Raw genomic sequence first — 144,179 nt, 5'->3', positions numbered from 1 at the left:
AGCCCCGCCCGCCACGGCAGCCGAGCAGACAAGCCTCTCGGGCTGGTGTGTGCCTGAGGGCACCGGTCCTCTGTGCCAGAATCTCTCCGCTTTGCCCTCCGCACCCCTGTTGCTGTGCTCTCCTCCGCTACTCCGAAGCTTTCCCCCTCCGCCACCTGCAGTCTCCGCCCGCGAAGGGGCTTGTAGTGTGTAGAAACCTTCCCCCCTTCACGGCTCCCTCCCACTGGTGCAGGTCCCGTCCCTATCCTATTGTCTCTGTTTATTCTTTTTTTCTTTTGCCCTACCCAGGTATGTGGGGAGCTTCTTGCCTTTTGGGGGGTCTGAGGTCTTCTGTCAGCGTTCAGTAGGTGTTCTGTAGGAGTTGTTCCACGTGTAGATGAATTTCTGATGTATCTGTGGGGAGGAAGGTGATCTCCGCGTCTTACTCTTCCGCCATCTTCCTCCGGGGTCCTGAAGCATGTCCTTGCCTCCTATCACACTGGAATCCCATCAAGCCTTCAGGCTTCCTACCAGCTTACAGGATGGAATCTGCTGGCGTCTCCCCGCTTTTCCCCTCCATTAATGGCAGGGTCCCAATGTGTACTTGCGACCCATGCTTTTCTCAAACCAGTGCTTCCCCTAACTTACTCTTGAATCTTCTTTTTCCAAATTCACTCAAGGAAAGGGTATTCCCTTTTCCCTAATCTCCTCTCCCTATATATGAATTTGGGGCCAGAATGTAAGACAATTAACTTCATTTGAATTGCAGGGAGATCTTAGCATATTTGAGCTCTGTGTCTACTCACTGTAATCGACTTTAAATGTTAGATTCTAACATTCTAACGTCAGATTCTTTTTAAACCAAAAAGAAATGTGGATTTATTCTTGGCAAGCCAAATCCTCATTCCTGGGTGTTCCCTGAGCACACATGAAATGGAGACTTTTTTAAAGGTTAAAATATTTTTGGAAACCGTAACTATTATGTCTCACTTTAACTAATTAACCCTTCCATTGAATTAATGACAGGGTTAATTAGCTCAAACGGTTATATCATTTGGTTTGAAGAAAAAAAGCTTCAGTGATTAGAATCATTCGTTTGCCATCTAGTGGTTTCATTCTCACACTGCAATGTGTTAAATAGATCTCTATAAAAGCTAGATACATTGTTCATCTATATAATTATTGTATCTCCACATGGTATTTAAAGCTGCCATTTAAAACTACTGGATGATTGATTGCATTCGGTCCTTTTTCTCAGCATGCAAGATACTTAAATGTTAAGCCTCGATATCCTTCTAAAGGGAAGAATGTTTTCGTATATAGTTGGTAATACATGAGACAAGGTGATGTGAGGAACAGCCGAGTTCACAAAGGAAGGCTGAAACATACACAGTTCTATGGCCTTCTTACTAATAAGCTACATTCTCTGCAAGTGCATCATTCCTAGTTTTTATCCGGACAACTAAGGATATCCTTGAAAGACACAATCAACACAAATTAGACTAACTTGCAAAGTATTGTTGTTGTGTTATTGTTGTTGTTGTTGTTAACTTTCCATTCTCACATCAGGATGGCCACTTCCTTCACCTCCCTCACTTCATTCTACCTGCTGACAAGGAGAGAGCCTGGAATTTACCCTCCTCTACAGAGAACTCTGCAATAACTAGGAAGACACAGCCTCAGGGTATCAGTGGAAGGTCAAGAAAAACATTAAGTTCTCTAACTCATGGTTCACTTTTATTATCACCACAGGCTTAAAACATCATCTTATTTACATAGCACATATAAAACAAAATTCTCCTGTTTCTAAGACTCCAGAGATAAGCTTTGAAGCTAAAATAGAACCCACAGCTAAAACTAGCAAGTCTATAATTTCCAACTAAAACTCAAAATGAACATTGGACTACAGGCACATCCATCCTTAAATAATGCCTTGCTTTGACTCAGCGATAACATTATAAATGAATTCACTAGAAAAGACTTCCTAACCTGGATTAGTTAACTACTAAACTAAGTGGTTAGCTGAGTAATCTGTGTAAATTAGCTGCATAAAAAACCACGCCGAAAGTTAGTGGCTCAAAACAAGATTTCTGCAGGTCAATAATTTGGGTCAGGCTCAGCTAGGTGATATTTCTGGTCTTCATGGGGTTCACATATGCATATGTGGTCGTTTGCTGGGTTGGCTAGAAGGTGGCTGGTCCAGGATGGCCTAAGCTGGGACACCTTGTCTCTACAACCCATGATCTCTTACCCTCCAGCAGGCTAGCCCAGGCTTATTCTCATGTGTCTGGGCAGGCTTCCAAGGCCTGTTAAGGCCAAAACTTGGAACTCACCTGTGAAGCTTATGAGGACTCTTGAGACCTAGGCCCAGATTTGGTGCAATGTCATTTCTGCTTCATTCTGTTGGCCAAAACAAGTCACAAGTCCAGCAGACTCACGTTGCAAAGGACATATAAGCAAGAAGGCAAGGAGAATTGTGGCTTTTTTTTTTTTTTTGCAATCTGCCATTTTTATACCCAGCATATATAATTACACCACCCTTATTTGAATACTTTCATATTTGTTCCCATCCAGTTTAGAACCATGATGTAATGTAGCAGATTCCCAATGTTACCAAGACACTAATAATATTTCCATGGAAACTATTCAAGTCATTTTTACAAATTTTGGACACAATACCTATTTTAACCTGACCATATTGTATATTAACTCCATAGGTTGTAACTGGGAATTGATAATTAACTTCAAGGCCACACATAAAATGTTAATGTGTTTCAGTGGGAAAAGTAGGGAACTAGGAATCGAATAAAATAGTTGTGTTTTGGTTCCACCTATGACCCCCCTAAGATTGTGTCTTCATGACAAAACCTAAGGACCGTGTAATTATCTGAATTCATAAACTCCACTAAATCAAAATTTTAAAAACTAATGAAGAGAGGAGAGGTAGAGATGGTGATGGAGAGGAAGAAGGCAAATTATTTTCTTGGAATATTCTTATTGGGAGGTAGCATGATAGAACAGAAAGAGCACTGGCTAGAGAAATAGAAAAGCTGGGTTCTGTTACCATCTCTACCACTTATTTGTTGGTGACCTTGGGAAAGAATTTAATATCTGTAGGGCAGTGTTTGCTCATTTCTGTAAATTAAGGCAATGGATCTCAAAAATCCCTGCCAGATGTTTTAAATAAAAGAAAAAAAAATGTGTGCTGACTGTGGAGGGTCCTGAGTTCATTATATAATTACTATGCCTAATTCCCATCTTTCCCCACCCTCCTACTCTCTCCACTCCCCACACATCCTGGAAAAAAATTTCCAAAAATATGTATGTATAAGAAAGGCTTCAATCCTGTTGGGCTAAGAGTAGTTGCAACGTAAATGTGAGAATTCAATATGTTAACATTGGTAGTGAGTGAGACTTGTTTACGGCCAGATTACAGAACAGATGGGTCAAGGCTGCCAACAGCAACAGTGTGACTGGGGGTGGAGAATGACGGTGACATGAAGGAAATAGAGGGTCTTCTCAGAAAATAGATGATCCAACAGAGAGTAAAAAACAAAGAAGGTGGATAAGACTTCTAGATAAACTCCTTGAAAAGCTAGATAACCTCCTTGAATAGGGATTGGTGATTAGAAAAGTTTTGAAAGCCAATTGTCAGAATAGGGAAACAGAGTATATCTCCAGGGAGCTGAATAGGGCTGTGTGCCAGAAAAGAGGTGATTCAGAGAGATTTCTAGGAATGACGTTCCAGGAAAGAACCAGTACTCAATTCAACTCAATAAATTCAACAAGCAGTAAAAGAAAATTTTAAACACATATCCTTATCCTCATGGAGCATTTTAGTAAGGACAGACCATAAACAATACAAATTTTAAAATATACATATGAATTAGAAACGTGCTAAGTGCTATGGGGATAAATAAAGCAGGAAAAGGCTTCTAGGGTGGGATTCGGTAGGTTGCAATTTTCAACAGGGCATTTAGGACTGGAAGGTTTCAAGGAGAAGGTGGCATTTGAACAAAGACTAGAGGGGGTTGGGGGTTCTTATGGGTGAACATCTAGGGGAAGTTGTTCAAAGAGAAAGAGGAGGGAAGGGGGCAGAGCATAACCTTTTAAAGAATGACATAGCCCGAGAAGATAAACGGATTAGAACCAAGTGGGTCCAAGATGGCAGACAAGTCAACTTCCACTAGAACTTGAGTCTCAGTATAGCTCATTGTAACACATCAACAAGCTAAATGACACACCCACAGGCGCCATGACAGTTCTAAGACCAAACATAAGGATCAAAAAGTGGGTGATGGCCCAATTCCTGGAAATCCCCACCCCTCCCCCAAATAGCTAGAATACTCCTCCCACTCATTAGCCTATGAAATTACCCACCCCTATAAAAACTGACAACCCCCATACCCTGGTGCCTTTCTCACCTTCTGAGATGGCACATGCTCTGTATGTGGAGTGCATTTCTCTCTAGATAAATCCACTTCTTACCTATCACTTTGTCTCTCACTGAATTCTTTCTGCGATGAGACATCAAGAACCTGAGTTTCATTAAGTCCCAAAACCAGGTGTGTGATCTCAGTTGGAAGACCATGAGTTTTGGCCAGGTTCAAGTCCCGGCCTTGTGGGTTCGAGTCTCAATCTGAGTTTTGGAGAGGTTTGAGTCTCAGCCACGTGGGTTCAAGTCCCAATCATGGTTCTGGCCAGGTTCGAGTCCTGGTCCTGTGGGTTCAAGTCCCAATCTGAGTTTTGGCCGGGTTCGAGTCCCGGCTGTGGGGGTTCAAGTCCCAATCTGGGTTTAGGCTGGGTTCAAGTCCCGACACGTGAGTTCAAGTCCCAATCTGAGGTGCACGGTCTCAAAAGCAGACATGTCCCATGTATTCTAGGTCCTACAAAGAGGCCAGAGTAGCTGGAATGGGGTGAGCAGAGGGGAGAGATATAGGAAATAAAGCAAAGAGCTGGGGTGGGGGAATATTGGAAGGTCACTGCGAGGACTTAAACTTTAAAGTTTAAGGAGCACCTGGGAAGCCAGGGGATGGTTTGAGCAGAAGTTTGACTTGATTGCCATAGGGCTTTGGGCTCAGTCTGGCCTGGTTGGTTACATAAACTTATTTGTATATAAGAAGGGCAAACATAAAACAGAACTGAGATCTCCAAATCCGTTCATTCTTCATTCAATTAACAAATAACTACTGACTGATCAAACATAAGCCTAAACTCTAGGGACACAACTGTGAGTATAACGCAGACCTACTATAAGAACTAAGATTTAGTGGGAAAGAGAAATAAGAAAAGAGTCACACCTCAGATGTAACTTTCTTTATTCTTCTGTAAGTAAACCTAACTTGCTCATGGGCCTCCATTACCATGCAACAGGAAAAAAAAAAAAGTTACTTATTCACTTGTACATTAAAAAACAAAAAAAAACAGTTTTTCAATTTAGTTCAGTCTCTTCGGTTCTCCTTGGTTTGGGATCTTCCCCTTTCAGCGGGGTAAGCTTAAGTAACAGGAGAGAGGCAGCTCTTCCCATGTCGATCTGTTGTGTCCCAGAACCTCACCTTGGTCCTGCCTGTGAGGATCTCTCTTTCAGCCTTTTTCAGCCACAGTGTCTGAGTGCTGGCTGTTCTCTCATCCCTGTCAACATCAGTGGTCCCCCCACCACTGATGACTTGGTTTTGCCCTGGCCCTCATGAATGGTGCTGGCTCTCTGTGACTTTCCCATGACCTCCAACTGGACCCCAGCTTTGGACTATTTACCTGCAAGCAAGTTAGTCCCAAACGTTCAGCCACATTCCACATATCCATAAAGGACATACAAACGCATCTGCATTTACTTCATTCTACTCACAGGCTTCAGGGAATCAAGGAGGGTACACTCGAACAACCACTTCATATTGGAGAGAAGCACTGCAAGACATCTCCACCCAGCCTCTCTGTGGAAAGCCAAGCAGAAAGTCACTTTGCTCTGCAATCCCCCAAACCTTTCTGGCCTATCTCTTTTACCAAACCAAGGTGCAAACCCTAAGGTGGGGCAGGGAGTAGGCCATACAACTGTTTCCATTCTTCACCTCTCCTCTCTCTCCCCAGCCCAGGCTGCCACCCCAGATGAAATAAGGGCACTTATCACCCTCTGTGAGATCAACGCCCTGATATAGTCTGCATTCTCTCTACTCAATACCTTGGTCTCAGTATCCCTTTACATTTTAAAAAAACTGAGGTCCCCAACGAATTTTACATGGGTTGTATCTATTAATATTTGATGTATTATAAATTAAAACAATTTAAAAATATTCATCTCCACAGGCAAAACATTATCTGACATAAATTGTAGCAATATTTTCTTAGATCAGTCTCCCAAGGCAAAAGAAATAAAAGGAAAATAACAAATTGGACCTAATCAAACTTAAAAGCTTTTGCACAGCAAAGGAAACCATTAGCAAAACAAAAAGACAACCTACAGAATGGGAGAAAATATTTGCAAAACATGCAACCGACAAGGGCTTAATTTCCAAAATATGCAAACAGCTCATACAGCTCAGTATCAAAAAAACAGACAATCCAACCAAAAATTGGGCAGAAGACCTAAATAGATATTTGTCCAAAGAAGACAAACAGATGGCCAATAGGCACATGAAAAGATGCTCAACATCACTAGTTATTAGAGAAATGCAAATCAAAATCACAATGAGGTATCACCTCACGCTGGTCAGCATGGTCATCATCAAAAGGTCTACAAATAATGAATGCTGGAGAGGGTGTGGAGAAAAAGGAACCCTCCTACACTGTTGGTGGGAATATAAATTGGTGCAGCCACTATGGAGAACAATATGGAGGTTTCTTAATAAATTAAAAACAGAGCTACCACATGATCCAGCAATTCGACTCCTGGGCATACATCTGGAAAAGACAAAAACTCTAATGTGCAAACACACATGTACCACAAGATTCACAGCAACACTACTTACAATAGCCAAGAAATGGAGACAACCTAAGTGTCCATCAACAGATGAATGTACAAAGATGTGGTATATATATATATATACAATGGAATATTACTCAGCCATTAAAAAATGAAATTTTGCCATCTGCAACAACCCTCCAGAAAGTAGGCATAGAGGGAAGTTTCCTCAACATAATAAAGGCCATATACAACAAACCCACAGCCAACATCATCCTCAATGGTGAAAAACTGAAACCATTTCCACTAAGATCAGGAACAAGACAAGGTTGCCAACTCTCAGCACTAGTATTCAACATAGTTTTGGAAGTCCTAGCCACAGCAATCAGAGAAGGAAAATAGATAAAAGGAATCCAAATAGGAAAAGAAGAAGTAAAACTGTCACTGTTTGCAGATGACATGATACTATACATAGAGAATCCTAAAGATGCTACCAGAAAACTACTAGAGCTAATCAATGAATTTGGTAAAGTAGCATGATACAAAATTAATGCATGGAAATCTCTTGCATTCCTATACACTAATTATGAAAAATCTGAAAGTGAAATTAAGAAAATATTCCCATTTACCATTGCAACAAAAAGAATAAAATATCTAGGAATAGACCTACCTAAGGAGACAAAAGACCGATATGCAGAAAATTATAAGACACTGATGAAAGAAATTAAAGATGATACAAATAGATGGAGAGATATACCATGTCCTAGGATTGGAAGAATCAACATTGTGAAAATGACTCTACTACCCAAAGCAATCTACAGATTCAATGCAATCCCTATCAAACTACCACTGGCATTTTTCACAGAACTAGAACAAAAAATTTCACAGTTTGTATGGAAACACAAAAGACCTAAAGCCAAAGCAATCTTGAGAAAGAAAAACAGAGCTGGAGGAATCAGGCTCCCTGACTTCAGACTATACTACAAAGCTACAGCAATCAAGAAAGTATGGTACTGGCACAAAAAGAGAAATATAGATCAATGGAACAGGATAGAAAGCACAGTGATAAACCCATGCACATATGGTCACCTTATCTTTGATAAAGGAGACAACAATATACAGTGGAGAAAAGACAGCCTTTTCAATAAGTGGTACTAGGAAAACTGGACAGCTACAAGTAAAAGAATGAAATTAGAACACTCCCTAACACCATACTTAAAAATAAACTCAAAATGGATCAAAGACCTAAATGTAAGGCCAGACACTACCAAACTCTTAGAGGAAAACATAGGCAGAACACTCTATGACATAAATCACAGCAAGATCCTTTTTGACCCACCTCCTAGAGAAATGGAAATAAAAACAAAAATAAACAAATGGGACCTAATGAAACTTAAAAGCTTTTGCACAACAAAGGAAACCATAAACAGGACAAAAAGACAACCCTCAGAATGGGAGAAAATATTTGAAAATGAAGCAACTAACAAAGGATTAAGCTCCAAAATTTACAAATAGCACATGCAGCTCACTATCAAAAAAACAAAAACCCAGTCCAAAAATGGGCAGAAGACCTAAATAAACATTTCTCCAAAGAAGATATACAGATTGCCAACAAACACATGAAAGAATGCTCAACATCATTAATCATTAGAGAAATGCAAATCAAAAATACAATGAGATATCATCTCACACTGGTCAGAATGGCCATCATCAAAAAATTTACAAACAATAAATGCTGGAGAGGGTGTGGAGAAAAGGGAGCCCTCTTGCACTGTTGGTGGGAATGTAAATTGATACAGCCACTATGGAGAACACTACAGCGGTTCCTTAAAAAACTAAAAATAGAACTACCATATGATCCAGCAATCCACTAGTTGGCATATACACTGAGAAAACCATAATTCAAAAAGAGTCATGTACCAAAAATGTTCATTGCAGCTCTATTTACAATAACCAGGACATGGAAGCAACCTAAGTGTCCATCAACAGATGAATGGATAAAGAAGATGTGGCCCATATATACAATGGACTATTACTCAGCCATAAAAAGAAATGAAATTGAGTTATTTGTAGTGAGGTGGATGGACCTAGAGTCTGTCATACAGAGTGAAGTAAGTCAGAAAGAGAAAAACAAATACTATATGCTAACACATGTATATGGAATGTAAAAAAAAAAAAAAAAAGGTCATGAAGAACCTAGGGGCAAGATAGGAATAAAGACACAGACCTACTAGAGAATGGACTTGAGGATACAGAGAGGGGGAAGGGTAAGCTGGGACGAAGTGAGAGAGTGGCATGGACATATATACACTACCAAACGTAAAATAGATAGCTAGTGGGAAGCAGCCACATAGCACAGGGAGATCAGCTCGGTGCTTTGTGACCACCTAGAGGGGTGGGATAGGGAGGGTGGGGGGAGGGAGACATAAGAGGGAAGAGATATGGGGACATATGTATATGTATAACTGATTCACTTTGCTATAAAGCAGAAACTAACACACTATTGTAAAGCAATTATACCCCAATAAAGATGTAAAAAAAAAAAAAAAAAACCTAAATTTTTCAAAACAAATATATATTGGTAAAAGGAGTGGCACTGTTTCACATTTTTGCAAATCTCTTTCATATCTCCTGAATAGATTTTTTAGTTCAGGCTGCTATAACAAAAATATTATAGAAAGGATGACTTAAACACCAGAAATTTATTCCTCACAGTTCTGGAAGCTGGGATGTCCAAGATTAAGGCACCAGTAAATTTGGGGTCTAGTGACCTAGTGTTGGTTTGCAGATGGATGTCTGCCTGTTCTGTCCTCACATAGTAGGTGGCGGGAGAGAGAGACACACACACACACACACACTCCTGTCTCTTCTTTTAAGGGCACTAATCTCATCGTGAGGACTCCACCTTCATAACCTAATTACCTCCCCAAAACTCCATCTTTGGGATTTAGGGTTTCAACATATGAATTTGTGGGGGACACGGCATGCAGTACCTCAGTGTGACTCCATTTGGAGATAGAGTCTTTAAAAAGCTAATTAAGTTAAAAGAGGTCACTAAGGTAGGCTCTAATCCAATATAACTGGTATCCTCATAAAAAGAAAAAATTTGGACACAGACACACACAGAGTAAAGACCACATGAAGACACAAGAAGAAGACAGCCAACTACAAGCCAAGAAATCAACACTGCCAACACATTGATCTTGGACTTTTAGCCTCCAGGACCATGAGAAAATAAATTTATCTTGTTTAGGTCACCCAGTCTTGGTACTTGGTTACGACAGCCCTAGCAAACTAATACATTTATCATTCACTTCTTGTACATCACAGTGAAATCTGATCATATTCAGAATTTTCTCTTTCCTTTTTGTTTTTTATAAATTTATTTTTACCTTTGTTTTTATTTTTGGCTGCATTGGGTCTTCATTGCTGTGTGCAGGCTTTCTCTGATTGCCTTGATCAGGGGCTACTCTTTGTTGCTGTGTGCAGGTTTCTTATTGCGATGGCTTCTCTTTGTTGCGGAGCATGGGCTCTAGGTGCGTGGGCTTCAGTAATTGTGGAATGTGGGCTCAGTAGTTGTAGCTTGTGGGCTCTAGAGAGCAGGCTCAGTAGTTGTGGTGCACGGGCTTAGTTGCTCCACAGCATGTGGGATCTTCCCAGACCAGGGATCGAACCCGTGTCCCCTGCACTGGCAGGTGGATTCTTAACCACTGTGCCACCAGGGAAGTCCTCTTTTTCCTTAAGATCAAGAAGAAGCATATCATTGTCCACCAACTACTCTCTGTGAATAAGCATTGTGTGGATTATAATGTAAATACAATCTGCATACACAGCTGGTACTTCATTGAACCCAATTTCATTTCCAAAACAAAGGGAAATTTGCTGTAAAGAAAAATCTAAACCTCTGCCTTTCAAGATATAAAACACTAGCTTTGACTTTTTTTCCCCTCAGTCTTTGTTCACTAAGATTAAAAAAAGTCTTAGGTCTAATCTCATGCAGGGTCACCCTATTAAGTTACTTTGGGGGTTCAGAGAAAGGAGAGTTCACATCTGGGAATGGGGAGTTTTAGGCATGACATTCAAATCAGGCCCCTAAAGGTGAGAAAGACAGGCAGAAATTAACAGGCAGTGTACTCTAGCTCAAAATATAAGATTAAGAAAATCAATGAAGGGACTTACCTGGTGGCTCAGTGGTTAAGAATCCACCTCCCAAGGTAGGGGACATGGGTTCGATCCCTAGTCCAGGAGGATCCCACATGCCGTGGAGCAGCTAGCCCGTGCACCACAACTGCTGAGCCTGCACTCTAGAGGCCCCAAGCCACAACTACTGAGCCCACATGCCTAGAGCCTGTGCTCCACAACAAGAGAAGTCACCACATTCAGAAGCCAGCACACCGCAATGAAGAGTAGCCCCTGCTCTCTGCAACTAGAGAAAGCCCACACGTAGCAACAAAGATCCAACACAGCTAAAAATAAATAAATTAAATTAATAAATTTATTTTTTAAAAAAAGAAAATCAATGAAATCTGGAAAGTTTAGTGTCTAAACCAATGAATGTGGGATTATCTCATTTCAGTAAAGCATGTATATGTGTAGGCAGGTGGTGAGTAAAGGCTTAAAAAAGTATTCGAGAAACCAGTCACGGAAGATTATTATAGAGCTAAAGAATTTGGATATTAGCCAAAAGGCAAGTATATTTCCACAACCCACTTGGGTCATTTGTTAAAAATAGAGTTTCCTGAGCCCTATTCACAAATAAATAAATCAGAATCTCTGCCAAATAAGCCTCCAGAATGCACACTTGCAGCTAGCTCCCCATGTATTGATTGCCACACTAAAATTTGAGAACCACTGCATAAGTGGTTGGAAACTATTAAATGGTCCTGAAAATTTTTGAGCAAGGGAATCACCAAATTATGTCTATACTTTAGGATGACTAATCTAATGACAAAAGGTGGTATACATATAATAAAGGAAACATTATAGACAAGGCAGGAGATAGGTTTAGGAGGCTGATGCAAGAAACAATGAAGGCTGGGAAAAGGGTGGATATAAAGGGCTCTATCTTGTCATATAAAACACAGGACAAAAGTAGAAATCTAGGATTTTATAACAATAATATCTAAGAGGATGAAAGAAAGGATGCATCTAGGAAGACTAAGGTTGTAAGCCTAAGTAGCTTAGGTACTTAGAGGTAAGATAGTCATAAGGAAAATCTTGCTGGGCATTTAACAAGAAGTACATGATGGATTCAGACTGGGACATGTTGAGTTTGAGATTCTGGTAGGACACCCAGAGCAAGATATTCAACGGTTGGTCTGAAATATAGACTGGAGTCCAAGAGTGAAGTAAGAGCTCAAAACACAGATTCAATATTTTTCTGGATAGAGATGATGGTTGAAGCAATGTGGGTGGGTAACACTTGGCTGTTGTCTAGCCAACACAGGCCCTAGGGGAAGTCACACAGAATCAGTGAACTTAATGAGAATATAGAAGTTAGAAATTGAAATTGTATTACTAATGATATCATTTCTTGCATTGTTAAGTTTATGATAGTTTATATTATGATCTATAACTAAAATTACACCTCTGGGCCTTTTATATAGATTTTAAAACTAAAAACAAACAGCCCTTAAAATGTAATTGTAATGAATACCGTAATTTTCTGTGTAGAATCAAGTAGCATAACAGCCAAAGAAATGTGTGACTTGAGGCATATTGTTCCTTACTATCTCCAGTATCTTCTGTGTTCATATTTGCAATTTTTTTTTCAGGAGTACATTCTCAGTTTTCTTCATATGATGCCCCTTGCTCATAAACTTTTTGAGTGTTTTCATATTGACAATCTATCTTACCTTCATTTGATTGTGTGGCTGGATATAGATTTTAAGTTCAAAAATCCTTTTATCTCAGACTTGGAAGGAATTCCCTTTGTCTTTCACTTCCCAGTATTGCTGATGAACTGTCTGAAGCTGATTCTTGTTCTTTTGTAAGGATCTTTTTTTTTTTATTTCTCTCTGAAAGCTTTTAGGATTTCCTTTTTATCCTTAAGAGTTCAGAAAGTGTTATCAAAATGTTCCTAGATGTTATCTTTAAAAATTTCTTTCTCCTTGGCTTAGAGGATTCTTTCAATCTGAAGACTCTTCAGCTCAAGAAAATTGTCTTTATTGTTGTTTTTCTCCTTTCCAATGGTCTGTTCCTTCCTTACGGAATTTCTATTAATGCTGTACTTTCTGAATCCATGTCCCTTCACTTGTCAATAATATTTCTCATCTCTTTATTTTATTATTTATCTCTATCTTTCAAATTGCCAATTGCTTTTTCAACCATGTCCTTTCTAGTATTTATCACACCTACTGAATGTTTAAATTTCTAGTAACTGTCTTATCCTCTGATTGCTTTTTTTTTTTTTCACTGATAGCCATGCTTTTGTTTTATGGATCGAATTTCTTCTTTTGTACTTCTAAAGACACTAACTGAATTTTTTTTTTTTTTTTTTACTTTTTTAAATATTTTCTTCTCTTACCTGAATTGTTTCTGTCTCTTCCAGGATGGTCGTTGTGTCAGTTCATCCCGATCTATCTTTTTCAGGCTATATTTTTTTGCTCCTTGTATGGGTTTCTTCTGCAGTTTGCTTCTTCTATCTCCCTAAAAATCCTTTCATTTGAAGAGGAGGGTGGGTTTCACATAAGGGCATGGCATTTGTCAATAGGCAGGCTTCTCTGTAGGGTGGATACCCTGGGAACCAACCAACAGGCAGACAGGGCTGCCATTTGACAAAATAAGGACATAACATATTCTAGCATTTTATACCCATGGATGCAGCTGCCTGTACTTTAAACTTTCCTCTGTATCTATTTTTGAGGACCCGAGCTCTGTTCTACTTCCTTCTCAGGTACAATACCCAAACCAGGAACCTGTTCAAGAATTTGCTCCATAATATTGATATACTGTACCTGGCATTTAATAGAAACAATGCAATTACCTTGCTGATTATTATTATTATTATTACTATGACAATTTTTAGAGTAGTTTTAGATTTACAGAAAAATGAAGTGGAAAGTACAGAGAATCCCCATATCCCTCCTCCCCTCCTAATACACCAGCGTTTCCTATTATTAACATCTTGCATTAGTGTGGTATTTTTGTTACCATTGATGAACCATTACCTTGCTTTTCTTTCTTTTTTTATAAATTTATTTATTTTATTTATTTATTTTTGGCTGTGTTGGGTCTTCGCTGCTGCACGCAGGCTTTCTCTAGCTACGGTGAGCAGGGACTACTCCTTGTTGCGGTGCTTGGGCTTCTCATTGCAGTGGTTTCTCATTGCGAAGCACGGGCTCTAGGCACGCGGGCTTCAGTAGTTGTGGCACGCGGCCTCAGTAGTTGTGGCTCACGAGCTCTAGAGCACAGGCTCAGTAGTTGCAGCACACGGGCTTAGTTGCTCCGCAGCATGTAGGATCTTCCTGGACCAGGGGTCAAACCCATGTCCCCTGCATTGGCAGGTGTATTCTCAACCACTGCACCACCAGGGAAGCCCCAACCTTGCATTTTTTTATTGAGGTATAATTGACATATAACAATATATTAGTTTCAGGTGTACAATATAATGACTTGATATTTGTATACATTGCAAAATGATCTCCACAATAAGTCTGGTAAACATCTCTGTCACCATACATAGTTACAATTTTCTTTTCTTGTGTTGAGAATTTTAAGATTTACTCTCTTAGAAACTTTCAAATGTGTAACACAGTATTATTAACTATAGTCACCATTCTGCACATTAGCTCCCCAGGACTTATTTATTTTATAACTGGAAGTTTTTACCTTTTGATCCCCTTCACGCATTTCACCCGCCCCCACACCCCCCACCTCTGGCAACTACCAATCTATTCTCTGTATCTATGGGCTTTGTTTTTGTTTTAGATTTTTTTAGATTTGTTTTTGATTCCACATATTAATTATTCCCTGCTTTGCATATAGGCATCATGTCTTCCCTGATTCAGACCTTTCAATACATAATGATTATATATAATATATACATAGAGATTATATCTATATTATATTATATATTATGTATATTAGATTATATATTATATAGATACATTCTTTAAAAATAATAGATAATATATCTACTGAATTTATTTTGCTTTATTATAAATATAAATTTAGCATAAAATAATATTGATATTATAACAATAATTAATAATGTTTCCTTGAGCTTACACATTCTAATGTCCTGTCCACTCACAATAAAAGTTAGTAAATCATTAAGTCCTTTGGGTCCAGGGGCCTGATAAGTACCAACTTAAGCCAAGAGAATGGGTCTGATAGGTCAAATCAAAGATAATTTTACTGAGAAAGTAGCTGTCGTGCACTTACTAGATGCCTACGCATAAGATGGACATTATTGGAAGATACAAAGAATTGTAAAGAATCATCATATGTTGGCACATGTATGGGTTATTTTCCTAATCAAATGTAAGCTTCTTATAGGAGGTTACTGGGTCTTATACATCATTTGTATTTCACAGTTCTAAGCATTAGGCAATAAACCACTAAGCACCTGTTTGTACACAGTTTTCCATTAGAAATGGTATATTCTACCAGTCCTTAGAATGGCTTTCCTTAGTTGTGAATCAACCGCAAATAATCACAAAACATTTGAAGTTTAAACTAATTAGAACTACTAATTAGGAAAGAAAGTAAACTGAAAGAACATTTGGATTGCACTTTATAATGTGCAAAATTCAAATCAAAGTAAGTAGAAAAAAAGAATGTTACTTTTTTGACATTGTCTTGGCAATGACTTCTTGGATATGACACCAAAAGCATACATAATAAAAGCAAAAATAAACAAGTGGGACTACCTCAAACTAAAAATCTTCTGCATAGCAAACAAAACAATCAACAGAATGAAAAGATAATCTACAGAATGGGAGAAAATATTTTCAAACCATATGCCTGATAAGAGGTTAAGATTCAACATATATAAAGAACTCATACAACTCAACAGCAAAAAAAAAAAAAAAAATGGGCAAAGGACTTGAGAAGACAAGTGGCCAACAAGTATATGAAGATGCTCAATGTCACTAATCATCAGGAAAATACAAATCAAAATCACAATGAACTATCATCTCTCACCTCTTAGAATGGCTGTTATCAAAACACAAAAGACAACAAGTGTTGACAACAACGTGGAGAAATTGGAACCCTTGTACACTATTGGTAGGAATGTAAGATGGTGCAGCTGCTACGGAAAACAATATAAAGATTCCTCAAAAAATCAAAAATAGAACTACCATATGATCCAGCAATCCCACTTCTGTGTATATATCCTAAGGAAATGAGAGTAGGATCTTGAAGAAGAGATATCTGCACTCCTATGATTCTTGAAGAATTATTTACAGTAGCCAAGATATGGAAACAACTAAAGGGCCATCAATGTATGAATGGATAAAGAAGATATAGTATGTACATACAATGGAATACTATTCAGTCTTTTTTTTTAAGATTTAATTTTGTTTATTTTTGGCTGAATTGGGTCTTCGTTGCTGCACGCAGTCTTTCTCTAGTTGTGGTGAGCAGGGGCTACTCTTTGTTGTGGTGTGCAGGCTCCTCCTTGAAGTGGATTCTCTTGTTGCTGAGCACAGGCTCTAGGAGCACAGGCTTCAGTAGTTGTGGCACGCAGGCTGCACGGGCTTAGTTGCTCCACGGCATGTAGGATCTTCCCAGAGCAGGGCTCGAACCTGTGTCCCCTGAATTGGCAAGCGGATTCTTAACCACTGTGCCACCAGGGAAGTCCCTATTCAGCCTTTAAAAAGAAGGAAATCCTGCCATATGCAACAACACGAATGAACCTGGAAGACATTATGCTAAATGAAATAAGCCAGTCACAAAAGGAAAAATACTGCATGATTTCACTCATATGAGGCATCTAAAATAATCAAGTTTATAGATCCAAAGAATGGGATGGTGGCTGCCAAGGTCTTAGGGGCGAGGAAAACAGGGAGTTGCTGTTCAATGGATATAAAGTTATGCAAGATAAACGTGTTCTAGACATATAGTGCACAACATAATGCCTATAATTAACAATACTATATTATGCACTTAAAATTCTGTTAAGATGGTATATATCATCTTAAATGTTCTTACCACACAAAAAAAAAGGGCACAGGAAACTTTTGGAGGTGATGGATATTTTTATTATCTTGATTGTTGTGATGAATTAATGGGTATGCATGTATGTCCAAACTCATCAAATTGTATACATTGAATATGTGTAGTTTTTTTGTATATCAATTACACCTCAATAAAGCTATTTAAAAAGTGAAAAAGAATTTGTTATTTTAAGAAACAAACTCTCCTTTCATCCAAATTAACCTGGAGTGTCTTATCAACCTATGGTGGTTTAAACTTAAGAGGCAAGGCACTGCAACACCTGATAAGTCACAGGTATTTTAAAGAGGCTCAGATTAATGAATTTATCTAATCTATTTTTATGTGGCAGAAAAAATGCTGAGGAAAAAGAAAATAATAAATGTAAAAGGCTGTAAAGGATATAAAAGACAGAGCCAAAGGCGAATATATTTCGCATGGGTTGTCAATAGTAAAAGCAACATTAAGACAAACGGGTTGAGAAAATAAAGGGAAAAATAAGGGCAAGTTGTTTTTACATTGAGAACTGTCCTAGGGAATGGTTTTATAAAACAGCATTTGGCAGTTTTACAAAGTAAGCATGGTTATACCATACAACCCAGGCATCACATTCCTAGGTATTTGACCAACTGAGTTGAAAACTTATGTTCACACAAAACCTGCACACAAATGTTTATAGTAGCTTTATTCATAATTGCCAAAAATTGGCAGCAACCAAATGTCCTTCAGTATGTGAATGGATAAACAAACATGGATGCATCCATACAATGGAGTTTTGTTTACAAGTAAAAAAAAATGTATCTATCAAGCCACCAAAAGGCATGTAGGAATCTTAAATGCTTATTGCTAAGTGAAATGAGCCAGTCTAAAAAGGTTACATACTATATTATTCCAACTACATGACATTCTGAAAAAAGCAAAACTATAGAGAACATAAAAATATCATTTTTTGCCAGGGGTTCAGGCAAAGGAGGAGGTGGTTAAATAGGCAAAACACAGGGAATTTTTAGGAAAGTGAGGCTATTCTGCATGATATTGTAATGGTAGGTACATGACATTTATAAAAAAAAGGTGCATTTATAAAAACCTGTAGGAATTTATGGTACAAATAGTTAAATTATAGTATGCAAACTTTTACAGAATTATTTAGGTCAGAGTATCTCTGGATGGAATGCAGAATGTGACAAAACAATCTAACTAAATTAGAAATGCATCAAACAACCTCACTGAAGGGGGTGAGAGAGATATGGGTGCTGACCCAAGAATGAGTGGAGTCTATAAGACTAAAGGCAAAAGAAACGGTATACAAGCATTGTACTCTAGCTGACTGTTTCCTATGAGGATATAAATTAACAACTCTGAAAATGCTATATGTGTTTACTGGAACTGAACAATTGGTGAGAGCCAGGTTCTTCATTGTCCTAATGAGAGATTATAGATAAGCAAAGGGAGAAGGCTAGGATGATCCATGTGGTAATGGATTAGAGTTGGAGACATCAGTATGAATTCATGTTTAGCTTAATACAATACAAATGGTTATGTATAGAAATATTTGTAGACATGTGTATGTACACAGGTTAGTATACATACATATATTATACTGCTCTATAAGCTGAGAGGGCTTATAAGGAAAAACATCTGGTAGTAATGAGTACATCTAGCACCCAGATTTTGTCTTCTACTACCATTCTCTAATAAGAGGAACCAGGGTTCCTTGGAGAAATGGCTAATACTAGGACTAGGACAATACAAGATGAGCCTGGAGCATCTTAGAGGGCCAGAAAGTAATAAAGTGCTAAAAAACAAAAATAAACCGACAACAAAAAAACCCATAAAACAAAACTCACAAAGATGTCAAAGGGACACAGGAACAACCTGAAGGATCTCCAAGAGCTGAAGCTAGAGTAATTTGAGCACTAAAATAAAGTAATATTTGGTTATAACCTAAAGTATAAAATAAATATCCATTGAGTCCATACAGATATATTTGAATAAATGAATAAACTTGAGAGAAGGGACAAATCTCCCATGCAGAGGAATTCCAAGTAATTTATGTGGGTATTCCACCCTCAAGGAGGGGAGCATTAACTCCCCACTTCTTAAGTATGGGCAGCCTAGTTACATCATTCCAGAGACTACAGTATGGAAAGGGAAAAAATGAACTTCATCTCAGAGAAACACAACATATGCTACCTCAGCCTGGTGATTAGGTCAACATCAACAGTGGTAAATCATGTTGATAGTATGTCTTGAAATGATATGATGAAAATGGCATTTTACCTCTGTGTTCTTCCTCCAAAAACCCATAACTTCAGTATAACCATGAGAAAAATACCAGAGAAACCTCAAGAGGCATTCTACAAAATGTCTTACTAGTACTCCTCAAAACTGTCAGGTTCATCAAAAACAAGGAATGTCTGAGAAACTATCACTGTCATGAGGAGCTTTTAGAAAATCTTACGACTAAATGTAATGTGATACCCTAGAAGGGACCTTTGAAAACAAAAAGGACATTAGGTTAAAATTAAGGAAATCTGAATAAAATTTAGATATTAGTTAATAATAATGCATCAACATTGTTTTATTAATTGTAACAAATACAAATACACCAAAATAATAAAGGAAACTCAGTGTGAAGTGAGCACAGAGAACTCTCTGTACTATCTTCATAACTTTCCTGTAAACCGAAAACTTCTAAAATTTTAAAAGTTTATTGAAAAATAGTTAATAAAAGATTATTTCAAATTCCATTGGGCTGTAATACAAAGGGCTCACATTCTTCTCACATGGAAGTTTGATTCCTTACACTAAACAAAGAACTCTCAACTTTTGAGACACTGAAGGCAAAGGGAATATGGAATGGCTACTGGAGGAGGAAAGTCAAAAAAAATCAGTCATATCCTAATCTCCAGTTGCAGAATCAAGGACAGAATATTTCTTCCTTAATGAATCATTCATGAATTTCATATTAACTGTCATCCCCTCTCTCTGCACTCTTTACCTTCAAAGTACATATATTTGATACTCTGTTGGTAATTAACATTACCACTTAATCCTTGAATTGCAGAATATTGAGATAGGGTCATTATAGCACTGAAGGAAGAATTGAGATCACCTAATTAGACTGTGTTCCTTTGGAGAGGAAGAGTGTACTTATATTATGAACAATTACATTGATTGGAATAATTTTGGAAGTTTACATCTAGGAAGATGGATATACTTGCCTATTAGGCAGCCAAAAATTAGATTGTAGTGCACATATATTTGAGTTTTAGCTATTTCCTTGATTTTCAGAAGCCCAAATAATTGTGGTGTCTCCGCCACTGGGTGTGGTCTTGGCAGTTTTGAGCATTCAATGGAAGCTTATGAGAGAGTTGAAGGTAAGATGGATGGAGTAGCAGCAATGGTGGCAGTGGCGGTGGGAGCAGTAGAAGCATCAGTAGTGGAAGAGATTTTATTTAGCTCCATGCTTAGTCCAGGTATTATCCTTTACTGACCCTAGTTCACCAACTCTCTATTATTTCCAAGCACTATCATCTACCCGCTACCCTTCTAATCAATTCTTCATCTGCTTTATGAGAGTTTCCATTTCTTTTTTTATTATTTTTTATTTTTATTATTTTTATTTTTTTTTGGCTGCATCGGATCTTAGTTATGGCACGCGGGCTCTTCGTTGCCACGCACAGGCTTCTCTCTAGTTGTGGCACACAGGCTTCTCTCTAGTGTGGCATGTGGGTTTCCTCTTCTCTAGTTGTGGCGCATGGGCTCCAGAGCACATGGGCTCTGTAGTTTGCGGCACACGGGCTCTCTAGTTGAGGTGCACGAGCTCAGTAGTTGTGGTGCACAGGCTAAGATGCCCTGTGGCATGTGGGATCTTAGTTCCCCGACCAGGAATCAAACGTGTGACCCCTGCATTGGAAGGTGGATTCTTTACCACTAGACAACCAGCAAAGTCCCTCCATTTCTTTTAACAAAAAATATATTTTCTATGTTGTTGTAAAATAAAGATGAATGATATATATAGATGTATGTTATATATACATCATATACACATGTATGAATATATACGGAAAAAAAGAATGCAAAAGAAATATCAAGGAAAGTTATTTAGCTGAAATATGGGTTTCACATGTGAGTATATTGCATTTTTTTCTAAACCCTAAATATATGTGCTTGTTATACAGCAGATCCTTCTTCTTTTTCCCTTTATCCATCCAGTATCACTTGTCTGTCTGGATTGTGTGCCAGTGTTCCACAGCCCATCCCTGCCAGAAAGGCATTTGCAGAGATATAAGATGTCAGCTCTGGGTGTCTCTAAGTATGTGCCTTTCCTCTAAAAATTCTATTTTCAGTTGACAGTATAGCACTTTCATCTTGTTTCCTTTCTGAATTAAAGGGGAAAAGAAGACCTAGATAATCTCAGTTGACATAACCTGTGCTGCTTAACAAATTAGTTCTCAGGAAAATTAATGATGCATACAGCCATAGGCAAGCTATTTGGATTCCCCCTTTTCCTACAGTGATTAAATAAATGAACAATGGATGTTTTCTAAACAGTAGCTGACAAATTTGTTTGCAGAACACAGACTTTAAAACACTTACTCATGAGGTCCCATTTCCAACATTAGTACCCATATCAACATAGGTTGGTCAAGGTTCAACTAAGTTTAATATTCAGAGGAGATGGCTCATTCACACATATCCATGATAGCTGTTAACACTAAGGAACTAGTTATAGTCTTATGTCTAAAACTAGCATAATGTCCTCTCAAGTAAAGCACTGGTGGTAATGTCTTTCACAGACTGATCCAATAAAAATAGAAGAAAAAAAAGAAGTTAAGGGCTTCCCTGGTGGCGCGGTGGTTGGGAGTCCGCCTGCCGATGCGGGGGGCGCGGGTTCGTGCCCCGGTCCGGGAGGATCCCACGTGCCGCGGAGCGGCTGGGCCCGTGAGCCATGGCCGCTGGGCCTGCGCGTCCAGAGCCTGTGCTCTGCAACAGGAGAGGCCACAACAGTGAGAGGCCTGCATACTGAAGAAAAAAAAAAAAAAAAAAAAAAAGAAGTTAAAATCAAGAAACAGAATTCTTTTCTAATATTTCTTTCCTTTTCTTTCTCCTTCATGTTATAGTTAAGGTACTGAATTTTAAAATTATGTATATTATAGACTATATTATAAATTTTGTTTCAAGGTATTAAAGGAGCAAAACAAAATATTTGTTATGGAAATGGGGCTTTCGGTCTTATACAGTTTTTTTTCAGATTTACTGAGGTATAATTAACAAATTAAAATTGTATACATTTAAAATATACAACTTGATATTTTGATAGACTTAATACATTGTGAAATGATCTCTGTAATTAACTAATAAACATATCTATCATCTCATATAGTTACCATTATCTTTTTTGTGAGAACAATTAAAATCTACCCGTTTAGCAAATTTCCAGTATACAATACAGTATTGTTAACTATAGTCACCATACTGTACATTATCTCTTTAGAAGGAAGGAGGAGGGATGGGGAGAGGCTGGGGGAGGGGATAAGAAGTGACAGAGACTGTGTGTGCCCCATAAAGCCTAAAATATTTACCATCTGACCCTTTACAGAAAAAGTCTGCCTACACTGACTTTGTAAAAAAATTTCTGATTTCCTTCAATAAAGTTGTTTCTAGACTACTTCATTTACTCCTACTCAGCAGTTTCAATTTACAATCCTGGAATTTCTTGAAGCTATTTATTTTCATTAATTTGGTTCATATCATAAAAATTATAAGTAAGAATTGCTAGAACATACTCTAACATCAGAGAGGTGATACTTTTACTAATGTAAAATTCTCTTAAAGAGAAGAAGAAGCTAAATGTTGAGGAAATAAAGAACAGAACACATGTAAAAAATAACATCATTACCAGTCGCTCAAAAAAATGAAATGCTTACATGAAAATCTAACACATGTACATGACTTGTATGCTGAACATACACAATGCTAATGAAATAAATAAAAAACATCTAAATAGATGGAGATACAGTGTTCATGCATTGAAAGACTCAACATAGTAAAGATGTCATATTTCCCCAAAATGATGTAAGGTTTAACACAATTCTTATCAAAATCTCAGAAAAATTATTTGTTGATATAGACAATTTTATTCCAAATATATATATGAAAAGGCAAAGGAACTAGAATAGCTAAAATCATTCTGAGAAAGAAGAACAAAATGGGAAGGGCCACTCTATCTGATTTCAAGACTTATTATGTAGATATATTAACAAAGACCATGTGGTATTAACAGAGGGGTAGATACAATGGATCAATGACACAGAATAGAGAACCCAGATCCATACAGATATACTGAACTGATCTTTGACAAAGGTGCAAAAGCAATCCAATGGAAGAAAGATAGCCCTTTCAAAAATGGTGCTGGAACAACTGGATATCTACAGTCAAAAAAATGAATTTTGACCTAAACCTTAAATGTAAAATGTAAAACTATAAAACTTTTAGAAGATAACATAGGAGAAAATCTTTTGGAGCAAATGATTGGTCAAGAGTTTGCGTGAACTAACACACCATTGTAAAGCAATAAAAACAAAACAAAACAAAACAAACAAACAAAAAAAAAGTTTGCATGAGGAGGGACATTAGCATACAGTGTGATAAACCAGGAAGTCCCCACTCATAGTCTCTCTCAGCAATAATATTTTGGCAGCCACCCATAGGAAAAAATAAGTGGCTTTGTGGGAGCTTTGAGATCTGGGTAGGAGATTATGAAACCCCAATGGAATCCAAGACCAAAGACAGCTGTCTTGTGAAGTCACACCCAGGTCCAGGTGGTAGACTTGCTCATCATGGTCCTGGCTACAGGTAAAACTGCCCTGCCCCCTGCAGACCCAGCTACAGCCCTGTTTGGACTTGTTCCTGACACCAACCCATGCCCACCGTAAGAGGCCCACCAATCTTGGTCCTGGCTGTGGACCCTGAAGCAAATGGACACTGAAACAGTCAGTGACCAGGCTCCAGCACCTCTTAGCCATGGTCCTGCCTAGGGACCAAGTGGGAGACAAGAGTATCAATGACCCAAGGCAGGCCCTCCAACACTGGTTCAACTGAAAATCCTGAAACAGCCCTGTAACCCAGCTCCAGCCTTTCTCAGCCACAGGATAAAAGAAATTGAGGAAGACACAAATAAATTGAAAGATATCCCTTGTTCATGGATTGGAAGAATTAATATTGTTAAGATGTCCATACTACCCAAAGCTATCTACAGATTCAATGAAATCCCTCTCAAAATTTCAATGGCATTTTTCACAGAAATAGAAAAAATGCTAAAATTCATATGAAACCACAAAAGTCCCCAAGTACCTAAAACAATCTGGAAAAAGATGATCAAATCTGGAGGCATCATACTTCCTGATTTTAAACTGTCTTACAAAGATGTACTAATCAAAACAGTATGGTATTGGCATAAAATAGACACATAATCCAATACAACAGAATAGAGAGCCATGCATATACACTAAACTAATCTTTAACAAGGACCCCAAAAATGCATAATGGGAAAAAAAGTAGTCTGTTCAATAAAGGGTGTTGGGAAAGCTGGATATCCATATGCAGAAGAATGAAGTTGGAACCTTATCTTACACCATACACAAACATTAACTCAAAATGAATTAAAGACTTAAGTGTAAGACCTGAAACTCTAAACTTTTAGAAGAAACATAGGGGAAAAGCTCCTTGACATTGGTTTTAGTAATGATTTTTTTTGGATTTGACAGCAAAAGCACAGGCAAAAAAGCAAAAATAATTAAGCGTGATTACACCAACCTAAAAAGCTTATGTACCATAGAAAAAAACTTCAACAAAATAAAAAGGTAACCTATGGAAGGGGAAAAAATAAGTCTTATACTTGAAAAGAGATTTATGTCCAAAATATATAAAGCACTCATACAATTCAATAGCAAAACAAAAAGGAAGAAAAGAAAATTTAAATTAAAAAATAACCCAATTAAGAAATGGGCAAAGCACCACAATGGACATCTTTCCAAGGAAGACATACAAATGGCCAACAGATATATGAAAATGTTTTCAACATCACTAATCATCTGGGAAATGCAAATCAAAACCACAATGAGTTATTACCTCACATCTGTTAGGAGAGCTATTATCAAAATGATAAAAGGTAACAAGTGTTGGCAAGGGTGTGGAGAAAAGGCAATCCTTGTGCACTGTTGGTGGAAATGTGAAGAGGTATGGCCTTTATGGAAAACAGAATAGAGCGTTCAAAAAATTAAAAATAGAATTACCATATGATCCAGCAATCCCTCTTCTGAGTATATATCCAGAGGAAATGAAATCAGGATCTCAAAGTGAAATCTGCACTCTGATGGTCATTGCAGCATATTTCCTAATAACCAAGATAAGAACCTAAGGATCCTTGCTGGATTAATGGACAAAAAAATTATAAATTGAGAAATAAATATATATATGTGTGTATGTATATATATATGTGTGTGTGTGTGTGTGTATATAATATATATATATATATATATATATATAGGAATATTATTCAGCCATAACAAAGAAGAAAATCCTGCTATCTGTAACAACATGAATGAACCTGGTGGACATTATGCTAAGAGAAATAAACCAGACACAGAAAGACAAATACTGTATGATCTCAGTTACATGTTTAATCTTTAAAAAAAAAAAAAGTTAAATGCATAGAACTATAGAATGGTGGTTGCCAGGAGCTGGGGGTGGGGTAAAGAGGGAGATGATGGTCAAAGTGTTACAAACTGTCAGTAATAAGATGAGTAAATTCTGGGGATCTAATGTATAGCATGGTGATTATAGCTAATAATATGGTATTGTATACTTGAAATTTGCTAAGAGAGTAGATCTTCAGTGTTCTCACCACATACATGCAAAATATTAACTGTGTGAGGTAATGGATGTGTTAATTAACTTAATTGTGGTAATCATTTCACAATGTATGCTTACATTAAATTAGCATGTTGTATACCTTAAAAAATAAAATAGTTTGCTTGACAGTGAAAGCATGATCTATAAAGAAAAAAATCCATAAATCAGACTTTATCAAGATTTAAAACTGTGCTCTTCAAAAGACCCTGTTAGATGATGAAAAAGCATGCCACAGACTAGGAGAAAATATTTGCAAACTATATATCCAAAAATGATTCATATCCAAAATATATTTTTTATTCTTTTCCAGTTTTATTGAGATATAATTGACATATAACACTGTATTAGTTATAGGTGGATATATTTTTTAAATAATCAAAATTCAACATTTAAAAAAATCCAAATAGAAAATGGTCAAAAGACAAGAAGAGACATTTCACTGAAAAGGATACATGGGTGGCAAATAAGCATATGAAAAGATTTTCAACATCACTAATGAAATGCAAATAAAGATTATGATGAGATATCCCTACTTATCTATTAGAACAGCTGAAAAAAACCTAACAATAGCAAATGCTGGTAAGGATGCAAAGAAATGGATATTTCATATGTTGATTGTGGGAATGTAAAACAGTACAACCAATCTAGAAAACAGCTTAGCAGATTGACGTGGTAGAAATACCTATGTATTTCTGTGCATTTACCCCAGAGAAATGAAAACCTACACTTACAGAACAACCTATACACAATGTTCATATTATCTTTATTTGTGGTACATCCATACCAAGGAATACTACTAAGCAATAAAAAGAAATAAGCTAATGATATACACAACTTGAATGGATTTCAAGGGCATTATGCTGAGTAAGAAAAAGCCAAAGGTCATATACTATATGATTCCATTGATATAACAGTCTCTAAGTGACAAAATTGTAGAGATGGAGAATAAAGTAGTGTTTGCAGGAGGTTAAGATTAGGGGAGTGAAGGGAAGGTGAATCTATGTGATTATAAAGAGGCAGCATGCAGGAAAGCTTTGTGGTGATAGTTCTATACCTTGACTGCAGTGGTGTTTACACAAATTTACACATGATAAAATGACATGCAACCACACACATACACATTATACCCAGGCAAATTTCCTATTTTGGGCATTGTACTATAGTTACATAATATGTAACCATTAAGGGAAACTGGATGAAAGGTACATCCATTCATCATGTAAATGGATAAAACTTGGAATACTACTTGACAATTAAAATGAACTATTACAAGCATCATGAAACTTTTGTGGGTGATTGCCATGATGGATGTCTATTGAATTTGCTCTCCCTTACCAACTATAAACTAGCAAAATATAAAAAGTAACTATGTGTGGGCCTTGGAGAACAGTGCAGGGCTGTGATTCTTGAAAGGCATAAGTTCAGCTCCAAAGTCACCTAGTTTTATGTGCTTTTCAAAACTGGATACAGGATAGAGTTCAAACAGAGCAGAAGTCTCGCTGGGCAGAAGAAACATTATAATTTGGGGCTGTTGAGACAGCTGGAATTGTGGAGCAGGATATCAGAGAAGAGAAAACTGTATTGAAAACAGAGCTCCAGAAATATGCATGGGGTACCCAAGAGCAATGCTGTGCAATAGAACTTTCTGCAATGATGGAAATATATATATCTGTGCTGTCCACTATGGTAGCCACCAGCACTGTGTGGCTATTGAGCCATTGTAATGTGGCAAGTGCAACTAAGGAACTAAATATTTTATTTTGTTTAAATTTAAATGTCTACAGCATGTGGTTTCTGGCTATTGTATTAGCCATCACAGACCCAGAGTTTGGATGAGTAACTGGCTGCAAATGTGCAGAGCAAAATTCTGTGAGGCCTTTCTGTGCCTGGCTTATTTTACTTAGAATAATATGGTCCAGGTTCACCTATATTATCACAAATGGCAGGATCTTCTTTTTAAAGACTGAGTAATATTCTATGGTATATACTGTATAGGACATCTCTTTGTCAGAAGAGATCTGATTAATATGTCCATTCATTAAAAAATCTTTTCTAGGGCCTCCCTGGTGGCGCAGTGGTTGAGAGTCCGCCTGCGGATGCAGGGGATACGGGTTCGTGCCCCAGTCTGGGAGGATCCCATATGCCGCGGAGCGGCTGGGCCCGTGAGCCATGGCCACTGGGCCTGCGCGTCCGGAGCCTGTGCTCTGCAACGGGAGAGGCCACGACAGTGAGAGGCCCGCATACCGCAAAAAGAAAAAAAAAAAAAAAAAAAAAAAATCTTTTCTAAATATTAGAGTCACTAATCAAAATAATTCAACAGAGAACTATGGTAAAAGGTACATCTATATTACTTTCCTTGGGCTATGGTAACAAAATAGTACAAACTAAGTGGCTTAAAACAAGAAAAATGTATTGTCTCACAATTCTGGAGGCTAACAGTCTGCAGTCAAAGTGTAGGCAGGGCCATGCCCTCTCTGAAGCCTGTAGGTTTCACAGTAACGCTTCTGCTTAGAACCCATCATTCTTAAAAGGAGAGTCAGTGTGATATATCATTAGAGAATAACTAAGGCTTTCTTCTTAATGTTACCAGGTGTACTAAAAATATGTAGAAAACTAAAGAGTTTTAGGGGAGAAAATAGTTAAATGTCAGAAATGAACTGCTAGCAGCTATTCCTGAAGTTATTTAAAATATCCTCATATGAACCAGAAAATCTTCATTCCATTTGTCAGAATTATAATTCAACAGTGTGCTTTAAATTTTGCTCTTATTTTAAAAATCAGTGCAAATGTATTACTTTTCATGTGAAACTTGCTAGGCCATTTTCCACTATATTCCTCAATGTCTCCAAAAGAAGTTATAGAGCTTGGTATATGAATAATTTTTTTAATCATTAGAGAAACTGGTATACTTACTTTCCCAGGTTAAGAGTTATATGACTGGATGTATTTCCATCTTTACTTAGACTGGCCAGAATTTTGCTCAGTCATCTGCAATGGCTTAATTTTTTTTAAGTGAAGCATTTATTTTATTGATATAATTTACAGTCAAATGCATAAGTACAGTTCAATGAGTTTTTGACAAGTACATCTTACACCTAAGTAACCCACAAAATTTTTGTCACTTCTATTCTGTTCAAGTCTTTTCCTGTCAACCCCACTTCCACCCCTTGGGCCACTATTCTATTTATCACTGTAGATAGGTTTTATTTGTTCTAGAACTTTATAATATGGACTCATAAAATCTTTCACTCAGCACAATGGCTAATATTCATGCACCATGTTATGTCTATCAGTTGTTCATTCATGTTTTATTGCTGAGTGGTATTCCATATGAACATATCACTTTATTTTCCTCTGGATGGACATTTGGGTTGTTTTCTGTTTTGAGCTATTATGAATAGCTGCTATGAATATTCTTGTCAGGGTTATAAATGGACATATGCTTTTGTTTCTCTTGGGTTGATACCTATGATGGAATTGCTAGGTTAAAGTATATGGTTAATGTTATGATAAACTGCCACTTTTCCAAAGTCATTTTATCATTTTACACTCCCAAATTCTGTGCAAATTATGTGAATTGCATTTGCTTCACACCCTTGTTGACATTTGGTGTTATCAGTCTTTAATTTTAGCTATTCCAAGTAGGTTTGAAATATCTGTTTATGAAGATAAGCTTTATTTTATATTATGTTTAGCTCTTATGTTTTATGTTATATGATCCATCTCGAATTAGTTTCTTTTGTATAGTGTCAGGTTGGGGTCAAGATCAATTTTTATCCTATATGGACATCCAGTTGTCTTTATTAAAAAGACTCTGTGAGTCTTCTAATTTTGTTCAAGATTTTCAAGACTGTTAATTGTATTGTAGGTTCTTTGAATTTGCATATAAATTTTAGAATTAGCTTCTCAATATCTACTATATAAATAGACTGCTGGGATGTTGATTGGGATTGCATTGATCTTTAGGTCGATTTGGGAAGAATTCTCATCTAAACCAGCATTATGTACACTTCAGTGAACATGATATCTCTTCATTTATTTAGGTCTTATATTTCTCTTGGTCTTATTTTATAATTTCAAAATAGAGATGTTGTTCATCTTTTGTTAAATTTATTGGTAAGCACTGCATGTTTTTTGATGCTATGGTAAATTATATTATTTCTCTAATTTCATTTTTCAAGGTTTTTTTTTTGCTGATATCTAGAAGTACAAGTGATTTTTATGTATTTAACTTTTATTCTATGACCTTGCTAAATTCACTAGTTATCACTTTTTTAATATTGCTTAAGATTTTCTATGAATGTATTCTATATATACCATCACACCCGTGAATATAGACATTTCGACTTTTTCTTTCAATCTTTATGCTTTATATTTCTTTTTCTTGACTTATTGTACTGGCTAGGACATCCAGCAAAGTATTGAATAGAAACAGTGAGACTAGCCATCCTGCTTTGTGGCCAACGTTAATGGCATTCATTTCACCTTAAAGTACAATGTTGGCTGTAAGCTTTAAAAAAATTCCTTTATTAGACTGAGGAAGTTCTTTGCATTTCTAGTTTGCTGAGTTCTCTTTTTAAAATCAAGAATCTATTTACCTGTGTCTATTAAAATGATCATATGGTTTTCTCATTTATAATTCACCACTTGGTGAAGTACATTTTTTTCAAATTTTGATCTCCCTTGCATTTCTGGAATAAAGCCCACTTTGTCATGATGTACTATTCTATTTATATATTGCTGTATTCAATCTCTTGATATTTTAAGGATTTTTTGTGTATCTAGGTCCCTGAGGGAATATTTATCTGTGGGTTTCTTTTTTTATTACAACATTGTCAAGTGGTGGTATCACGGTATACAGGCCTTATAAAATGAGTTAGAAACTATCCATTCTTCTGGTAATCTCTGGAAGAGTTTATAAAAGACTGATAGTACTTCCTTCTCAAATGGTAGAAAGACATACCAGTAACATCATCCAGGCCTGGAGTTTGTTTTATGGGAAGATTTTTAATTATGGTTTTAACTTCTTTAATAAGTATCACAGTATTCAGATTTCTTATCTCTTTAGTTTTGATAAATTTAGTTTTGAATTTGCCTATATCTAAATGTTCAACTTGATTTGCATAAAGTTTATAATATTTTCTCCAACAATTTTCTTGAGATTTGACATAAAACATGCTTAAGTTAATACAAAAATACTTAGTACAGTATCTGGAGTGCAAATTATGCTATACAATTATTTTTATTTTTTTCTTGTTCATTCTTGCTAAGCTTTTATCAGTTTTGTTGTTCTTTCAAAATGATTAACTTTTGGCTTCACTTATTTTTCTCTATTGTCTTTTTGTTTCTAACATTTCACTGATTTTTGATCTGGTCTTTATAATTTACTGTGTTCTGCATACTTTGGTGTTATTTGCTCTTCTTTATCTAGCTTCTTAAGCTGGATGCTTAGATTATTGTAAAATTTCTTCCTTTCTAATTCAACCATTTAAAGCTGCACCTTAATAAGCCATTTTTGTTTTTGCTTAATTTAAGCCATTTTCTAATGCCTTAAATTAAATAACCCATTGGTTATTTTGAAGTGTCTCATAAACTCCAACTATTCGAGAGTTCCCCAAATTTGTTTCTCTGTGTTGATGACTAATTCAGAGATTTGCTAAGTTTTTCCACAATTTTAGTCCTTGACAGCCATGTGGTTTCTATTGCAACTTCTCAGTTCTGCTGTTGAAACATGAAAGCAGCCATAGACAATAGGTAAATGAATAAGTGTGGTTATGTTTCAGTAAAACTTTATATACAAAATGCAGTGAGCTGGATTCAGCCTGTAGGTGTTATTTGTCATCCCCTGATGTGGACACTTTGTACACTTCAATACTTTAACATTTATCTAGATTGTTTGATAATCCACAGTATGATCTTGGAGAATGTTCCATGTGTATTAGAAACAAATATGTTGTCTGTTGTTGGGTAGAATATTCTGTATCTATTAGAAAGAGTTGGTTGACGGTATTGTTTTAGTCTTCTATATTCTTACTGATGTTCTGTGTTTTTCTTTCCATTATTGATAGAAATATTGATAACTCATTCTGTTGAATATCTATTTCTTTTTTAAATCTGCCAATTTTGACTTCACATATTTTGAGACTGTATTGTTAGGTTCATATTAATTTATTGTTTATATTTTATTGCTGTATTGACCCTTTTATCATTATGAAATATCACTTTGTAATATTTTCATATTAATGTCTATTTCTCTGATATTACTATAGCCACTTAAGCTGTCTTTTTTTTTTTTTAGTCATTTTTTTTTTTTTTTTTGCGGTACACGGGCCTCTCACTGTTGTGGCCTCTCCCATTGCAGAGCACAGGCTCCGGACATGCAGGTTCAGCAGCCATGGCTCATGGGCCTAGCCGCTCCACGGCATGTGGGATCTTCCCGGACCAGGGCACGAACCTGTGTCCCCTACATCGGCAGGCGGACTCTTAAAACTGCGCCACCAGGGAAGCCCTTAAGCTGTCTTTTATTTACTGTTTGTCTGGTACAGGCATACCTCAGAGATATGGTAAGTTCAGTTCCAGACCACCACAATGAAGCAAATTTACAATAAAGCAAAAATGTAAGTCACATGAAATTTTTGGTTTCCCAGTGCATATAAAAGTCATGTTTTCACAATACTATAGTATATTAAGTGTGTAATAGCATTATGTTTTTTAAAAATGTACATACCTTAGTTTAAAAACAACCCTGTTGGGAAAATAATGCTGATAGACTTACCCAACAAAAGGTTGTCATGAACCTTCAATTTGTAAAAAAATGTAACATGCAAAGCACAGTAAAGTGAAGTGCAATGAAACGTGGTACACCAGATCTTTTCCTGTCATGTTACATCCAACCTACTGTGTCTTTGAATTAAAAATGGCTCTTATATGAACTTGGATCTTGAATTTTAAAAATCCAGTCTAACAATCATTGCCTTTTGATTGTTTAATCCATTCATATTTAATGTAAATATTGGTAAGATTGGATTCCTATCTCCCATTTTCCTTTTTCTTTTCTATATGTCTCATGGGGTTTTGTTGTTATTCCTTTATTCTTCCCTGTCGTATTTTGGGTTAGACAATCTTTTTAGTGTACCATTTTAAGTATTCTGAATTTGTATCTTTTTTTTTCCTGTTACATCATTTTTTAATTTTAAGAAATATTATTATAAAAACATTAATAATAGGTTTATTCCAAGGTTTCTTAATATCTTCTGTGACATCCCACTCAGAAGGCAGAAAACCACAAAGTTCTTCACTAAGAAACGGTGCAAATGGAGTGTAATATTGTATTACTGCACTGTCTAGAATACAAACTGAAGACAAGGAAACTCAATTCTTTCATTCCTTCCCAGATCACTTTTGCTGAAGAACTGCTCACTTAACATCCTAGGTGTTCTTTTGTTGAGATCTGCTCCTATTATCTTGGAGCAATGAACCTTCTCAGGGAGCATAATGAACGTGCCATGCCTAGACCTGTCCTGTGGGAGAGCTGAAAGGACAAGCCCTCAGCATCACACATCAGTCCACTAGAGAAATCATGCACAAAACTATTTTTCTGCAAGATTCTCCAACTTAACAATTTTAAAAACAGCTACAATATAATTGAGATCACATGGGCACCACACCTAGTAGAGCTATACACAAACATTCCCTGTTCACACACATTCAGCTTCAGAGCAACAACACCCTGGACAGTCAAAGGCACAATCACATTTCTAAAAATTAAGAATGAGAAGTAAGCACAACAGGCATATGCACAATGGCAGAGAATCCTGTTCTTGGTAGGATATTTGAAGGAACCATAGCTATCCCAACAATCTAACATTTTACATTAGTAGTTTCCCATACAACAGTTAAAAAAAAAACCAACCCTACCAAAAAACAATCCAAACATTATTTCTTTTTTCTTTAATTAACCATAGTACTCTAAGTTTGGTTGGTGATATTATGAGACTTTGTAGCTTATGTTCTTGAGAAATTTTTCTAGTTGCAAGATGCCTCACTATGGAGTCATTAATTAGTAAGCTCAAAGCAAACCCTGAAATGGATATCAAAATTTGTGAAACAATCACATAGTTCCCAAAATTTGAAAAACAGGAGATTTAAGGCAGATGGTAACACCAAAAAGAGCCAGTCAAGTATTAAAAGGCATTCTGGAAATGGTTCATAGCAAAACCTAATTTTCTATTGGTTTTCATCATATGGGTGAAACTATTCAGTCAGTAGGCAACAGATGGGGTGCAGCATGATTAGGCCTCACCAAGGCAATTCCTCTGTGATGTGGCCACAGAAGGAAAATGACTTCTGGTGCCACGTGGCTTGTACTCATCCACAGCAAGACAGACTAGTCCCTCAAACCACTTGTGTACCTGGGAAAAGATAGTAATAGTATTTCCATAGAAGGTAAAGACTAACAGGAATCTATAAGCTCACTCTGGAAAGATGGGAAAATGTAATGGAAAAGGAACACCATATGCTGATTTTTACTAGAGGAATTTATTGGTCATGTACACACCATAGGAAAATTACACTATCCCAAAGGTAATGCAGAAAATTAAATTCATAAGTATACATTCGAAGTAGGCAAAAATATGGCACGTTTTAAAAACAGAAAATACAAAAATAATTTCACTATGAAATATGCTTTGATTTGCATGTGACTTGGTACTTATGTCATATTTACCAGGTCCAACTGCTCTAATAAATCTCTATTATACATATTTTAGAATACTTATTTTTGAAAAATATCTTTTTAAGCCAAAACATAAAATCTACATTTGTGCATCCATGTTATCCTCCTTAGTATCTTCATAGATCCAAGATGCTAAAAGATTAATAACATTTTTTTTTAATTTCAAGCCACAGATTAACAAATATACTTCAAGTTTTCTGGATTACACTACTAAAAGCAACTTGTATTAATGTACACTGGATTTTCAGATATAAATACCAGTCAATGGTTGGTTGGTCATTACACGACAAGTATAATTATTCTTAGAACTGGGTCATAATATACAGAATGCCTTAACTTTTCTTAGTTCAAACCCTGTAATTTGACCCTAAAATTCATAAAAATAACCCTTTCTGTGCTTTCAGCTGACACACTGACTTTGTAGTCTACACTTTGTAAGACAGCAGGTAACTCTAGCACAGAAGAAACTATATAATGTGGCATGGGGGATGACTTCAATGGCTCCATTCCATTTTTATCTTTCCAGACTGTTGCCTTCAGCCCTGCATTGAGGCCTTTTGAATATCGGTTTCTAGTGTGTCACCAAACATCACACAGTCCCCAGGCTGTACTCCGAGGAGATCACAGGAGTAATAAAATTTTGAAGGTGCTGGTTTCTCCACTTTCTGCTCTCCATCTACAACAGCATCAAAATAAGCCAGACAGGCACAAGCCTTGATCTGCCTCCGGGTCTGTCTTTCTCCATTTGTTAATAAAAGTAGGCAGACATCCTTTTGAAGTTCAGTAAACATGGCTTTGACATCTGCCAGTGTCAAATGCTGTAAATATGTAGATTTCCACAGAAAATAACATCCTTCAGTCAGTTTCCTATTGGCTGCACCACCTTTGGTTTCCTGGATTGCTTCTTCCCAGTGTAAAGTCCTGAGGTCAGTAATGCATGTATTAGAAGGATGAAAACATTCCTTGCTGAGTTTAATTTGAACTTTGTCACAGATGACTTCGGCCTCTTCTTTGAAATGGTATTTTGATTGTAAGAGCTTTATCACCTCCAACATGCCCTTCCGACTCAACCTGGGCACGTTGAAGAGTATGCCGTCCAGGTCGAAGAAGACAGCTCACACCTGGCTCAGCCCCATGCCACCATTGCCTGCATGGCGCACCAACTCCTGAATTTGTATCTTTTGAGTTATTACTTTAATGGCAGCTGTAGATATTTCTATATTCATGTTAAATTTATCCTAGTCTCTGTCAGGTCACCGCTAACTTCATTTTGGTAAAAATATAGCAACTTTGCATCTATGTAGCTTCTTTTCCCCTTTTAATCTGTGCTATCGTTGTTGTGTAGATTATAATATGCATATATTTGATTGTGTATTTATATATCCCAACAAGTTGGTGATACAATTATTGCTTTGAATTATCTTTTCAATTAAGAGAAAACATATAACCAATCTTTTATATTTAATACCTTTGGTACTCGTCATTCCACGCTGTGTATCTAACTTATCATCGGGTGTGTTTCTTTTCAGCCTTAAGAATTTCAGTATTTCTTACAGGTTAGGTCTATTAGCAACAAATTTTCTCAATTTTTTTTATACCTGAGAATATTTTCATTTTGACTTCATTTCTGAATGAATGTTCCACTTGATATACAATTCTGGGTGTTTTCTTTTGTTCCAGCACTTTGTGTCATTCCATTATCTTCTATCCTCCATCATTTCTGACAAGAAGTCCATTGTTAAACATATTATTGTTCCATTCTATGTGATGAGTCATTTTCTCTGGCTCCTTTGAGGAGTTGTCTTTTATCATTTTGACTATGTTGTTTCTAGTTATGGTGCTCTTTTTACTTACCCTACTGTTGATTTGGTGAGCTATTTGCATCTAAATGTTAATGTTTTTAATCAACTTTCGAAAGTTTGGAGCTATTGTTCAAAAATTTTGTCTCCTCTTCTCTTTCTCTCCTCTCCTTCGCCAACTCCCTTTATACATGTTGGAATGCTTGTCATTGTATCACAGGTCTTTAGGGTTCTTCTGTTCATTTTTTCAATCTTTTAAAATTCTTTGTATACTTTCTATTGATATATCTTCAAATAAATGATCTCTGCTACCTCAAATTTGCTGTTGAGTCCATCTAATAATTTTTATTTTTAATTCAGTCACGCTTTTTAACTCTAGAATTCAAATTTGGTTATTTTTTATAGTTTATATTTCTCTATAGATTATATATATAATTTATATACATTTTTTCTGTTGACTCATTTCTAACATTTTAACCTTTAATTCTTTGAGCTTGTCTATTAATTCCTGAAGTCTTTGCTAATCTAACATTTAGGCCCATACAGACTCAGTTTCCATTAGCTGCTGATTTTTTCCCTTAGTACGTTTCACACTTTTCTATTTCTTTGCATGTCTAATAATTTTTGGCTGAAAACTAGACATTTTAGGTAATTTATTATAGCAAATCTAGACTGTGTTTTACATCTAAGGAGTGTCTTTTATCATCTTGCCTGTACTCAAACTGTGGAATCTATTGGCCTGTGATGTGGAGCTATTGGCTGTCTCTGCTCATTTTTTCAAATTCTTTACTTCAATTTTCATCCTGGCTCCCCAGGGGTAGCCTCTGTCTCTGAATAGCTTAATAGTCAGCTAATGATTTGGACAGAAGTTAACATCACACACTTGAGTCTATAAGCCTTCTACCCTCTGCTAACTGTTCTCTGTGTGAGATGGGAGATATATTCAATATTGCAGCCAGTTCTCAAGTCCCCCTTGGCTTTCATTTTTTGCCATGCTCTCTCAAGTCCACCCTGTGCATGCATCATTTCTGAGTTAGACTGGGATGCTTGGTGTACAGCATGTTTTGATATACTTAGTGAAATGATTACTACAGTCAAACTAATTAGCATACCCATCTCCTCAGTTTTCCGTGTGTGTGTGTTGTATGTGGTGCAACCACTTGAAATCTACTCTTAGCGAATTTCCAGTATACAATAGAGTATTAACTATAGTCATCATGTTGTACATTAGGACTCTAGAACTTACTCATTCTACATAACTACAACTTTCTACCCTCTGAGCAACCATCTGTCCATTTTCTCCACCCCACCCCCCTCGCCCCTGGTAACCACTGCTCTGTTCTCTGCTTCTATGAGTGTGATTTTAGACTTCATATATAACTGAGATCATTTTCCAAAAAAGACATACAAAGGGCCAGCAGGTAATGAAAAGATGCTCATCATCACTAATCATCAGGGAAATGCAAATCAAAACCACAATGGCTTATCACCTCAAATCTGTTAGAAAGGCTGGTATCAAAAGGGTAAAAGATAACAAGTGCTAGTGAAGATGTGAAGAAATGGAAACTCTTTTACACTGTTGGTGGAAATATAAAGTGGTACAGCCTTAATAGAAAACAGTATGGAAGTTCCTCAAAAAATTAAAAATAGAACTACCATACAATTCAGTAATCCCTCTTTTGCATATATATCCAAAGGAAATGAAATCAGTACCTTGAAGAGATATCTGCCCTCCTATGTTCATTACAGCATAACTCACAAGAGTCAAGATAAGGAAAAATTCTTGAAGGAAATTAAAAGTGCTACTCTAGTGAATATATGAATGATAAGAAAGTGAAAGAGCCTTATTGACATGGAAAAAGTTTTAGTGTTCTGGACGGAAGATCAAACCAGCCACAGCATCCTCTTAAGACAAAGCCTACACCAGAGCAAGGCTCTAACACTCTTCAATTCTATGAAGGCTGAGAGAGGTAAGGAAGCTGCAGAAGTCTGAAGCCAGCAGAGGTTGGTTCATGAAGTTTAAGGAAAGAAACTGCCTCCATAATATAAAAGTGCAAGGTGAAGCAAGTACTGATGTAGAAGCTGCAAGTTATCCAGAAGATCTAGCTAAGGTAATTCATGAAGGTGGCTACAATAAGCCAACAGATTTTCAGGGTAGGCAAAAGAGACTTATATTGGGGAAAATGCCATCTAAGACTCACAGCTAGAGAGGAGAAGTCAATGCCTAGCTTTAGTTTCAGAGGACAGGCTGTCTCTCTTTAGGGGGAAAGACAGCTGGTGACTTTAAGTTGAAGCCAATGCTCATTTACCATTCCAAAAATCCTAGGGCCCTTAAGAATTATGCTAAATTTACTCTGTTTGTACTCTATAAATAAATGGAACAAAGCCTGGATGACAGCGCATCTCTTTACAACATGGTTTTCTGAGTATTTTAAGCCCACTGTTGAGGACTACTGCTCAGAAAAAAAATGATTCCTTTCAAAATATCACAGCTCACTGACAACGCACCTTGTCACCCAAGAGCTCTACTGGACATGCACAATGAGATTAACGTTGTTTTCATGCCTCCTAACACAACATCCATTCTGAAACCCATGGATCAAGGAGTAATTTTGACTTTCAAGTCTATTAGTTAAGAAATATAGTTCAGGAGGCTATAGCTGCCATAGATATGATTCCTCTGATGGATCTGAGGAAAGTAATTCAAAAACCTGCTGGAAAGGATTCAACATTCTAGATGCCATTAAGAACATTCATGATTCGTGGGAAGAGGTCAAAATACAACATGAATACAGGAGTCTGGAAGAAGTTGATTACAACCCTAATGGATGACTTTGAGTGGTTCAAGACTACAGTGGAGGAAGGAACATAAGATGTGGTGGAAATAATGAGAACTAGAATCAGAAGTGGAGTCTGAAGATGTGACAATTGCTACAATACCCTAATAAAACTTTTAACAGATCAGGCGTTGCTTCTTAAGGATGAACAAAGAAAGCTGTTTCTTGAAATGGAATTTATACGTGGTGAAGATGTTGGAATGACTGTAGAAATGACAAGACTGTTGAAACGATGACAAAGGATTTAGAATTTTATAGCTGATAAAGCAGCAGCAGGGTTTGAGAGGGCTGACTCCAATTTTGAAAGAAGTTCTACTGTACTTAAAATGCTATCAAACAGCACTGCATGCTACAGAGAAATCATTTGTGAAAGGAAGTCAATAGGTGCAGCAATTGATCTTTTTTTTTTTAATGCTGGCAGTATGGTTTATTAAGCTGTACCTTAGTATAGGTGCTGGGGCTTGCCCATGGTGCTCTTAATGTACAAAGCCTGTACGTTCTGCCAATTTTTCTTGAGCAATGACACCAGGAAGATAACAGCTAAGTGGATGTTGTACACAAGCTCATCATCTGTCATCTTCACGTGGGCAACAGCCTCTGTCAGATACAGCACCTCCTTCATCTGGAACTTGATCATGGACTTCACCTCATCAACTTTGGCCACCATGTTCTCATTGGGGGTCAGCAAGGGAACTTGCCAGCATTATTCAGGCCTGGGCCCAGGATTCATGGGATCTGCTTGATCACAGACTCTGGAGCCAAAAAGGCATCATACTTCTTGGCCATCTTCTTGACAAGTTTCTTATTCTTGTTGAGTTTCTTCAACACCTCAATGCCCATGTGGGAGATTATCCACAGCCTTGGCCTCATCACAATGCTGCTGGTCCCCCAAAACACATATGGAGAACTTGGGGCAGAGAGTGGACTTAAGCCTGACAGTGCTGAGAAGGGTTTGTCCTTCTGAGGTCATAGTTCCTCAGGCTGATCTTTAGCTCCACCATCTCCAAAACCTTCTGGCGCTTGCACTGGTTCCCGTGTAGGACTTTCCGCACTGCCTTGTACAGGGTGTCACGGGAGACTCTGCTGCTCATGGTGCCTCACACCACAATAACCGAAGAAAGCTATTGTCTTATTTTTTTAAATTGCCATAGCCACCCCAACCTTCAGCAACCTCCACCCTCATCAGTCAGCAGCCATCAACCTCAAGGCAAGACCCTCCACCAGCAAAAAGATTATGACTCACTGAAGGTATCAATGATGGTTAGCATTTTTTAGCAATAAAGTATTTCTTAAATGAAGCTATATGCATTAATTTTGAGACATAAAGCTACTGCACACCTAACAGATGACAGTATAGTGTAAACGTAACTTTTATACGCACTGGGAAATCAAAAAAATTGTGACTCACTTTATTGCAATATTCACTTTATTGTGGTGGTCTGGAATCAAGCCCACAACCTTTCCAAGGTATGCCTGTATATCACTGGGAGCAGTGATTTTGGTGTTCCTTTCATGTTATTAAAATACTATGAACATGGTTATCACTACAGGCTATGTGTATATTCGTGGAAAAATTAGAAGATACATATGGAAGTTTGTAATGTTTATTGAAACAAGTACACAACACTGAATATTTTAAAACATTACGAATAATTACAACATCTCAACTACACAATGTGTTTTATATGTATGTATGTAAATATATATATACACACATATTTAAACTTTGCTTCATCTTTCAACTTTTTATCTGTGTAAAAAGAAGAACACTTTCCTCATTCAGGAGATTTTTGATGTTGTAATAATTACCTAGAAATAAAGTGATAAGAAAATTAAAAATTATTTCCATAGGAATCATTCCCTTTTGATTAAATGTTTAGTAATCACTAAGACCTATTACAGTATATAGTGTCAAATTAAATAAAATCATCTAACATCAAATAACTTATTTAATTCCATGAACTGAAAAATCCAAGGACCATCTGTGATCCAGATAAAGCTTAAAATGATGTAAATTTCACATCATTTTGATAATGAATGCAAAAAGAGATTAGACAAGGGTGCAGATAGGAAAAAAAATCTCCCTCTGAATCCAATCATGTTTTGGGGTGTTTTTTTTGTTTTTTTAAATTGAAGTATAGGTGATTTACAATGTTATATTAGTTTCAGGTATACAACAGTGATTCAATTATTTTTATAGTTTATACTCAATTTAAAGTTATTATAAAATATTTTCTATATTCCCTGTGCTATACATTACATCCTTGTATCTTATTTATTGTATACTTTGTAGTTTGTACCTCTATTCCTCTTCCCCTATCTTGCCCCTTCCCTCTACCCCTCTCCCCACTGGTAACCACTAGTTTGCTCTCTGTATCTATGAGTCTGATTCTGTTTTGTTATATTAATTTGTTTGTGTTCACAACAGTGTTGGCACATACAAAGGACTACATAAATATAGCTATTATTATTGTTTCCTTTCATTAGAATGTAAGCTCCATGAGGGCAGGGATTTTTTTTCTGTATCCCACACTCTTAGAGCAATACTTGGTAGACTCTCAATCACATTTGTTGAATGAATGAACAAATTAAAATTCCTATCTCCAAAGACTTGTGCTCCAATAGCTTATGAAGCACACTATTCTTTATGTTTAAAATAACCAACTAAAAATTGTTTGACTACATAATGTCTTTGAGATAACATAGGGGAAAAATTTTCTTTCTACTCTGGATACAACATATCTTCTATTTTTATATTCAGCAATTAGCAACTCATTCAGTTTTCATGTACCAAAACACTGATATACTTATCTAATAAAAAAAAATTAAAAGAAAATATGCACCAAACTTCTTTGGCATCAGTCACATCATGCTTCATTTTGACCACTGTGGCTTCCATTTTCATGGTGCTCATGAGCAACTACATAAGTATTCAACTATGCAAAAGAAAAGGTTTTTAATTATTCTTACCTGAAGGAACATAGAATGAATCCCCAGTTGTTATTACATAAGGTGTTTCGTGTAAGGTACATAAAAGGTCACCAAAGTTAACATAAAAAATCTGTAAAATTAAAAATTAAAATCTCATTTCAAATTTAACACCACAACAACTACACTCCAAAGAAACTTAAAAGTAAATGTGGTAGGCAGAATAAGGGCCCTCCAAAGATATCCATGCTCTAATCTCCAGAATTTGTTAGTCACATGGCAAAGGAGACCTCGAGATGGTGAGATTATCCTGGATTACCTAAATGGGCCCAATCTAATTACATAAACCTTACTTGAAAGTGGACAATTTTCCTACTGGAAGCAGACGAGAGATGAAGCAGAGAAGTCAGAGAAATTTGAAGCATGAAAAGGGCTTTCACTGTTGCTGGCACTGAAGATAAGAGAGCCATAAGCCAAGGAGTATAGACTATTTCTAGACACCCCAGCCAACAGCCAGTGAGGAAACAGGAACCTCAGCCCTACAACCACGTGAAACTGAATTCTGCCAACAACCTGAATGAATTTGAAACAGATTCATTCTAAAAGCCTTCAGAGAGGAATACAGATCTCACAACACCTTGATTCCAGCCTAGTGATACTCTAAACAGAGTACTCAGCCAAGCCCACCTGACTTCTAACCTACGTATCTGTGAGATAATAAATGAGAGTTGTTTAAATTTGTGGTAATTTGTTAAAGCAGTAATAGAAAACTAGTATAGGAAAACATTTCTTTTGTTCTTCCTTATTATTTACCAGTTTATGAAAATTCAGAACCATTGTAAAGAATATCACTTAGCTATATTAGAAAAATAGCTAGGTTTTATGTACACCTCTTTAAAGGTTACATGCTTGGTATATGTAACTTAATCTGACCGATGAATCAAAGAGAACAAAAAGCAAAAAAAAAAAAAAGTACATTTAAACAAGCATCAACATTAAGAAAGTAAAAGAGGATAAATATAGTGCTCAGTCATACAGGCTTCCATATTCAAACACAGCAAATTTTACATTTTATATATAGATAGCACCTGGCAATGACCTTTTTTTTTGACAACTAAATACAAAATGTAGGGCCTTCAAACTCTGAGATTCAAATTCTGAGATTCAGCCATCAGGAATATTTTGCCTCAGAGAATTATGCCTTCTTCTCCTTTTTTTTCTTACCACTTTTGTAAAATGAGCCTAAAATACCAGAAAAATGAGAGCAGCTAGCACTTATCCAGCACTTACCCCATGCCAGCCACTGTTCTAAGCACTTCATTTTTACTCATTTAATGTATACATCTATCAATGAGACAGTACTATTTTAATAGCTTTTCACAGATGAAGAAAATGAGGCACAGAGAAGTGTAACTTTCCAAGGTCACAATGTAAATGGAACAGCTGGAATTTGAACTCAGGTACTTTGATTCCAGAATCCATGTTCTTAACCACTACAATATACTCTCTCAATGGAAAAAAAGTTCTTAAAGTGGTTCTAAAGGTATTTTTTATAATTTAATAAAAGAAATATATTTATTACATCCAAAGTTATTTGCCTAAAAAAAGGAACACACACACTACCCAGAAAGTCAAGCATGTATTTATAGATGTTTTTTCCTTATCTATTCAGATTGGCTCTCTATGCACACCTCTCCCCACTTCTGCAAACATTTTACTAAGAATGCTTTTGAAATACACAAAAATAGAATGATGAACTCCCACAAATAAATATTGAACCCTGATACCCTGCTCTTTTCAAAGTCTGATTCCCCCATTCCATATTATTTTGAAATAAATGCCCAGCATCATAAACCATCTGTAAATATTTCAATGTGTACTGAAAGACCAAAGTCCTTTTTTAAAACATGACAACACTGTTGTCACACATAAAAATAAATGAATATTTAGTGTTAAACACCCAGTCAATATTCAGATTTCCAGTTGGCTCTTCAATGTCTTACTTTTAAGGGTTTGTTTGAATTGGGATCCAAGTAAGAGTCACATATGGTCAGTGCTTGATCTATCTTTTAAAGCACTCAATCTATTGAGTGGTTATCAATTTGGGGGTGATTCTGTCCCTCAGGGGACAATTGGCAATGTCTGGGAACATTTTTAATTCTCACAACTAGAGGGGTACTACTGGAATCTAGTGCATAGAGGCCAGGGTTGCTTCTAAACCTCTTACAATGCATAGGATAACCTCCCTACAACAAAGAATTATTGAGTCCAAAATGTCAATAGTGCCACGGTTGAGGACCCTGATCTCTATACATTCCAAGTGGTTGCCTTTTTTATTCCTTGCACCTTATTTATTAAAGAAATCAAGCAGCAAAATTTGTTTTAAAAATCTTCACATAGCTGGATTTTGCTTATTACAATGCGAGGTTGTCATCTGAAAAGTCTGCCATTCTTTATTTCCTGTAAATTGGTGGTTAGATCTAAGGACTTAACTTCAGGTGGTTGTGTGTGGGTTTTGTTTTGTTTTTTTTTAAAGAAGGTGGGGAAGGCAAGACTACTTCATAGACAGTGTTGTATTCTTCCATCAGGAGACACATAATGTCTGGTTGTGTTCTTTTTAGATGTTAGTAGACAATGATGCTAGAACCAATGGTTTATTGGGTGTTGTAAAATGATAATAGTCCATTCTGACATTCATTCTTCATTTATTAATTGGACTATTTCTAAAAAGGATAAACTTCCCCTCATCTATTATTTGATTACCTAGTAGTACAGTTTATATGAGAACAGCAGAATAAATGTTTAATTATTTTCCTTTACTTACCATATTTGTCAAAGTGAGTTGGCTTCCTAGAATTCTCCGACAGTGATGAGTTAAGTTTTTCTTTTTGTAGTAGCCTTACAAATTCATGGGTTTAGATATAATTGATGCATATCAATCCAATGAATTTATTCTTATTGATACTCAAGTTTTCATATCTTTGTCCAGAGAGAGCAGCTTCCAGTTGGATCCTGAGACCTTATGACCCAATCCTAACAGTATTTGATAGTCTGCTATCAGGTATGATAAATATTCCAAGCTCAGTCCCAGGCCTGGAATCAGACATTTCTCTAAGGAACTCTGGTTCCTTTAAGTGTATTGTTATCACTTTTTTGATTTTTTACCTCTGGAACAATTATTGTCTAGTTTTTCATATATTTCTACCTTTTGATCTATTTGGGTTTTTTCTCTCTTCTGGTTTTTGACTGGTCTTCCACATCACTTAACTTTAATATTTTCCAATTCTTTTTTTTTAAACATTAATTAATTAATTAATTAATTTGGCTGCATCGGGTCTTAGTTACAGCATGTGGGATCCTTCACTGCAGTGCGCAGGCTCTTCGTTGCAATGCGCGGGCTTCTCTCTAGCTGTGGCGCACGGGCTTAGTTGCCGCGCGGCATGGGGGATCTTAGTTCCCCAACCAGGGATCGAACCTGCATCTGCTGCATTGGAATGCAGATTCTTAACCACTGGACCACCAGGGAAGTCCCAATATTTCCCATTTCTTAATACCCTTTTGTTTTCTAGGAGAGCTCCACAACAAACTCCCATAGTTAATTTGTTCATTCTTCTGTGGTTTGAATTTAACAGATCTAACACTGCTACTTTCCCTTTTACTCATTATCTAGACCTGAGTTTGAAAGAAAGAGTTAATGGCTTATGCTGGTTCTCCATCTTGCCCTTTTGCTTCTCAAAAGCATATATTTAAAAGTGTGCTTCATTTTTTTAAAATGTAAAAATACTCCCCTTGTTATTAAAAAAAAAACCCTTTAAGTCTAGTTTTCATTATAAAAACTTAAAGGCAATATTTAGAAAAAACAAAAATAAACTATAATCACCTACTGACATGTTATTTTCTATAGTTCCTTCAAGGTTCTGTCATTTTCATTTTTAATTTTTACTCAGAAAAAAATAAAAAGAATTTTCTACTTTGCAGTTTCCTTAAATATTTATCCTAAAGGTGTTCCTATATGGCTATTCTGCAAAATAATATACTTAAATTAATATTAAAATGTTTAGTATAGCACCTGGAACATGTAAGTGCTATATAGCTGATTATCATATATAATGGTTTATCTCATTACTAAGTCAAAATATAAATATAACCATTTTTTCCTGCAGCACACATTTCAGTGGTTTCCAATTTTTGCAATTACTGTCTATGTTAAAATAAAGAGCTACATATGTTCAAACACTTCGAAACATTTACTATTCAATATTCCTTTTTTAAAGGAATAAAGGCATTATAGCTTAATGGGTAACTACAGTTAGTTCAATGATGACATTTCATAATGCTTATTTTCATTATTAATTGATCCTTAAAATGATTACACAGGGATTATCTATTACTTTAGTTAGTTTAATATGTTATATTTACTCTTTTAATACCACCTGGAGATCTATAACATTTTAAGATTGGATTAAAGAATATTTTTAAATACTTTAGATCTGGATTCTACATTCTACATACATGCTACTGATGTAGCAATAAATTATTCTTTTACTCTTCTGTGTATCTTCTCCTTTCCCTGCCTTGATTTGCCCTTCTTAGTTAATATAAACTGAAGGGTCCTGATGCTCTTTCTGTTTCTCCTTTGTGGGCTTACTTTCATTTTATCAGTAAAAAGAACTGTTTTGAACCATGATTTCATAGGTTCCTGAAATGTTACTTACTGAAAGATGTACCTCAGATATAACATGTTTTAAATACTGGTATGATATTAAATATTCTTTAAATCTGGTGATTTTCAAAATCTTTCATTTTCAAATTCAAAATTCAAAAATTATCTGATATAAATACAGTGTTATAGGGGGGTGTGTCTCCAATGAGAAAGAGACAGAGAGACAGACTCAGAGAAGAGAGACTCACCTTGAGTCTCATTATAACTTCAGCCAATAATACTGCTATATACAGTAATATATTCTTTAGTACTTACTGAAGCAACTAGCTTCCAGTCCTCAATCTGCTGTTACACTTAATCTCAATAATCTCCTCCAGCTCTAAAATTCTAATGATTTGTTTGCAAACCTAATTTCAAGGATTCTTTTAAGTAAAGACCATTCCCTAAACTTCTGAATCTCAAGCCTACACTGCTATGCACAGAACAAGTACTTTTAAAGAGACATTGGTTGACTGACTTTAAACAGATGAAAAACACTAAAAAATTATCTGTGCACTATAGTAATCATATATCATTTCTGAGGAAATAGTATTTTTAACGCTTCATCAAGTCCAACAAATCAGAGTTGTGCCAAGAGCAAAACATAAATATATGGAAAAATACACTCACCAATGTGTCTAGGCCTACATGCTGCTTTCCCTTTTCTTGATGTGGTCCTAATACCAATTTTCCAGTAGAAAAAAATGGTGTGTCCAATGTTTTATATACTTTCAACTCACCATGTTCAACACAAAATTGGTATGTATCTCGTGGCCTTACAAGATCTAAGGGAAAAAAATTAATATAAGTACAAAGTAATAGCAATTACATTTCTCTAATACAGCATATACACACATAAACCTGCCTTAGAAAGATAGATGTGATTAATATCACTGACTCTGGAGCTAGAATGCCACAGGTCAGATCCTATCTCTGTCTTACAAGCTGTGTGAACTTAGCCAAGTTGCTTATCCTCTCTATTTGTGCCTACATTTTCTTTTCTGTAAAATGGGATAATAATACTTCATCTATGTTAGAGTTGTGAATATCAAATGACTTAAAGTGTGTAAAGTATTTAAAATACTGGCACAAAGTAAGCATTAGGTAAGTCTTGGCTATTAATAATAACAATGGTAGTATTACTATTTTTCCCATAATAGCTCAGACAGAAAACAAAATCAGCTAAGAGACAAGAAAGGATCCTATCTTTAAAAAGTTTAACATAGCCACAATACAAATGTATCATTACCATGTCAGTAAATTCCTTTGTGCTTGCTTGGCTGATTATTAAATAACAAGATTTTTATTTATTTATCAGGTAAAGCCTCTAAGTAATCGGAGTTCTAAATGTAGCTCACAAATTACTGTATCACTTTTTTTTTTTCTTTTTTTTTTTTGCGGTACGCGGGCCTCTCACTCTTGTGGCCTCTCCCGTTGCGGAGCACAGGCTCTGGACGCACAGGCTCAGCAGCCATGGCTCCCGGGCCCAGCTGCTCCACGGCATGTGGGATCTTCTCTGACCGGGGCACAAACCCGTGTCCCCTGCATCGGCAGGCAGACTCTCAACCACTGCACCACCAGGGAAGCCCTACTATATCACTTTTTAATTTCCCTTTTACTTACAACCTTTTCCAGACCTATAATTAATACATTTTTCTATCATCAGCTTCTGACTGTACTCCCACAGACTACAGGATAAATACATAGGCTCAAGAAACAAAAAGTGATGAATTCTTGACAACACACAACTTTTTTAACCTGATACAGTATAGCAATGTTTTTAGTTAAGACACTTCACTAAACAAAATTCTCTGTGCTTCTACCTCTGTTGCCAAATAAACAATCTGGAATATAGAAATAACTTTGCTACTTAAGATATCAAATGGAACCTATGCCACAGCCAAAATTTTAAGTGTAAATACTGCCTCTCTGGTTTGAGATATCTGTCCTCTGACTTGGGATAAATAGTCCCAAGCACTCACTGGTACAGTCATAACAGTTGTTAAAATATTTAAATATTTCCTGTATGTATATATTCCCTGGTTGGTAAACAGCTGAGTGTCCCCTACTTAACCCCACCACTCTATAGCCCATCCCTTGGGACCTCCCATGTTGTCCTAGACACTAAATGTTTAATGCCTATTAAGTATAGGAGGAGGCTTCTAGGACCCTGTACCAGCCTTAAGGTTCAGCATGGCATTTGTTTGGCTGACAGATGCCCTTGCTAGTCATCTCCAGAAAGGTTTTATGCCCCAGATACCAATATTAGCATCTCACAGCACCAAAGCCTGTCTAAATCCTGCCACAATCTCCATCTGGTCTCACAGTAAGAGTGTATCCGGGAGTCTACCAGTTAACTTGCTACAGTTCCCTATGAACAGCCCCTGTCTGCTTGTGTCCTCCTGGTCAAAGAAGGCCTGGACCCTACTGGCGGAGGCAACACTCCTGATGGTAGCACTTGTATCACAGAGGACAACTGCATGGTGCTATGTGTACCCTGGAGGTTGTCTGCCATCAATTCCCCTAGTGTAGTCCTCATACAGGCTGCTTATTTGAATTAGACTCTCTACTAGACTTTGGCTCTGAAAGATCTGGGGAGAGAAAGGGAAAGCAGACAAGCCAGACTTCAGTTTGTCCTTACTAGTTGTTAAATTAAGTATTCTCAATATCAACCCTGATCTTACCCATAAGAATAATCTCTCGTGTTTCTGGGTCCTTTACCCTCGTTGGCTGCAAAGGATCTCCCAGAGGTATATTCATATTTACCACGAATTTATTCTCTGCAAAAGAAATATCACTGAAATACTAACTACTTACTTAAAATTCTTTTCCATTACAAAAATCTAGTATGAAAATAGAGTTATGGACAAGTTTTAAAGGAAAATTGCCAGAGGCATATCTTTTTCCTGTTTATCAATGACCACTTTGATAAACAAAAATTCAAAAATCAGTGATTTACCACAGAAGCAAACATCCTAAACTTATTTTCTTACAACTTTTGAACTCTTGCATCATCAAGAAGTTAAATGGTGTTTTGCATATTCTCTAAGAGAGCTGAAGTACACAATACACTTTAAAAAGAATTCTTTAAAATGTTTATTTTAACCAAGATAAGCTTCATTTGACAGGGCAATTTACTCAGGTGGAAATGTTTTACACTCTGCTATTAATGATTTTTTTAAAAGAATAAAATCAGTTTACTTTCAAAATCTGAAAAAAATGTGGACATTAAAAAGATAATTTACCCTGAAGTAGTAGTATATCTGAAGCTTTTAGAGATTATTTCAAAATTTGCAAAGAGCTACTTCTCAAAGCACTGTTATTTAAAATAAGGAGTAAGTTCATACTTCTTTCATCATTATCAAGACAGATCCTTTTCCTATTAACTACTGTATTGACTCTTCCCAAGTTTCCTTTTGCTTTCCTTTTAGATGATACTTTGTCTGGGGAGAGTATTCCACCAATCACAAATCCTCCTGAAATTTAACCAAAAAAAAAAAAAAAAAAAAAAAAGGTAAATTATCATACCTGGCAAAGTGAAAATCTTGAAACAAAACTCATTAAATTAATACAGCACATTTCCTTTCAAAGTACCAAAGAATACATTAGTTTTACCACACTCTACAGTTAAAAATTCAAACAACACAAATAGCAACCAATTTCACTTGTCTCTAACTATCCTAAATCTAGAAGCACTGATGAAACATGACTGAATGATCTCTGTTGCTTGAAATCAAGTCATCAGTGGAAGTGTACAAAAAAAAAGATCAGCAATGAACTATTTATAGTAATTCACATGTCAGTTTAGTCCTTTGACTCAGAAATATACATCAAAAGAAAGGAAATAACTTTAAGATAACACTCACTATACTTTCTTTCCCACCCTCTACAATTTTTGTAGAAAAATATAAGAAAGTAGAATGAGAATAATAACGGGGAATACTTAATCTTTGACAGTTATAATTTTCTCATGTTCTGATCTAATGCTTCATTTTATGCAATTAAAAACCTTCCTAGGTAGTATAAAAATAAAAACACTCTATCAAGCCACATGCTCACCTCAAACTGCTACCAAAAAGAAAACAAATCAGCATCTCTATAGTAATCAGAGAAATCTGGACTTGAATCTATTCTTGTCACATTTTTGGAGGATGATGATTAAATAAGGTAATGTATATAAATACATAAGACAGTACTTGGCACGTAATGTACCTAAATAAATTGTAGCAATTATCATTATTATTATTTTGGGACACTAAAGCATAAATTTTACCAGATGGCCTTCCTTGATACTCTATTCGCTCCCCTCGCCAGTATTCCAAAGGTTTTGATCGTGTTCTCATGGTCCTGCGAACATTTGGTGTGTTGGAGGGCAATACTGTAAAAAGACATCAGACAAAAAATGCACATATATGTTTAGTTGGATGATACTCTGCAGTGAAAAGATTGATATTACTTTCTAGAACACAAATGCTTCTAGACAGAACACTAGAAAAACAAATTTTAAGACATATTTGTGCTATTAAAGAAATGCCAAGCTACTAGATTGGAAAAGATTTAAAAACATGGTAACGAACATTCACGGTTAATGATGTTAAAGGTACACCGGAATTCTCATATATTGTAGGTGGAAATGTAAACTGATTGATGACAATTTGACAATACCTATAATTGTAATACTGTTTGACGTAGAAATTTCATTTTTAGAAAATGAGTTTGCAAAATATTCACAAAAATGGGCAAAGATATAGGTGTTAAGAACATTCATGGTAGTACTGTTCATAATAGAAACAGAAAAGAAAAGGCAAAAAGCAAACTGAAAACCACCTAAATGCTCCACAATAGGAATTTATAAATCAGGGGTGGTTATGTATACATGTGTTTGTGTGTATACACACATATCTACTTGTTTTATCTGAATAATGCAAAGTTCTATATACTAAGTTTGTTGGCTACATAATCAACTTCCTATGTTCTTACTTAGTTCTGGTTTGCTGGAGTTGTCCAATTCTGAAAGTGGTTTAACAGAATCTCCCAGTCTAACTGTATTGTTTAAATTAAAATCTCCTTGCTTTTTCTTAGCTTTTTTCCTTTACACATTTCAGTTGCTAGGTTGTTTGGTACATAGTAGTTTATGATTTTTCTATCTTCTTCATAAAGTGCTAATTTTATTATTACAAGTCCTTCATCCTGTTCAGCACTTTTAACCTTAAATTTCAATTCACCTAATATTAAAAATACACTACTTTCTTTCTGTTTATATTAGCCTACTTAATTCTTTGATAATCTTCTATTTTAAAACCTGTTTTAAGTGTTTCTTATAAACACATAGGTAAGTTTGTTTAACCAAATCTGATAGTCTCTATCTTACTAGAGGAATTCAATCCATTCACACTTATTTAGTACAACAAGTAATACACATCTATTTATTTCTTCCATTTTACTTTATATTTACAGGTTATTTTACATCAGTGATTCTTTTTTCCCCTCATTCTCACTGGTTTGGTCAGAATACCATTTCTTCCCCCATACCCCAAACCTTGGTCATTTCAAAGTTTACTGTGCTTTTTCACTCTAATATTGGTTACCTTCCCATTCCTGACACTCAACAGTCATACTCATTTCTCCATCATTATATTAACAACTATATCCCCTACCAAGATGTTATCTTCTCCTTTTTCTCATTTAGTAAAATGAAACTTTTAGACTACTTTTATTACCCCTCTTCCACTCCTACTCTCCTCCCCACCACACCAAGTTTTGTTAAGATAGTGTGGATTTCAAGCTACCACTGCAAAAATCCTTACTTAGTACTTATAAATCCCCAATCATATTAGCATTAAGTAGTAGACACATCCTAAGGTGTGAGCAATGAGACACACCTTTATATAATCCCCTTCCCTAGGATACATGTGGAACCTATGACACACTCAACAGAATATGGCAAAAGCAATGGGAAGTCACTTCTGTGATTACATCATGATCATACATATAAGACACTAGCAGAAGGAGAGAAAAATTCTTCCTTGCTCACTTTGGAGAAGCAAGCTGCCATACTGTGAAGGGTCTATGAAAAGGGTCATGCGACAAGGAACTGCAGGTGACCCCTAGATCGAGAGTAGTGGCCCATGGCTCACAGCCACCAAGGAAACATGTACCTCAGTCCTACAATTCCAATAAACTGAATTCTGCTAACAACTACATGAGCTTGTGGTGGTTAACAGGACCTCGAGCCTCAGATAAGACCATGTCCCAGGCTGAGACGTTGGACTGCAGCCTGTGAAACCCTTGAACAGAGGACCCAGCTAATTTGTGCCTGAGCTCCTGACCCATGGAAACCAAGGGATAATAATATGTGTTGTCTAAACAACTAAATTTGTAGTAATTTGGTACACAGCAACAGAAAACAAATATACATTGCTTAAATTTAACCACATATATTGAGAATCATTCCTCAGCACTGTTTCCTCTCCTTGAACTCATTTTTGACTTATATGATACTTGGTTAGATTACCTTACATGGATATTTTACATAGAGGAAACTAAACTTAATCTTGCGTTATCTGCAAAATAAATTCAGTTATCAGAAAGAAAGATATCTTGGCTAGTTGTAACAAAGGATTGTAATATATTGCTTTTTTTTTTACCATCTTTATTGGAATATAATTGCTTTACAATGTTGTGTTAGTACCTACTGTATAACAAGGTGAATAAGCTATATGTATACATATATCCCGATATCCCCTCCCTCTTGCACCTCCCTCCCACCATCCCTATCCCACCCATTGAGGTGGTCACAAAGCACTTAGCTGATCTCCCTGTGCTATGCAGGTGCTTCCCACTAGCTATCTATTTTACATTTCGTAGTGTAGTATGTATGTCAATGTTACTCTCTCACTTCGTCCCAGCTTACCCTTCTCCCTCCCCGTGACCTCAAGTCCATTCTCTAAGTCTGCGTCATTATTCCTGTCCTGCCCCTAGGTTCGTCAGACTCATTTTTTTTTTTTAGATTCCATATATGTGTGTTAGCATACAGTATTTGTTTTTCTCTTTCTGACTTACTTCACTCTGTATGACACACTCTAAGTCCATCCACCTCATACAAGTAACTCAATTTCATTTCTTTTTATGTCTGAGTAATATTCCATTGTATATATGTGCCACATCTTCTTTATCCATTCATCTGCCGATGGACACAGGTTGCTTCCATGTCCTGGCTATTGTAAATAGTGCAGCAAAGAACACTGTGGTACATGATCTTTTTGAATTGTGGTTTTCTCAGGGTATATGCCCAGTAGTGGGATTGCTGGGTTATATGGTAGTTCTATTTGTAGTTTTTTCAGGAACCTCCATACTGTTCCTCCATAGTGGCTGTATCAATTTACATTCCCACCAACAGTGCAAGAGGGTTCCCTTTTCTCCACACCCTCTCCAGCATTTATTGTTTGTAGATTTTGTGATGACCATTCTGACTGGTGTGAAGTGATACCTCATTGTAGTTTTGATTTGCATTTCTCTAATGATTAGTGATGTTGGGCATATTTCCATGTGTTTGTTGGCAATTTGTATATCTTATTTGGAGAAATATCCATTTAGGTTTTCTGCTCATTTTTGGATTGGGTTTTTTGTTGACATTGAGCTGCATGAGCTGCTTGTATATTTTGGAGATTAATCCTTTGTCAGTTGCTTCGTTTGCACATATTTTCTCCCATTCTTAGGATTGTTTTTTCATCTGGTTTATGGTTTCCTTTGCTGTGCAAAAAGCTTTTAAGTTTCATTAGGTCCAGTGGTTTATTTTTGTTTTCATTCCCTTTACTCTAGGAGGTGGGTCAAAAAGGATCTTACTGTGATTTATGTCATAGAGTGTTCTGCCTATGTTTTCCTCTAAGAGTTTTATAGTATCTGGTCTTACATTTAGGCCTTTAATCCATTTTATTTTTGGGTATGGTGTTAGGTAGTGTTCTAATGTCATTCTTTTAGATGTAGCTGTCCAGTTTTCCCAGCACCACTTATTGAAGAGGCTCTCTATTCTCCATTGTATATTCTTGCCTCCTTTATCAAGGATAAGGTGACCATATGTGCATGGCTTTATCTCTGGGCTTTCTATCCTGTTCCATTGATCCATATTTATCTGTTTTTTTTTGCCAGTACCATACTGCCTTGATTACTGTAGCTTTGTAGTACAGTCTGAAATCCGGGAGCCTGATTCCTCCAGCTCTGTTTTTCTTTCTCAAGATTGCTTTGGTTATTCAGGGTCTTTTGTGTTTCCATAAAAATTGTGAAATATTTTGTTCTGGTTCTGTGAAAAATGCCATTGGTAGTTTCACACGGATTGGACTGAATCTGTAGATTGCTTTGGGTAGTATAGTCATTTTCACAATGTTGATTCTTCCAACCCGAGAACATGATATATCTCTCCATCTGTTTGTATCATCTTTGATTTCTTTCATTAGTGTCTAATATTTTTCGGCATACAGGTCTTTTGTATCCTTAGGTAGGTTTATTCCTAGGTATTTTATTCTTCTTGTTGCAATGGTAAATTGGAGTGTTTCCTTAACTTCTCTTTCAGATTTTTCATCATTAGTGTTTAGGAATACAGGAGATTTCTGTGCATTAATTTTGTATCTTGCTACTCTACCAAATTCACTGATTAGCTCTAGTAGTTTTCTGGTAGCATCTTTAGGATTCTCTATATATAGTATCATGTCATCTGCAAACAGTGACAGTTTTACTACTTCTTTTCTGCTTTGGATCCCTTTTCTTTTTCTTTTCTGATGGCTGTGGCTAAGACTTCCAAAACTATGTTGAATAATAGTGGTGAGAGTGGGCAACCTTGTCTTGTTCCTGATCTTAGAGGACATGTTTTCAGTTTTTCACCACTGAGAACGATGTTGACTGTGGATTTATCATATATACCTTTTATTATGTTGAGGTAGGTTCCCTCTATGCCTACTTTCTAGAGAGTTTTTTCATAAATGGGTGTTGAATTTTGTCAAAAGCTTTTTCTGCATTTATTGAGATTATCATATGGTTTTTAATCCCTCAATTTGTTAATATGGTGTATCATATTAATTGATTTGCGTATACTGAAGAATCCTTGCATTCCTGGGGCAAACCCCACTTGATCATGGAGTATGATCCTTTTAATGTGCTGTTGGATTCTGTTTGCTAGTATTTTTTTGAGGATTTTTGCATCTATGTTCATCAGAGATACTGGCCTGTAGTTTTCTTTTTTTGTGACCTCTTTGTCTGGTTTTGGCATCAGAGTGATGGTAGCTTTGTAGAATGAGTTTGGGAGTATTCCTCCTTCTGCTATATTTTGGAAGAGTTTGAGAAGGATGGGTGTTAGCTCTTATCTAAATGTTTGATAGAATTTACCAGTGAATCCATCTGGTCCTGGGCTGTTTATTGGAAGATTGCTAATCACAGTTTCAATTTCAGTGCTTGTGACTGGTCTGTTTATATTTTCTATTTTTCCTGGTTCAGTCTCAGAAGGTTGTACTTGTCTAAGAATGTGTCCATTTCTTCCAGGTTGTCCATTTTATTGGCATAGAGTTGCTTGTAGTAATCTCTCATGATCCTTTGTATTTCTGCACTGTCAGTTGTTACTTCTCTGTTTTCATTCCTAATTCTGTTGATTTGAGTCTTCTCCCTTTTTTCTTCATAAGTCTGGCTAATGGTTTATCAACTTTGTTTATCTTCTCAAAGAACCAGCTTTTAGTTTTACTGATCTTTGCTATTGTTTCCTTCATTTCTTTTCTACTTATTTCTGATCTGATCTTTATGAATTCTTTCCTTCTGGTAACTTTGGGTTTTCTTGTCCTTCTTTCTCTAATTGCTTTAGGTGTAAGGTTAGGTTGTTTATTTGCGATTTTTCTTGTTTCTTGAGGTAGTATTGTATTGCTATAAACTTCCCTCGTAGAACTGCTTTTACTGCATCCCACAGGTTTTGGGTCGTCATGTTTCCATTGTCATTTGTTTCTAGGTATTTTTTGATTTCCTCTTTGATTTCTTCAGTGACCTCTTGGTTATTAAGTAGCGTATTGTTTAGCCTCCATGTGGTTGTATATTTTACAGTTTTTTTCCTGTAAATGATATCTAGTCTCATAGCGTTGTGATCAGAAAAGATACTTCATACAATTTCAATTTTCTTAAAATTTACCAAGGCTTGATTTGTGACCCTGCATATGGTCTCTCCTGCAGAATGTTGCATGAGCACTTGAGAAGAAAGTGTATTCTGTTGTTTTTGGATGGAATGTTCTATAAATATCAATTAAGTCCATCTTGTTTAATGTGTCATTTAAAGCTTGTGTTTCCTTATTTATTTTCATTTTGGATGATCTGTCTATTGGTGAAAGTGGGGTGTTAAAAGTCCCATACTATGATTGTGTTACTGTCAATTTCCCCTTTTATGGCTGTTAGCATTTGCCTTATGTATTGAGGAGCTCCTATGTTGGGTGCATATATTGTTACAATTGTATCTTCTTCTTGGATTGATCCCTTGATCATTCTGTAGTGTCCTTCTTTGTCTCCTGTAATAGTCTTTATTTTGAAGTCTATTTTGTCTGATATGAGAATTGCTACTCCAGCTTTCATTTGATTTCCATTTGCATGGAATTTCTTTTTCCATCCGCTCACTTTCAGTCTGTATGTGTCCCTAGGTCTGAAGTGGGTCTCTTGTAGACAGCATATATATGGGTCTTGTTTTTATATCCATTCAGCCAGTCTGTGTCTTTTGGTGGGAGCATTTAATCCATTTACATTTAAGATAATTATCAATATGCATGTTCCTATGACCATTTTCTTAATTGTTGTGGGTTTTTGTAGTTCTTTCCTTCTCTTGTGTTTCCTGCCTAGAGAAGTTCCTTTAGCATTTGTTGTAAAGCTGGTTTGGTGGTGCTGAATTCTCGTAACTTTTGCTTATCTGTAAAGGTTTTAGTTTCTCCATCAAATCTGAATTAGATCCTTGCTGGGTAGAGTAATCTTGGTTGTAGGTTTTTCCCTTTCATCACTTTAAGTATGTCCTGTCACTCCCTTTTGGCTTGCAGTTTCTGCTGAAAGATCAGCTGTTAACTTTATGGGGATTCCCTTGTATGTTATTTGTTGCTTTTCCCTTGCTGCTTTTAATACTTTTTCTTTGTATTTAATTTTTGATAGTTTGATTAATATGTGTCTTGGTGTGTTTCTCTTTGGCTTTATCCTGTATGGTACTCTCTGTGCTTCCTGGACTTGATTGATGATTTCCTTTCCCATGTTAGGGAAGTCTTCGACTATAATCTCTTCAAATATTTTCTCAGACCCTTTTTCTTTCTCTCCTTCTTCTGGGACCCCTATAATTTGAATGTTGGTGCGTTTAATGTTGTCCCAGAGGTCTCTGACTGTCCTCAAGTCTTTTCATTCTTTTTTCTTTGTTATGCTCCCTTACAGTTATTTCCACCATTTTACTTTCTAGCTCACTTGTCTGTTCTTCTGCCTCAGTTATTCTGCTATTGATTCCTTCTACAGTATTTTTAATTGCAGTAATTGTGTTATTCATCACTGTTTGTTTGCTCTTTAGTTCCTCTAGATCCTTGTTAAATGTTTCTTGTATTTTCTCCATTCTGTTTCCAAGATTTTGGATCATCTTTACTATGATTACTCTGAATTCTTCTTCAGGTAGACTGCCTATTTCCTCTTCATTTGCTTGGTGTGGTGGGTTTTTACCTTGCTCCTTCATCTGTAACATACTTTTTTGTCCTTTTTTTTTCTTTGATGGGTGGTGCTGTATTCCTGTCTTACTGGTTGTTTGGCCTGAGACGTCCAGCACTGGAGTTTGCAGACAGTTGGATAGAGCTGGTTCTTGGTGCTGAGATGAGGACCTCCAGGAGGTCTTACTCTGATTGATATTCCGTGGGGGCTGAGTTTCTGTGTTAGTCCAGCGATTTGGACTTGCAGCTCCCACCACAGGAGCTTGGGCACAACCTCTGGCCTGATGACCAAGATCCCACAAGATTCGTGGCTCATAAAAAAAAAAAAAAGAAAGAAATAAAAAGGGAGCAGTACAATATCTAAGAATAAAAAACAAAATAGGGCTTCCCTGGTGGCGGAGTAGTTGAGAGTCCGCCGCCTGCCGATGCAGGGGACATGGGTTCATGCCCCGGTCCGGGAAGATCCCACATGCCGTGGAGCGGCTGGGCCTGTGAGCCATGGCCGCTGGGCCTGTGCATCTGGAGCCTGTGCTCCGCAACGGGAGAGGCCACAAGAGTGAGAGGCCCACATACCGCAACAACAAAAAAATCAAAATAAAATTAGAAAGATAAAAAATATATCAGGAAAAATAAAAGTATAATCAAAACAACCAGTCACTGGGGGTTCATCTTGTCCCCTTAGGTGTCCGTGGTCCCCCACTGGTGCCTGGTAGGTGCCCTAGTTGTGAGGAGACATGAATTCCACATGCTCCTAGTATGCCATCTTGACCACGCCTGCCTCTGTAATACATTTCTGAAAGTAGGCTATATATATTATTTTATTCTTCCAGAGTTGCATACATGAGTTATGGTAGTCAGGTTTTGTTGGGTTTTTTTTTTTTTTTTCTCCTTTACATGTAACTTTTCTGTCTGGAAGCTTTCTTCTATCCTTGAAATTCAGGAATTTTATTCACTTATGTCTAGAGATGTATCTTTTTCATTAATTCTCTCTGGCAGTTGGTAAACTTCCTCAAATTGCAGATCAAGCCTATCTTTACTCCAGGGAAGTTTTAACTAGTACTTTCTTTAACTGTTTTAACTGTTTCTTTAACTGTTTTCATTCCTCCATCTGTTTCTTTTTTCTGGAAATCCTGTTATTTGCATGTTTTATCTGCTGTCTCCATGTTATTTCCACTGCATATGTTTTTCTTCATCATTTCCATCTTTTTTTACATTTCTGTTCTGATGAATTTCTTCAGTGTCAATACCAGCTACTAATTCAGCTCTCAACAGAAAGTATCTTTACTTTCAGTTCACATACTGACTTTTTAAACTGAAATATTATGCTTTAGCAACCAGAAAGCCTTCTATGATATAACTAGATCTCTGACAGTACTCATATTTCCTTCATTGTTAAAATTGTTATCCATCTACTACAATGGTTCTAGCACACCAGAAGCTGCCTACTGTTGCTAGGCATAATTCTTGATTTTCCTCTCTTGGGTTGCTGGAGCCCCTGTTCAGGGACACTTTTATTTCTCTTTGCCTACTCTGACTCTAGGCATATTCCACTCCAAGACAAGCATTAAGCACAGAGAAGTATAGCAGCCTCTCTTCACATGGGCCTACAAAATACTAACTGACAAGATGTGAGGTTCTGGGTGAAGCAATTAGGAAAAGGTTCATTCCTACAGGTTCTCTTCAGGTACAAGTGTAGAAGCCTCAAGTATAGGAAGAGAAATAAAAAGCCACTCCAGTTCCACAAAGGTGAGAGGTCCCATGAATCCTGACCAGCAAATATCTCTTTGAAAACCATAGTTTTAATCCTCATGTGAGCCTCTCCATGGATTCCTTAGCTCCCAGCTTACTTATCCTAGTTACTGCTTTGTTTAGGTGTGAACTGGAAAAAACGGGAGAATTTGTCAGGGATGCCATCTACCTAGCAGTTACATTTTATAGAATTCTCCACCCTAGCTTCTTAGCTTATCAGCTCCCTACTATAGACCAATGAGTGAGAGGATTACAGGCTTCATAAATGGACAATAAAGAAACTCAGTGGCCTGTGATGATTTACCATGAAATTCATGAAAACTAAATACAAGTTTTACTTTCTCTGACAATTAATCCAAATAATATTTTCCCCCTGCCTGAGAAAAAATTAAGTTATATTTAGAAATAAAGGTTTTATAATATGAAAATATTAAGAGAAAAGTAATCTTACCTAATTTGTGATGCACCTTGTTCTCTGGTGTTGAGTTAGACCTTTTTACTCTTGAATCATCTGCAAATTGCAGAAGCAATATCATGAGCAATGGACACTAATTTCATGTTGAGTTAAAGTGGGTTATTCAGTCAACTTCAGTATATTTTAAAATAAAATTCAACCTGAAAATACATTTTTTTTCTTAGAAAATAACAGTTCTTTACTTGGATGCATACTCTTTTTTTTTAATAACATCTTTATTGGAGTATAATTTCTTTACAATGTTGTGTTAGTTTCTGGTATATAACGAAGTGGATCAGCGATATGCATACATATATCCCCATAACCCCTCCCACCCTCCTTATCCCACCCCTCTAAGTGGTCAAAAAGCACTGAGCTGATCTCCCTGTGCTATGCAGCTGCTTCCCACTAGCTATCTATTTTACATTTTGTAGTGTATATATGTCAGTGCTACTCTCTCACTTCATCCCAGCTTACCCTTCTCCCTCCCCGTGTTCTCAAGTCCATTCTCTACATCTGTGTCTTTATTCCTGTCCTGCCCCTAGGTTTATCAGAACCTTTTTTTTTTTTTTTTTAGATTCCATGTATATGTGTTAGCATACAGTATTTATTTCTCTCTTTCTGACTTACTTCACTCTGTATGACAGACTCTAGGTCCATCCACCTCACTACAAATAACTCAATTTCGTTTCTTTTTATGGCTGAGTAATATTCCATTGTATACATGTGCCACATCTTCTTTATCCATTCATCTGTCAACCTGACAATACAGTTTATTACTCCCTTTGCTTTTCACTGCTGAGAAATGAAGGCTAGTGAAAAACAGTATAATATGTCTCTAGATTTTGCTACAGTGAATATATCTTAAGACGATAACAGTTACAAGTAACAAAAAACAAACAGGTTTTCTATTGCTTGTGGACTTTAAGTGAAATAAGCCACTGGGTGGATAAAAATGCAAGGTGTGATAATGAATAATTACTGTGTTAATAAAGTAATCTATGATTCTTAAAGTTGTAAATAGTGCAACCGTACCGAATTTACTTAGCAGTGTGACAATTAGGTCAAGAGGTCTCAACTTTAGTGTGATAAATAGCATCTAAACATAACAACCATCAACTCTTTCCCCTCCTATGCACAAACGCTGTTCTTTATCAAGAGGCAAAGTTTAATTGCCTTCTCCTTGAATCATCACTGGCCTTAGTGAGTTGCCTGACTAATGGAATGCATAGAAATGACATTCTGGGACTTTGAAAGCTAATTCCTCAGAAGACATGCAGGTGCCACCTGGATCTCTTGGAACTTCAGTCTGAGGAAAGACAGCCATCATTATGAAGACTGATTACCTCAAGACTGCCATGCTGTGAGGAAACCCAAGATAACCAAGTGGAAAGGATGCTTGGCCAGCCCCCAATTATTTCAGCCACCCTGGCAGGGTACCAAATATATAAGTAAATAAGTCACCGTGGATTTCCAGTCCAGCTGATATTTCAAATGACTCCAGCCCCAGTAGCTTGCATCTAACTACAAATGCATGAGAGAGCCAAAATGAGAATTGCCCAGCTAATAAGCTAAGTCAACCCACAGAACCATAAGAGATAAATCGACTGCTGTATTAAGCCACTAAGTTTGGGATGGTAAGTTATGCAGCAATATGAAACTAGAATACTTAATATCCATGAACCATCTTAGATTTCTGATACAATATTGTGTGTAATATACATTTCCTGAAAAGCAGGTCTAAGTTTTCAGTACATTCTCAGCTAAAGAGTAGAAGGTTTCTTTTTTGGGATCATGAAAGTGTTCTAAAATTTACTGTGGTGATAATTATAAACTACTGAATTATATACTATAAATGGGTTAATTGTATGGTATGTGAAGTACATCCCAATAAAGTTATTCCAAAAAATAAATAAATAAATACAATTTCCCTTGTACTTCCCAGTATAACAAGTAGAAGGCTAGTCATTCTTGGAAATTTTCCTATAGCAGTGGGCTCTGGAGGCAACTGTTGGAGCCAAGAGAAGGAACAAAGCAAATGAATAAATATACTGAGGATAATGGGAGCCAGACTTCTCACTCTCCTTGAGAAAGGGCTTATTAAAATGGAAAAGGGAAAGTCAAACATGTTGGACTGGAGTTGGAGGTACCGATGTGAACTCATGGTTTCTAAATACAGAAACACCTCAGAGATATTGAGAGTTTGGTTCCAGACCACTGCAATAAAACAAATTTGGCAATAAAGCAAGTCACATGAATATTTTTGTTTCCCAATACGTATAAAAGTTATGTTTACACTATAACGTAGTCTATTAAGTGTGCAAAAGCATTATGCCTAAAAATCAATGTATCTTAAATACTTTATTGCTAAAAAATGCTACATATCATCTGTGCCTTCTGCAAGTCGTAATTTTTTTTTACAATAGTAACAAAGATTACTGATCACAGATTACCATAATATAATAATGAAATATTGTGTTAATTACCAAAATGTGACACCGAGATACTAAGTGAGCAAATGTCATTGGAAAATGGTGCCAATTGATTTGTTTGATCAGGGCTGCCTGCCACAAAACTTCAATTTGTAAAAAATGCAAAATCTGTGACACACATTAAAGCAAAGAGCAATAAAGCAAGGGATGCCTGAATAAGTACAGAAAGAAGATACAGATGCTTGTGTATGTACAGTGCACATATATATGTATGTGTGTGTTTATCTATTTCCTATCTCAGTCCACTGAGAGAACCTAAAAGCAGTGACATCCCAGTAACAATGAGTACACCAAGCACCCGGATCTAAGTTTCTAAATGTCATCCCTCCACTAGGTTCCTTTGGAGAAATAACTGATTCTAGACTAGAGGCAGGGGAAGGAGCCTGGAACATCTTCTGCCAAAAAATAAGACAGCATTCAAAAAATGACAGAAACATGACAAAAGGTCTCAGGAACCAGTTGAAAGGATGTCTCCTCCTGGCCAAATTTGGTACAATTTGAGTACCAGAATAAATGATAAAGATTATAACCCACTGAATAAAACAGGAACCCAGTAGTAGTCCATAATAATATAAATAAATGAATAATGAATAAATAAATGGGGAAGGAATAAGTAAAACTATTTCTTATAGAATGCCAACTAATTAATAGAGAAGAAATTAGGGAAATAGAAAATAGTAATTTGGTACCACCATTAGTGGATTCAGGTGGGAATATTCAAAAGATGCTAATATTGGTGCAGAGGTTTGAAAAGGGATAAGTTACTAAAATAGGATATCATTCCACAAAATACTTATCAATTACCAAAGAGAAAAACCCTGAGTGGAGAAACCTGGCAGACAATAACTTGAACAGGTGATGAAGATTAAAATCACTAGTAGAGGGGCTTCCCTGGTGACGTAGTGGTTAAGAATCCACCTGCCAGGGGGCTTCCCTGGTGGCGCAGTGGTTGAGAGTCTGCCTGCCGATGCAGGGGACACGGGTTCGTGCCCCGGTCCGGGAGGATCCCACGTGCCGCGGAGCGGCTGGGCCCATGAGCCATGGCCGCTGAGCCTGCGCGTCCGGAGCCTGTGCTCCGCAACGGGAGAGGCCACAACAGTGAGAGGCCCGCGTACCGCAAAAAAAAAATAAATAAAAAATAAAAGAATCCACCTGCCAATGCAGGGGACACCGGTTCGAGCCCTGGTCTGGGAAGATCCCATATGCCACGGGGCAACTAAGCCCGTGTGCCACAACTACTAAAGCCTGCACACCTAGAGCCCGTGCTCTGCAACAAGAGAAGTCACTGCAATGAGAAGCCTGCACACCACAATGAAGAGTAGCTTCCACTTGCTGCCACTAGAGAAAGCTAGCACGCAGCAACAAAGACCCAACAGAGCCAAAAATAAATAAATAAAATAAATAAATTTATTTTAAAATTAAATAAATAAATAAAATCACTAGTAGAAGATGAGTCAGCACTGTGTGCCTCCTAATGTGATGCACAAAGAACACAGCATCATTTCTGTAGTATTTTCGTCAAATATGCATGGCTCACATCTGATCATGAGGAAATATTAGAGACACCCAGGTTGAAGGTCATTCTAAAGAATGAAAAGCTTGTACTCTTTGAAAAAGTGTCAAGGTCAGGAAAGTTAGAAGAAGACTAAAGAACTATTCCTTATTGAAGGAAACTGAAGGGACATGAGACCCAAACACAGTCCATGACCCTAGATTGGATCCTGAACCCAAGAGAAAAAGGAACACTGATGGAACTGCTGGTGAAATCTGCATGGAGTCAGTGAAGGAAGACTAGTGTTATACTAATGCTGATTTCCTGACGTGGATGGATGAAGAGTGAATTATGTTCTTGTCTTGCATCATGTCTGCACATATTCACACGTAATAATATGTATGTGACTTGCACTCGAACAGTCAGTCCCAAAAAAAGACTGATAAACATGTATAAACATTTATGTAGAGACGGCAGGGAGGTAAATGAAACAAATATTGTAAAATGTTGGCAATTATGGAAACTGGATGAAGGGGATATGGTATTTGAGTAAATTAAAAATTATTTCCCAGAAGAGTATAAAACAAAACAAAGCAAAACACAGAGACAACTCCAGAATTTCAAAGACTAACAAAGCCTAATAAGCATGATGGAAGACACAGGTTATTTACAAAGGAAAAAAGAAGTAAGGCTGTCTTACAATATCTACTCATAAGCATTAGCTATCATGAGATAAAAGAGCAATAGCCAAATAGTTTAAAGGACAAAAAGATTGTGACTCAAAAGACTTTTACTATTTGACTAGTTGTTCATTGTGATACAAAAGAAAGTTCCTGAGTCCTTGCTAGCATATGTGAGACTTATCTACCAACTTTACAAAGAAGTAACAAAGCATATCTGTTAAACATTTATTAAAGGAAAAAAATACTGACAGAGCAAGTCAAAAATAAAAACTCAATCATGCTGTTTGAAGCCACTCTGCTTTAGTTTGGTAAAAAAAAAAAAGGTTAAGTAAAAGGAAGAAAAGAAATATAAGAAACAAAAACAAACCAAAAGAAAGCAGGGAGTCACAATGTTAATATTAGACAAAAAAAGGCTACAAAGTAAAAGCATTGTAACATGATCAAGAAGGTAAATTTGACCAAAACAGGTACATTTCGTATGCAAACTTACATGCTCAGTAAGAGCGCTGAAATGTACATAGTAAAGACTGCAGCAAATAGGAGAGACAGACCACTGCAAAGCAAACATTTTACTTCAACTCTGGCAGTCCTTAACAGACCTCACAAATGGTAAGGATACAAAGGATAAGAATAATATGAAACACGGAATGTCCAAATCTAAGATCCTGTTCTTTTTCCCCAAATCTGCCCTTCTTTAGTAGTCTCCAAATCAAGAAATGACAATGCCATTCTTCCAGGTGCTCATGCCAAAAACTTTAAAGTCCATTATCCTTGACACTTCACTTTCTTTTACACCTTACATCCCATCCATCAGGAAATAACGTTGACTCTACCATCAAAAACACCTAAAATCCTACTACTGCTCTCCACCTTCTGCTGCTAACCCCCTAGTCCAAGCTACCACCTCACAAAGGGATTACTAATGTCTTGCCAACTGGTCTCCCTGCTTCCAACCTTACACTTGCCCCCTTCAAACTTATCAGTCCACCCCTAATGTGTATTCTACAGCAGCCGCAATGATTCTGTTTATAGGTTAGTCATGTCTCTCCTTGCTCAGAATCCTCCAATGGCTTCCCATCTCTCTCAGTAAAGCCCGAAATCCTTATAGTAGCCTTTAACATCCTATATGATCTTTCATTCTTGTTAGCTCTGTGACATCATCTCCTACTACCCTCTCCCTCTCTTCCTCAACTCCAGCCTTCCCAGCCTCCTTGGTGTTTCCTGATCAAAACCTTTGCCCTTATCTTCCCTCTGCATGAGGCACTACTTCTCCATACAGCTGCATGATTTGATTTCTCACCTTTCTCATATCTTTGCTCAAATTATCACTTCTTCAGTAAGACCTTTTCTGCCCATCTACCTAAAAATGTAACTCGCATTTCCCACCCTAAAAATACCTGCTTTATCTTTCTACTCTCAACATCCAACAAATCACAAGTTTTGATATCTTTTTCCCTTAGAAGAATGCATAGTAAGTATTCCATAATATTCCATAAATATTTAAGAATTTCATAAATATTCAAAGTATATTAAAAATATATACCCACTTACATTAACAAAATTTTTAATCCATATCTGTACACAAAAAGTAATATTCTCTTTTTCAAGCATCCATGGAAGAATTATAAAATTCTTCCATGAATTTTATGTGTTCTAAGCATACTCTAGAACACAAAGAAAATTCAAAGAATTAATAATACAGGGCAAAGTTATCAAGAACAATGAAATGAAACTATAATTTATTAACAAAAGAACAAAACAAAACACAACTTCTTAGGATTACAGCCAACACTGCATAATGAACATATACCAGGTATTAAAACTAAGCAAAGAATGTGTATTCATCTTTGCATCAATCTATGCAATTAGAATTGATATCGCCAGTTTACAAATAAGGAAGTTGAAGCTAAGAACACTGAAATTTCTTACTCAAGATAACATAGCTAATAAGTGGTAAAGCTAGATTCAATCCCAGGTTCCTGACTCTGGAGACCAAACTCTTGACTAATGTACTCTTTTAAATAACACCTGGGTCAAAGAAAAATCACCACTATAAGTCAGAGTGTACAACAATAAGAACACTCTATTGAAAAAAGAAAACCTTTAATTTTAAACTAAAACTATACTCCAGAAAATTTGGCTTATTCTTTACCAAATAAAAAGCAGAAAAATAAATATAAAAAGCATTCCACTTAGAGAAAAATAATAAAGTAAATCTAAACAAAAGGGGAAGAAACAATTTAAATGGAAAAATAATTAGTGAATTAGCAAAGAAAAAACAGTATAAGAGATTATATTTCAAGCACATTCTTCAGGGACATAAAAAATTATAAAACTCTCTATTAAGAGGCATTTTAAAAACTTCAACACTTAACTTCAGTAATCATCAATATATATCTAATCTTCCTTCATTTATACCCTTATCAGCTTTAAAATACTGCAGTATGTGTCTCAAGTGCCAATTATATTATTATGTCCTACTTCAAAGAAAGGACTGTCATTCATCTCTCTCATTATTTCTCCCTCTCTCTCTTCTCCCTCCCTCCCTCTCTCACCCAGGTAAAAGGTCTTAGAAATCTCTAACCATAAAGTAAGGCTCTTAAGGGTAGGTACTCAATACATATTTGTCACAAAAATGTCACTGGTGATAATTTAAATAAAACATAGCACACCTTACTCCACATGCATAACACTATAAAAATCAAGACAGTAGAAAATAAATCATAACTTACTCGAACTTTCCTGAACTTCATTATCATCCACATCTGAATTATTCATTCCAGACGTTAAATAATTCTTGAGCCTAGAAGGTCCACTTAAGAAAAAAAGGTAAACCACAAAATTTGTGCATTTATATCTATCTAATATATCTACCTTAATGGTCATTTTTATCCTAAAACAGCCAAAGGTTTTTTCCTTATAAAATATTAATAGTATACTTATTTGCTGCATAAAACAAAAAAATCTACAATTTAATCCCACATTTGACTTGTCAAACATAACACTGAATTTTATAACCTTTTAAACTAACTCATGAATCAGAGTTACAAATTTAAGTCAACTCAAATAACACTCTGATAAAAATCAAATCATAAGAAATAAAATTAGAAATAAATCAGCTTATCTTAATTTTTTTTAAACTACAGGCAAAAACAAGCAATTTAAAATATAGTTCAGAAGTTGTTCAGAGATGATTCAGTTTATCCCAGTCCTAGATCCTCTTCCTCCTATTATGAGCCCAAGACAGGCATAATGGTCACAGGCTCCCAAAGAGTAAAGAAATCTAAGCCATCCCTTCAAAGTCTGAGAATCTGCTATAATTTACCATTCTTTCATTTTGTAAAAGGGTGTATGACTTCAGATATTAGGAGACTAGGTTAATTTGGTTTGCTCACTGAGTATGCTCTCTTTAAACTTATATCCACAAATTCTTAGATGATGCCCCTTTCAAAAGGTACAGCCTAATTCTAACTCCCCTCTTCTGAGTGTGGTATGGACTTAGTGACTTGTTTCTAGTGAACAGAATAAAGTGGAAGACTTCAAAGACTAGGTCATCAAAAGGCACTATGGCCTCCATCATAGTCACACTTTCTGTTGGATCACCTGCTTTGTGGGAAGCCAGCTAGCTACCATACTGAATACCCCTACGGAGAGAGCCACATGACAAGAAACTGTGGCCTCTAGCTACCTTATAAGTGGATCCTCCAAGTTCTAGTCAAGCCTTCAAAGGACTGCAAACCAGATAGATATCTTGACTGCTATACCTTATGAGATTCCCTGAGCCAGAACTAGCCAGCTAATTCTCTCCCAGATTTCTACCCACAGAAACTGTGAAATAATGTTTGCAAGGCACTAACAAAATTATTAAGCTTTGAGAGCAATTTGTTACACAGCAATTGGTAACAAATACAGTGAGTAAATCTTATTATCCTTAGAACACATGCATACCTTCCTTCCAAAACTGAAGTCCCAGGCTCTCTAGAATCCAAGTTTGACTCTGCTCGTGTCTTGCATGTATATCCACTGATCTGAGACTTTTGATGAACATTTTGTGCAGCTATACTATCTTGATTCTTTGAGCTTCCTGTACCTCTATGAAAATGAAAAGTTTGTAATTGTTTACATTTCTTCAAAAAATATTTCTTCTAGAACATCACACAAGGTGGGTAGACAATATAACATTGGCTATAACAAATATCAGATAACCTTGTTCAGGTCCTAAAACTTACAACTAGTCCAGGAAGGAAATTTGACTTTAGAACCTATCAAGAGTTCTAATTTGAAAAATTCTGATAAAAGAAATGGTACAGACCTGGCCTAACTAAGATAGACATGATGATAGGAGGGCACTGGGAGACATTAACTACAGGCAGCTTATGATGTATACTACACAGTTAAATCTATCACAGTTTTTGTTGAAAATCCACAAACAACTGAAATTGTTTTATGATACCTCTACTCAGCCTACTAAGGAACAGCAGAGTGCTCAGAGGGACCTAAATATATGCAAACCCCAAATATATGCAAACAAGATACATTATTCCTAGACTGCATAATTCTCTCTCCACTCTCACGTCTTACAAGTCCTATGTTTTAAATTTGTTTCCTGACTCAGTCTACCAGCCTATTCTTATCATTTGTGAAAAAAAATCTTTAGTTATGTTTGCAACATAACTAAAGAGCATCCAAACTTCTGAGTATTCTTTGATAGTTTATTTCTGGTGTTTCTAGTCTCCCTCTAGGTCCTACCATCAGAGTCAAAAGAAAAAAAAAAAAAGGATTATTAGAGAATACTATAAACAACTGTATGCCAACAAATTAGATAACCTAGATGGAATGGACAAATTCCTAGAAACACACAAATTACCAAAACTGATTCAAGAGAAAAATAAACAATTTCAAAAGACTTATAACAAGAGAATAAATCAGTAATCAAAAAACTACCCAGAAAGAAAAGCCCAGGCCCAGATGGTTTCACCACTGAATTCTACCGTCATTCAAAGACTTAACAGGAATTCTTCACAAACTCCTCCAAAAAAAGAAAAGAGCACTTCCCAACTCATTTTATGAAGTCAGTGTTACCTTGATAACAAAACTAGACAAACACATCACAAGAAAACTACAGCCAAAAAAAAAAAAAAAACCCAAAACAAAACAAAAAACCCTCAAAAAAAACTAGCAACATTTTATCAACAAAAAAGTATCACATGATCACCTCAGTAGATGCAAAAAAAAAAAAAGCATTTGACAAAATGCATCTTTTCACTACAAAAACACTCAACAAAGTAGGAATAAAAAGGAACTTCCTCAACCTGATAAAAGGGCATCTATGAAAAACCCACAGCTAATAACATACTGAATGGTGAAAGACTCGATGCTTTCCCCCTAAAATTAAGGACAAGATAAGGAAATCTGCTATTGTCACTTCTACTTAGCATAGTACTAAGGATTTCAGCCAGGACAATAGTGCAAGAAAAAGAAAGAAAAAGCATCCAGATTGGAAAGGGAGAAATAAAACTATCACTATTCACAAATGACATGATCTTGTACTTAGAAAGTCCTACAAAATCTACTAAAGAGCTCTCAGAACTAATACATGAATTCAACAAGATTGCAGGATAAAGATCAAAATACAAAGATCAATTGTATGTCTATACATTTGCAATGATCAATCCAAAAATAAAATTTAAAAAGCAATTCCATTCACAACAGCATCAAAAGGGATACTTAGGAACGAACTTAACAAAAGAAGTGTAAAACATATTCTGAAAACACTGTTGAGAGAAATTAAAGATCTAAATAATAGGACAAACACCCCTGTTCAAGGATCAATAGACACTGTTAAGATGGAAATATTCCTCAAACCAATAGATTCAACGCAATCCATTTCAGAATTCTAACTGATATCTTGGCAGAAATTGACATACTGATTCTAAAACTTATATGGAATTGCAAGGGACTTAGAATAGCCAAAATATTCCTGAAAAAGAAAAATCACACTTCCTGAATTCAAAACTTACCTCTAAGCAATGGTAATCAAGACAGTGTGGTTCTAGAACAACAACTGATATATAGACAACAATAAAATTGAGAATCCAGAAATAAGCCTATACAACTATGGTCAGCTGATTTTCAAAAATGGTGCTAAGACCATTCGACAAACAGTTATGGGAAAAGTGGATAGTCACATGCAAAAGAATGAAGTTGGACTTTTCACAGCATATACAAAAATTAACTCAAAATGGATCAAAGAATTAAATTTAAGAGCTAAAACTACAAAACTCTTAGGAAAAAAACATGGTAGTAAATCTTCATGAACTTGGACTGGGCAAAGGATTCTTAGATATGACACCAAAAGTACAAGCAACAATGGACAAAACAGATCAATGGGACTTTATCAAAATTAAAAACTTTTGTGCTTCAAAGGACACCATCAAGAAAGTGAGACAATCCAAAGAATAAGAGAGATTATCAAATATCATTTACTGATGAGACTTGTATCTAGAATATATTAAAACCTCATACAATTCAATTAAAAAAAAAGACAATTCCAAAATAATCAGGCAAAGGATCTGAGTAAATCTTTCTCTAAAGATTGGCAAATGGCCAATAAGCACATGAAAAGATGCTCAACATCATTAGTCTTCACAGAAATGAAAATCAAAACCACAATGAGATGCCATTTCATACCAACTAGGATGGCTAGAATAAAAAAATCAGATAATAACAAATGTTGGCAAGGATGTGGAGACACTGGAAGCCTTAAACACTGCTGGTAGGAATATAAAATGGTGCAGATGCTTTGGAAAACAGTCTTGCAGCTCCTCAAAGGATTAATGTAAAGTTACCATATGACTCAGCAATTTCATTTGTACACAAATGTTTATACCAGCATTATTCATAATAGCCAAAAAGTAGAAACAACCCAAATGTCCAGCAATGGATGAATAATAAACAAAACATAATGTAACAAAATGAAATAGCACTCAATCATAAAAAGGGATGAATTACTGATACATGGTACAACATAGATAAAACTTGAAAATACACAAACTGAAAGAAGTCAATGCAAACAAACTCGTACTATATGATTTCACTCATATGAAAGTCCAGGATAGAGAAATCTGTAGACAGAAAGTAGGTTAGTGGTTCCATAGAGTTGCTGGGGAGGGGAACAGGGAGATGATAGCTAAAGGACCCTAATGATGAAAATGTTCTAAAATTGACTATTTTGACGGTTTGCACTATCAGTGAATACAATAAAAACCAATGAATTCTACACGTCATGAGTGAACTATATATGAGTTATACCTCAATAAAGCTGTTAAAAAATCTAATGCAGTAAACCTCTGTTCCAAATGGCTTATAGAAATAATATAAAAATTAAGTGCTTATACAAATTTAAAATGAGAGAAATTCAAAGATTTCTAGAGGGTAATTGCTTCTTATACTTTAAATGCACTAGCTCTTTAATATTTTTTTTTCTAAATGCTTTAAGAGGGGAATAAGGGTGTTAGCTTGTAGTTTAATTAATGACCATGGTTACTAGGTTATAAGAAGCAAAAAATATCACTTTAGACAAGTTAAAATTTTAATATCTGTTACTTGTATAAAGGAGAAGTTCACGTAATATTTTTTTCCATGTAATATTTCTAATCAAGAAGACTCCTTAGACAAATTAGACATATTCATATTTTAATGTAATAATGTCTCTTTTTTTGCTTTTCCTAAATATAGAACAATAATACTGTTAACACGCTTTTTAAATCTAAATTATCTTTGAGGTTTCCATGAGAGCCACTGAGTAACCACAAAGATTTATCTTCCCACCTTATGGCAAGTAGAATACCAAAATAATTACATATTTGATCTTTTATTTATAGTAAGTAGCTTAATGACTATACAGGTTAACTAAACAAATGTCTCAAAGATCTTCCTTTCTATGAATCCAGATACGCAACAGACTTTCTTAAGCAAATACTGTAGCAACTATCAACTCTGGATATTTCTCATTAGACTAACTCCTTCTCACTGTGCATAAGATAAGATTTGTTTTAGGGGTACTAGCTCAAATTCAGAAACTTAACATAAAAACTCAATTTTTATACCTTAGTATTTCTCTCAACCCATAGCTAAGGCTTATCTGCTTTGTTTAATAAAACAGTGATTTATTATTATTAATACATTCAAGTAAAATCAGTTGGACTAATAAAAGACCTACATATCCAATGACACACTATTTATTTAACCTAAGTGTACCTTCCTCATATGTAAAAATAGAGCTAACACCTGTCCTATCGACCTCTTAAGATTCTTAATGAAAATCAAATGATATTAAGGAACAAGATAATATAAATATGGAAGTCTGATATAAGACAGAGAGGGCATTACAAATCAGTGGGGGGAAATTCACTACTCAATGAACTGTTCAGATAGTATGCACTATAATGACATACACTAATGTATTTTAGAGCACTCTATCGTTTATTTCAATACATCCCCACCACCTGCAGTTTGTCACACATAATATGTATTAAGTATTTTTTTAATGAATGAATGAGTGAATGCTCTATCAAAAAGCAATAATGCATAAGAACAATACTTACCTCAGTAGGTTGTCAGGACTGATGAGAATTTATTGAAAGCATCTAGTGAATACTTGATACATAGTAAGCACTAAAATATGTTAACTATTATCATCTTATGGGGAAAAGAATTAAGATGTATTCCTGATTATTGTAATTACATTAACCTCATTTAAAAGAAAGCAACTCAAACGATACACTTAAAAGTGATTAAGATGATAAATTTTATGTTATACGTTTTTATCACAATTTTTAAAAAGGGATTGTTAGGTGACAATAATGCTTACCTTATTAAATTTATCACTCACACCCCATGTGCTATACATTATTCCCCATTTTAATATGAGGAAACATTCAGAGTACTATTTTGCCTGAGGTGTCACCCAGCTAACGGCAGACCGTGGATTTACTAGCAGGTCTGTCAGGCTGCAGACTCCTTTATGCTAACATTGCCTCTATATAAATGATTAAATAACATAGGCACATTATTAAATGCCAAACAAAAATAACTGCATTGTACACATAAGAGACATTATTACCTAGAAGGATTAAGGTTTTTCTTCTCAGCTGGGTCTGCCTCACCACTTTCCAATGACTCATTCTGGGAACAACCAGAACCTTTAGCATTTAAAACCTTCTGTGTTCTTGAGCTGCCTTCATTAGTTCTCTTCTGCCTTTTAAATGGAATAGTTTTTTTCCCAGTATTCTTAGATGATTGGTTTGTTTTTTCAGCAGGTTTTTGTTTACTGTTATGATACAATGACAATTCACTTCTTACTGAAGAATTGCTAGAAAAAGGACCTAAAGGATTAAATGATAACCTAAAGTTAGTATAATGTTTATTTGGCTCACTAAAATACCAACATGATTTATATTTTACATGTAAACATATACACACCCCAATCTCATAGGCTATATTTGTTTTCTTTTTTTTTAAGATTTTTTTTGATGTGGACCATTTTTAAAGTCTTTATTGAATTTGTTACAATATTGCTTCTGTTTTATGTTTTGGTTTTTTTGGCCCCGAGGCATGTGGGATCTTAGCTTCCCGACCAGGGATCGAACCCGCACCCCCTACACTGGAAGGCAAAGTCTCAACCACTGGACTGCCAGGGAAGTCCCTCATAGGCTATATTTGTTTTCAAGTTAAATTCATAAACTACGCAGCTCTTCAATTTATAGATACATGTACCAAACCTTTTAAATTTATCACGAGTTTCCAAAACCATCCTCTCTGGCTCTGCCCACTACTCTTCTAGTCATCCTTAAGATCTTGGTATTTCCCCAAGGTCCCAGCTTCATCTTCTCACTCTATGTACCTTCTCTGAGGGACCTATCAACCCATAACTTTAATTACTATCTACATGCTGATATCTATAATATTCAGCTACCACTCTCTCCCAAATCTGCCACTCTGGTTTTATTTCCTATCTTAATGAAAAGTATAACTAACTACCCAGATGCCTAAATCAGAAATCTGAGTCATCCAAGACTCCTGTCCCTATCCACAAGCAATCCCTAAATCCTGTCATTATACTTCTTTTTTAATGTCTCTCAAATCCTCTTCTTTTAAGCTCTGCTACCTGTCATTAGCAGGGACTTTTATCATTCTTATCTGGATCATTAAAACAGCCTCTTAACTGATCTCCTTTCTCTAGCCTTGCCATTCTTCAATCCATCCTTCACACTGCTTCAAGAATCATCCTTGGAAAACACAAACTGAATCATTACAATCCTGGTTAAAATCTTTTCGTGATTACCTATAGCTTAAGGATCAAGTCTAAATATTTTCAATTCTAATTTATTACTACATCTAGAGTGCTTATTTCATTAATCGTAACTCTCAGCACTCTCCTCCAAACAGACAAATCAAAAAAAAAAAGGCAGTAGGGGCTTCCCTGGTGGCGCAGTGGTTGAGTCCGCCTGCCAATGCAGGGACACGGGTTTGTGCCCCGGTCCGGGAGGATCCCACATGCCGCGGAGCGGCCATGGCCGTTGGGCCTGCGCATCCAGAGCCTGTGCTCCACAACGGGAGAGGCCACAACAGTGAGAGGCCCGCGTACCGCAAAAAAAAAAAAAAAAAAAAAAAAAAAAAAAAGGCAGCAGTACTGAACTATTTGCATTTCTCCAAAGCACTGATCTTAGAGTCCCTAGACCAGCAGATCAGCATCACTTGGGAATTTGTTTGAAATGCAAATTCTCAGGTCTTACCTCAGACCTACTAACTCAAAACTTTCAGAGTAGGGTCTTATAATTTGTGTTGTAACAACTCCTCCAGATAATTCTAATGAAACAACTTAAAAGATCAAGCTCTCAGCTCCAGATCTCTACACGTGCTACTTTTGCTTGAAACATTCCATCCTTTTTCCTCACCACACCCAATCACTTAGCTGACTCCTAATCCAATCTTCAGGAAGCCTTCTCTAATTCCCAAGGCTAAATTAGGTAGCTTTCTCTCAGTCCTTTGACAATGTTTATCATACATCTGATTGTTTACTTATCACTCTCTTCCAGCAGACTGGCAATCCTTAAGATCAAGATTGATATTTCACCTATCTTTATATTCCTCATGCCTAATTAGCAAGGGCAGGATTATGGTGAAGCAAGAGTAGCCTAGGGTAGAAAAAAATTTTTTTCCCAGTTTTACTGGGAAAAAATTGACATATTAACACTGTACAAGTTTAAGGTACAGAATACAATAACTAATATATGTATATATTGCAAAATGATTATCAGAGAGTATATCTTTAAAGTTCTCATAAGGAAAAAATAAAAATTCTAACTAGGGTAGAAAATTTAAAAAGGTGTTTACTCCAAGTCACTCACACAACCCTAAGACCAAGTGTCTCCTTAAATTTCCCATTCTAGGTTGCTCATTTGCCTCATCTAGACCTGGCCCAGCCTAACACCATTCCTGCCTCACAGTGGAAACTCAATAAATGTTTCTCGACATATATGAAAAAGCAGGAGGGTCACATGTACACTACAGGCAGTAGATCAAGAGTCAAGAAATCTGGGTTCCATTATTTTCCAATTCTAGCACAAAGGTCTATAACCTTAGGGGGAATTTATGTTGCTTTTCTATGCTTCAGACTTAGTTTCTTCTTCCATCAGATGAAGGAGTTTGGTGATCTGTAAGCATTCCTCCACTTCTGTGACTCCCTACTTGATCAGCAACCCAACATGTCTCAGGACTGATATGTTTCAGGTCTTTTTTGGTAAATTTTGGAGTTCCAGCATGCTTATCCAAGCTCTGTAAGATTTTTATTAATCCATATATTTACATGTTCACTGACTATAGTAGTTTCCAGCAACGTGGGGCAAAAAGATGAGTTCTCCATAAGAGTAACAGTAGTAGTTAACATTTTAATACTAAGTATATGCCATTTAATACTTATAACAACTTAATGAGGTGGAAGTATTGGTAATCACATTTTACAGAGTGAGAAACTGAAAAAAGTAATCTCCTCAAAGAGGAGGAATCATAATTTGAACTCAGATCTAACTCAAAAATCCAAGAAAAGCTGCAACAGAATAAACATTTCTTACTGGATTACAATTCAATAATTCGTAGCAACAAGACCTCACAGATACAGTGCCACATATGCACTAGTCTCTCACTTACTGACTTAAATGCCCCAGTCGACAGTATCTACATATGTAAATGTTACCTTACCATATACCAATCTTTCCATGATCATCTCCTTTAAAAAATTCTACCAAAACAATAAATGTTTCATATTATACAGAAAAGAGCTGGCATAGCAGGCTTAAGAATGCTATCCTTTGAAAGGCCTGCCTGCAAAGTTAGCCCTTAGCCCTTGGGTAGCGTATAGGCACTTGAATTTCAGGAGGGTTCCCATCATTTCATAACTGGTAAATGTGGTTTAGTGTGCCTAAACTGCTTGTGCAAAAAATATGGTTTATGACAAATACTTGCTTTTCCTTCAGGGAGCCTGGAATTTTAGGACACGCTAGGCAGAGGGTGCCTAGGTGACCATCACCAATAAAAATCTTGGGCACTAAATCTCTAATGAGCTTCCTTGATAAACAACATTTTACGAACTTGTCAAAACTAGCTAGAGGAACTAAGTGCCTCCTGTATGAACGCACTGGTAGAAGACTCTTGGAAGCTTGCACACAATTTCCTTCAGACTTTGTGTAACTTTTCTCTGCGGATTTTGCTTTGTATCCTATCACTACAAGGTAACTTCAGACATCCATTATCACCTTTCCCACTTCACTTTTACCTGATGACCCTGCTTACTATTCCACTGAGAAAACAAAAATGTTCTGAAGAGTACATCTTCACTGTGTGGCTGAACTACACTGACTCCATTTTGTCAGTTCCTTCTTAGTCCCACAGTCCCACCCCCTTCCCCTCAGTGTGACTGAGCTTTAGCCTCCTCAAAAGGAATGTGCCCAAGCCAGATATGTTCCCTAGCAACTTTTATCCTTGCCTTAATCTGATATGAAAACTGGAAGAATGCCTTTACTGACTCAGATGGTTAAATGAGACCCTCGGAGGGGAGGAAAAGCCCTGGTTCCTATCTGTGCAGATGTGCTTCTTACTAGTAGTCAGAATCTATTTTTAGCTCTGGCCCCTTTAAAACCCCCTGTACCCCTTTTGGCTGTGCGGAGTGCAGCTGCAAATGCCTCTGGATCATCGACCACCTGATCCTTCCTTTACAACCAAAATAAACTTCGTAATTGTACTTTATGGAGTTACCTGGTTTTTCAGTCTCAAAGTTCCTTCTCAGTTCGGAGGATATTATTCAATGTCTCCACTGCCCAACATTTACCTTTGCACCATCAACTCTACCAACCTATTTCTAAGTGTCGCCATATACCCTGCCTTTCCTCTTTTATATGATATACTGTCCTTGCTCCTATCTAGAGCTAACCCTTTTACTATGGACTGGACCACACCCTACTCCTTGCCTACACAAGGACTGTGATCCTATATTTATCCTCTACCTTTCTACAAGGTCGTTTTAATGAGCAGATAAGCTGATGTAGTATCTTGCATATTAAAAGAGAGAGACACCTTCCCTTGACCCCACATCTGCTATGTCCCTTTATCTTACTGTTTTTCCTACCTCACTTCCTACACTCCCTTGAACCCCACCTCCAATCAGGCTTTTGGTCTCATCATTCTACAGAAAACAATTTTTATCAAGGTGACCAACAACCTCCATGTTGCCAAAACCATATTGTCAATTCTTAGCTCTCATCTAATTCAGGCCATGAGCACTATTTAAAATAGTTCATCACCCAATACTTAAAATGCTTTCATTACTTCACTTCCATAACCCTAAGTTCTCCTCATTTTCCTTTAATCTCACTAACTGCTCCTTTTCAGTCCTTTTGATGGATCTTCCTTTCTCTTCCCTACTCCTAACATTGGAGTCTCCCAGGACTCATTATTAGCTTTCTTTCTTCTCCAAGTATAGTCTATTACTAGATGATTTCAAGTAGTCCTGAAGTTTTAACAATCACCTCTATATTGATAACTCCCTAATTATATGTCCTCCCAGATCTTCCCCCCAACTTTAGATTCATTTTATCAAGCTATCTCCTCAATATATCTACTTCAATATCTAATTAACATATTCAACCTAAAATCTTGATATCCTTCCCAAATCTGCTTCTCTCATATCTTTCCTCATCTCAGTAAACCATTCCCCACCTCAGCAAACAGTAGATCCATTCTTCTGCTTGTCCAGGCAGAAAAATCTGAATCATCCTTGAAGCCAGTTCTCACTCCAATTCATCAGTACTTTCTGTGACTTACCTTCAAAAATATCCTGAATCCAACCATTTCCATTCTTTTCCCTCCAACCACCTCCTAACTACTCTCCATGCTTCCATTTTTGCCCAGTCCTAGTTCCCTCCCTTCATTGCAGTAAAAATAATCCTTTTAAAAGATAAGTCAGGGCTTCCCTGGTGGCGCAGTGGTTGAGAGTCCGCCTGCCGATGCAGGGGACACGGGTTCGTGCCCCGGTCGGGGAGGATCCCACATGCCGCGGAGCGGCTGGGCCCGTGAGCCATGGCCGCTGAGCCTGCGCGTCCGGAGCCTGTGCTCCGCAACGAGAGAGGCCACAACAGTGAGAAGCCCGTGTACCGCAAAAAAAAAAAAAAAAAAGATAAGTCAATCAGGTCACTTTTTTCCTTAAAATTGTCCTGTAGCTTCCCAATACACTTTGTCTAAACTCATTATCACAGCCTGCTTCTCTGACTTCATCTGCCCTGGCTTACTCTCTTCTTCAGCCATACTGACTTTCTGACATTCCTCAAGCTTTTCCAGCAAGGCCCATCAGTACTTTTATTATACTAATACTGTTCCCTTGGTCTGGAATGCTCCACACCAAATCATTTACATGGCTCCCTCCTTCACTTTATTCGTATATGTGCTCTGAAAGATCCTAATCAACTCTTACTGCTACCTTTTACAAAAACAATATTCTGCTCCATTCTCCTATCTACTCCCAGCTCTGCCACTTACTTCCCAACTCTAATCTTTATGTGCCTTGTTTTTCTCAATTACCCATCACTGAATGAATTATGTATCTATATTGTTGATCTTCCTCCAGTAGAATGTAAGTCCTATAAGAGCAGCAATTTTTCATTTTTGGTTTTATTCTTCCACAGCTGTATCCCTATATCTAGAATACTGTATATGATAAAGCCTCATAAATATCCTTATAATTAATTGATTTAATATTTCTATTGATGATCCAATTTAAATTTTTCCTCATGAGATTCTTCTCAAGAGAATGGGAGTATAAATCAAACATAGAGGCTCTTATAGAATGAACATAACAAATAAAAATACTTACTCTGCTCTGATTTTACCACCCACCAATTAGATGGATGTCTGGAAATTCTTTGACTTCTTGTGACAGTTGAAGTCAATTCTTCAGGTACAATTTTGTTCTTCTTGGACCCATCTGAAAAACCCTTCTTTTTGCATTCCTTATCTTTTTTCTGATTCTCTGCATGAGGAACATTGGTGCTACCTTTCTTGCTTCCTAAAATAAAGAATAAAAACAATTCAAAATCTACTGCACCAAAGAATATTCAGAAAACCAGAGCAGATTATAAAAAAAAAAACTCTCAATTATAGGAACTTCTTAAATTTATTCTGTGGGCTTCTTTTCATCTCTATTTTTTAAAAGTCACATGTTCTCAATAAAATCTACAACTTTCTGTCAGTTAAATGCAAACTTTTCACATTGCTTGATAACTAACACATACTCCTGAATCAAAAAAAAAAGTATACTCTGAAAAGGAAAAATGAAATATATGACTCCTTCCACTACTAAAGTCCCATGTAAAAAAAGGTTAACTACTGCTTTTCTTTTTTAAAATAATTCATGATTTTTGTCAATCTAATTTATGGAAGAGAATATTTTAAGGAAGTTTTCAATAAAGAGATCTTTCCTATATGAAGGAAAAAAGATTGTTTCTTTAAACAGAGTTTAAAGAGGAAAAAGAATTTTTAAAACAATGAATATGGCAAGCAACAAAAAGCTAATGAAAAGGTTTGGCATCAACAGTAACTTCATTTTACTACAAAAGCAGGTAGATAAGAAAAGATCTAAGAAAAGGGACAGATAAATTCTAGTTTTGTTTTTGAGACTGACAACCAGGAAGAAGGGGAAATCAGAGAAATAGAAGCTATTTTAATATAAATATTGCATCTAAAAGATGTACAACCACCAAAATGAGTTTAAAAATGGAAATTTTCAGAAGATTTAAAACATTAGATGTTAGTAGATGTAATGAAAAATTTTCTTGACCATGAGTAAATCAAGAAACCAGCATTTTTAAGTTTCTGACACAAAGATTTCTCTGAGATCCAAAGAAGGAGTTAAAATCATAGCAAGCAGGAAACTCATAGAGCAAGTGAACTGCATAAAAGTATATAAGACCAGGGGCAGTGGCCAAGATGGTGGAGTAGAAAGACCCTGAGCTCACCTCCTCCCACAGGCACACTAAAATTACAACTATTTACAGAGTAACTATTGATGAGAACAATGTGAAGGCTAGCAGAAAAGACCTTCCACAACAAAAGATATAAAGAAGGAACCACAATAAGACAGGTAGAGATAAGGCAGAGTCAAGACCCACGGTGGGCAACCTACAAACAGGAGGATAATTACAATTGCATGGTTCTTTCCAGGCAGCCACAGGTCTGAGCCCCACACTGGGCTCCCCTGACTAGGGTTCCTGTACCAGAAAGACAAGCCCCTCCAAATGTTTGGCTTTGAAGGCCAGTGAGGCTTACTTTCACAAGAACCTGAGGGCTACAGGAAATACATCTCCACTCTTAACAGGCAAAGGCACTGTAATTAAAATGGCAAAATCTCAAATACTCCAAGGCCCAGGGTAGAAGCAGTAATTTGAAAGAAGCCTGTGTCAGAACCACCCACTGATCTTGGAGACCCTCCCAAAGAGGCAGGAGGCAACTGGAGCTCACCCTGGGGACAAGGACACTGGTTGCAGTCATTTTGGGGAGCTTGTTCTATCACAAGGATACTGCTGTCGGCAAGCACAATTCTGGAATCCTCTCTCTAGCTTATTAGTGCCAGAACCCAGATCCTCCCACCCGCTGGTTGGCGCCAGTTCTGGGACGCCCGAGGCCAAGAAGCTAGCCTAGTGGTGACCCAGCCTTACTCACCAGTGAGCCAGCACTATCCCTTGGGCCCCTGGGACCCCACAGCCAACCACCAGGATTCAGCGCTACCCACCATCAGGCTGACACCAGCTCCAGGAATCCCAGGACTCTACAGCCAAAAATCCAAGGACCCAGCTCTGCTCACCAGTGAATGTACACCAGCTCCAGGACACCGTGGGCCTCACAGCCACCCATGTCAGGAACAGGTTCTGCCCACCAGCAGACAACATCAACCCCAGGAACCACCTCCCCAGGCCACAGCCCCACACACCAGCAGGCCAACACTAGCTCCAAGACCGCCAGTACCACACCCAGCCACCCCAGGACCTGGCTCCGCCCACTAGCAGCCAGCAGCCTCCACATTATGCAGGGTCAGAAAACCAACCAGATGGGGGCAAGCCTGTCTACCAGTGCATCCACAGTAATCAACCTGCCACAACTGAAGGGCCAACTCAGCCCACACAGGGCACCCCTAGAGCATATAGTTTGATGACCAGAGGGCAGGTCACTGCTGGGCACCCACTGGACATCTCATAAGGAAGGCCACTTCCTCAAGATTGGAACTGTAACCACCCTACTAAACACATAGAAATAAAAAGAGAATTAGGCAAAATGAGGTGACAGAGGAATATGTTCCAAACAAAGGAACAAGATAAAGCCCTAGAAGAACTAAATGAAATGAAGTTAACCCATTTACCCAATTAAAAGTTCAAGATAATGATCTTAATAAAGATGCCCAAAGAACTAGGGAGAATGATGAACACAGTGGGAAATTAGAAGTTTCTAACAAAAAGACTTAGAAATTATAAAGAAGAACCAAACAGAGCTGAAGAAATACAATAACTGAAACTAAAAATACACTGGAAGGAATCAACAGCAGATTAGATGCTACAGAGGTATGGATCAGTGAACTGGAAGACAGAGTAGTGGAAATCATTCAAGCTGAAGAGAAAAAGAAAAAATAAAAAGAAATGAGGACAGTTTAAGAGATATGTGGAACAACAACATCAAGTGTACTACCACTCACATTATAAAGGTCCCAGAAAAAGAGAGAAAAGGGTCGGAGAACATATTTGAAGACATAATAACTGAAAAGTTCCCTAATGAGATAAAAGAAACAAACGGTCAGGTTCAGGAAGCACAGAGAGTCCCAAACAAGATCAACCCAAAGAGGACCACAGTAACACACAATGAAATTAAAATGGCATATGACCCAGCAATCCCACTCCTGGGCATATACCCAAACAATTATAGTTTAATTAGAAAAGATACCTGAACCCCTATGTTCATAGCAGCACTATTTATAATAGCCAAGGCATGGAAACAACCTAAATATTCACTGAAAGGTGAATGGATAAAGAAGATGTTATATATATACAGAATAGAATATTAGTCATAAAAAAGAATGAAATAATGCCATCTACAGCAACATGGATGGACCTAGAGATTATCATACTAAGTGAAGTCAGAAAGAGAAAGACAAATACCATATGATATCACTTCTATGTGAATCTAAAATACAACACAAATGAACATATCTGTGAAACAGAAATAGACTCACAGACATAGAGAACAGACTTGTGGCTGCCAAGAGGGAGGGGGAGTGGGGGAGGGGAGGACTGGGAGCTTGGGATTAGCAGATGCAAACTATTACACATAGGATGGATAAACAAGGTCCTACTGTATAGCACAGGGAACTATATTCAATATCCTGTGATAAACCATAATAGAAAAGAATATGAAAAGAATGTAGATATGCATAACTGAGTCACTTTGCTGTACAGCAATTAACACAACACTGTAAATCAACTATACCTCAATAATTTTTTTAAAAAAAATAAGTTAAAATGGCAAAAAAAAAAAAAGATTAAAAAGAGAATATTAAGAGCAGCAAGGGAGGGCTTCCGTGGTGGCGCAGTGGTTGAGAGTCCGCCTGCCAATGCAGGGGACACCGGGTTCGTGCCCCGGTCCAGGAAGATCCCACATACCACGGAGCAGCTGCGCCCGTGAGCCATGGCCACTGAGTCTGCGCATCCCGAGCCTGTGCTCCGCAATGGGAGAGGCCACAACAGTGAGAGGCCTGCGTACCGCAAAAAAAAAAAAAAGAGCAGCAAGGGAAAAGCAACTAGTTACATACAAGGGCACTTCCATAAGGCTACTGGCTGACTTTTCAGCAGAAATTCTGCAGGCCAGAAGGGAGTAGCACAATATATTTAAAGTGACAAAAGGGAAAAAACCTACAAACAAGACTATCCGGCAAGGCTATCATTCAGATTTGAAAGAGATCAAAAGTTTTATCGACAAGCAAAATCTAAAAGAGTTCAGCACCATGAAACCAGGTTTATAAAAAGTGTTAAAGGGACTTTAAGTAGAAAAGGCCACAACTAGTAATATAAAAATCATGAAAGGAAAAATCTCATTGGTAAAGGCAAATATACAGGAAAGGTAGTAGATCAACCACTTATAAACTTAGTAGAAAGGTTAAAGGACAAAAGTAGTAAGTCGTCTATATCTGTTAGCAGTTAAGGGATAAATAAAACATGATGTATATATGATGTCAAAAAATTTTAAGCATGGTAAATAGGGGTAAAATGCAGGGTTGTTAGAATGCGTTCAAACTTAAGAAATCAGCAACTTAAAATAATCATGTAATACATATAGATTGCTATATATAAACTCCATGTTAACCACAAGCCAAAAAGCCATAACAGACATACACACGAAAAGGAAAAAAGAATCCAAACATAACACTAAAGGTAGACATCAAATCACAAGGGAAGAGAGCAAAAGAAGGAACAAAAAATAACTACAAAACTATTAACAAAATGGCAATAAATACCTATTAATAATTACTTTAAATGTAAACAGACTAAATGCTCTAATCAAAGAAATAAGAGTGACTGAAAAATAAGACCCATATGGATGCTACCTACAAGAGACTCACTTCAGATCTAAAGACACACAGAGACTGAAAGTGAGGGAATGGAAAAAGGTATTCCATGCAAATCAAAAGGAAGCTGGGGTAGCAATACTTATTTCAGACAAAACAGACTTTAAAACAAAAACTCTAACAAGAAACAAAGAAGGACATTATATAATGATTAAGGGATCAATCCAAGGAGAAGATATAACAATTGTAAATGTATATGCATCCAACATTGGAGCACTTAAATATATAAAGCAAATACTAACAGATATAAAGGGAGAAACTGATGGTAAAAATAATAGTAGGGAACTGTAAACCCCACTTACATCAATGGACAGATCATCCAGACAGAAAACCAACAAGAAAACACTGGCCTTAAATGACATATTAAATCAGATGGAATTAAAAGATATATAGAGAACATTCCATCCAAATTTTGCGGGCCCATGGAACATTCTGCAGGATGGATCACACGGTAGGCCACAAAACAAGTCTCAGTAAACATAAGAAGACTGCAATCATATTAAGCAACATTTCTGACCACAGTGCTATGAGACTAGAAAACAAGTATAAAAACACAAACATGTGGAGGGGATATGGAAGAAAAGAAATAGGGGAGGGAAATTAAGAGCTACAAAGTTCCAGCTGCAAACAAATGAGTCATGGGCATGAAACATACGGTGTTAGAATATAATCAATAACTATGTAACATCTTTATATGGTGACAGATCTTAATTAGATGTGTCATGGCAATCAGCTTGAAATGTATAGAAATTCTGAATCACTATGTTGTGTGACAAGAACTAACAAGAACAGTGTTGTAGTCAATTATACTTCAAAAACAAATAATCTCATAGAAAAATAGATCAGATCTGTGGTTATCAGAGTTGCGAGGGTAGAAGGAGAATTGTATGAAGGCAATCAAAAGGTACAAACTTCCAATTATAACAGAAATAATTACTAGGAATGTAATGTATAACATGATAAATATAATTAATACTGCTGTACATTATGTATGACAGCTGTTAAGAGAGTAAATCCAAAGAGTTCTCATCACAAGGAAAATAATGTTTTTCTACTTCCTTAATTCTGTATCTGTATGAAATGACAGATGTTCACTAAACTTTTTGTGGTAATCATTTCATGATTTATGTAAGTGAAATCATTATGCTGCATACTTTAAACTTACATAGTGTTGTATATCAATGATGTCTCAATAAAACTGGAAGAAAAAAACAAAAAACAAACAGAAAATAGTATATAAGGCCAACAGAGCAGGCATTATATATAACCACATAATTAAGTATTAAATTATACAGAATAAAAAGAAGAAAGGACAGCATAATAGGGGTTGAAATCTGGACATACAAGACTAGAGCTATCACTAAGAAGGTAAATTTGGGGAACTAATTCAGACAGAGTTGATATCTAATGCAAAGAAAAAATGTTCTCAAAGTATGAATGTAAAGGAAGAACAGAAGGAAAACTATTAAACTTGGGAAATATAGAGACCGTCATCAAAATTTATAGATGAAATGAGAAAAAGTAATCAATAAAAAGACACAGAAGGAAATCTAACAAAGAACATGGAGAACCAGAATAATACAGTATCAGAAGTTAGCTGGTGCTTAATTAGGCTAGAATGAAAACTACATCTTAGTCATCTTTATTACCTATAACATATAACATTACGTTTGGTACCCAGGCTCTCAATAAATAGGCATCAAAATAATGAATTCAGGTTGAAGCCTATATTTCACTAAGCAGTGATACTGGCAAAACTGCTACCCAGCATGAGCTATTTTAGATACTATCTAAATTTTGATACTCAAAATGTGGTTCACAAACCAGCTATACCAGCATCACCTGGAATAGACTGTTTAGAAATACAGAATCTTGGGTCCCACCCCAGACCTACTAAATCAGTTTATTAATCAGTATTTTAACAAGACCCTCAGTGAATTCAAATGCACATGCAAATATGAAAAGCACTGTTCTAGGTGCTTTAGTCATTTCCCCAGTTAAATTTGATTGAGGAGTAGAGGGATAAAGGATAAAATGAGCCAAATTCTGTCATGAACCCTCACAGGAGTATCACTCTCTGATTCTACTTTAAGAATAAGTTACAGGATTTGGCAATACTTTAAATTTGGGATAAAATGCTGATAAAAGAGAACTGATTCATGCTTATAAGGTATATTCACCTTAATTATACTGAACCAGGCACAAAAATTTTAATTAAAAAAAGAAAATAATCTATTTTACCAATATTATGCTTAATAGTATCAACCAATACTTTTGAAGTGATGATAATAGAAGACATTAGAAGAGTTACCACAAAGTAAACCTTGTCAGTAAATAAGACCTTTTAGGGAGTAGATATAGAAAACAATAAAGGGTCAATTTCCAAAACACTAAAGCAAGAATGGGAACTTTCAACATGGTTGACAGTGATTAGTAGTTTCAAGAATTATTTGTACAACAGCAAGAATCCTCACTGATGAGCATCATTTTCCAGCCCCTCTCCAATCTCATCTCTCTTCTCCAACTTTTTTTCTTCTATTTCTTCCCTTCTTGTTCTTCCCTTACACTTCTCAAAAATATCCTCAGGAACTGCTCTAACAAATGAGAGGTGCTTATGATGACAGAGATTATTGTCCATGTCCATGAATTGACTCAAACACTAATGTGAATAACGATTTAAAGCAAAAGAATGTGAGGGGGAAAATGCTACCATCAAAGATTTATTCAGACAGTGATATAGGAAAAAAAATCATACAAAGTAAAAAACAAACCAATTGGGGCTTCCCTGGTGGCGCAGTGGTTGAGAGTCCGCCTGCCAATGCAGGGGACACGGGTTCGTGCCCCAGTCCGGGAAGATCCCACATGCCACGAAGCAGCTAGGCCCGTGAGCCATGGCTGCTGAGCCTGTGTCCGGAGCCTGTGCTCCGCAACGGTAGAGGCCAGAACAGTGAGAGGCCCGCGTACCGCAAAAACAAACAAACAAACAAACAAACAAACACCAAAAAAAAAACAATTAAGAACATCATTTCAGAATCCAGTTCCAGATCAGGAAAGGTTAAAAACTGAATGACAACAAATTTAGAAAACTAATAAAAAAAGAACATATATAGAAAATAAAGCTGATATATGAAACAGCTGGTAATGTGAAGAGAGGTGACTTAGAACTGAGGAGACATATGTCATAAGCAGGGAAACAACCAGAAAAGAGGTGACTACTGTAGAAAATTTTGCATATTTACATGTACAGGAATAGGATGCTGAAGGTGGGCATTTTTAAATAAACACCGCAAAAGTATTCATTCAAAATAGAGTAATACTTCTGTCACTGTTGATAATATATTCCAGTGACCCACAGAAATGTTAAGGCTATGATATGGGGACTATTTTAGGAATAGGACAGATATAGTCCCTGTTCTCATGGAGCTTTCAGTCCAGACTCTAGAATACAAGACAAATTCAGCAAGTAATTATATGTCTGAAAATGAAGAGTGCTATTAGAGCAAATATAGGAACATACCAGGTTGAGGGGTAATTATCAAGGAAAGTGATATTTAAACTGAGTACAAAGCTTGGTAAGGAACCCAGAGTATATTTAGGAAAATTTTTCTAAGTAAAAGGAAGAGGGCTTCCCTGGTGGCGCAGTGGTTAAGAATCCGCCTGCCAATGCAGGGGACACGGGTTCGAGCCCTGGTCCGGGAAGATACCACATGCCACGGAGCAACTAAGCCCATGCACCAGGACTACTGAGCCTGCGCTCTAGACCCTGCGAGCCACAACTACTGAAGCCCATGCACCTAGAGCCCATGCTCCGCAACAAGAAGCCACAGCAGTGAGAAGCCCACGCACCGCAAAAAAGAGAAGCCCCCACTCGTCGCAACTAGAGAAAGTGCGTGCACAGCAACGAAGACCCAGTGCAGCCAAAAATAAATTAATTAATTAATTAAAAAAAAAAAGGAAGAGCATATTTAAAGGTCCACTTGTGAAAGTGGTCTGTTCATGGAACTGGAAAAATTTCATTATAAAGCAACCCAGGAGATGAATCTGGAGAGGAAGAGAAAAGTGAGAAGGTATATGCATAAACTGCTACAATACTCTAAGAAATAAATCACTCTAGTTTCGCTAAGGGGAGTAGCAGGAGGAATGGAGAGAAATAACAGATGTGAAAGCTACTTAGGAAGAAGTCAAAAGACTTACTGACTTTATATGGTTTGCTAGGTAAAGAAAACAGGAGCTAAAGATGAATCAGATTTCTTTCTTGAGCTAATAGATTTACTATGGCTCCATTTATGAAGATACTGAAAATGAGAGGAGGAAGAAGTTTGGAAGAATTTAGTTCCCAGCATGTTCAGCTTGAGAAGCCTGTGAGACAACAAAAGTAGAAAAGTTAATTTGCTCAATCCAGGTCATCAGTTTAGGCATTACGAGAATATGTCAAGTGCTTGTGAACTAAAGGAAAATTATCTTCAGAGTAAAATATCTTTGGAATTAAATTATCTCGATATTTTTAGTCTTTGAAAACTGATATGGTTGGCAGAATAACAGCCTCCTAAAGATGCACCCACCCTAATCACAAAATCTGTGAAAATATTATCTTACGTGGCAAGAGACTTTAGAGATATGATTAAGGTTATAAACCTTAAAATGGTGAGATTATCCTGGATTATCCAGGTTGGCCGAATCTAATGACATGTGTCCCTAAAAGCTGTGGTAAGAGGGAGAGAGATGGGATGATGGAAGAGAGGCAAGAGAAATTTGAAACAATAAAAAGGCTGGCATTGCGGGTTTTGAGGATGTAAAAGGGGAGCCATGATTTAAGGAACATAGGCGATTTCAAGAAGGTAGAAAAAGCAAGGAAACAGATCCTCTCCTAGAACCACCAAAAAGGAACAAAAAACCTTGTCAACACCTGGATTTTGCCCCAGTAAAATCCATTTCAGACTCCTGACTCACAGAACGGTAAGATAATAAATGTGTGTTGTTTTAAGCCACTAAGTATGTAGTAAGTTGTTATGAGAGCAAAAGAAAATTAATACAGAATGCTATATTCACTAATGAACCTAGATAAGAAAAATTTAATATACATGAAAATTAGTGTACAATATATAGCAAGTCCTCAATAAGTCTTTTAACATTTATAATTTCAGAGAGTATCTTTCAAGTACACTTTCTTGATGTAATGTTTTTTCCTAAGAAATAACAGATAAATCAAAATCTTGTATCTTCAAATTCTGTGAATTCATATTCTACTTAAAGAACTAGTAAGAAAAATGCTTTCTTGTAATGTTAATTACCACCTTCAGTTTAGTCAGATTCTCCATGTTGTATTTCCTTAAAATAAACAACTGCTAACAAGAAACTGAAATAAGCAAAAAAATAAAGAATAATTCCAATAAAAAAGATGTGGTATATGTCTGACATTTGTAAGAGGGCCACAAAATAGGTCACTTTTCCTTCTATTCTAAGCAGAATTTTTCAAATATGCAAAGGCACACATACAGGCAAAAACTGAAGTGTTATTTCAGGTGATATAAAGTCTATGTTATAGACTATACAAAAAGAAAGCTAAAATAACTGAGTGGTAACTATATTAAAGTGGAATTTTTTAAATTAAAAACTAGCTTAAATATTGTGCTTTAATACACTCTCTCTTCCCTCTATATCCACAATCGAGTATAGTATATTTAGAACCTTCAGGTGCAAAAACATTTTTGGTCAAGAAAATTTCCCCATTAAATAACAGTTTTTCCATTTGAACATCAAAAACGTTTTCACTTATTTCAAAACTTCTTGATACAGCTGAGAAAATATGGGCTCTATGTTGGGACAGACCCTGGACCAATATTTAACTTCTTTTGAGTGTTATCTCCTACCATATAGGATTGTCGAGAAGGATTAAATTATATTATGCACACATGAAGTGCAATTACATTTGGTAAGTGTTTTCTATTCCATTAACTATTCTGGAGAAAATTCTTTCTGTAAGAAATACTTTTTCTATTACTTAAAAAGTGATATACTTCAACACACATTTATGATAAAAACTCTCCAGAAAGTGGGCATAGAGGGAACATTCCTCAATATAACAAAGGCCATATATGACAAACCCACAGCCAACATCATACTCAACAGTGAAAAGCTGAAAGCACTTCCTCTAAAATCAGGAACGAGACAAGGATGCCAATTCTCACCACTTTTATTCAACATAGTTTTGGAAGTCTTAGCCACAGCAATCAGGAAACAAAAAGAAATAAAAGGAATCCAAATTGGAAAGAAAGAAAGAAAACTGTCACTGTCTGCAGATGACATGATACTATATATAGAAAATCCTAAAGATGCTACCAGAAAACTACTAGAGCTCATCAATGAATTCAGTAAAGTTGCAGAATACAAAATTAAAACACAAATCTGTTGCATTTCTATACATTAACAACAAAAGTTCAGAAAGAGAAATTAAGGAAACTATCCCATTTACCATTGCATCAAAAAGAATAAAATACCTAGGAATAAACCACCTAAGGAGGCAGAAGACCTGTACTCCAGAAACTTTAAGATGCTGACGTAAGAAATCAAAGATGACAAAACAGATGGAAAGATATACCATGTTTTTGGATTGGAAGAATCAGTATCGTCAAAATGACTATCTTACCCAAGGCAATCTACAGAGTCAATGCAATCCCTATCAAATTACCAATGGCATTTTTCACAGAACCAGAACAAAAAAATTTACAATTTGTATGGAAACACAGAAGACCCCGAATAGCCAAAGCAACCTTCAGAAAGAAAAACAGAGCTGGAGGAATCAGGCTCCTGGACTTCAGACTATACTACAAAGCTAAATCAAAACAGTATGATACTGGAACAAAAACAGACATACAGATCAATGGAACATGACAAAAATCCCAGAAATAAACCCACGCACCTATGGCCAATTAATTTTACAAAGGAGGCTAGGGGGCTTCCCTGGTGGCGCAGTGTTTGAGAGTCCGCCTGCCGATGCAGGGGACATGGTTTCGTACCCCAGTCCAGGAAGATCTCACATGCCGCAGAGCAGCTAGGCCCGTGAGCCATGGCCGCTGAGCCTGCGCGTCTGGAGCCTGTGCTCCGCAACGGGAGAGGCCAGAGCAGTGAGAAGCCCGCGTACTGCAAAACAATACAAAGGAGGCAAGAATACACAATAGAGAAAAGACAATCTCTTCAATAAGTGGTGCTGGGAAAACTTGTCAGCCACAGATAGAGAATGTTCTAATTTCATTCTTTAACACTATACACAAAAATAAACTCAAATGGATTACAGACCTAAATTTAAGACTGGATACTATGAAACTCCTAGAGGAAAACATAGGCAGGACACTCTTTGACATAAATCACAGCAATATCTTTTTGGATCCACCTCCTAGAGTAATGAAAATAAAAACAAAAATAAACAAATAGGACCTAATTAAACTTAAAAGCTTTTGCACAGTAAAGGAAACCATAAACAAAACAAAAAGACAACCCAAAAATGGGAGAAAATATTTCCCCATTGGAAATATTTGGTTGGAAACGAAGCAACCAACAAGAGATTAATCTCCAAAATATACAAACACTTCATGAAGCTCAGTATCAAAAAAACAAACAATTTCAATCAAAAAATGGGCAGAAGATCTAAACAGACGTTTCTCCAAGGAAGACATACAGATGGCCAAGAGGCACATGAAAAGATGTTCAACACTGTAAATTATTAGAGAAATGCAAATCAAAACTACGAGGTATCACCTCGCACCAGTCTGAATGGCCATCATCAAAAAGTCTACAAATAGCAAATGCTGGAGAGGGTGTGGAGGAAAAGGAACCCTCCCTACCCTGTTGGTGGGAATGTAAATTGGTGCAGCCACTGTGGAGTACAGTATGGAAGTTCCTTAAAAAACTAAAGACAGCAATTATACTCCAATAAAGAGGTTAAAAAAAAAAACTAAAGATAGCGTTACCATATGATCTGCAATCCCACTCTTGGACATATATCCAGAGAAAACCGTAATTGGAAAAGATACATGCACCCCAATGTTCACTACAGCACTATTTACTATAGCCAAGACATGGAAGCAACCTAAATGTCCATCCACAGATGAATGGATAAAGAAGGTGTAATGTATAATATATGTGTGTATGTATGTGTGTATATACACACACACACACACATACACACATATACATACACACATACACTATGGAATATTACTCAGCCATAAAAAAAGAATGAAACAATGCCATTTGCAGCAACATGGATGGACCCAGAGATTATCATACTAAGCAAACTAAGCCAGACAAAGACAAATATCATATAACGTCCCTTATATGTGGATCTACCAAAAAAAAAGATACAAATGAACTTATTTTCAAAACAGAAATAGACTCAGACATACAAAACAAACTTATGGTTACCAAAGGGGAAAGGTGGGGGGAACGGCAGATAAATTAGGAGTTTGGAATTAACATATACACACTATTATATATGAAATAGATAACCAACAAGTACCTATTATATAGCACAGGGAACTATACTCAAAATTTTGTAATAACCTAATACGGAAAAGAACATGAAAAAGAATATGTGTGTGTGTGTGTGCGTGTATAACTGATTCACTTTGCTGTACATCTGAAACACAACTATACTTCAATAAAAAAAAGTGATACAAAAAGCACAAATCGATCTTTTCTTCATGATAGTGTCACCATTACAAATCTCAATCACTATACAGTGATGACATAAGAAGAGTGGCCATATTTTGGTTTGACATATTTGGTTTGACAGGACAATCCCAGTTTATGTTTACTGTCCTGACATCCTCTCCCATTCTCAAATGTCCCAGTTTGGATAATAAATAAATAATGAGTAAATAATGGAATAGAAGAGTATTAATTTTTATCTACAAGAACTAGCCCCACTAGCTTAATTTTTTCCCAATTTATATTTTAATAAACCTCAAGAATATATGATGCTGTCTTATTTGTGTTATGGTAACCACCTGGTTTACTAAGCCTTTACCTTTTACTTTTCCCTTTATATATGCTGCCGTTTTAGAAGCTACACAAAAGTCAAGTGACCTGGAGTTGAATTATATGTAAAATAAAGAGATTCTAGAAAAGAGTTTGTAGGCTTTTGAGGCTCTGTATAGATATAAGTTTACTTTGCCTACTTCCCAAAGCTAAATAGGAGTATCACAAAAACACAAAGTGGTAGAATAATATTCTACCACTTTACATTACATATAAATACTCACGTTATAAGTATTTATACATATAAATACTTACCCAGAGGTAGCAACTGTTTTTTGGAAGTGTGAACACTTATCTCTTCACCCTCGTCCATATTTCGGTCTGAATTTCTTTGTAACCTGTCTTGGGCAATATGTGATATATTTATATTTCTACCTTTAGATTGTTCCATGTCAACTTGTTCTTCAACTACACTGGCCTTAAATTTTGTTCCCCGTTTTTGTTTTATAGTCCTTTTGTTTCCAGATGATTTTTTTGCATTCTCAGAATACATTTCATATTTTGAAGATTTACAATTATTTTCCATTTCATCTGTCAAAGCACAACTCCCACCGAGTATTTTTTGTTCAGAAGACTGAGATTTCTCTACTGGGTGAGCTTTACCAGGATGTTTGCCACTTTTCAAACCTGTAGATGATACACTGTCATGTTTTTCTCTTGACTTCTTCCTTTGAAGGAGTACAGTGCTCTCAGCAGGAGATACTGTGCATTGTTTCAGAGGCCCAGTCTTTCTTGGTATAGTAATCCATGGTTGATTGGCAAAACTTGTATCTGATTCATCAATTATAAATTCATCTTCTAATAACTTCATATTATTTGCAGGAGATAAATGAGGTGGAGCAGTTGCTATATGCCTAACAACAGAACTAAAACAGAATGTTACAATAAATAATAGCTCAAAAAGTAAAGCTTTTACCTTTGCTTTAAAGAGCAGTTCACATGTCTCCTCAATTTTTCCTTCCCCATTAAAATCCTTCCTGGGACTTCCCTGGTGGTCCACTGGTTAAGGATCCGCCTTTCAACGCAGGGGATGTGGGTTCGATCCCTGGTCAGGAAACTAAGATCTCACATGCCATGGGGCAACTAAGCCTGTACGCCACAACTACTGAGGCCATGTGCTGCAACTACTGAGCCCGCACGCCACAACTAGAGAGAAGCCCATGCACCACAATGAGCCCACGCGCCACAACGAAAGACTCTGTGTGCCGCAACTAAGACCCAACGCAGCCAAATATAAATAGGTAAATAAATAGTTTTTTTAAAAAATTCTTCCCTCCTTTTACATTTCTATAATATCTGAGCATACTCATTTATTACCCTAATGGGATCACAGAAATTTAGAGCTGGAAGGAATCTCTACTGTATCAACTAATTTGGCATTCCTCCATTCATTACATACATTAAACAGATAAAACCCAGAGATGTATAAATATAGCCCAGATACATTGACTTATAGTACAAAAATGCATGCCATTATTATATATAATGTTATATTAAATTTTGTTTATATAGATGTCTCTTGGGGCCTGAATCCCTTAACATCCAAAACAAGATTATTTCTGAGATACCTTCTAGTCTAATAGTCTAAGAAAACACAACAAAATTACAGACTAAATTATATTATGTAAAAATTCACTCCAAGTTGGATAATTCACACATTTTCATATGTGTTTTAATACTGTAATCAGAGTATAGAAATAAATGAAGTGTATCTAGAAAGGTAAGCACACTGGGATTACACAGCATCTCTTCCAATTAGTTGGAAAAGTTTTCTAAAGAAGGATGGAATTATTCAAAAGATGGTAATCTGATGGAGTCATTTTGCACTTCCCTCCTTTTTATGACAACAGCCTTGAGCAAACCACATATTGGAGTGAATATGCAAAAATAAACACCTAGGGTAAACATCCAAATTCCAAAGCCAGCATATACACTCCTGTTTCTGCCTCTTTCACTTGAGTAAGGATGCTTAACTATTTTTATACACAGTAGAAGAAAAGGAAGAATGGAAGAACTGGATTATCATGTCTAGTTTTTTTCTCATTTTTAAGATATAAAAAAAGATTATAAAATGAAAATGCCTTCTCTACTTCTCTAATCTCAAACCCCTGATAAATCTTATAATGTAAAAAATTTATACACATATATGCTAAGAAATATACTGTCTTCTAATAGGTAGACTCTTACAAGTTTATATAATTAGAAAACTCTAGAAAATCTAATAAAAAAGCAAAGTCACTATAAATAGACCACATAATATATAAATAGAAGACCATGTTTAAACAGAAATATTATTTTTCAGCACTTAAAGAAAAAGCCACTCTGATATAAATGTTTAATTTGCTTTACTGTATGTTATCTGTAATATCTATTAATTCTATATATTAAAGAAGTAATGCTAAGTATTTAAAAATAAAGCCTTCCCAAACCAGAACTCCCAAACAAGAACTCTCTAAATCCACTCCTCTGTTCAAGAGACTTCCATAACTTCAAGGTTATTCAAACCAAAGATATCCTTAGGAAACAACTTTGACACTTACTATAGATCAAATGTTTACACCCTTCAAAAATTCATAAATTGAAACCTAATCCCCAGTATGATGGTATTTGAGGGTGGGGACTTTAGGAAGTGATTAGGTCATTAGGGTGGAATGGCTCATAAATGAATTAGTATCTTTATAAAAGAGACCCCAGAAAGCCCCCTCACTACCTTCTACCATTTGAGGTTATAGCAATAAGACAGACATCCATGAACCAGGAAGCAAGCCTCACCAGACAGTGAATCTACCTGAGCCTTGATCTTGGACTTCCCAGCCTCCAGCACTGTGAAATGTAAATTTCTGTTGTTTGTAAGCCACCCAGACTGTGATGGTCTGTTTAGCAGCTCAAATGGACTAGACAACACTATTAAAATTGAGAATAGAGAAAGATGACTTCTGGCTAGGTGGAAAAAATCAAGAAAGACTCTGTGGCATTTGAGTTGGATCTTGAAGAATGGATATGATTTGGTCATGAGGAAATACAAGAAAGACAATCATAAGGAAGAGCATAAGCACAGAAAAGGAGCAGGAAAGCACAAGTAATAGTGAGTAGTTACATCTGGCTACAGCAATTAAACATACACTTTACTCACTAGTTTATTAAAAAAAAAACCCAGCACATTAAAAAATACTTAATTACTTTTTTGGACATAGATATAATTAGCCTCTAAGTATAACGTATTTCTATCAGATTATGGGGCAACATCCATACAAGGGATAAAAGAGGCCACATATATACATATGTATATATATATATACTGTATATATGTATATATATATATATATATATACTGTATATATATACACACACACAAAGGCGGGGGGAGTGGGAGGAAGACTGGAGGGGTGGGGGGAGGGAGGAGTCAACTATAGAACACAGACTGAACCAAAGAGGAATTTCATTCATTCAATATGTTTTTTATAAAACCTTCCTAATATATTCACTAGCATTCTGATAGATCTCACAGAAAACACAAAAGAAACTAAACTCCTGGAAAGAAGGGCTTATGTCTTAACCTACTAAGAAAGATATACAAAATAGCTAAACTATAATACAAGGCAAGAACTATTTTAAAAAACACTGGAGTGGGACTTGGAAAAAATCAGAAGCCTACCATGGACCTTAGAATAAAATATAAATTGGCATACGACAAGGGGAAAAGGCGTGCCAAAGCCAGGACAACTGCAAATATGTATGACAAGTTGGTAGAAACAGTTCACTAGTGACAGTGAAAGCCTTAAATACCAGCTGACAGATCTCAAGTTTATTCTATAGACCAGTGGTTCTCAACCCTAGCTGCTATTAATTCTAGTTAACTCTAATGTGCAGCCAGTTAAGAATCACTGTATGGATATTGTAGAACCACCAAAGGTTTTTAAGTAGGCAAAAACAGATTAAAACTTAGTTTAGGACTATCCTTTTACTAACACAATCAAAAGAAATAGAAAGAGGGAAGGGATGGGGGAACATGACTGATTCACTTTGTTATATATAAAGCAGAAACTAAAAAAAAAAAAAAAAAAGAAATAGAAAAAATATTTAAAACACTTAACAGTGGACTACAGGCACCCTGACATAATTTTATTTCTAAATACTGTCTTTATTCTTTGATCTCATACATACTAGAAAGTGCTGATGAACAGAAGCAATGAAAGCTGAATAAACTTTTCTTTCACATCTAATTTAATATCCCTTAAATGATGGCTTTGGGATTAATTTACTGGTAAGAAACTACTCTCTCCTTATGGGTTAGACATAATTTCAATTAAAAATTGTGTCAATTAAGATTAACTTCTAGTTAAATATCACTAAGAATCCTTAGATACTATTCAAAGAATGTGAAAGAAAAATGTGGACCATTTCTTAATAACTCACCTGGATTCACTTTTTCTTTTTACAGTTTCTAAAAACAATGTTGAAAAACTCTTTCTAGCTTGTGGTTGATCTTCACATTCTGAATCTTGTATTCTTTTTTGAGATGTTCCTAACTGTTTCTTCTCTTGTGGTCCTTCTGATACTTTATCCTCTATTTCTGATACTTTATTCATTACTTCTACTTTATTCAAATCATCTTTATCTTCAAAGTTTAACCTAAAAGGTTAAAAGGAAGACATGATGAACGTTCCCACCATTTGTTGAGTTATAAGTATTCCTGAACTCCCTTACAGTGACAATACAACTGCTTACAAAATTTTCCAGTGGGCCTTTATTTAAAAATTATAAATGCTGATGTGTTTCTCTTACACAACATACACAAGGCAAATTGCTCAGAAAAATTAAATTTTGTATTCGTTGATAGAAAAAAATAAGAGAGAAAAAGAATGGCTAAATCATATAACAAGGAAATGTGTAGCTTAGAACACTAGTTCTCAAACATTTAATATGAATTTGAACCATCTGGAGAATCTTACTAAAATGTAGATTCTGATTCAGTAGGTCTAGCATAGGGTTTGAGATTCTATATTTCTAACAGGCTTCCAGATAATGCCACTACTCTCGATCCTGAGCTGCAGATCACACTGTGAATAGCAAAATCTTAGAATGTACTTAACTCCTCAGCTCCAAGAATCACACAAGACCCTAGAAAGATATTACACTCATGGCGGAGGTTCCCAATAGCAAAGGACCTTGAACAATCTATTTTGCTTCTTAAAGGTCAAAGGGAAAGCCCCAAGAAATGGATGTGGGTTTACCGCAACTCATCCTCAACAAAACTTACTCTTTGCTACCCTCAGATGACCTGATATATACCTACCCTTATAATTAGAAATAACATAGAGAAAATACAAATTGTTTCTCTTAGGAAGTTATAGAAAACTTATTATAAGGAAAAAAAAACACATCCTGTGATAAACAATAAAGGAAAAGAATATGAAAAAGAATGTATATATATGTATAACTGAGTCACTATGCTGTACAGCAGTAATTAATGCAACATTGTATTCAACTATACTTCAATAAAAAAACATTTTTTTAAAAAGAGAAAGATCTGAATATAACAAAATATTCACATATGTCAAATCTGAATATGTGAGTGCCTATTGTGTTATCTTCTGTATGTCTACAGTATTTTAAAATAAAAATCTTAAAGAAAAGAAAAAAGAAAAAAAAACATGCTTTTCCATAGACCATAGAAAAGTTTACTCCCAAACTTCTCTGAAGAACACTTTAAGGCCTTCCATATTAAATATAAACTGAATATATACTGAATGTATGTTATGTTTTTCTCAAAACATGTTAATATTCCTCAATACTTACTATAAAATACCTAAAAGACTAAATTACTCACTTTTTAACATAAAAGATAAAATACAGTAAGATTAATATCATTTAAATAAACAAAAATTCACCTTTTTTTGGTTTTATGAGAAATCTCTGTACTTGAAGGCAGCATATTTACTGAATTTTCAGAAGTATAGGTCTCTCTCTTTTGGGCAACAGATGGAATAGTCTTTTTCAATAAAGATGCTTTTGCATCCAGATCAGAAGGTAAGCCAATAGATAGGTAAAATTCCTCATCAGCTTCATTGTGATGGTCTTTTAGTTTTTTACTTGACATTTTTCTCGAGTCAGATGTATTGTTAGAATGAACATCAGTTTCCAAAATTTCCTGATGAAACTCATGGGCCTGAACTAGAAGAAAATTACATGAAGGTATTAAAAACTCTTTAAATAATAATACTAGAACAAAATGTGCTTTTTAAAATACAGCAACAATTTAATTAGAAAGTTTCCAGAAGACTCACAGGTCATTAAGTTTATAATCAAAGATCAAGGATTAAAATACACAAGTACTTTAAGAGTTCTAATTTATGAAATTAATAAACTGAAAGGTGTATTTGGTCCATGCTCCACAGTTCTAAAATGAATAAAATCCTCAAACATAGAAAATTCACAGTTTTATTGATATAGTAAATTTATTTAAGATTTGAATATAGTCAAACTCAGAGAAGGAGAGATTTGAATAATGGTTGCCAGGAACTGGGAGAAGGGAGAAATTCGGAGTTGTTAATTAACAGGTGTAAAGTTTCAGTTATACAAGATAAATAAGTTTTAGAGATCTAGAGTACATTGTGCCTATACATAACAATACTCTATTGTACACTTAAAAATCTGTTGAGAGGGAAGATCTCATGTAAAAATGTTCTTACTGGGACTTCCCAGGTGGTGCAGTGGTTAAGAGTCCACCTGCCCATGCAGGGAACACGGGTTCGAGCCTTGGTCTAGGAAGACCCCACATGCCGCAGAGCAACTAAGCCCATGCGCCACAACTACTGAGCCTGCACTCTAGAGCCCAGGAGCCACAACTACTGAGGCCGTGTGCCACAACTCCTGAGCCTGCGTGCCGCAACTCCTGAAGCCTGTGCACTCTAGGGCCCATGCACCACAACTACTGAACCAATGTGCTGCAACTACTGAAGCCCACGTGCCTAGAGCCCATGCTCTGCAACAAGAGAAGCCACTGCAATGAGCACACTGCAATGAAGAGTAGCCCCCGCCTGCCGCAACTAGAGAAAAGCCCATGCGCAGCAACAAAGACCCAATGCAGCCAAAAATAAATAAAATTTAAAAAAAATAAAATAAAATGTTCTTACCACAATAAAATAAAAATTCTTTTAAAGATTTAAATAAATCTTTACATAGCTAAAATAAGTAACAGGTAATCCTAGAAAAATTATGAGATTCAATCTTTAGGTTAAGAGTTGGGTAAACTAGGGCAGCTAGATGAGCACATTTTTATACATATACATACACATATACATATAGAACAGATACATATATAGATATATAAAATATATCTTATATGTATATATAAGGAGAATATTTATATACACATACATCTTGATACCTATACAAAGAGAATATATATTAGACATATATATCTTTATAGCTATATAAAGAGAAATATATATTCTCTTAACCCTTAACCTTCAAATATCAAAGAAAAAGTAGAATGGCTGGGTAGTACTCATACTGATTCATACTCTCAAAAAGAAAAGATTAAAAATTTAAAATAAGCCAAAATGGCTTTTGGTTCTGGAACAAAATTACATAGACTCACTTTTTCCTGCTTCTCCCTTTAAGTACAACTTAAACCAACAATAATAACAGAACTCTGAAAGCTGGAAGAAGGTATATTTGCTAGGAACCTCAAGCCTTAAGCAACAACGGATAATGTGGTGAATCCCCTGTAGCATCAGAAAATGAAACAAACCAAAATACCACTGCTAGAACTCTAAACACTTAAACGTCATTGGAAATAAATTCCACAAAAATAGGCAAGAGCCTTCACATTAAACCAAAACAGGGCAACTATAACAAATGACTGAAATACAATGAAGAGTCCCTTAACATAATAACCAAAATGTTGAGGATACAATCAAAATGATTCATCATGACAAAAATTTTAAAAAAAGAAAAAACACAATCTGAAGAAAATACGATCAATGGATGCAAATGGACAAGATGAATCAGATGCTGGAATTATTTAACAAGAATTTATTTAAAGCAACCACCATAAAAATGTCTTAACGGGGCTTCCCTGGTGGCGCAGTGGTTGAGAGTCCGACTGCCGATGCAGGGGACGCAGGATCGTGTCCCGGTCCGGGAGGACCCCACATGCCGCGGAGCGGCTGGGCCCGTGAGCCATGGCCGCTGAGCCTGAGCGGCCAGAGCCTGTGCTCCGCAACGGGAGAGGCCACAACAGTGAGAGGCCCATGTACAGCAAAAAAAAAAAAAAAAAAAAAAAAAAGTCTTAACGTTCAATTATAAATTCTCTTGAAACAAATGAAAAGACAGAAACTCTCAAATAAATAGGAGTTACAAAAGAGACCCAGCTTTTGGATCTTAGCCATTATAGTTGTGTAGTGGTATCTAACTGTTGTTTTAATTTAAAATTCCCTAATGACGGTAATGATGAACAAATCAAAACCACAATGCGATACTACTTCACACCCATTAGGATGGGGAGGGAGGGAGAAAATAACAAGTTAACAAGTGTTGGTGAGGATATAGAAAAACTGGAACCCTTGTGCACAGCTGGTGGGAATGTAAAATGATGCAGCCACTATGGAAGATAGCTTGGTCGTTCCTCAAGAAATTAAAAATGCAATTACCATATGATCTAGTAATTCCTTTTTTGCCTATATATCCAAAAAGATTGAAAGCAGGGGCTGCAAGAGGTACTTGTACATCTGTGCTCACAGCAATGTTATTCACAAAACACAAAAGGTGGAAACCACCTAAATGTCCATCAATGGATAAATGGACAGAACAAAATATGGTATACATACGGTGAAATATTATTCAGTTTTATAAAGGAAATCCTGACACATGCTACAACCTGGCTGACACTTGAGGACATTATGCTAAGTGAAATAAGCCAGTTGCAAAAGGACAAAAACTGCACAATTCCACTCATATGAGGTATTTAGAGTAGTCAAATTCAAAAACAGAATGTAGAAGCGTGGTTACCAGAGGCTGGGGGGTAGGGGGAGATTGCTTAATGGGTTCAGTTTTGCAAGATGAATAAGTTCTGTGGATGGATGGTGGTGACAGTTGGACAACCTGACTGTCCTTAATGCCAAAGAACTGTACACTTAAAAATGTTTAAAATGGTAAATTTTGTTATATTATTTTACCGTAATTTTTTAAAATCATTTTTTAAAAGGAATAAAGAGCACAGTGATGTATGTGTAAATATAAACACTGACTGATTAAAACAAAAATAAAGTCTTATAGAGATAAAAGATATCAAAATACATAGCAGAATTAAAATAGAGGATAACAGAAATAAAATATATGACAACAGTATGTCAGTTGGGAATTAGGGAGTTGTTCTAGTTACTCTGTCTGCATAATAAGTAACTCCATGCCTTGGCTGCATAAAACAACCATATATTATGTTCACTTATTCTGTGGGGCCGGAATTTGGCAGGGCACAGCAGGGATGACTTGTCTCTACTCCATGAAGTCTGGGGCCTGGAACAATTTGAAAGCTTGCTTACTCACATGTCTAACATCTGAGGCTGGCTGCAGGCCGAAGGAATATTGCTGTCTATGTATGTCTGCAAGTAGGCTAGTTTGGGCTTCCTCACAGCATGATGTCTGGGTTATAAGGTAGAGTGTATCCTAAGAGGGCAATAAGGAGAAAGGGAAGGAGCCAAGCAGAAGCCTTTTACGTCCTAACCTTGGAAGTCACACAGTATTACATATACCACATTCTATATCATATGATATGATATGATATATGATATGATATGATACATACAAACAACCTCACTTACGGGGGTGAGGAAAAATGCTGACCTAAGTAAGGTTAGAAATGAATAGAGTCTGTAAAACTAAAAGCTAAAGAAATTGTACATAACATTGTCATACTAAGTGAATTAAGTCAGACAGACAAAGACAAATATTATATGATATCACTTATACGTGAAATCTGAAAAATAAAACAAAACAGAAACAGACTCACAGACACAGAATACCAACTTCTGGTTACCAAAGAGGAAGGAGGGAGAGGGATATATTAGGAGTACGGGATTAACAGATACACATTACCATATATAAAATAGATAGGGGCTTCCCTGGTGGTGCAGTGGTTAAGAGTCCGCCTGCTGATGCAGGGGACACGGGTTCATGCCCCAGTCCGGGAAGCCATGGCCGCTGAGCCTGCGCGTCCGGAGCCTGTGCTCCGTAACAGGAGAGGCCACAACAGTGAGAGGCCCGGTAACACACACACACACACACACACACACACACACACACACACACACGCACACACACACACACACACACACAATAAATAAACTACAAGGATTTATTGTGTAGCACAGGGACTATATTCAATATCTTATAATAACCTATAATGGAAAAGAATCAAGAAAAAAGTATATGTATGTGTACATATATACATATATATATAACCAAATCACTTTGCTGTATACCTGAAACTAACACAATATTGTAAATTAAGTACAATAAAGAAATTGTACATAAGCACTGTACTCCAGTAGATAAAATGGTTTTCCATGGGTTTAAGTCAACAATTCTGATACTGTTATACATGTATATAGGAATAAAAAGTTAAGTAGGTGGATGGTGAGTGGTAAGTGCCAAGTTTCTTACACACAGAGTGGACGTTTACAGATAAGCAAGGCAAAGAAGCAAGAATAATAATCCATGTGGTAATAAATTACAGTTGGAAACATCAATATGAATTCATGTTTAACTTAATACAGATACAGTTACACAGAAAAATATTTATAGATATGTTTATATATACCGGTTACCATACACACATATATTTCCTTGCTCTGTCAGTTGAGACAATCTTGAAGCATTACACCCCAGGAGAAACAGCACACCTAGCACCCAGATCTTGGTTCCTAATACCATTCTCCAGTAAAAGGAACCACTGGCTCCTTGGAGAAATGGCTGATTCTAGGGTAAGTTGAGCCTGGAGCATCCTGTAATTCCAGAAGGTAAGGAAGTGTTCAAAAACAACAGCAATAACAACCAAAATGGGGTCCATCAAAGGGGCATAGGAGCCAGTGAAAGAGCTTTCTAATGGCCAAAGCTGGAACACTTTGAGTAACAAATTTAATAAAATAGTACTGGATTATAAACCAAAGTATAAAATAAAGTTTCTACCTCAAAAACTAAAAAAAGAGCAAAATAAACCCAAACCAAGGACAAGAATGGAAAAAATAAGAGCAGAAATCAATGAAACTAAAAACAGGAAAACATAAAAACTTACTGAAACAAGAAGCTAGTTCTTTTAAAACAGTGAATAAAAATGATAATCCTGTAACAAAATTAACAAAGGCAAAAAGACACAAATCAACAATATCCAGAATAAAATAGTATATCACAACAGATCCTGCAGCCATTAAAAGGATAACAAAGTAAAACTATGTACAACGTTATGCTGATAAACTCAACAACTTAGAAGAAATGGACCAATTCTTCAAAAATCATAAACTATCAAAAATGTGCCAAGATAAAATAAATAACCTAAATAGTCCTATAACTATTAAAGAACTGAATTTGTAACTTAAAAGCTCTTGAAAAAGAAATGCCACAGACCAGATGATATCACTGGAGAATATTATACCAAAAAATCAGAGAATTAAAATCAATTTTACATAATCCCTTCTAGGAATTAGAAGGGGGAATAATTTCCAACTCATTTTATAAGGTTGGTGAGCATTACCTTGATACCAAAACCATACAAATACAGCATAAAAAAGAAAACTACAGACCACTATCTCTCATTAACTTAGATGCAAAAAATTCTCAAAATTTTAGCAAACTGCATCAAACAATGTATAAAACTTAGTAATACAACATAATTGACATTTATGGTCAACTGCACTCAACAACAGAATACTTGTTTTTCAAGTGCCCATGAAACATTCATAAAGGCAGACAATATCTTGGATCATAAAACAAATAAAACAAATCTTCACAAATTTAAAAGAACTAAAATGACATAGTGTATATATGCTATGCCATAAAGAAATCAAGACTAAAAATCACTAAGGGAAAGACAACAGGAAAGTCCAGAAGTATATTCATTTAGCATAATGTTTCTAAGGTTCTTCCATGTTGTAGCATGTATCAGAACTTCATTCCTTTTTATGGTTGAATAATATTCCACTCTACACATGTACCACATGTTGTTTGTCCATTCACTCGTTCATGGGACACTTTGGTTGTTTCCACCTTTTGGGTATTATGAATCATACTGCTATGAACACTGGGATATAAGTATCTGTTTGAGTCCCTGTTTTCAATTCTTTTGAATATAAACCTAGAAGTAGAAATGCTACTTAATACCTAATTTTTTGAGGAACCACCAAATTGTTTTCCACTGGCTGCATGATGCATGTGGGTTTCTATAAATTCCACATCCTCAACATCTTTTATTTTATTTAAAAAGTAATAATATCCATCCTAATATGTATAAAGTGGTATCTCTGTGGGGTTTTGATTTGCATATCCCTAATGACTAACAATGTTGAACAACTTTTCATGTAGTTGTTATCAGCTTGCCAGATGCATAGCAAGCCAAAATGCTGAGACAACAAGGTTTTGTAGTAAAGAGAGGGTTTATTTGCAAGGCAGCCAAACAAGATGATCTGAGGCGTGGGGAGCTTGGGGAAAGGTGACTGAAAAAAAGTTGCAATAATCATCACTCTGCACAGGCCTCTGCACGGTCAAAAGGCTACTGGAGTGGACCCTTAAGCATAACCAGTTGAAGGGTGGTCCTATTCAGTCTTAACCAGCTCAGCACAAACTAGATGCAGCTGACTTGAAGTTCCCAGAAAACAACTCAGGCAAATATCTTGTTCAGGTTACAAGCCACTTGAAGGACATGCAAGTCTGAAAGCAAACTCGATTAGTGAAGGCAGGTAAAACACATTCATTGGCCAACTGGACAAATGTCTATTCAAGTCCTCTTTTCAGCTGGGAGGTTTATTTTTGTTGTTGTTGAGTTACAGGAAGTCTTTATGTATTCTTGATATAAATCCCTTATTACATGGGTCCCCAACCCCCAGGCCACGGACCAGTACCGGTCCATGGCCTGTTAGGAACAGGGCCACACAGCAGGAGGTGAGCAGTAGGTGAGCGAGCAAAGCTTCACCTGTATTTACAGCCACTCCCCATCGCTCGCATTATCACCTGAGCCCCACCTCCTGTCAGATCATCGGTGGCATTAGATTCTCATCAGAGCACGAACCCTACTGTGAACTGCACATGCAAAGGATCTAGCTTGCATGCTCCTTATGAGAATCTAATGTGAGGTAGAACTGGGGAGCAGATGCAAATACAGATTATCATTAGCAAAGAGTTCTGACTGCACAGAGACCATAATAAATCAATTGCTTGCAGACTCATATCAAAACCCTATCAGTGACTGGCAAGTGAAAATAAGCTCAGGGCTCCCACTGATGCTGCATTATGGTGAGTTGTATAATTATTTCATTAGATCTTACAACGTAATAATAATAGAAATAAAGTGCACAATAAATGTAATGTGCTTGAATCATACCAAAACCACCCGCCCCCCCAACCCCCAGTCCATGGAAAAATTGTCTTCCACAAAACCGCTCCATGGTGCCAAAAAGGTTAGAGACCACTGCCTTATAAGATATACTATATGCAATTATTTTCCCCCATTTTGTGGGTTATCCTTTCATGCTACTGATAGTACCCTTCACACACTTTTGAAGGACATAAATATATAAGACATATTTGTTCTTAAGTAGAAAACCTAAATGATGCAAAAATATGAATTTTCACAAAATTACTATACAAATTAAATGCAACTTTAGTTAAAATCACAACAAAATTTTACTGGAAACTGAATAAACAAAATTCATAGAAATTAAAAAGGTCTAAGAATGGCAGAATAGTGGCATGTATCAGAACTAGATATATAAATAGATACCTTTATATCAGCATATGCTATAAAACTACAATTAGTAAAACAGTATTGTGTTGACATTAAGAATAAACAAATGGACCAAAATTCAAAAGTATATTGAGGGCTTCCCTGGTGGCGCAGTGGTTGAGAGTCTGCCTGCCGATGCAGGGGACACGGGTTCGTGCCCCGGTCTGGGAAGATCCCACATGCCACGGAGCGGCTGGGCCTGTGAGCCATGGCCGCTGAGCCTGCGCGTCCAGAGCCTGTGCTCCGCAACGGGAGAGGCCACAACAGTGAGAGGCCCGCGTACCGCAAAAAAAAAAAAAAAAAAAAAGTATATTGAATGATATATGAGACTTAATACATGATAAAAGTAGCACATTCATATGAGAATGGATTATGTAATTAATAAAAGGAACTAGCACAACTGACCATAACTCAAAAGCTACTGAAAAAAAAAAACACACACTTCACATTTGACAATTAAAATAAAAAATGTTATCCATCATATAAGATACTATAACCAAAATCTGTAATAGTCTAGGGATCATTTGGAAAAATATCTGATAAATAACAGATAAATTATACAAATTACAGATAAACAGTTACAGATACTCAATTTAAAGATCTCTCATAAACTAGAAAAAACAAATGGCCAAAGGATATGAAAAGATAAAAAGGTATTTCAAATAGCCAGTAAACTTATGAAAAGGTGTTCAAACTCAGTGGTAATCACTAAAGTAACACTGAGATCATTTAATACTGATCAAATTGGCAAAAAGTTCAATAGAATACTCTATCAGGGCTTCCCTGGTGGCGCAGTGGTTGAGAGTCCGCCTGCCGATGCAGGGGACACGGGTTCGTGCCCCGGTCTGGGAAGATCCCACATGCCGCAGAGCGGCTAGGCCCGTGAGCCATGGCTGCTGAGCCTGCGCATCCGGAGCCTGTGCTCTGCAAGGGGAGAGGCCACAACAGTGAGAGGCCCGCCTACCGCAAAAAAAAAAAAAAAAAAAAAAAAAAGAATACTCTATCAGGTGAAAGGTACTTTCTTACATTGCTGGTATAAAAGGAAATTGTAAAAGCCTCTTCTGAAAGCATGCGTGCACACACACACACGTTTATATATGTGTTCGTTCAGGAGCACCAATGAAGATATGGAAGGATTTAAGGCTACCTCAGCAGGATGAGGGGAGTAATGATTAGTAGCTTTTTCTTTTAAATCTTTGACTCACCTCAAATGAAGGACTTTTCTAATTTGAAAGATGCAAATAAAACTTTAAAAACTGGCAGCACATATAAATGACTGAAGGAAATGCAACAAAGAGAAAAAGAACACTGACCACATATATTCAAATATCAAATCATTATGTTGTATTCCTGAAACTAGTATTATGTAAATTATACCTTAGTTAAAAAAAAAATGCTCAAGGAGTCCATGGAGAGGCCCACATGGGAGGAAATTAAGGCTTCCTGCCAGCAAACAGACCCACATAAGTGTCATCTTGGAAATACATCCTTAGCCCCAGTCAAGCCTTCAGATGACTGCAACCCTGGCCATCATCTTGACTACCACCTCATGAGATTACAAGCCAGCACCACCTAACTAAGTTGCTTCTGAATTCCTGACCCACAGAAACTGTATGAGATCATAAATATTTTTTTTAAAAAAAGAAGAAAAGAAAAGAAAAAAGAAAAATCTATTTGAAAACTCTTAAAGCTATGGTCCCTATAATAATTCTTAGTTAATGTCTCTTACGACATCCTATTAACAGCGCTCCTATCACTAAAACAAAAAACCACATAATAATCAGATAAAACTTATTATTCTGCAAATCAAAACAACAATGAGGTACCACCTCACACCGGTCGGAATGGCCATCATTAAAAAGTCTACAAATAATAAATGCTGGAGAGGGTGAGGAGAAAAGGGAACCCTCTTACACTGTTGGTAAGAATGGTGCAGCCACTATAGAAAACAGTATGAAGGTTCCTCAAAAAACTAAAAATAGGGTTTTCCTGGTGGCGCAGTGGTTGAGAGTCCACCTGCCAATGCAGGGGACACAGGTTTGTGCCCTGGTCCGGGAGGATCCCACATGCCGCGGGGCAGCTGGGCCCATGAGCCATGGCCACTGAGCCTGCGTGTCTGGAGCCTGTGCTCCACAACAGGAGAGGCCACAACAGTGAGAGGCCCACGTACCACAAAAAAAAAAAACAACTAAAAATAAAGTTGCCAAATGATCCAGCGATCCCACTCCTGGTCATATACCCAGACAAAACGATAATTCGAAAAGATACATGCACCCCTATGTTCATAGCAGCACTATTTACAATAGCCAAGACATGGAAACAACCTAAATGTCCACTGTTGGATGAATGGATAAAGATGTGGCACATATATACAATGGAATATTACTCAGCCATTAAAAAGAAAGAAGTAATGCCACTTGCAGCAACATGGATAGACCTAGAGATTATCAGACTAAGTGAAGTAAGTCAGAAAGACAAATAACATATATCACTTATATGTGGAATTGAAAATACAACACAAATGAGCATATCTATGAAACAAAAATGTACTCACAGATATAAAGAACACACTTGTGGTTGCCGAGGGGGAGTGGGGAGGGAAGGATTGAGAGCTTGGGATTAGCAGATGCAAACTATTATATATAGGATGGATAAACAACAAGGTCCTACTATATAGCACAGGGAACTATATTCAATATCCTATGATAAACCATAATGGAAAAGAATATATATGTATAACTGAGTCACTCTGCTGTGCAGCAGAAATTAAACACAACATTGTAAATCAACTATATTTCAATAAAATAAAAAAAAAACTTACTCTTTTTTTTTTTTTTTTAAATACACTGACAGTGGACTTGAGAGGGACTCAGAAACAACTTCATCCATTTCACAATTCTGCCTAGGCTGACCCTGACCTTGTCACTCAAGCTGACATATGTGCTACCTTCAGCATTTCTAACTCTTTTTTTTTTTTTTTTTTTTTTTGCGGTACGCAGCCCTCTCACTGTTGTGGCCTTTTGCGTTGTGTAGCACAGGTTCCAGATGCGCAGGCTCAGTGGCCATGGCTCACTGGCCCAGCCACTCCGCAGCTTGTGGGATCTTCCCAGACCGGGGCACGAACCCGTGTCCCCTGCATCAGCAGGCGGACTCTCAACCACTGCGCCACCAGGGAAACCCCTAACTCTTTAAATATATCTAGGCAAATATCACCCATGGGGATGCTACCAACCTGATTTGTTGACAGTTTCACTTGATTCCACAACTAACTGCAGAGGGGCTTCTTTCTTCCTTGAAGAAACTGTACCTGACTTTGGATGTGATTTCTGGCACTGAGTCTAAAAGAGATACAACATTAGATCTATTCTATTAAATTACCAATTTTGATTAAACACATTTGTTCTTAAATTGAAAAAAAAGTATTTTTAAAAACAATAAACCAGCTGGTAAAGTTGCATACTTAAATCCTTAGAAACCAATTTCATATTATCTAGAAAAGCTGAAATTTCATATAACCTATCACAGAAACAATGTTGCTCTGAACAGCTTTTAAAAACCTATTCTGCCAGAAGATTGGATAAATAAATTACCGTATAGTCATATATCACAATATCACAAATACAACAGTGAAAGGAATAAACTACAGCATATATGAATGATTATGTTAAACAAAAAAAGCAAGTCACACAAGTATATAATCTCATTTACGTTAAGTTCAGAATAGATGCAAAAACATGTAAAACACTAAATATATATAGTATTTAGAGATTCACTCTATGCAGGAAAGAGTTAATGCACCAGGCCTGATCACTTAAAAACCTGCTTACAGGACTAGCCCTTGGCTGGCACACAGAGTCTTGGCTTTCAAAATGTCTCCTCCATTACCAACTGGAACCTGCTATGCCAGCCTGCCTAGACTGTATAAACAATGTGATTTATGGTGAACACCTTCCTTCTTTCCTTCAGAGAATACAGAATTTTGGTGGGCAGAGCGTACCAATATAACCAGCTCCCAATAAAAACAGGCTAAATTTCAAAAGGCTTCCCAGGGCAGAAAGATTGTACATGTTTTATAGCATTTTACTGCTGGATGCAAAGAGTGCACTCTGTGTGGCCCCTTTGGAGAGCCTGACATGGATTCCACCATACTCTGCCTGATAACGTACTTTTCTCTTACTGATCTGGCTGTGTATCCTGACTATATGCCTATAACAAATCTCAGTCATGAGTACAACTAACTACAAGTGGAGTCTCATGAGTTCTATCTAGTGAAGCACCCAGCATGTGAATGGTAGTAGGACCTGTCTCAAGTAGTGAAAGAAATATTGACACAAATGTCAGCACACACCCACGTGTGGTAAAGCTATAAAGCAAAAGATGGGAATGATGAACATGAAATTCAAAACAGTGGTTACCTCTGTGCAGGGAGGAGAGGCAAAAGAATAAGATCACAAAGGGGCACATAGGTGCTTCAAAGGTACTGGTATTTCTGACATTGAGAAATGGGCACGTGGATGTTCATTTATGTTATTTTTAATACCTTATGTACATAACATGCTTTCTTTTGAAAATTTGAAATATATCAAGTTGTAAATTTTTTAATTCTAGAAAAGAGAAATCTCATTTACACATTACAGGTGGGAAAGTAAACTAATAGACCATTCTGAAGAAAAAATTGACAATACTTAACAATTTCGTTTCAAAAGTACATATCCTAGAGAAATTCAGTTTACAAATGCAAACAAGGAGGCATAGACAAAGGTGTTCACTACATCATTATTATAATGAATAGAGGGAAAAAAAATCTAAAAATCTACCAATAGGGAAATATGTAAATAATGGAGCCACTACATTGCTAGTTCAGCGGATACACTATGGAACTCAATTACATAAAGTAACAAAAGCAAGTTTTCATTATATTCTACTCCCTTTTGAAACCTCACCAAGGATATTTTAATGCATTCTTTTTTTTTTTAATTTATTTTTTTTATTTATTTATTTTTGTCTGCATTGGGTCTTTGTTGCTGTGCGCAGGCTTTCTCTAGTTGTGGTGAGCGGGGGCTACTCTTCGTTGCAGAGTGCAGCCTTCTCATTGAAGTGGTTCTCCTTTTGCGGAGCACGGGCTCTAGGCGCACAGGCTTCAGTAGTTGTGGCACATGGGCTCAGTAGTTGTGGCTCGTGGGATCTAGAGTGCAGGTTCAGTAGCTGTGGTGCACAGGCTTAGTTGCTCCACGGCATGTGGGATCTTCCCAGACCAGGGATCAAACTCGTGTCCCCTGCATTGGCAGGTACATTCTTAAGCAATGCATCACCAGGGAAGTCCCACTAAGGGTTGTTTTAAATGTATAAACCCAGAAGGATGAAGAGAAAGAGAAGGGAGTAGATGAGAGACATCAATAAACTTCTTTAGGGTGGAAAGCAGATCAGTACCAACTAAGCAGCCCAGAAAGACCAGAAACATGCTAACAATGAAGTAAGCCCAGAAGCAGACAGATTTATGTTTAAGGAGAAACCCATAAGTTCAATTTTTCAAGGTACAATGCACCTCTAAAAGAGGGGCTCCAGGTAGGGCCTGCAAACAGAAGAGTTGTTCAAGGATGTATGGGGGGGAGCAGAGTCAAGATGGCGGAGTAGGACATGGAATTCATGTCTTCACATAGCTAGAGCACCTACAAGGCACTAGTGGGGGACCTCAGACACCTATGGGGACAGGAAGAACCCCCAAGTGACCCGGTAGGACATGCGGGAGGGAAAGTAGAGGCTGGTTGGGACCAGTGCCCTGAGGGGTGGCTGGGGGAGGGGAGGAGTTCCCATGCTCAGGAGGGGCCCACCCATGGTGAAGGGTTTGGCGGGACAGGGAGAGACCTTCAGGGGATTGGAGAATCAGAGGGGAATGTGGCCAGAGTTTCCCCCAACCTCTCGGCCCCTAGATAGTCTGCTGGGGTCCCAGGCCAAAACCCCTAAACTTAAGGTCCCCTCAGGGACTGTTTCTTTTTTTCTTTTGCGGTACGTGGGCCTCTCACTGTTGTGGCCTCTCCCATTGCAGAGCACAGGCTCCGGACGCGCAGGCTCAGCAGCCATGGCTCACGGGCCTAGCCGCTCCACGGCATGTGGGATCTTCCCAGACCGGGGCACAAACCCGTGTCCCCTGAATCAGCAGGCAGACTCTCAACCACTGTGTCACCAGGGAAGCCCCCCTCAGGGACTTTTCCAGCCACATGGGTCTTGAACCTAGGTCTTGCCACCCCACAGCAAAGGTCTTCTCTGGTTTGTTTGGGTTTTTTTCTTTCTTTTTTTCTTCCTGTTCTGGTTCTGTTTTACCTTGTTGTTGTTTCATTTATATATAAATTTTCTAAAAATTTTTTTACTTTTCTAATTTTATTTTTTATTCTTTGTTATACTTTTGCCTTTTGTGTTTTTTTGTTTTGTTTTTCTGCCACACCATGCAGCTTGCAGGATCTTGGCTCCCAAGCTGGGGGTCAGGCATGAGCTCCTGTAGTGGGAACGCTGAGTCCAAACTGCTAGACTAACAGAGAACCTCATACCCCAGGGAATATTAATCACAGTGAGGTTTCCCAGAGTTCCTCATCTTGGCACCAAGACCCAGCTCTACCCAACTGCTTGCAAGCTCCAGTGCTGGATGCCTCAGGCCAAACAACCTGTAAGACAGGAACACAGCCCCACCCACCAAAAACAATAAAAAGATGAGACAACAAAAAAATGTTACAGATGAAGAAGCAAGGTAAAAACCTACAAGACCAAATAAATGAAGAAGAAATAGGCAACCAACCTGACAAAGAATTCAGAGTAATTATGGTAAAGATGCTCCAAAATCTCAGAAATAGAATGGAGGCATGGATCGAGAAAATACAAGAAATATATAACAAAGACCTAGAAGAACTAAAAAACAAACAGTGATGAACAACATAATAACTAGAATGAAAAATACTCTAGAAGGAATCAATAGCAGAATAGTTGAGGCGAAAGAACAAATAAGTAAGCTGAAAGATAGAACGGTGGAAATAACTGCTGAAGAGCAGAATAAAGAAAAAAGAGAGAAGATAATTGAGAAGGGTCTCAGAGACCTCTGGGGCAACATTAAATGCACCAACATCTGAATTATAGGGGTCCCAGAAGAAGAAAAGAAAGAGAAAGGATCAGAAAAAATATTTGAAGAGATTATAGTTAAAAACTTCCCTAACATGGGAAAGGAAATAGCCACCCAAGTCCAGGAAGCACAGAGAGTCCTATATAGGAGAAACACAGCAAGACACATACTAATCAAACTAACAAAAATTAAATTCAAAGAAAAAATACTAAAAGCAGCAAGGGTAAAGCAACAAATAACATACAAAGGAATTCCCATACAGTTATCAGCTTATTTTTCAGCAGAAACTCTGCAGGCCAGAAGGGAGTGGCAGGATATATTCATTCAGTCTCATTCAGACTTGATGGACAAATCAAAATGTTTACAGATAAGCAAAAGTTAAGAGAATTCAACACCACCAAACCAGCTTTATGACAAACGTGAAAGGAACTTCTCTAGGCAGAAAAGGAAAAGACCCACAGAAACAAACCAAGACAATTAAGAAAATGGTAATAGGAACATAGGTATCAATAATTACCTTGAATGTAAATGAATTAAATGCTCCAACCAAAATACACAGACTGGCTGAATGGATACAAAAACAAGACCCATATATATGCTGTCTACAAGAAACCCACTTCAGACCTAGGGACACATACAGACTGAAAGTGAGGGGATGAAAAGAGACATTCCATGAAGATGGAAATCAAAAGAAAGCTGGAGTAGCAATACTCATATAAGACAAAACAGACTTTAAAATGAAGACTGTTACAAGAGATAAGGAAGGACACTACATAATGATCAAGGGATCAATACAAAAAGAAGATATAACAATTATAAATATTTATGTACCCAACATAGGAGTACCTCAAAACATAAGGCAAATGCTAACAGCCATAAAAAGGGAAAACAACAGTAACAAAATAATAGTGGGGGACTTAAAACACCCCACTCACACCAGAGGACAGATCATCCAGACAGAAAATAAGTAATGAAATACCAGCTTTAAATGACACAAGAGACCAGACAGATTTAATTGATATTTATAGGACATTCTACCCAAAAGCAGCAGAATACACTTTCTTCTCAAGTGCACATGGAATATTCTCCAGGATAGATCACATCTTGGGTCACAAATCGAGCCTCGGATTATTTAAGAAAACTGAAATCGTATCAAGCATCTTTTCCGACCACAACGCTATGAGATTAGAAATCAATTACAGGAAAGAAACTGTAAAAAAAAAAAAAAAAAAAAAACACCACATATGGAAGCTAAACAGTGTGCTGCTAAATAACCAAGAGATCACTGAAGAAATCAAAGAGGAAATAAAAAAATACATAGAAACAAATGACAATGAAAACACAACGGCCCCAAACCTATGGGACGCAGCAAAAGCAGTTCCAAAGAGGAAGTTTATACCAATTCAATGTCACCTCAAGAAACAAAAAAACTCTCAAATAAATGATCTAATCTTACACCTAAAGCAACAAGAGAAAGAAGAACAAAGAAAACCCAAAATTAGTAGAAGGAAAGAAGCCATAAAGATCAGACCAGAAATAAATGAAATAGAAATAAAGAAAATAATAGCAAAGATCAATAAAACTAAAAGTTGGTTCTTTGAGAAGATAAACAAAATTGATAAACCTTTAGCCAGGACATCAGAAAAAAAGGGAGAGAACTCAAATCAGTAAAATTAGAAATGACAGACTTCCCTGGTGGCACAGTGGTTAAGAATCATGCCTGCCAACGCAGGGGACATGGGTACAAGCCCTGGTCCAGGAAGATCCCACATGCCGCGGAGCAACTAAGCCCGTGCGCCACAACTACTGAGCATGCACTCCAGAGCCCGTGAGCCACAACTACTGAGCCCATGAATCACAACTACTGAAGCCACTCACTCTAGGGCCTGTGCTTCGCAACAAAAGAAGCCATCGCAATAAGAAGCATGTGCAGCACAACCAAGAGTAGCCCCCGCACACCAAAACTAGAGAAAGCCCACGTGCAGCAACGAAGATCCAACACAGACAAAAATAAATTAATTAAATAAATTTGTAAAAAAAAAATTAGAAATGAAAAAGGAGCAATTACAACTGACATCACAGAAATACAAAGAATCATACGACACTACAACAAGCAACTATATGCCAATAAAATAGAAAACCCAGAAGAAATGGACAAATTCTTAGACAGGTGCAAACTTCCAAGACTGAACCAGGAAGAAATAGAAAACATAAACAGACCAATCACAAGTAATGAAATCTAAACTGTAATTAAAAATTTTCCAACAAACAAAAGTCCAGGACCAGATGGCTTCACAGTTGAATTCTATCAAGCGTTTAGAGAATAGTTAACACCTATCATTCTCAAACTCTTCCAAAAAATTGCAGAGATGAACACTCCCAAACTCATTCTGTGAGGCCATCATCCTGATACCAAATCCAGACAAAGATATCACAAAAAAAGAAAATTACAGACCAATATCACTGCTGAACATAGACACAAAAATCCTCAACAAAATACCAGCAAACAGAATCTAACAACACATTAAAAGAATCATACACCATGATCAAGTGGGATTTATCCCAGGGATGCAAGGATTCTTCAACATACGCAAATCAACCAGTGTGATACACCACATTAACTGAAGAATAAAAACCATATGGTCATCTCAATAGATGAAGAAAAAGCTTCTGACAAAATTCAACACCCATTTATGATAAAAACTCTCCAGAAAGTTGGCTTAGAGGGAACCTACCTCTACATAATAAAGGCCATATACAACAAACCCACAGCAAACATCATTCTCATTGGTGAAAAACTGAAAGCATTTCCTCTAAGATCAGGAACAAGACCAGGATGTCCACTCTCACCACTATTATTCAACATAGTTTTGGAAGTCCTAGCCACAGCAATAAGAGAAAAAGAATAAATCAAAGGAATCCAAATTGGAAAAGAAGAAGTAAAACTGCCACTGTTTGCAGATGACATGATACTATACATAGAGAATCCTAAAGATGCCACGAGAAAACTACTAGAGCTAATCAATGTATTTGGTAAAATAGCAGGATACAAAATTAATTCACAGAAATCTCTTGCATTCCTATACACTAACAACGAAAGATCAGAAAGAGAAATTAAGGAAACAATCCCATTCAGCATTGCAACAAAAAGAATAAAATAAAAATAACTAGGAATAAACCTCCCTAAGGAGGCAAAAGACCTGTACACAGAAAACTGTAAAACAGTGATGAAAGAAATCAACTGTAAAACACTGATGAAAGAAATCAAAGATGACACAAACAGATGGAGAGATATACCATGTTCTTGGATGGGAAGAATCAATACTGTGAAAATGACTATACTACACAAAGCAATCTACAGATTCAATGCAATCCCTATCAAATTACCGATGGCATTTTTCACAGAACTAGAACAAAAAATTTTTTAATTTGTATGGAAGCACAAAAGACCCCAAACAGCCAAAGCAATATTGAGAAAGAAAGATGGAGATGGAGGAATCAGGCTCCCTGACTTCAGACTGTACTACAGCTAGAGTCATCAAGACAGTATGGTACTGGCACAAAAACAGAAATATAAATCAATGGTACATGATAGAAAACCCAGAGATAAACCCACACACTTATGGTCAACTAATTTATGACAAAGGAGGCAAGAATATACAATGGAGAAAAGACCGCCTCTTCAATAAGTGGTGTTGGGAAAACTGGACAGCTACATATAAAAGAATGAAATTAGAACACTCCCTAACACCATACACAAAAGTAAACTCAAAATGGATTACAGACCTAAACATAAGACCAGACACTATAAAACTCTTAGAGGAAAACATAGGATGAACACTCGATGACATAAATCACAGCAAGGTCCTTTTTGACCCACCTCCTAGAGTAATGAAAATAAAAACAAAAATAAACAAATGGGACCTAATTAAACTTAAAAGCTTTTACACAGCAAAGGAAACCATAAACAAGATGAATAGACAACCCTCAGAATGGGAGAAAATATTTGCAAATGAAACGACAAAGGATTAATCTCCAAAATATACAAACAGCTCAGGCAGCTCAGTATCAAAAAAAACCAACCCAATCAAAAAATGAGCGGAAGACCTAAACAGACATTTCTCAGAAGAAGATATACAGATAGGCAACAAACATATGAAAAGATGCTCAACATCACTAATCATTAGAGAAATGCACATCAAAACTATAATGAGCTATCATCTCACACCGGTCAGAATGGCCATCATCAAAAAATCTACAAACAATAAATGCTGGAAAGGGTGAGGAGAAAAGGGAACCCTCCTGCACTGCTGGTGGGAATGTAAATTGATACAGCCACTGTGGAGAACAGTATGGAGGTTCCTTAAAAAACTAAAAATAGAACTACCATATGACCCAGCAATCCCACTACCAGGCATATACCCTGAGAAACTGTAATTCAAAAAGACACATGTACCCCAATGTTCACTGCAGCACTATTTACAATATAGCCAGGTCATGGAAACAACCTAAATGTCCACTGAGAGATGAATGGATAAAAGAAGATGTGGTACATATATAAATACAATGGAATATTACTCAGCCATAAAAAGGGATGAAATTGGGTCATTTGTGGAAATGTGGATGGACCTAGAGTCTGTCATACAGAGTGAAGTAAGTCAGAAAGAGAAAAACAAATTTCATATATTAATGCATATATGTGGAATCTAGAAAAATCATACAGATAAACCTATTTCCAGGGTAGGAATAGAGACGCAGATGTAGAGGATGGGCGTGTGAACATAGAGGCGGAAGGGGAGGGTGGGATGAACTGGGAGATTAGGTTTGATATAAAAACACTACCACATGTAAAATAGATAGCTAGTGGGAACCTGCAGTATAGCACAGGGAGGACAGCTTGGTGCTCTGTGATGACCTAGAAGGGCGGGATGGTGGGGCATGAGAGGGAGGTCCAAAAGGCAGGGGATATATGTATACATATAGTTGATTCACTTTGTTTTACAGCAGAAACTAACACAACATTGTAAAGCAATTATACTCCAAAAGGAACTTGCCTGGTGGCACAGTGGTTAAGAATCCACCTGCCAATGCAGGGGACACGGGTTCGAGCCCTGGTCCGGGAAAATCCCACATGCCGCAAAGCAACTAAGCCCGTGCACCACAACTACTGAGCCTGAGCTCTAGAGCCTGCAAGCCACAACTACTGAAGCCCACGCACCTAGAGCCCATGCTCTGCAACAAGAAAAGCCACCGCAATGAGAAGCCTGCACACCACAACACAGAGTAGCCCCAGCTCGCCACAACTAGAGAAAGCCCGTGTACAGCAACAAAGACCCAATGCAGCCAAAAATAAAAATAAAATAAAATAAATAAAAATTTAAAAAATTATACTCCAATAAAAAAAATTTCTGTAATAAAAATTTTTTAAAAATTTTAAATGTAAGTATATGAAGCAGTCAGTCACTGAGTCCCTCCTCTTCCTACCCAAACAGAAGATTAAATGTTTTCTTCCTTGAGTTTTGAATCAGAGAGACTGTGAGCTCAAAGACATGAAATATAACTGAAGGTAAGAGTAACACATTGAAAACAGAAATATTAAGTGCAAGTATTCAAATTGCACCTTTCCCCTTACCCACCGGGCTGAGAACACTCACAGTTAGAATCAGACCCCTAAGGAGGAAAGAAGAATTCTTTGTCAGAAAAACTTATCAAGTCAAGAGAAAAAAACCTGCAGATATTAACAACTGGACATCCACAATAATGTGGCCCAGACAAATCATACCATGGTGAAATCTACCAACGTACAACTCTAACTCTGCAAATACAGCTTCCAATCACCATTTTAGTTTTTCATCCTTAAAAGTGAGACCGATAAGGATCACTGGACCACTGGACATTTGACAAAAAGCTCTAGTGTAAAAGGTAATGAGCAAAGTAAGTGAAAAAGGTACTTGTATGAAACAGAAACTCTTAAGAAGAAATCTTAATTAAAAGAATTAGAAGGGCTTCCCTGGTGGCACAGTGGTTGAGAGTCCGCCTGCCGATGCAGGGGACACGGGTTCATGCCCCAGTCCGGGAGGATCCCACATGCTGCAGAGCAGCTGGGCCCGTGAGCCATGGCCGCTGGGCCTGCGTGTCTGGAGCCCGTGCTCCACAGCAGGAGAGGCCACAGCGGTGAGAGGCCCACATACCGCAAAAAAAAAAAAAAGAATTAGAAGAACCTAACATCGAGGAATATCATGAAATTTCAAATCAATAAAGACAGATGACAAGATTCTAAAAGCTTGTAAACATGAAAAAATAGTGGCTCACAAAGGATCAATCAGAGCAATATTCTCAACAACACAAGAAGCTTTAAAAAAAAATAGAGCATGTCTTTAGAAGTCTGAAAGAGAATCATTTCCAGCCTAGAATTCTATACACATAATTACCCATCATGAGGGTAAAGTCATGGTATTTTCAAACATTTAAGGTCTTAAATTCTCAGGACGCTACTAAAGGATGAGCCCCACCAAAAAAAAAAAAAAAAAAGAAAGAGGGCAAGAAATATGAGCTACAGAACAGGACAAAAGAGAAGGGACTTCCCTGGATGATAAAGGGAAATCACATTGCCAACACTTACGTGACAGGCCTAAAGATGGACAGGAACAAAAAATAGAGAAGAGAGATCTAGGAAGGATAGCTCCAGAAAAAAATTGAAAATGATGAATTACTTGATGTGTCTACATACACTGAGAAAACATGTATAACTCTGTCACAGAAACTGGTTATAAATTAGTCAGAGGTGCACAGAATATCAACAAATTTAAAAACCAAGACAAGTAAATCAAGAGAAAACTAAGAGAGAAGCAAATGGCTAAGCAAACTGTGGTATATCCATACCATGAAATACCACTCAGCAATATTCCAAAAAGTTATATACTATATGATTCCATTTAAACAACATTCTTGAAATGACAAAACTGTAAAAATAAAGAACAGATTAGGGGTTTCAGGAGTTGAGGGAGTAAGGGTGAGAGAGAAGTAACTTGTTATAAAAGGATAAGAGGGATCCTATAGTGATGGAATTTTTCTGTATCCTGTCTGTATCAATGTCAATATCCTGGTTGTAATGTTGTACTACAGTTTTGCAAGATGTTACCTTTAGAGGAAACTAGGTAAATCATACACAGTCCTGAATTCTACTATTTGTTACAGCTGCTATAAATCTACAATTATCTCAAAACAAAAGGCTTAAAAAAAAAAAAGTAGAAGCTCCCAGTAATATCTCTCTATAGAGAAGGTTATTTTTTTCTCCTTTTAAACAGATTGGATTGAAATGATTAGATCCTCACTCTCAAGGACTGAGCTGGGTCTGATATGACATTTTAGTAAGACTCAGTCCACTCGTAACCTGCCCTGTTCTTCAGAATGCCCCCTCCTGGGTTACTGAGAGCCTAGTGAGCCTGTTTAACCCTTAAAGATTGTGAGATATTCAGTCCAGCCCTTTAGAGGTTTTTGCTCAACTTTTTAGCCTCTGGCCTCAAATTGTTCAAAATGTGTCAAATGCCTATTTGTGGTGGGTCACTTTCCTGCAGTAGGACTTTACCTTCTTAGCACAGCAAGACTACATGTTTCACTCCTCCATTCTGGCCTAAGGTTCTTCACTACCTCAGAACTTACAAATGTTCTTTAAGGAAAAGTGGCTATCCATTTGAGGCGCCTCCAGAATTCCAATTTGTCATGCCATCCCTGCACAAGTGACAAAATCTCTGCTTTCCCTCAGTGGACTCACACTGTTTGGACCAACCTAAAATCCTCAGCTTTTGCCCAAAATTAACATACTCTCAGGGAAGAAAATGACCAACAATCATCAACTCATATTCTAAGGATTCCACTGTCTTTGAAATTTTAGTTCATCTAGTCCTTGTTGCTTCCACAGCTCCACGGCTCTAAAAACATGATTTGTTTGCATTTTATTATTTTTTTTTAACCAGCTCCTCAGCAGGAGTGTTGACTTACTGCAATCTGTTACATCCTTCCTAAAAGTGGAACCTCTACCATAACCTTGATACCAAAGCCCAACAAGAACATTTTGAGAAAAGAAAAAAAAAAGACAATATTGTTCATGAACACAGATGCAAACATCTTAAAATACTGGCAAACCAAATCAAAACAGGTTAATACTTTATGACCAAGTCAAGTTTATCCCAAGAAACTCAGTTGATTTAACTTTCAAAAATCAATATAATTGGGCTTCCCTGGTGGCGCAGTGGTTGAGAGTCTGCCTGCCAATGCAGGGGACACGGGTTTGTGCCCCGGTCCAGGAAGATCCCACATGCCGCGGAGCAGCTGGGCCCATGAGCCATGGCCGCTGAGCCTGAGCGTCCGGAGCCTGTGCTCCGCAATGGGAAAGGCCACAACAGTGAGAGGTCCGCGTACCGCCAAAAAAAAGAAAAAAAAAAATCAATATAATTTATCACATTAAAGAAGGTCTCTCAATTCTGACAGAATTGGATGTCTTCATTTCTTGGAACCAAAAGGCTATATGTGTTTATTTGTTTATTCAAGTTTCTAGTGAATGTTATTTCTATAACTACAGGTATTCCTCAGAGATATTGCAGGGTCAGTTCCACACCACCCCAATAAAGCAAGTACTGCAATAAAGCAAGTCACATGAATTTTTTGATTTCCCAGTGCATATAAAAGTTATGTTTACACTATACTGTAGTGTATTAAGTGTGCAATAGCATTATGTCTAAAAAAAAGTACATACCTTAATTAAAAAATATTTAATGTTAACCATCATCTGAGCCTTCTGGAAGTCATAATTTTTTCGCAATGGTAACATCAAAGATCTCTGATCACAGATCATAACAAATATAATTATAATGAAAATGTCTGAAATATTGTAAGAATTACCAAAATATGACATAGAGACATGAAGCGAGCAAATGCTGTCGGAATAATGGCACTGACAGACTTGCTTGACACAGGGTTGCCACAAACCTTCAATTTGTAAAAAATGCACTATCTGTGAAAGGCAATAAAGCAAAGCACAATAAAACAAGGTATGTCTATATACAATTCTTCTAATTAGTATTGTGCTTTTGAATAATTTGTCTTTAATCATTAGCTTCAAAAACTCTATTCCAAAGTCTGCTATTTTGTAGAGTTAGGTCAACCTATCCTCTTAAGATATATAATCAAGAAAAGATTGATTCCCCTGTTTAGCAAATTGCCTTCAGTTTTAAAAAAATAACCAAACTTGCCAACCTGGATTAGGAACTTCAGTAGTTGCCCACTTTCCTAAAAACCTAATTTAGGCATCATTTAAGTAAGAGTGAAAAATAATTGTGTTAAAATTTGATAATTCTAATTCCCAGACCTCCAATTTCAAACACAGGAAATGTCAGACCAAAATTTTCACAAAATACCTCCAAATTTTATATAAACTCAATGGGAATATAGGGTTCCTTTTTAAGAATAAGACTTACAAACAACTAAAATGTATCTAACTATATATTGTGTATTGTTCACTCACTAAACTATTAAATTTGTACCAGTTCTCCTTTTTGACTTACCTCTTTACTTGGTGACTGAACACAAATGTCTTTTATTTTAGGTGTTGAATAAAGCACTGATTTTGTGGAATTTGTGCTAAAATCATTGGCAAGACCTAAAAAAAGTTAAAACAAAACATGTATAAAATTTTTTGGTTACAATTAAAAAAGGTCTACATGATATGTGAAGAAGTCTTTTGACTCTTTTAAGTGCAATTAGTTTAACTTAAGTACAGACATCAGTTCAATATTCAAATGTTCCTAGAAGGCATCAGGACTGAAACAGACAAACAAGATTCCTGAAGAAATATGTGCCAGTTCTTCTTTCAGAACTTGTAAAGAGAAGATACTTTTCCACTATCTGTGTTTTTCTTTGGTTGGCCTATTCTTTTATTCCAATACCTTCTGACACCGACCAGCACTAGGAAAAGTTTTTGCCATTATACTCTTTTCTTTAGAAAGGGGTGCAAATCACCAAACATTATCTCAAGCTCTCCAGTGATCCCAAGAATTCTGCACATTTATTTCCATTAATGAAATACTTTCTCTTGTGTATGATAATTATTTATGGAATTCCAGACTATAGGAATCTAGTGTGAACTAAAGGGAATAACAAATTATTCTCATTTTTGCCAGCATTATCTTCAGTATACCGGAAGGTACATGAAGGACTGCACATGTACTCAAAATTCCTGGGAAAATATTTTATATATTGAAATGCTAGAACATATTTGCTGAATTTGGTATTAAAGGACAAATTTACATTTTCATCCATCCCAACCCTCAAAGTCCATCTATAAATGAAACCTTACTTTTTTCTTCAAAACAGTCTAGTAAGATTTCCAGTATATTCTGGCCTTTCTCCGTATTAATGTCAGGTGCCCTAATAAGAAGGAAAGAAGGGAAAATGTTAACATATCATCTCCAAAAGATATTTGCTACTTATTAACATCTACCTTGAAAATTCCGTATCTCCTTATTATAAAATCTTAATTTTTACTTAATGGGAAAAATATCACCTTTACTATCTGAGGACAAAACAAGTATTTGACAGTCCAAGAGTTCCCAGAAAAGTATGTGAAGTAGTATGTCATTGTCTACATTAACAATTATATACCCTGACTGAATAGCCACATCTAAAGTTGTTTTAGACTACTGCTCTATCTAAACAATAACATAAACTTTTTTGAACATATTCAATCAATCCTGAAATGCTTCTTTAATAAAGACTCTATGGTCACAAGTCCTATCAGCTCCAAGTAACACAGTCTTCCCTACAAGATCTCAAATGCATTTCTGATTCAATACCTTTAATCTTAAGGAGCTAATGAATCAGTATAAATTTTTTAATTAAAATTTGTATTGAGACAATTGTAGATTGACATGCAGTTGTAAGAAATAATATAGAAGAGATCCCTTGTTCACTTTATCCAGTTTCCTGCAATGGTAACATTTCACAAAGCCATAGAGTATACTATCACAACCAGGATACTGATGTTGACAGAATCCACCAATCTTATTCAGATTTCTCCAGTTCTACATGTACTCATTTGCGTGTTTATGTTTGTGTATATAGTTAGTTCTATACACTTTATTACATTTGAAGGTTCAGATATGACCACCATAGTCAAAATACTGAACAGTTCCATCACCACAAAGATTCTTCTGTTGCCCTTTTAGAACCACATCCACCTTTTCTTTTAGCCCCATGGAATAAACTGCATCTTTCTATTATTTCCATTCAATCCACTCTAGAGTGCTTTCCCCATAGTTGTCATTTAGTCAGAATTGAAACTGCCTCTTCCTGGTTCATCATTTATCAGGCGAATTTCTTTTCTCACCTCCATTAAGTCATTGAACTGCCTGCATTAATATTTCTCTGTTAATATAAAATAACTAAGATGACTGTACTTAACCAGTGGGTATATAAATCATTATTTTAGTCAGAGGTAATAGTTCTTCCTTTCTTCATTTAAAAATTCCACTTTCAAGATGCAAATAAAAATCATCTTAAAAGTTTAAGTACACAAATCACCTGGATGGTCGGCAAAATCTTCTTCTATAGTCATTTTTGAGATGATCCTGAAAGAAAAGTAAATCATCAATTTGGTGAAAGTTTAAGTTCTTTATTCACTCATTCAGCAAGTATTTGCTGACTGCCTATTATAATACTATAAAGAGGAATATCTTCTGGATCAAGTGAAAAAGAACTTGTCTCATATCCACTGTTTCCAAATGTTTGTTTATACTATTTCCTTACTCTGGATTTATTCCATCTTCTTCCTCCTCTTCCTCTTCTTCTTCCTCCTCCTCCACCTCCCCCCATACCTCTTCCATCATCAAAATCATACTATCTGGGCTTCCAATAATTCAAGTTGGTTGACCAACAGTATCTATTTATCTCCTTTTCCTGCAAGGAGATCCCTCTGAAGTAACAGTAAAGGACTAAACTGGCATAAAATGACAATGAAAAAAGAGAATGGAAGAAAGGGCCATCTGTGGACAAACAAATATAACAGATTTCTGGAAGATGGAAAACAAATGAAACATGATAATTGATGAAACAGAAGAAAAGCAGCAGCCTAAAGTAAGCTCAGAGGATACTGTTCTGGATGAGGAGTGAATGGCCAGCATAAGGTAAATACCTAGGAAGTTAAGAATGAAATATCAGAAAAACTGAGGATAAAAAGATGTTAGAATGTTTCCAGAAAGAGAAAAGAGGTAACCCCAACAAAGAAGCAGCCCCAATAAATGGAAGCAACAGGAAAAATAAAACACACAGACATGCTGAAATTGGATGTGGAGAGCATATTTGTGAGACTTTGGGTCCTATCTTTTAATTGTAAAATCTATAAAGTTAAATTTTCTAGTTGAAAATTTGGTGGTAATAGGAAGAACAGTATGCTTTTTAAAATAAATAAATTACTACCAATACAAAATGTTTAGTAAGCTGCACTCTTTTTTTTTTTTTTTTTTTTTGCGTTACGGGGGCCTCTCACTATTGTGGCCTCTCCCGTTGCGGAGCACAGGCTCCGGACGCGCAGGCTCAGCGGCCATGGCTCACGGGCCCAGCCGCTCCGCGGCATGTGGGATCTTCCCAGACCGGGGCACAAACCCGCATCCCCTGCATTGACAGGCGGACTCTCAACCACTGCGCCACCAGGGAAGCCCCGTAAGCTGCACTCTTCCTTGGCCCAATGGGATATAAATGACCCCACCCCATGTGAACACTCTCTTTACCCCACTCATGCTCTGACATCCTGAGCTGAGCCTCACTCCTGACTCTACTAAGGCTCCTACACACAACTTTGGACCACTGTAGTTTCCTACCCACGGGGACTGCTGCCACCTTGCTTCACTTTTGGATTGAATTATTCAGAAAGATGAAGACCTCTATTAGATTTTAAGAAACTTGAGAGCAGAAACTTTGTTTTAAGCTAGCTTATATTCTTCCCAGAGCCTTGCCTAGTGCATTGTATACCACACAAACACCATTTTTTGTTATCTTTTTGACGTGCCAAATAAATAAGACCAAAAATTTATGAGATAAAAGTGTCTTTCTTTAAAGAAGGTGACAGTGTTTCACATAGCCTGTTATCTTCAGGACGTAAGTAAGGAGCAAAAGATTAAATCTATTTTATAGATAGCAAACTAAGGAACAAAGACATCTAACAAATCTGCATTTTATCACAAGTCATTTGATGGAAAATTAACTCAAGCACTTAGGTCTCTCACCAGTACTCAGCATTCTGAAACACTTAAGTAAACCCCTGAGAATGTTAGTTAACTCCCTTCCAAGGCCTCATTTAAGGTCACTCTTCTCCTAATTTAATACAATAAAATGATAGAGTCGTCATATTTGCACACTAAATGTTTTTGAACATTAAATAACACCTGTAAAGTACTCTGTTCCTCTTTCAAATAGAAAAATTTTAAGGTTAAGACAGTTCTTTCCCTCAGCAAATATGAAATGGAGCACCTACTACAAGGCCAAATGCATTTAGGCATGCTAGAAAACAAGTGGTGAATAAGACAAAAGAGGTCTCTTAATTCTAAATTAAAAGTTAGAACACAAAATTTTTTGATTTTCAAAATAAATACACATTCAAAAACTTGCAATTTCAACTCATTTTTCACTCAATTTCAATTTTAGTTTCTTCCATTTACTGTGAGATTATTTTTCTCAAAGAAAATAATATACAATACAGCTGGGTTTCTCAGCCCTAGCACTAATGACATTTTGGGGTGACTCTCTTTGTTGTGAGGGCCTGTCCTGTGCATTGGGAGGATGCTTGCAGCATCCCTGGCCTCCACCTAGATGCCCTTAGCACCCCCTCATCCATGCTTTCTCAGGACAACCAGAAATTTTTCCAGACAACACCAAACGTCTCCTACAGGGCAAAATCACACCCAGTTAGAAACCACTTAAGTACAGGAATGACTGAGGATAATCTTTCAACTCCTTTCTCCCCTTGTCTTTTAAATGAGTTATGACGCAAAGTCAGATGTTAGAACTAAAAGGCTCGAAACAATTCTAAGGTTATGATAGGCATTTTAAAAGTGAACTGTGGAAATTTGCTCCTAGCCATGTCTTCTCACCAGACTTTAAGGATCAAGTGATTCCTGGCCAAGGAACAAAAGCAGAATCGTCCCATTCCCCAATGGATCTGAATGAAAACTGGTAATAAAATCAGATACAGCTCCAAGAGAAAACACCGGAGAAGAACCAAGCTGGGTCTATAAGGAGCCCTGCACATAAGGTGGCACACATATTTATGCTGTGTCAAGGGCACTTGCATCTTACCATATCACTCTGAAGAATCACTACTATCTGAACAGCTGGATGTGTTTTATCGGGAAAATGATTTTTCTCTTTGTGTCAGTGTGTCTGCACTAGTGCTCTGGTGCGACCTTTTGTTGTAAAATAAAAGTGAACTGTGGTCAGACCAGCAGCTGCTCTTCCAGCTTCAGTTTTGTCCATCTCTCTCCTCCTCAGTCTGAGAAGCCAAGTGCAATACCCCGGGAGAAGGAAAGAGAACTTTGAAATAAGGAGACACAAGGGCAATGATTACAGAAGTTTGACTGGAGGCATGAAAAGCAAGAAAAGCAGTCAATGTGAGAACTAAGACAAGCTTCAACCAGTCTAAGCTTCCCATATTCTGAAGGGCATCATCTTAAAGATAGGAGAAATTCATAACAGAAAGGCAGAGATCTCAGTGAGAAAACAAGTTGTTTATTAATAATATCATTAATATTATTATTACTAATCGTAGATTTTTTTTTTTTTTTTTTTTTTTTTCTTTTTGCGGTATGCGGGCCTCTCACTGTTGTGGCCTCTCCCGTTGCGGAGCACAGGCTCCGGACGCGCAGGCTCAGCGGCCATGGCTCACGGGCCCAGCCGCTCCGCGGCATATGGGATCCTCCCAGACCGGGGCACGAACCCGTATCCCCTGCATCGGCAGGCGGACTCTCAACCACTGCGCCACCAGGGAGGCCCAATCGTAGATTTTAAACACATACCAACACTGATACAAATAAAACACAGATCATGGTTTAAAAAAAAAGAGAGAAAGATAAAGAATGAGAAGACAAGCCACAGACCAGAAGATAGTTGCAAAAGGCACATCTGATAAGGACTGTTATCCAAAATATAAAAGAACACTTAAAACTCAACAAAAAGAAAACCCAATTAAAAAATAAATGGTTCAGGGGCTTCCCTGGTGGCGCAGTGGTTGAGAGTCTGCCTGCCGATGCAGGGGACACGGGTTCGTGCCCTGGTCCGGGAAGATCCCACATGCCGCGGAGCGGCTGGGCCCGTGAGCCATGGCCGCTGAGCCTGCGCGTCCGGAGCCTTGCTCCGCAACGGGAGAGGCCACAACAGTGAGAGGCCCGCGTACCGCGCAAAAAAAAAAAAAAAAAAATGGTTCAAAGACCTTAACAGACACCTCACTTAAGAAGATATACAGATGACAAATAAGCATAAGAAAAGATGCTCCATATCATATGTCAAGCAGTAATGCAAGTTAAAACCAGATACCTGGTGGCGCAGTGGTTAAGAGTCCGCCTGTCAATGCAGGGGACACGGGTTCGTGCCCCAGTCCGGGAGGATCCCACATGCCGCGGAGCGGCTGGGCCCGTAAGCCATGATTGCTGAGCCTGCACAGGCTCCGCAACGGGAGAGACCACAGCAGTGGAAGGCCCGCGTACCGAAAAAAAAAAAAAAAACCCAGATACCACTACCCATCTGGTTGTGTGACCAAACTCTGGAACAATGACAACTCTAAATGTGGAACAACGGGAACTCTCATTTTGGAAGGCAAAACGGTACAGCCACTTTGGAGGACAGCTTGGTGGTTTCTTACAAAAGTAAACATACTCTTACCACATGACCCAGCAATCATGCATTTTCTTTAGTCAACAGTATGAAAGGGTGGTATAGGAGTACTTTTTACTATGAGCACCTGCATTGTTTACATTATATATAACTGTCAACTGAAAAAAAATGGGCAACTTAAAATTTGCGAGTTAAGTTTTATTCGGGGACCTTACTGAGGACTACAGCCCCGTAGACAGGCTCTCAGCGAGCTCTGAGGAACAGCTCCAAAGAGGTAAGGGGGGGACCGGGATATACAGGAGTTTGGGATGGGAAAAAAAAGGTAGTCAAACATCAAAATCAGACACCTCAAGTTAATGATTTTTAGTGCTTCTCTATAAATGGGAAGATGCAAGAGTCTGGGCTCATTGAAGTTATTCCTTATGTAAGTCTCATAACTATCTAGGGCCAGTGTCCTGTTTTTCTCCATCCTGAATTCCCCTTAGGCACACCCTGCAGGCAGCTGCAGTTGCTGGTGGCTTGAAGGTGGGTAACATTCGTTGTTTACTGAAATGGCAGGTAACAGTTTTTCTCCACAATACATCTTTTTATACATACAAGCATACATATATAACTTTATTATAAATGGGAAGATCTTATTCATCCATGCTGAAGATCTTAAAAGGGGAGATAAAGTAGAAAACACAAGTTTAGGATAGGGGCTGCTATGGGTTGTATAAGGTATAGTAACCGTAAGCGAAGTCTGAAATATAGAACAGTGAATACCACGGGAGTCCAGAAATAGGCCAACAAAAAAATGAGTTCCCGCCCCCTTCAGCCATTCACAGCTGGCACTTTTAACTAGTAGCTGCCTCTCAGAAAACTTTCTGTCAATAACAGACGCCTCTCTACACTAGCAACTCTGAAGCAAAGGCACACTTTCAAGGCGTTTCAATACTTCTAAGGACAGAAAATTATTTGGAGGACTAGGAACTGGAGTTAGGCTAACAAGTAGAAATCGCAAGATTCTCTGAAGAGAAAGACGCCGTCACGCCCGGGGATTACAAAAAGCCTTGAGGAAACACAAGTAAATTAACTCTAGCTATCGGCACCCGATCACTCCCGAGGTCAAAAAACTCGCGCAGCTTCCCCACTGAAACCCCCCAGAAGCCACAACACCTGCCCAACGCTTCACTCTCCCCGCCTCGCTGGGTCCGCGGCCTGCACTTACCAGCCCCCACGCGGCCATGTTCCGGCGCGGCTCAGCCCGCGCAGGGTTTGGGGGCGGAAGTCCACACGGGACGCAGCTCCAGGCAGCCCAGCGAGGACGGAGTCACCCGAAGAACAGCCAGGCGGAAATCCAGTAGCACCTTAAGCGAAAGACGGCGGTAGATAGCAGGAACGAAAGAGCCGCGACCCAGCGAGCGCGCGCCACTCGCGCGCATCCGCCTACGCAATTTAAAACGGGCTGCACATGCGCAGAATGGGCCCTTCGACTCCAAAGGAAGAAAGCCGTTAGGGGCCTGCCCCCTCACTGGTACTCTCCCACAGTCCAGCCTTCCTCCTCCCAAGAGCCCCGCCCCATCACGTCGTAGCCCTTCCCCCATCTCATGTGTCCCCTAATCCCTTACTCCCACAGCTTCATAGTCTCTCTCTCTCCCCCTTTCCCTCCTTACCTCCCTCCCTCCCTCCCTCCCTCTCTCTCTCTCTCCCTCCCTCAGCTTCATTCTTTCTCTCTCTCTCTCTCTCTCTCTCTCTCTCTCCCCTCTCTTCCTCTCTCTCTCTCTCCCTGTCTCTCTCTCTCCTTCCCACGCAGAGAAGGTGTAAAACTTCCTGACGGTTCTCTTATAAAGTAATACTTGGAAGGATAAGAGACAGAAATTGCAGAAGACGTTTGAAGAGTAATGTTTTACTGTGTAGGCTCATCACCCACACCCCAGCCCGTTTATGCGTCATCTCTGAAAGCAATAATGTTATAGTAAAAATGGTGATGGATGATGTATTCTTTTTTCCAAATATGTGGGTAATATTTTTGTGAGGCATTGCCAACAAAATGATCTGTGTAAGTATATATCATTTAAGTATGACGTCCTGAAAGGAGTCCTAAATCAGGAGCTTTGAAACCTGCTCAGTGGACTAGCTATGTCATGTAGGACAAGCTCTGGCACCGTTCTAGCAGTTTCCTTAATTACATAATAGGAAAGTTAAGTTAGATGCTCTGAAGACTAGAGCTGACCATTTTATGATTCTAAGAAACTCTGACCTATTTTTATGATTTAATAAAAATTTGCAAGGGAATTTTCATCAGAAAATGAGTTACTTTCTCCTCAGGCAAGGGAGACAAAAATAAATAAATGGGACCACATCAAGCTAAAAACCTTTGCACAGCGAAGGAAATTATAAACTAAATGAAAAGGCCACCTACTGATTGGGAGAAGATATTTACAAGTGATATATGCAGTAAGGGGTAAATATCCAAAATGTACAAAGAACTCATACAACTCAACATCAAAGAAACAACCCAATTAAAAAATGAGCCGAGGAATTGAATACACATTTTTCCAAAGAAGCCATACAGATGGCTAATAGGCACATTAAAAGATGCTCAACATCACTAATCATCAGGGAAGTGCAAATCAAAACCATAAGGAGATATCACTTCAAGATATCACTTGCAGACAAACTGCAAGCACATGTCAGAATGGCTATTATCAAAAAGACAACAAAAATCATGTGTTGGCAAAGATGTGGAGAAAAGGGAACTCTTGTGCACTGTTGGTGGGACTGTAAATTGGTACAGCCACTATGGAAAACAGAATAGATATTCCTCAAAAAATTAAAAATAGAACTATCATAGGATCCAGCAATTCCACTCCTGGGTATTTAATCCAAGGAAAACAATTTAGAAAGATTTATGCATCTCAATAGTCATAGCAGCATTGTTTACAATAGCCAAGATATGGAAGCTGCCTAAGTGCCCATCGACAGATGAATGAATGAAGAAGATGGCATATATATATATATATATTTATGTATATTTATATACGTATATAAATAATGGAATACTACTGGACCATAAAAAGGAATGAAATTTTACCATTTCCAACAACAGGGATTGACATAGAGGGTATTATGCTATATGAAGTAAGTCAGACAAGAGAAAGACAAATGCTGTATGATTTCACTTATATGTGGAATCTAAGAAACAAAACAAATGAGCAAACTTAAGACATAAAAAGTTATAGATACAGAGAACAAAGAGGTGGTTGCCAGAGGGGAGGGGTGTGGGAGGAGGAGAGAAATAGGTGACGAAGATTAAGAGGTACAAACTTCCAGTTGCAAAGTAAATGTCACCGGTATGAAATGTACAGTGTAGGGATATATAGTCAATAACTAGGTAATAAAAATGCATTACTTATTGAATAAATTCATTAACCAAGAATTGAGCAAATAATTTTTTTTAAACTTGTAATGCTTTAACAAATGTTATCACCTGCTAAGACCTTTTTTCTTTTTTCTTTTTTTTTTTTTTTGGAGGAAAGAGAGATCGAGAACTAACTCTGAAAACAGACAAGCCCTAGTTCCACACTCCTCCACTAATTCTGCCATAATGGGCAAGTTAATTAAACTATAAGTTTCTCAACTCTCTTGTCCGTAAAATGGGAACAATGTTAAAGTTGTTCAGATTGGATTAATTCCTTTTAAGATCTAGTTGAAATGCCTAGAACATAGTGAGAATTCAATAAATAATGCTATTGGTGTTATCAATATTATGGAGATATTTATACTTGGTCTAGGAGAAGTTTTGCCAACCAGACTACTTATTTAATTTGGTCTCACATTTGGAATAGTTAATAATATACACTATCATTTATTGAGTGCATACTGTATGGTAAGTTCTGTCATAAATGCTCTCCATAAAGTAACTTATTTAATTCTGAGAACATTCCTATGAGAAAAGACGATTAATATCCACATTTTACAGACAACAGAACTGGGACAGTCTTTAAGTAACTTGCCCAAGATCACACTACCATTAAACAGCAGAGCTGGGGATGAACCCCAGCATTCTGACTCCAGAACCGAGCACTTAATCACTATACTCTCAGTGAGAAATTTTAGCAAGCATAATCATAGATGTAAAGTTCCACGTGTAAAATTATAGCCCCCAGCTTCCACTGGAAACAGTAACTCTCAGAGGTATCTTGAGAAACTTTAAATGAAATGACATACTGGTATAGAATGCAGGGGGCTGTAGGTAATGAACTGGTCTGTTCTAGAGAGAAATTGGAGCTGCACCCTAATGAAAACAAAAAGTTATGCAGACTCCACAGTTCCCAAACTCTTCAGTTCCCTCTGCATCTGTCGTAGTATTTACTAGCCCCTCCATAATTTTAGCATCCTAAAATAGGGTTGCTAGTTGATGGAGTAATGTTTATAAAACCCAGATTTGTCATTACAGACCCCTCCCCTCCAAAAAAAATATTAAGATCAATCCCTATGAATTGCCATGACAGCTGACTAAAATCTTGAAGTTTTCCATCACAACTACTTATCTATGTAAGGGGTGTGTGTGTGTGTGTGTGTGTGTGTGTGTTTATGTATCCATGGAACTATGTGTATTAGATGTGTATATGGAGAAAAAGGTATACAGAAATTTTGCTTGAAAGAGAAGTAGAAACTTTTAGTTACTTATGATTTTATGTTGCAGATAATTTCAAATTTGTAATTGTTAAAATTATATTAAAGAATAGACCTTAAAAATGACACTCCAAAAATCAATTTGTTCTAGAAATTATAACATAGTTGCAATTACAACTTAAAATTTTCTTTATTCATAATGGACCCAAACTGGCAACGTGCCCATCAACTGGTGAATGAATAAATAAATTGCAATGCATCCATACTGTGGAATACTCCTCAGCAGTAAAAACAAACTACTGAGGCACACAACAACACAGATGAATCTCAGTACTTACTGAGGGACTTCCTTGGTGGTCCAGAGGTTAAGACTGTGAGCTCCCAATGATAAAGAAGATGTGGTACATATATACAATGGAATATTACTCAGCCATAAAAAGGAACAAAATTGGGTCATTTGTAGAGACGTGGATGGATCTAGAGACTGTCATACAGAGTGAAGTAAGTCAGAAAGAGAAAAACAAATATCGTATATTAACGCACATATGTGGAACCTAGAAAAATGGTACAGATGAACCAGTTTTCAGGGCAGAAATAGAGACACAGATGTAGAGAACAAACGTATGGACACCAAGGGGGGAAAGCGGCGGGTGGGGGTGGGGGTGTGATGAATTGGGAGATTGGGATTGACATGTATACACTGATGTGTATAAAATTGATAACTAATAAGAACCTGCTGTATAAAAAAATAAATAAAATTCAAAAATTCAAAAAAAAAAAAAAAAAAGACTGCACTCCTAATGCAGGGGGCCCGGGTTTGATCCCTGGTCAGGGAACTAGATCCCACATGCCACAACCAAGAGCACGCATGCCACAACTGAGACCCAGCACAGCCAAAAAAAAAAAAAAAAAATCATGCTAAGTGAAAGAAGCCAGACATCAAAGGCCATCTGCTGTATGAGTCCCTGTACATGACTATATAAAACTATATGAACAGAAATGAGATCACTGGTTACCAGAGGATGATGTCATGGCGGAAGAAGACCCTGACTGCAAAGAGCCAGAAGGGAACTTTCTGAAGTGATGGAAATAACTTATGTCTTGATTATGGTGGTGGTTACCTGACTATATGTATTTGTCAAAACTCTTAGAACTGTGCTCCTCAAAAAATGGTAATTTTGCTGTAAATTATACCTCAATTAACTTGACTTGAAAAATTAACAACATGAGAGAGAGACAGAGAGAAAGAAAAACATAGCAACCAAATGCAATGTGTGAGTTTTGATCAGAGTCTTGTTCAGATCAAAGAAGCTATACAGAGCTTTAAGCAACAGTGGAAAACTAAAATATTGATTATCGCATGACAGGGAATTGTAAATTTTCTTAGATATTATAATGCTATTGTTGATGTAAGAGAATGTCCTTACTCTTCATGTTCTTACTCCAACTGTTAAGTACAATCACTTTAGTAGCCCTTTCTGACAAAATTATTCTCGGATTCAAAGGTTCTACTGGACTGTAATTGCCAAGTTAATAAAGTATGCTTGCAATATGCAGATAGGTGGCAACAACGTTCACAAAAAAACAAAAACAAACAAACAAAACAAAAAACAATGTTATGCACAGGGTCTTAAAGGTCTGCATTGAGTTGGTAATTTTAAAGTGCTGTATAAACTGACCAGCATTAAGTTTCCTAAGTTACCTTAGCACCAACCATTTGATTCTTAGTTGCAATTATACTTTATTATATATACATTGTTTCTCTTAACAGGAACACTGGGAACAACAAATCTCTATTCTTTAGGTCTCCATTCTGTAGCCTCTAGTTTACTTCTAGTCAATGTAATTCTTATCTCATAAAAAGGAGCTTTTGTAATTTAAAACATACTTACATTTTCAAAAGTTTAATATAGTTCTGTATTATAATTTTAACCTTGCAAAGATGTAAATTACTTTGATAGTACTGGGCAAAAATTTAAATAATGTACCTTCATACTTATTGACCTGGAAATGTGCTCTGGATACATTATTTAAAAAATGCAGTTTATCAAGTATCATTACAGTATTTACTTGATTACATAAATATATACAAATAGAGAAAAAGTGCCAAAAAAGTGATTGGTACCCACCCAAACAGTGCTAATGGTATGGATGGTGAAATAACATGTGATTTTCATTGTTTCTCTATTTTGTCTGAGACGTATATAAGTTTTCCACTTATAATTAGAAAAAAATAAGAAATTATTTTAAGCTAAGTATGCATAGGAAATGATATATATTTGTAAATTCAAGTGCCTATAGAAATTTGTAAACAATAAAATGCCAAAACTGTAGCTTGCTGGCAATACCTAACAGAAAGAGATTTACAAGATGAAAGAACTAGGAAGACAAACTGCAAGCAAAGATGTGAGGCAGAAATGATGTGCTGTTGACACAGAGAGAATTTGTGAGATATTGAAAAGGTGCTTATGTTTGCAAAATGGAACTAGATTATGGAGCACCTCCAATGTTAGGATAACTTTTCACCTCTTCCTATAGACATTGGAAAACTGTATTAATCTGGGGTAAGTTACATAAATTCATATAGCTAATTTAGGCATTTATCTGCTTGCATAATTGTTGGGAAGGATGGAGAAATAATGTGTTGGGGGCTTTCAGGAATGATTCCCAAAGATACACAGCAAAACTGACCCACCAAGAGCCAGCTGCATGAAGCAAACTGAAAACTGGGAAGTTGGTCCTAATGCTGGAGTCTGCAGAACCATATTGACATGGCATAAACAGAAAGCCACCATAATTACAAAACTGCCATGTCAAGAAAGCCACCACAGATAAGAAGCCTCCTGAGCAAGAAGCCTCCTTACTGCTTTTGGCTTCAGGAGCACACTGTACTTCACACAGATCATTATCAGAAAACCATTGTTCCATGCCTTGACTATCAACACCCATGAAACTAGTGATCAGACACTAGGACTTCTTATAACATTGCCACAGAAAAATCTGATGCCTACAGACCATGATCACCTATAGAAAAACCAAAGGCTGGGAAAGAATGAATTCTGTCTCTCCTCCGCCTTGCCAACATTGAATGCATGCCCTCTCTAGCTGCAAAGAAGTCTGGAAAATGTAGTTTTTAGCTTTTCAGTCTTTGCGGTAAAGAATGGCACACTAGAAGGAGTTGGAGTCGAGGTAAGGCACCAACCTACAGTTAATAAGTTTAGCGAGTTAAACCACTCTGACAGCTACTAATGTCACTTCGCTAACAGTGATTCTTTACCTTTTTTTTTTTTCTGTCCCAAAAGACCTAGCAGAAACATTTTCTGAGTAATAATGACTCACTATGGCACAAAGTTTTCACATAATCGTTAAAATTAAAGCTGTGTTTTCACTTATAGATTGTAAACATAAATGTATACAGTTCACATATCTTCAAAATTTACTGCAATGAATTGTGATGCAAATGGCAATAAATCATCAATTAACATTAAATAAAGCAAAGGTCAGAAATTTAAAAGTACTAGAAAGGGATTGGAGGCTCCTATTCATGTTTACTGATTGAATCAAATGGATAGTAAAGTATTTTAGAGATCCTTAAATATTATAAAAAATGTGCATTCATTCACTTTAATTGTAGTATAACATAGATGGCTCAAAAGAGCACTGAGGTTTTGATTTTATATGAGTTAATCCATTATACTTCACTCAAAGTTTTCAGTTATATTTTTCATGTATCCTGATGTATAGCAAATTCCTGTGACACAGATGCTGATGATGGCTATAATAGTTGGATTTTGGTGTATTTTCAAGAATTTGATAATAACATGATTGTTATACATGGCAACAAAAGAATCATATGTCAACCAATGTTCACAACATATCAGAAAAAAGAAACTCCTGTCACAGTGGGGGCTAAGAACTCTCCAAATTAGAATCATAAAACTTTTCAGCTGGAAGTTATTCATTTAATAGATGGTTACTGCAATCTACTTCTTAACAACCTTGACTTCAACACAACCCCTGTATTTGAAAAACTCCGTTTCCTATTGATGCAGAGGCTATACCAATAACTAAAATACAATGGGGCAAACACTGTAATAAAAAATGCATAAAATGCTATGGGAATGCAGGGTAAGAGTGATAAACATTCCTCTTGGGAATGGGGAAGGCTTCAGGAAATCTTCATAGACAAGGATATATTCAATCTGGGTCTTCAAGGATAAGTAGGGAGTTGTATTAACAAGAAGAAGGAAGGGTACTGAAGCAAGGTGTACAGTGATTGGAAAGGTATGAGGTGATGGGAAAGACCATGAGGTATTAAGACAACTGGGAGTAACCAAATTTACTAGAAGAGAGAGTATTTTTAAGGAGTCTCGATTTAAAAGGGCCCTATTACAAATGACCTTGTGATGCTTGAGCACATTGTTAGTGCTCGATAAATATTTAGTGCTGATGAAAAAATAAAAGAATGAATCTGAAAGCACTGAGAATTCATTAAAATGTTTGAAACTGGGGAATAACTTGATTACACTACATTTTAAATGAATCAGAGAGAAAAAGAGTGGAAAGTAAGAGGCTGCTTGGAAAGAAGCCTATTGCAGCTCTTCAGACAAGAAGTGAAGAAGCTGATGTCCCAGAGAAGTTAACTGGTTTGTTCAAGGTCTAGAGATGGTTACTAGCAAAATTGGCTTCTCTCCCTCTGCCCAGACACTTTTTCTACTACATTTTCTTACCTATAAATTCATTATTCACTACCTAAAACTTGAGATCTCTATAAGAGGATTTCTATTGTAATGGTGCAGTGGTACAATGATGTCGGAAGCTGTGGATAGGTCTAACTGGATAATAATATTTCAGCAGGATTTTTGCCATTTTGTAGGTTTGGGGCTGGGGGGAGACATAATTTGAACATTGGTATATTAAGGATTAATTGACTTGCAAATTGACAAACCAAAGCAACTTACAGTGGCTGTTGAACTGGTTTTCCGTTAATTTGGTTTATTTATTTGTATTTGTATTTATTTTTTATTTTTTGGCCATGCCACGTGGCTTACCAGATCCTAGTTCCCTGACCAGGGATTGAACGCGTGCCCTCAGCAGTGAAAGCATGGAGTCCTAACCATTGGACGGTCAGGGAATTCCCTAATTTGATTTATCTTTTTAAAAGGTAAGAAAGACATAATTAACTAGATGATTATTTCTCAAATATATTCCTATCTTTACATTTTTCTAGAGACATTCTTTTCTCCCATGAAACTCTGTGGCCATAAAGCCAGTGACTACTTTTTTCCTATTCCAACCACTGATGATTCGCAGCATCCTGACTCCTGCACCCCTTGTTTTCATTTCTCAGTTCTCATCCCTCCTTTCACTTTCCCCCTGTGTTAACGCCAGCTACCAGCTGTCAAGCAGGTGGATTAGGCCATTTATCAAATCAGGAGGTTTTCCTTTTTCATTCAAATCACTTTCTTAGTACACTGAGACTAGGAATTAATTAAGGTTTTGTCTCAAAAAATTAACTTGGACTTATAGTTTATCATTTAAAGTTTGGGGTAGCAGGGAACAGGTCTCAACTTAATATAAAGGCAAGGCAGTAATTCTGAATCTTCTTCTCCCAATTTCAGTTTCAAACAGTTTTCATTTTGATAATGTACCTGAACACTCTTCTCTAGTTTACTAATCATCAGTCTGTATTGTTCTACCTGAGCAGAATTTACTTGAAATTCTATGCAATTACAATGAGGTTCTCTATAGGACCACTACATGTCACAATGATTAATTCTCAGACATTTCCACTAGGTTCTCAGTCACCTGAGAAGACCTTGTGGCCAGAAGGAACAAATGTCCCTTGTTCTTTATTTTTTAATAAATTTATTTATTTGTTTATTTATTTTTGGCTGTGTTGGGTCTTCGTTGCTGTGACGGGCTTTCTCTAGTTGCAGCAAGCAGGGGCTACTCTTCGTTGCGGTGCGCAGGCTTCTCATTGCGGTGGTTTCTTTTGTTGCAGGGCACGGGCTCTAGGTGCGTGGGCTTCAGTAGCTGTAGCATGTGGGCTTCAGTAGCTGTGGCTCGTGGGCTCTAGAGCACAGGCTGAGTAGTCGTGGCACACAGGCTTAGTTGCTCTACGGCATGTGGAATCTTCCCAGACCAGGGATCGAACCCGTGTCCCCTGCATTGGCAGGTGGATTCTTAACCACTGCATCACTAGGGAAGTCCCTCCATTGTTCTTTAGAGCTGAATAATTCAGTCTCTCATTTCACTAGCAAAAGTTTTATTCAGACCATATATCAACTTGTTTGAGTTTTTTTTTTTTCCAACTTAAACCGAATTTAACAAAAACCGAACCGCCCATGTTACCCTGGGCCTCCTGCCCAGATTCCCATAGGTCCTTGCCTAGGAAATGTACCAGTACCCCTTAAGACTCCAAGTCTTAAGTAAAACCAGCTCAAATAAAATTTTTAGGCTCATCACTTAAAAGCAGTGAGATTCAGATATCAGGAGAACTCAATGGAACACCTGGGGAGTATCGAGAAGCCAGTGGGGCTCGATGGGCTCATACTAGTGTAGAATGCTGGTCAGGGAAGAATTCAGGTGTCCTCTAGTGGGTTATCTCTTATATCTTGCCAGTTACACCTGCATGTGGATGACAAAAATTAATCAACAGTCTAAGAAAGAAATGGAAAATTTTATTTGAGCCAACCTGAGGATAATAACCTGGGAGACAGTCTTTCAGAAAGTTCTGAGGACTGTTCTGCCTATTAGAGATCAAAGCACAGTTATATAAGTTTTTGAGACAAAGATTTTTAGATCAAATGATGTTGACAGTTTACACAAGCCAGATCTGAATGCACAAAGCTAGTAGTGGGTCATCATGTCCCCTTACAAGATTAATAAGGGAGGTTATCTCCTAAGGAGGTCTTGTTAATGCAGATGCACAATACACACTAAAGGGGAGGGAAGAGGCCCAGATGGGCAGAGAAAATTTTTATGTTTAAATTTTTCTTGTCTTGCTATAAAATATGAATTTTATTCATCATACCTCACTTTGTAGACAATTTGATTCCTCACATCTACAGCTGCAGATCCAATAGAACCAAACTGGTGGGGAAAACCACATGGCCTTTCCATTAAGAAAGGAGGATCAGACTGGAGATTCATGGCTTGCTTTGACTGATGAGAATATGCTAGTCTAAGGGGAGAATGCTCAGGCCTGGGTCATAGACCTAGAGTAATTCTGAAACCTTAAGTGTGAAATAGCAAATGATGGAACCTCTCAGGACCCCTGCAGAACAAATCAGAATTCCTTCCAATGTTCCCTTCCCCCATCATTCTTTGCACAGTGCTGCACCAAATACAGTCTTTCAAGGACCATTTCCCACATGCAACTATTGAATGCATTTTGGCCCTAGTGTATTTGTATAAATCTCACTAGATAGCTGTACCCCATCTATGCATCATAGCTTCAGTGATCCACTGCTTAGAAAGCATAAAAGAACAAAATAAAAGCTTGAAAATTTACAGCTTTCTCTGCCAGACATATTTTGCCAAATACACAGTGGTAAACTACCAACTCAAAATACTGGCAAAAAAGCAAAAAAAATATCATGTTCCCATAACAATAGTTTACATTTAGTGAACCATCAAAATGGGCATGGAATAAATTTCCCATTTTTCTTTCTTAAATTTTATTTATTTATTTATTTATTTATTTATTTATTTATTTATTTATTTATCTGCTGCACCTGGTCTTAGTTGCAGAATGCGGGATCTTCATTGCTACATGCAGGATCTTTCAGTTGTAGCATGTGGGGATCTAG

General features: G+C 36.9%; 1 protein-coding gene and 2 pseudogenes across 4 annotated transcripts; all 3 read right to left on the bottom strand.

Moving 5' to 3' along the window:
- Positions 1–35,030: 35,030 nt before the first annotated feature.
- LOC308627667 (N-acylneuraminate-9-phosphatase-like) lies at positions 35,031–35,824 on the bottom strand (annotated as a pseudogene). Its single transcript has one exon. The product of its transcript is annotated as an N-acylneuraminate-9-phosphatase-like (transcript).
- A 3,941-nt stretch (positions 35,825–39,765) lies between these two features.
- On the bottom strand, positions 39,766–40,415 carry LOC308619815 (large ribosomal subunit protein uL1-like; annotated as a pseudogene). Its single transcript has one exon. The product of its transcript is annotated as a large ribosomal subunit protein uL1-like (transcript).
- A 499-nt stretch (positions 40,416–40,914) lies between these two features.
- Positions 40,915–133,186, bottom strand: CENPC (centromere protein C). 2 transcript variants are annotated; one of them, XM_081249480.1, is made up of 20 exons: positions 132,956–133,186; positions 127,447–127,493; positions 126,224–126,294; positions 125,433–125,527; positions 111,994–112,099; positions 100,654–100,936; positions 99,179–99,394; positions 95,018–95,628; positions 80,936–81,127; positions 74,636–74,897; positions 69,460–69,603; positions 68,244–68,326; positions 62,309–62,368; positions 60,842–60,901; positions 51,228–51,332; positions 50,302–50,430; positions 49,639–49,734; positions 47,585–47,739; positions 42,295–42,385; positions 40,915–41,133 (listed from the first exon to the last, which is right to left on the bottom strand). In XM_081249480.1, the coding sequence occupies exons 1-20, from the start codon at positions 132,971–132,973 to the stop codon at positions 41,063–41,065; spliced, it is 2,895 nt and encodes a 964-aa protein (XP_081105606.1). In that variant the 5' UTR covers positions 132,974–133,186; the 3' UTR covers positions 40,915–41,062. The 2 variants fall into 2 exon arrangements, with proteins under 2 accessions (XP_081105606.1, XP_081105607.1); XM_081249481.1 differs by lacking the exon at positions 62,309–62,368.
- Positions 133,187–144,179: the final 10,993 nt, after the last annotated feature.

Source organism: Mesoplodon bidens (assembly GCF_964165515.1).
Source record: "Mesoplodon bidens genome assembly, chromosome: 1".
Taxonomy (NCBI): domain Eukaryota; kingdom Metazoa; phylum Chordata; class Mammalia; order Artiodactyla; family Ziphiidae; genus Mesoplodon; species Mesoplodon bidens.
This window is presented reverse-complemented; position numbering and strand designations above follow the sequence as displayed.

Bases quoted from the DNA above. Each gene is read 5' to 3' on its own strand.
- CENPC (XM_081249480.1), bottom strand. The intron at 100,937-111,993 runs GTTGGTAGCATC...ATTTTCTTCTAG, and splicing joins TGAAACTGTCAACAAATCAG to TTCAGGCCCATGAGTTTCAT. The intron at 99,395-100,653 runs GTGAATTTTTGT...TTAACCTTTTAG, and splicing joins TCTCATAAAACCAAAAAAAG to GTTAAACTTTGAAGATAAAG.